The sequence below is a fragment of the Lontra canadensis genome, unplaced genomic scaffold (genome assembly GCF_010015895.1).
Source record: "Lontra canadensis isolate GAN:19392208 unplaced genomic scaffold, GSC_riverotter_1.0 scaffold18, whole genome shotgun sequence".
NCBI classification, from domain to species: domain Eukaryota; kingdom Metazoa; phylum Chordata; class Mammalia; order Carnivora; family Mustelidae; genus Lontra; species Lontra canadensis.
The window spans coordinates 12,886,210-13,029,748 of record NW_022631012.1 but is presented as its reverse complement, the minus strand read 5'-3'; the positions used below and the strand labels follow the sequence as shown (position 1 = coordinate 13,029,748).

The 143,539-nt window shown below is 43.7% G+C and overlaps 3 protein-coding genes, 1 long non-coding RNA gene and 1 pseudogene across 10 annotated transcripts; 3 read left to right on the top strand and 2 right to left on the bottom strand.

Annotated features, from left to right (window-relative positions):
- Window positions 1-562: 562 nt before the first annotated feature.
- Window positions 563-898, bottom strand: LOC116869134. The gene is made up of 2 exons (XR_004382967.1): window positions 798-898; window positions 563-599 (listed from the first exon to the last, which is right to left on the bottom strand). It is a non-coding gene; the product is annotated as an uncharacterized LOC116869134 (long non-coding RNA).
- Window positions 899-1,278: 380 nt separating this feature from the next.
- On the top strand, window positions 1,279-1,389 carry LOC116869274 (annotated as a pseudogene).
- Window positions 1,390-10,575: 9,186 nt separating this feature from the next.
- On the top strand, window positions 10,576-40,586 carry CASP10 (caspase 10). The gene is given in 9 exon segments (XM_032860086.1): window positions 10,576-10,735; window positions 12,606-12,959; window positions 14,696-14,789; window positions 21,328-21,463; window positions 24,919-25,031; window positions 33,884-33,992; window positions 36,161-36,653; window positions 40,055-40,172; window positions 40,174-40,586. Coding segments are annotated over 8 exon segments (1,467 nt in total). The 5' UTR covers window positions 10,576-10,735; window positions 12,606-12,612; the 3' UTR covers window positions 40,231-40,586.
- Window positions 40,587-75,618: 35,032 nt separating this feature from the next.
- Window positions 75,619-99,181, top strand: CASP8 (caspase 8). 6 transcript variants are annotated; one of them, XR_004382966.1, is made up of 12 exons: window positions 75,620-75,856; window positions 76,388-76,489; window positions 78,255-78,320; window positions 87,110-87,447; window positions 91,018-91,123; window positions 91,936-92,074; window positions 92,181-92,225; window positions 92,617-92,702; window positions 94,509-94,650; window positions 97,266-97,764; window positions 97,932-98,052; window positions 98,984-99,071. XR_004382966.1 is itself a non-coding variant. In XM_032860078.1 (11 exons), the coding sequence occupies exons 4-11, from the start codon at window positions 87,143-87,145 to the stop codon at window positions 99,117-99,119; spliced, it is 1,458 nt and encodes a 485-aa protein (XP_032715969.1). In that variant the 5' UTR covers window positions 75,620-75,856; window positions 76,388-76,489; window positions 78,255-78,320; window positions 87,110-87,142; the 3' UTR covers window positions 99,120-99,181. The 6 variants fall into 6 exon arrangements, 5 of the variants coding, with proteins under 5 accessions (XP_032715972.1, XP_032715969.1, XP_032715973.1 ...); XM_032860078.1 differs by lacking the exon at window positions 97,932-98,052 and having other exon boundaries at window positions 98,984-99,181; XM_032860082.1 differs by lacking the exon at window positions 98,984-99,071 and having other exon boundaries at window positions 97,932-98,348.
- A 2,572-nt stretch (window positions 99,182-101,753) lies between these two features.
- Window positions 101,754-135,712, bottom strand: FLACC1 (flagellum associated containing coiled-coil domains 1). 2 transcript variants are annotated; one of them, XM_032860084.1, is made up of 15 exons: window positions 135,331-135,712; window positions 127,982-128,141; window positions 127,412-127,486; window positions 121,402-121,450; window positions 119,754-119,887; window positions 118,242-118,335; window positions 117,443-117,504; window positions 115,601-115,698; window positions 114,273-114,325; window positions 112,501-112,600; window positions 110,782-110,885; window positions 107,117-107,179; window positions 104,187-104,276; window positions 103,753-103,862; window positions 101,754-102,171 (listed from the first exon to the last, which is right to left on the bottom strand). In XM_032860084.1, exons 2-15 carry the CDS (start codon window positions 128,092-128,094, stop codon window positions 102,051-102,053), a joined length of 1,266 nt encoding a protein of 421 aa, XP_032715975.1. In that variant the 5' UTR covers window positions 128,095-128,141; window positions 135,331-135,712; the 3' UTR covers window positions 101,754-102,050. The 2 variants fall into 2 exon arrangements, with proteins under 2 accessions (XP_032715975.1, XP_032715976.1); XM_032860085.1 differs by lacking the exon at window positions 127,412-127,486.
- Window positions 135,713-143,539: the final 7,827 nt, after the last annotated feature.

Sequence of the window (143,539 nt, the reverse complement as noted above, 5' to 3'; positions counted from 1 at the left end):
GGTGAGGTTTTTTTCCCCCTTAAGATTTATTTATTTGAAAGAGGCAGAAAAAGAGAGAGAGCAGGGGGAGGGGCAGAGGGAGAGGGAGAGAATCTTTAAGCAGGCTCCCTGCTGAGCAGAGACGAACTTGGGGCTTGGTCTCATGATCCTGAGATCATGACCTGAACCAAAACGAAGAGTTGGATGCTTAACTAACTGAGCCACCAAAGCAGCCCTCTTCTTGGTGAATTTTAGGTGTTCTTTATGTAGAATGCCTAGGTGTCTCAGTTGGTTAAGCCGCTGCTTTTGGCTCCGATCCTGATTCCAGGGATCAAGTCCCTCATCAGGCTCCCCGCTCAGCCAGGAGTCTGTTTCTCCACTTCCTCTACTGTATTGCTGTGCGTGCATGTGTGCTCTCTCTCTGTCTCTGTCAAATAAATGAATAAAATCTTTTTTTAAAAAAAGAATGTATATTTTGGATATAAGTCCTTCATCAGATATGTTTTACAAATATTTTCTGCCAGTCTATGGTAGAAGTTTATAATTTTAATGATATTCAAATTACAGTTTGTTTGCTTGTTTGTCTTGGATTGTGCTTTTAGTGTGTATCTCAAAAATACCTGTATTTTTTTTAATATTTATTTATTTGACAGATAGAGATCACAAGTAGGCAAACAGGCAGGCAGAGAGAGAGGAGGAAGCAGGCTCCCTGCTGAGCAGAGAGCCCGATGCGGGGTTCGATCCCAGGACCCCGAGATCATGACCTGAGCCGAAGGCAGAGGCTTAACCCACTGAGCCACCCAGGCGCCCCGAAAAACCTGTATTTTTAACATACATACATACGAGCTACCTGTATGTTTAACATAAAAACCCAAGGTCACACAAACTTTCTTCTATGTTATTTCTTTTTAAGATTTTATTTATTTGAAAGGTAGAGAGAGTATGTGCGTGTCACCCCGGTGGGGGGTGTCGGTGCAGATTACAAGCAGATCCCTTGCTGGGCATGAAGCCCAAGGCGGGGCCAGGTCCCAGGATGCTGACATCATGACCTGAGCCAAAGTCAGACCACTAACCACTGAACCCCTTTCCTATGTTATTAACCAGAAGTTTTAGAGTTTTGCGTTTTGCATTTAAGTCTCATCATTTTGAGCTGCTTTTGTGAAAGGTGTAAGGTCTTTGTCTATATTCATTCTTTTGTTTTGATCATTATATTTAGAGCTTTATATTGAATATACCAATATATCTGATGTAGGTAACGTGTCAGGAGTTTTAAATCAATACAATGATATTACTTGTTTCAGCTTTGCGCAGTGGCAGTATCGTAGCCAATGAGGTTTATCCGAGGCGCGATTATTGCTAATTGAAAACTTTTCCCAATACAATGATATTACTTGTTTCTTTGTATACAAAGCACAACTTGTGACTTAAAAAATGAAATAAAAATTATGTATTGTAAAAGGGTCCAGTTTGTTTAATATATAAACATCCTTAATGTATTTATTTGAAACATAAATGTCATAACATTTAACACTGTTCTTTCTTTTCATTCACGTAGTCATGTCTATATCTATGCTTTCTATCATATTTAAGTTACAATTTTTCCCTCTTTAAATGATGATACGAGAAACATCTTTTCTTCATTATTTGGTAAGGACTTCTTGCCCCAAACCTAGGATTCCCATCCCTTTCCTCATGCCTCTTCTAGCATAGCTCCTGAGCATTATTTCAACTGTCTTGCATCTTTAATCTCTCTCTCTGGTTTTTGACCCTACAGTTCAAAAACAGGCTCTGACTCCCCATCAAATAAAGTCCCTCTCTTTCGAGTCACTGTCTTACATATGACTACTCTATACTCTATATTCTTTCTCCTTTCATCTACTTACTCCATACTTCCTTGCTATCTGGATTCACCTTAATCATTCTGCCAAATCTACAAGATCCAAGGGGGACTTGCACCAAAGTTACCAAACTAGTAGTCCATAGATTCTATGGGGTCATTGTCCCTTTCCTACTTCTCCAGGCTACCCCACCCTAGAGTTTGATCAAGGACTTCCTTGACCAAGTCTTAGTATCTTTCTCCTCCAGATCTGTAGATGTGGATATGCACAACGATCATGCCTTTCTTTATACGTTCTTTTTTGACAACCTTGTAGCTTCAACTACTACTCCTATGCTGCTAACTCGTAGGATATTTCTAGTCTAGACTCTTCAATTTCAAATCTCACCCTGCAACTTCCTGGGAAATGTTTCCACTTCATTTCCTTTTGGCACCTCAAACTCAGTATACTCCAAATATAAACAAAAGCTTCATTCCAAATCTGCTTTTCTGCCCGTGTCTCCACTTTAAGTCAACAGCCCCTCCAGAATATCATTTTGCCCTGACCCACCCACTCCTATGTTTCTTTAGCTAGTTTCCAAATCGTTTGGTTCTGTACCCAGAATGTCTTTTCCATCTATCTCCATCATTACAATTCCCCCAGCTTTCATTATCTCTCCATTGAACTGTGGTAATAGCTTTCTCACTAATCTTGCCTCTAGCCTCTTAATTCTATGATTCCTTCATACCTGGCATCCTGAAGAATCTCCCTAACAGCTTTGTCACTTCCCTCCTTTGAAACCTTCAAGATTCTCCAGTGCATACACAATAAGAGGGTGGCTGGGGGATGGGGAGAGAGATGGAGTAGGGAGTAGGGGCTGCTGATGTAAGTCCTGCAGTCCAAAGGCCCAGAGAACCAGGAGCTTTAATGTCCTAAGGTAGAAGAAGATGACCAACCCAGTTCAAAAAGAGAATTTGCCCTTCTTCCTGTTTTATTCTTCCTGACTGTTAATGGGTTAGATGTTGCCATTGGCAAGGGCAGATTTTCTTTACTCAGTATACTGAATTAAATGCTAATCCCTTCCAGAAACATCCTTACAGACATAGCCGGAAATAACTTAGTGGTTCTCTGGATATCCCTTAGCGGCCAAGTTGACACACCCAGTTAACAATCAGAAGGTTGTTTGTGACATCTCATCACATACTCCAGACATATTCCAGATCTCCATTTCTTTTTTTCATTGAGATATAATTCATCTTTTATAAAACGATCCTTTAAAGTGTACAAGTCACTGAATATATATTCACAGCTGTGCACATCACCACAATCTAATTTCAGAACATTTCATCTACCTAAAAAGAACCTCTGTACCCTTTAGCCATCGTTCCCTATTCTCCCCTTCCCCAGCCCCTGAGCAAACACAAATCTGCTTTCTATCTCTATACCTTTATCTATTCTGGATATATTATTTCATGTCCTACAGTACATTTCCTTTTGTATCTGATTTCTTCCACTAAGCATAATGCTTTCAAGTTTCATCCATGTTGAAGAATACATAAGTACTTCATTTGATTTTATGCCTGGATAAGATTCCCTTGTATAGGATATAGTGCGTTGTGTTTATCTGTTCATCCGCTGATGAAAATTTGGATTGTTTCTACTTTTTGGCCTTTGTGAATTATGCTGCTCTGAGTATTCATGTAAGTTTCTGTGTGGATGTATGTTTTCGGTTCTCAGGTATATGTAAGTCCAGTGGACTTAGTGGATCACATAGTAACTCCAGGTTCAACTCTTGGAGGACCGCTAGATTGGTTTTCAAAGGGGCTGGAGCACTTTACATTCCCACCAGTAGCGTATAAGGGTACCAATCTCTCCACATCCCTGTTTTTGTCTTTTTTTTTTTTAATTATTATAACCACCCTACTGTGTGTGAAGTGGTATCTCACGGTGGTTTTGATTGCGTTGCCTTAATGACTAATGTTGAACGTCTTTTCGTGTGCATATTGGCTATTTGTATATCTTCAACGTAGAAACATCTATTCAAATTCTTTCCCATTTTAACTGATTTGTCTTTCTATTGTTCTGGTGTAATTTTTTTTTTTTAAGTTTTTTTGTTTATTCATTTGACAGAGAGAGAGCACAAGCAAGGGGGAGTGGCAGGCAAAGGGAGGGAGAGAAGCAGGCTCCCTGCTGAGTAGGGAGCCCAGTGTGTGTTGGAGGGGAGCTCGATGTGGGGATCGATCCCAGGACCCCTGGGGTCATGACCTGACTTGAAGGCAGATGCTCAGCTCAACGGACTGAACAACAGGTGTCCTATAATTATTTTTTATATATTCTGGTTACTAGTCTCTTATCAGATACAAGATTTGCAAATAGTTTCTTCCATTCTAGGTGTTTTCTTTTCACTTTCTGGATAGGGTCTTTTCTAGCGCAAAATGTGTATATTTTGATAATGTCCAAAATTGATCTGTTTTTCTTTTGTTGCTTAAAATTTTCAGCATCATATGTAGGAAACTATTGCCTAATGCAAGGTCATGAAGGGTTACTTGTATTTTCTTATAAGAGTTATATGATTTTAGGGGAGCACCTGGGTGGCTCAGTGGGTTAAAGCCTCTGCCTTCAGCTCAGGTCATGCCCACATCAGGTTCTCTGCTCAGTGGGGAGCCTGCTTCCTCCTCTCTCTCTCTGCCTGCCTCTCTGCCTACTTGTGATCTTTGTCTTTCAAAAAATAAATAAATAAAATCTTAAAAAAAAGTTATATGATTTTAGCTCTTACATTTAGGTCTCTGACACATTTTGAGTTATTTTTGATTTTCTTTAAACAGCAATAAAATATTTTACTCGTGGGGCGCCTAGGTGGCTCAGTCATAAGTGTCTGATTTCAGCTCAGGTTATGATGCCAGGGTCCTGAGATCGGGTCTTGCATTGGGCTCCCCGCTCAGGCGAGCCTGCTTCTCCCTCTCTCTCTGCCAGCTTTCTCTCTCTCTGTCAAATAAGTAAATAAAATCTTAAAAAAAAATTTACTCTTTTAACCACATCTACCTAGTTTCCTAGAAAACCTATTGTTAGTTTATTAGACTCTTTTAGGAAATATCATCATGGAACGTTGAGCTTTTGTCACTTTAGATGTACTTAGCTTCTTGTCCCAAACTCACTCAAATGAGAAAGTAAGACGGAAGACCTTCAGGGTTCACAGACTGGGAAAGGGTGAATTTAAAGATCAGGTTACTAATTCCACAGTTGGATTCACCCAATGAAAATAATTATAAACATGTGCCAAGATTCATCTATAACTCTCTTCTATGCAGCATTGCTCACAATAGCAAAAAATTTTGGAAACATATTAAATGTCTGATAATTAGAAATTGGCTAAATAAATATGGTACATCCATAGAAGAGAATATCATTAGCCACTATACATCATGTTTTCAAAGACTATTTAATGACATGGAGAAAAATACGTGAGTGTTATTAAGTGAAAAAAAATCGTACAGCTCAATTCAGTTTTTGGCAAATAGTATACACATAGAAAAGTGGAAGGATAGACATTAAAATCTTCTTTTTCTTTACTTTTTTTTTTAAAGATTTTTAAATTTTATTTTAGAGAGAAGGGGAGAGTACATGAGTTGGGGGAAGGGCAGAGGGAGAGGGAGGAAGAATCTTAAGGAAGCTCCACACTGAGTGCAAAGCCCCGCACCATCTCACGACCCTGAGCTCATGACCTGAGCGGAATCAAGAGTCGGACGCTTACTGACTGGGCTGCCCAGGTGCCCCTAAAATAGTCTTTTTGAAGGATTTTTTAAAATTTATTTTAGAGAGAGAGTGCGTTGAGGGGGAGGAGGAGAAGGAGAGAGAGTCTTAGGCAGATTCCATGCTTAGTGTGGAGCTCGACTTGGGCCATGGAGCACGATGCAGGGCTCCATCCTACCACCTTGAGATCACCACCCGAGCCGAAATCAAGAGTCAGACCCTTAACTGACTCTGCCACCCAGGCGCCCCATATACTAAAATGTTAAGGTAGTTACAGACCACAAGTGACACTCTGTTTCTCCATTTTTCAGTTTTTCTACATTAAATATTGGAAATTCACCAGCTCTCTCTCTTTTTTTTTTTACCACTTTGGTACTAAAACAGATCACTTGGTAGTACAGTTGAATCCAAAATGGGTCACACTTTACTTGTCTAGAGCTACAGTCTCCTGCCAGTTCACTATTTGGACATCTCTACTGGGATCCTTACAGAGAGAGTCTTCCCTTCAGTTCTTTTTTTTTTTTTTTTTTTTTAAGATTTTATTTACTTATTCTACAGAGAGAGAGAGATCGCAAGTAGGCAGAGAGGCAGGCAGAGAGAGAGGGGGGAAGCAGGCTCCCCACTGAGCAGAGAGCACGATGTGGGGTCGATCCCAGGACCCTGGGATCATGACCTGAACGAACGCAGAGGCTTAACCCACTGAGCCACCCAGTGGCTCACTAACCCACTGTGCCCCCCCACACCACCTTAAAAAATATTTTCCCCTTCCGTTCTTGGCTTCACCGTGCTCCCATATACTGAGAATGAAACTGGTTCTGGCAAGGTCTGGAGTGTGCGGATAAGGTGTGGCGTCAGTGTGGGGAGAGGGCCTGGAAGTTGGGGAGGGGATGGCTAATCAAAAGAACCTGCTACCTCAGGCCCCGGGGCAGGGGGACTGAAAATTTCAAGGCACAGAGCTCTTCTCCAGCTGGCATACTACTCATCTTCCCCATCACCTGTGCTCATTTTTTAGGTCACGAGTCTACACTTATAAAGTTCCCTTTTATAAACTTAGAGGTTGGAGAATTTGGACCAAAGCCTGGATACAGGCAAGCCTACTACCCACCACCACCAGGCACTCTGAAGGCGGAACTACAGAGAAACAGTCCAGTATTTCCCTTTGGTCCCCAGGGCAGTGGCAGACTCCCATCACTGTAAAAGGCTTTATAGGTTTTGACTGGCGTAGATTTTGATGTAGACCCGGTTGACGGCAACCAGTCAGGAAAGGTGCTGTAAGAAATGTCTATTCCTTCCACCACTCTCAACTTACCATTAGTGTGCCCTCACTTACTATGCTCTAAACTGGAAGAAGTATGAAATATTGACCACAAATAAAATGGTGCACCATCTCACCTCCCGAACTTGGTTTGAGTGTTTCCGCTGGGTCCCTAGGAAAAAAGTTGAAGGTTTACTTCATGTGTCTCTATTCTACTTCTACTTTCCAAGCTTAGCTCCAATACCTCCCGCTCCTTCCCCAAGGCATCTTCATCCCTTGTTCCTGGGGACCCCGTGGCACTTAGGTGAAGCCCCATTGCCGCATCACCACACTCTTGGCCGGTGGTTATAGAGACCACGGCATCTAGAGGTAAGGGCAGCCCGTGGCCTTGGGATCAAGAGCATGGGATTTGGAATCAGAGAGACCCAGAATCCCCATCTCTTCCCAGCTTTGGGATGATGGCAAGGTCCTTTGCATCCGTGAACTTTGATTTCCTCACCTACTGAGTAGAGCTAATAACATGGACTATAGACAGTTCATCAGAAAAGAAGGGGCCAAGCGGGGGAGTAGCCATAATTATTTGAAGGCAGACGTGTTTTATTCACCTTTCTTTTCTAATTGTGCCCAGTACGTGCTGTACACACAGAAAGGGCTTGCTAAATATTTAATACTGTATCATGAATACCCAACTTTTGTATCAACATGGACGGGACTGGAGATTATGCGAGTGAAATAAGTCAAACAGAGAAAGTCAATTATCATTTGGTTTCACTTGTGGAGCATAAGGAATAACACGGAGGACATTAGGAGAAAGAAAGGAAAAGTGAGTTGGGAGAAATCAGAGGGCGAGACGAAGCATGAGAGACTGTGGACTCTGAGAAACAAAGGGGGTTTTGGAGGGGAGGGGCGTGGGGGTTTGGGTGAGCCTGGTGGTGGCTATTAAGGAGGGCACATATTGCATGGAGCACTGCGTGTGGTGCATAAACAATGAATCTTGGAACACTGAGAAAGTAAAATTAAATTTACAAAAAGGTTGAAGAAGCTAATGTGGCTTTAAGGACAGGGTGTGGAGTGATAGTTTTCCCAAACTACCTTCTGAAATGCCTCAAGGAATTAAATAGAATAGAAGACTAAGACTTAGGGCTTGGGTGTCTTTGTCTTTCCAAAAAAAAAAAAAAAAAATTGTGGGCACCTGGATGGCTCAGTCAGTTAAGCAACTGCCTTCGGCTCAGGTCATGATCCCGGAGTCTTGGGATCGAGTCCCACATGAGGCTCCCAGCTCCAAGGGGAGTCTGCTTCTCCCTCTGACCTTCTCCCCTCTCATGTTCTCTTTCTCACTCTCTCTCTCTCAAATAAATAACTAAAAATCTTTAATAAAAAATTGTGGCAAAATATACATAACATAAAATTTACTGTTCAAACGCTGTTTAAGTGCATGATTCAGTAGCATTAAGTACCTTTACCTGCTTGTGCAACCATCACCACTAGGACTTGTCTTCCTTCCTTCCTTCCTTCCTTCCTTCCTTCCTTCTCTGAGCCATTTATTTATTATTAGTAATAGTAAAGAATATTTCCAAATGGCATACATTCCAATAATAAGTGGAACTCCCTATATCCATGCTCAAGCCTGTCAGTAGGGGTTTTAGAAAAGTCGTATACACACAATTATGTCTTCAACACTTACAGCCACATTTGGGTTTTTCACACTTTTTCCAGAACCAACGAGGTGTATCTTTTGACCAGTTTATTAAATCCATTAAACTGTTCTGCCCATAGTACACTTTAAGTTGTAGGCTTTTTGAAAAAAGAAGTCCATTGACATACAATATCTGATTAGTTTCAGGTGTACCTGATAGTGATTTGATACCTTTGTACATTATGAAATGATCCCATGTTAAGTCTAGTTACCATGTCACCATACAGAGTGATTACAAAATTGCTGACTATATTTTCCTACACTACACGTTACATTCCCATCACTTATCTATTTTATAACTGAAAGTTTGTATCTCTTAGTCACCTTCATCTATTTTAGGTGTCCCCCAACCCGCACTCTAGTCACCAACAGTTTCCTATATTTATGAGTCTGTTACTGTTTTGTTTGTTCATTTGTTTTGTTTTTAGATTCCACATATAAGTGAAATCAAATGATATTTATCTTTCTCTGTCTGATTTATTTCGTTTAGCATGATACCCTCTAGGTCCATCCATGTTTTCACAAATGGCAAGATTTCACTCATTTCTTTTAAAGATTATTTATTTGTTTATTTGACAGAGTGAGAGCACATTAGCAGGGGGAGCAGCAGAGGGAGAGGGAGAAGCAGGCTTCCTGCTGAGCAAGGAGCCCAGTGTGGGGCTTGATCCCAGAACCCTGAGATCATGACCTGAGCCAACGGCAGACTGTCTGAGCCACCCAGGCACCCCTGATTTCATTCATTTTTATGGCTGAGTGATAGGGCTTGTCTTTCTTAAACATAGAAGTTCTCTGGTTGATGCCGAGGATGTGAAAATGGGACTTAATATATTTGTTAATAAAACATCATATATCATCATATATATAAAACATATATAAAACATCATAAATCACTTTTTTTAGAGATAAGATTCTGTACTTCTCAGAGCCCTGTGCATTTGAATTTGCTGAATTATAGTATAGTGACTTAGAGCTAGATTTGCTGGTTTTAAATTTTGGCTTTCCCATTAGTTCACCATGTGATCTTGGACAAATTACTTAACCTTTCTGTGTCTTAGTTTTCACATCTTACAAGAGGGGTCATGCTGATAATATGTATCTTAGAGACTCGGGATGATTAAGTGAAAAAAATGGTGCTTCACACATGGTAGTTGCCATGTAAGTATTAGGTATTGTTTTTATTCTTAGAAATAATGTCCTCAAAGTCTCTTGCCCGCTGCACTGAATGTGCTGTGAGGCCAAAGACTTCATCAGTTTTGTCTGCTAATGAGTTCCTTGCAAATATCTCCAAATGGGCCTATAGTCCAGCTCTCCCTCCATTTTCTCTGTCTTAAAATTGTATTTGCACATACAATTTTTTGAGAAAGAGTTAAGATGGCTGACCACTATTTCCTGAGCTTTTTGGGTTTTATTTTTAAAGGTTAAGTGAATTTGGGGAAGGAGATGGTTAGGAAAATAAACTCTTTCTCCTTTCTTTTTTCTTCCTTCTTTCCTTTCCTTCCCTTCTTCCCTTCCTTTTCTTTCTTTCTCTCTTTCTTGTTTTCTTTTTTCTTTCTTTCTTTCTTCTTTCTTTCTTTCTCTCTTCCTTCTTTTTCTTTCTCTCTCTCTCTTTTTCTTTCTTTCTTCTTTGATTCATCAACCTCAGTGATCCAAGGGAATGCCTAGAACTCTTAGGGCCTTTCAAAAGTCCATTTGCAGGGGCCTGGGTGGCTCAGTGGGTTAAGGCCTCTGCCTTCTGTTCGGGTCATGATCCCGGGGTCCTCGGATCGAGCCCCACATCGGGCTCTCTGCTCAGTGGCGAGCCTGCTTCCCCTTCTCTCTCTTCCTACTTGTGATTTCTCTCTCTGTCAAATAAATAAAGAAATAAAAAAAAAAAAGTTCATTTGCAGGAGGAGCCGTTGGTATAACCTGGGAAACTCCCGAGCAGTCCAATTGTGGAAAGTCGTGGCTCTTGCCTCTAGGAGGCGCTGTCTGCCAGTGTTCGTCTACACCGGGAGGGGTTGGAGGGGAAGGCGGCGGGGCAGCTGTGACGTAGGCAGGAAGTATGTTTTAAGTTACTGAACCCGACCATCCAGTTTTCGCTTGCAGAGGCAGCAAGTCCTGAGTTCTTTTCCCGCGCAAGTGAGAGCTTCTCTGGAACTTGGATTACGCAGAAGATTCTAATTTTTAAAAAACTTTATTTTTAGGCAATTTCCCCCGGAACCATTTACCTCCAGAGGATCAAGGGAGTAGGACCTGAAGGTATGCGATCAGCACCTTTCCCCTGCTGAGGTCTTGCACTCTAGCCTCGGTCCTTGCCTTAGTCACAGACATTTGCAGAACCTCTCGTGGCTGATGGCACGATCGCTGCCTGGATTTACTAGCTGTGCGGGGGGGAAATGACGGTTTAAAAAGCCCCAGGAAAGCTCTAACACAGACTTTTATGGGCGGAAATATGCTAGTCCATAAATGCAGACAGAGTCTGGCCACTTCAAGTTAGACAAAGTCTAGCCGACGGGAGGTTGGAATTCGGGGGAAACTGCAGGGCGAGCGTGTGATATCTTAGAATACCTTAAGAAGCCGTCTCGAGAGGCCATTCGTTGGGTTTCTGGTATCACAGGCTACTCCTAGAAGGGAAGACCCCATGGCTGATCACATTGAAAATACCTTTTCCGGTGGGCCTGGGTGAGTCACTCGTTAAGCCTCTGCCTTCTGCTCAGGTCATGATCCTGGGGTCTTGAGATCGAGTCCCACTTCCCACTCCCCGCTTAGCAGGAAGCCTACTTCTCCCTCGCCCACTCCCCCTGCTTGTGTTCCCTCTCTCACTCTCTCTCTTTCAAATAGATTAAAAAAAAAAATTCCAAATAAATCTTAAAAAAAAAAAAAAAACCACCATTTTCCGTTTTCTTTCTCCATCTCCGCCTCCGTCTTTCTTTAAGTAAGCTGCACACCCAGTATGGAACTTGGGCTCACAACCCTGAGATGGAGTCATATGCTCTACCTACTGAGCCAGCCAGACGCTCCTCTGTTTAATTTTTCTAGCAATAAAAGTAATGTGTTCATTGCATAAAATCTGGAAAACTCAGGAGACAAAAAGAGAATTTAGAGTGTTTGTGTTTATACCACCTAGAAATAGCTGCTCTTTGTAATTGATGTTGTTTTTTTGTTATGTTCTCCTTCCTTTGGAAAGTGGTTTCTTGTTTCTAAGTAGCCAAGTCTTGCAAAGAGAATATATGCCTCGAGGCCTTATAGAACGAATAATATTACAGTGAAAAATTTTATTAGTTCATTGCTCCTCTGATTAGAATGGAATTTAGTGTAGAAAATACCATATGAACTTTATGAACTAAGCGGGTGGAAATACTAATTTAGTGATTTGTGACTTCCTTCATTGATTTGAGCAACTCTTATCTAAAACCACCCTTTCTTTTGGGGTCTAGGATTGTGGCTTCTCTTTTTGTGCTATATGGACCTGTCCCGTTATGGTTGTTCTTAGATTAGTGGACACTTCTGAATTGTAAACCCCCAGACTGCTTTATTTCTAAAATGAAAGGCATGAGTCGAAGCACTGTTTCTGCCCTTTGGTGGGAATGAGTGAAGAGTTCTCACCGGGAGACATTGTGCTTTGTCATCCTCCCTTTTGACTCACTGTCACCAGGGTCATTTTGATTTGGGAGAAGTGAAGGTAAATTAGATTCCCAAAAAACCTCCCTCCAGACCTCCAGTCACCACGCAAGTGTTGGGCTCATTTTTTTGGCTATTGGGTTTTGAAGGTTTTTTTTTTTTTTTTTTTTTTTTAAGATTTTATTTATTTATTTGACAGAGAGAGCTCACAAGCAGGCAGAGAGGCAGGCAGAGAGAGAGGAAGGGAAGCAGGCTCCCTGCCGATCAGAGAGCCCGATGCGGGACTCGATCCCAGGACCCTGAGATCATGACCTGAGCCGAAGGCAGTGGCTTAACCCACTGAGCCACCCAGGCGCCCCGGCTATTGGGTTTTGAAGTGAGCTTGTAGGAATATTTATTTTTCAGCACTTGGGGGAGAGTCTCATGCCTGGAACAGAGGAGGCCTGGGAAGTTGGGGTTCCGTGTATATTTCCTCTCTCATGTGCTGCCCCACCTCTGTCTCTTTCAGGCTGGCCATGGCATCTCAAGGTCGAAGTCTGAGTTTCTCTTCAGATGATAATGGTCAATCAAACTTCCGGGGGAAGCTTCTGACTATTGATTCAAAGCTGGGGAGCCAAGATGTGGAGGCCTTGAAGTTTCTCTGCCGAGACTGCATCTCGCACAAGGAGCTGGAGAAGGCCAGCTCCGCGTTAGACATCTTTGATCATCTGTTGGCAGAGGAGCAGCTGAGCGAGGAAGACTCCTTCTTTCTGGAGGAGCTCCTCTACCTGATCAAGCAGAAATCGCTGCTGCGCCACCTCAACCAAACCAAGGAGCAAGTGGAAAGTTTGCTGCCCACCCGAGGGAGGGTCTCTCTGTTCAGGTGAGGAGGGCCTCTGTGATCAAGACAGTGGGTTGGGGGATGGGGAGGCTGGGGGTGTTTCCATCTAGGTGGTGTTCACTCAGGCCACTGAGCTTTGAAAGGAGGCTGGGATTCTGCCCTTTTTCTTATCTCCGTCCTTGGGTGACGGTGCTTCTAAACCAGATCTCTCTGGGTCAGGTACTCTTGAGATGAGAGGTTTTCAAAGTGGGGCTTTTCACTTTTTTTAAAAAAGATTTTATTTATTTGACAGAGAGAGCGTGCGCGCAAGCATGGGAGCAGGAGGCAGAGGCAGAGGGCAGCTTCCCGCTGAGCAGGGAGCCCAATGGGGGGCTCCATCCGAGGACCCTGGGATTATGACCTGAGCTGAAGGCAGATGCTTAACTGACTGAGCCACCCAGGCGCCCCCAAAGTGGGGCTTTTCAAAGCCCCACTCTGGGCCCGGAAGCAGCTTTCTCTGCTTGGCTTCTCACTGCCAAAGGAAGCCGGCCTCCACACGGCGGGCCTTCACTTTTTTCCTTTACCCTCCTCATTCCCAGACAGCCCTTCCTGTGAGTCACTGTGGGCACTCGAGAAGAGGGAAAGCGTGAGTTCTTGTGGCCAGATAAACAAAATGAAAAAAGATACGTCTCTGGGGTAGGGAAGGACATCATTTATGCCATGTCCTGTTTTAAATTTTCATACATTTTTGGGTGAAACCCAGAGAGGTAAAATACAGATATTTTGTATTTATATATTTTTTGTATTTTATTTGTATTTTGTATCTGTATGGGGTGACATAGACATCAGGTCTATCATGGGTCAGACCTTAGATAACACACTTTTTTTTATTTTAAGATTTTTTACTTGTAATTGAGATATAATTGACCTATAAAATTATGATAATTTTAGGTGTACAACATCATGATTTGATATATGTATGTATTGTGAAATGATCACTGTAGAAAATCTGACATTTGTCACCACATTTGGTTACAAATTTTTTTTCATGAAAACTTTTAAAACCCACTCTTCAGCAGCTTTCAGATATGTAACACAGTATAGTTGATTCTTGAGCCTGCCTCTACTGCTTATTGTGTTATCTTTTAAAATTTTGTTTTATTTTTAATCTTATTTTATGTTTGGGGAGAGAGAGAGAACGTGTATGCGCGTGCATGGGCGTGGGGGGAAGGGCGGAGGGGGAGGGTAAAGGGAGGGGGAGACAGAGAATCTTTTTTTTTTTTTTAGATTCTATTTATTTATTCAGAGAGAGATATCACAAGTAGGCAGGGAGGCAGGCAGAGAGAGAGGGGGAAGCAGGCTCTCCGCTGAGCAGAGACCCGGATGCGGGGCTCGATCCCAGGACCCTGAGACCATGACCTGAGCTGAAGGCAGAGGCTCAACCCACTGACCCACCCAGGCACCCGAGACAGAGAATCTTGAGCAGATTCCATGCTCAGTGCAGAGCCCCATGCAGGGCTGGATCTCACGACCCTGAGATCATGACCTGAGCCAAAATCAAGAGTCAGAGACTTAACTGACTTCGCCACCCCGGTGCCCCCTTATTGTGTTAACCTAATGTAACAGGCCACTTAAAGGTCAGAGTTTTAGTTTTGAATCTATACAGTGGGGTTCCAAATTGTCTACTCATGGGCTGTGATCACTCCCGTGAGAGAGAATATTTGTAAAAAGCTCTTGATTTACTGTACTGTCCTCTGCAAGTCTGAGGTTTTGTTTGTCTCTCTTGATGTATGTCTTAGAAAGCTGCTCTACGAACTGTCAGAAAGCATCAGCTCAGATAACTTAAAGAACATGATCTTCCTTCAGAGGGACTCGATTCCCAAAATCCAGATGGTAAGTGGGTCATAGAGAGTGGGGTATTGGGGAGCTCTGCAGTAACCCGTGTCGGGAATGTGCTGGGGTTTTCAGGAAGGGATTTTATTTGCTGAAGATGATGTCATACAGTGCTTGGGAACATTGACTTTGGTGCTGGGGGGGGCCTGGATTCTAGTCCCGGTTCTAACGCCTTGATGGGAGGTGAGTGATGGAAGCTTTCTGAGCCTCTGTTATCTCACTTGTCATATTGTCAACAATCCCATCCTTTCCTTCTGAGACTGTTGGGAGAATTAGACAACATCATGTGGGTAAAATTTGGCACCTGGTAATCAGATAATAAGTGGTTAACTGCTGTTGGCACCCACTGTGTTTTTCCATAGAGAAACGTGTGGAAATGAGGAGGTGGGAAATCATGGTGGAGTGGAAATGGGGCATTGATGACCTACATAGGGGCCCTGTGTGTTCTTCTTCTTTTTAGATTTTTATTAATATATTTATTTATTTGACAGAGAGATAGAGAACAGAAGTAGGCAGAGCAGCAGGCAGAGGAAGAGGGAGAAGCAGGCTCTCTACTGAGCAGGGAGCCCGTGTGGGGCTTGATCCCAGGACCCCGGGATCTGATCATGAGCCGCCCAACCGACTGAGCCACCCAGGTGCCCTGACCCTGCGTGTTCTTTTGAGGAACTTTGCATTATCTCCCGTGTAGGGTTTTTGTGAAAATCAAATGAGACATATGTTTGAGGATGTGCTTTGTAGAGGGCTATACAGGTGTTTTGAACTAATAGTATTTTTAATAATAACATAATTACTGTTTATTAACCATATTGCTATAGGGGTCACATTTAAGAGTAAGAAAGTAGCAATAGTTCTCTCTTCCAGGCCTCAGAACTTGATATGTTTTTCTTTTGACTCTAATATCAACTTGTAACAAGCAAGTTAAGTTGGGAAAGGGGCCACTTTTCAAATTTCCCCCCATAACATCACTTTATAATTGTGCTATTCAATGGCTATGTTTATTAGGTTTTAAGTTCTGTGGCATCTGATAACACCCTGAAAAACAAGTAACGTGTACGGAAGTTAGAAACGTAGTACTAAGTGAACAGCCTCAAACCCTCCCCCCATGCAACTTAGGAATGTGAATATCACCCACGCTCTCTCGAGCCTACCAGCCTACGTTGCCTGCATAGCCCCCCTCCCCCATATCACATTCTCCTGAGATCTCCTTATATTATTGACAAGTAAATTCGGTTTGTAGAAAAATCACTGAGGAGTGGGAAGCTGTTTTATGTGGGGTAGGTCAAATGAGGACTATGTGAGTAATTCATTAAATATGTTTCCTGGTGTCTGACCTGTAGAGCTGAGGAGGTTCATTTTACTTACCTTGCTCACAGTCTTCCAGGTCTGTCTTTTTGCCTCTTCTGAGCCCTCAGGGTTTTTAGCCTCTGTGTCTTTTGATTAGTCATCGCTTGAGGCTCCTTCCCCCCCCCCCCCCCCGCCACCGGCCAGTGGTTGGTTGTGGGTTCTGTGGGGTTGGGGACTGAGTCTTAACTCATCATTATGGGTCCAGAACCTCGTAGAATCTGTTACAAAATCATGGAAAGCATAAACGAATGGGATGATACAGTCTTCTTTTCTCTTTCTGAGAAAATGGCCTGAACCCTTTCTGTTTATATGCTTTTACGATGACTGACTGGAGAGATTAGCAGGATGAACTAAGCCACCTCGATGGGATGTGCAGAGATCCATGGCGAACATTCTTATTCTTACTTACCATTTGTCAGAATCTACTGATTTTCCCCCCTAGATAGCCCCTGAGAGGTCTGGTATATTTCTGTTTTTGTTTTTACACTTTTTCCCTTTTCCTTTTATCTTTTTGTTCTTTAAGAAAAACCTAACAAGACACTAGTATAAAAAATGACATAAAACAAACATACAGATTAATGAATTATTTTAAGTCGCATCCTTTAGAAATCATCACCCAAGTCAAGAATTTGAATTTTGCCAGTCAGTCTAGAAACCCCCCCAGTTACCTCATTCCAGTCACAACCCCTTCCTATCTGCTAGAAGAGCCACTATCCTGGCTTTTATAGTAGCAACGTTCTGATGTTTCTTTATGGTTTTATCATTTACTTGTGCAACCCTAGATGTCAAGTTTAGTCTTGGACAGTTTTTTTGAGCCTTTTTTAATCTACGGGTTTAACTCTTCTCCCTCCAGCCCCTTTCTTTCTTTGTCTTAACATTGATCTGTTGAAGAAGCCCAGGACAACTGGTGGGTAGGATTTCCCCCAGTCTGAGTTTTGCTGATGGCATGTGCTTGGTACAGTTCAGCTCGCTCCTCGGTCTTATGCATTTCCTGTAAACCGGCAGCTGGATTCAGAGGCCAGATGTCCCAGCATTAGATTTCCTATAGTTTGAAAAGCTCTCTGAGTTATTCTGATAATAGAGCAGTCTTTCACAATTTCCCCAGTCTCTGGGTTTATAAAAATAAACGGAACCACTCCCTCTAGTTAAACCTCTCCGTGTGTCATAAACAGAAGTTCTTACTCCCCATGCAGGGTGGGGGCGGGGGGGGGGCTGAAGAAATAGGCAGGAGTCCCTGGTGTGCTCCACACCAAGCCATGATTTTGCACTAGGAAAAACGGGGGGAGTGTATTTCTTCCTGCACTTTCTCCAAGGGTCTTAGACCTTAGCTTGCTGGCATCTGTGGTTTGTGGCCAGAAGCATTCTGATGTTTTGCCCCCTGCTATATTAGCTTTTGTCCATGAAGGCCTGTGCTCACGTAGCCAAACGATTTTTGCTTTTCTCGTTCAGCACAGCAGTAAAAGGAACAATTACTGTATTTCCCTGTGGCATAGAACTGTGAGACTAGCACGTCAGATTCAGGAAAAGTACCCTGCTTGAGCTCCAAATGATCTCAGCTTTATTCCAGAGGAGATCTATTTCCTTGTGTGAGAACTGTGGCTGAGTTATATACCTTAGAAAATCCAGGCTGATCTCTATTGGGTGTTCCTGAAGTGCAGAAAGGACAATCTCTAAGCAACACTGAGGAGTTTTGGTACCAGGGCTTAACGAGGCTGTGTTATCTGCTGCTGGGATTGCAAAAGATTTTGTCCCGGAAATCAATTGCTTAGCAGCTGGGTGGGGAGGGCCTGAACTTGCCTCAGTCAAAAAGGAAGGGTTCTAAATTCACACCGTCTCTCTCGAGTTAGAAAAATGACCTTTGTAGGGCGTTCTAGGATTCTTTTTGATAACTTTCCTACAAGTTTATAGGCATCTGGCTGCCTTCACCTGTTCCAGAACATGCTGGAAATCTGTTCTCCGGGTAGTAATCAAATGAACGTTGGATGTAAAGGAAACCACACCCAAATCTACGAGCTTAGCAAAGCAGCAGCACAAGAGCTTTCAGGCACTTCCTGCTAGTATTCACTGGAGTGGTGTTCGTAAAATACAAAATCCTTTTCGATCGTGTGTGTGTGTGTAGAAGGTGTCATTGACCAAACATCTCATAAACAGTCTTCACAGTATGAAGAACTCCCATCATTGCTTCTAGAATCATGTCTTAGTCCCTTTTCTTCCTCCTGGTAGGATGCTGTCAAAAATAGGGTTTCTCTTTTAAGGTTCAGTAAGAGCTCATTTGCATGTGACCTATCGCAGAACTTTGTGTGGTGGTTTCCCTCTGGTCCTTTTGCCCAGCTGATCAGTTCTGGAGGAATCTTTCTGTACCCCCTTCTGTCTTCTGCTTGACTCCCGGCCAAGCAATGGGTAGTGCTAGGGCTGCAAGGGAGGACACATACTCTTCTTTGCCTTTTTGGCTCTCCTCCTTGTCTCTGGAATTTTTTTTTTTTTTTAAGATTTTATTTATTTATTTGACAGAGATCACAAGTAGACAGACAGGCAGGCAGAGAGAGAGGGGGAAGCAGGCTCCCTGCTGAGCAGAGAGCCCAAAGCAGGGCTTGATCCCAGGACCCTGAGATCACGACCTGAGCTGAAGGCAGAGACTTAACCCACTCAGCCACCCAGGCGCCCCTGGAATTTCTTTCTTTTTTTTTTTTTTTTAAAGATTTTATTTATTTATTTGATAGACAGAGATCACAAGTAGACGGAGAGGCAGATAGAGAGAGAGAGAGGAGGAAGCAGGCTCCCTGCTGAGCAGAGAGCCCGATGCGGGACTCGATCCCAGGACCCTGAGATCATGACCTGAGCCGAAGGCAGCGGCTTAACCCACTGAGCCACCCAGGCGCCCCGCCCCTGGAATTTCTTAAATTATAATCTGTCAGGGGCGCCTGGCTGGATCTTTTGGTAGGGCGTGTGACTGTTGATCTTGGGGTTGTAAGTTCAAGCCCCACATTGGGTGTAGAGATTACTTAAAAATAAAAATCTTTGAAAAAAATTTATAATCTCTCTTGAGCCCTTCCTTATCCTATGTTACTGCTCAGTCTCCCTGGTTCCCTCTACTGCCAAACTTCTTGAAAGGATAGTTTGTATATACTCTTTCTCCGCTAACTCAACTCTGGGTCACGATTCAGGACACTTCAGTATGACATTAGCTTCCTTCCTAACAGAGAAACCTCTTGCTGAAGGCAACACAAAACTCCTCGTAACCAGGATTTTAGTTTCACATTCATTTCCGCATGTGGTTTATTTTGCCTTTTCTTTTCCTTTGCCAGCATGGCAAAAGAATGTCCTTTTCTGTGTTGGCAACGAAGACCTAGTCATCCTTCAAGAATCCCCTCCCATGCACGGCTTGTGCGAAGCCTGCTTGGTGCCTATATGAACTGTGAATAAATGACTGGTATTTTTGATTCTTCCTTCATTTCATCACCCACCTCAGACTGAGTTCCACGACTCACCGAGTTCTATTTCAGAAATGTTTCTCAAACCCAGTGCTGCCTCTGTGTTTCCCAGCACACTGGCTTCGGACCAGGTCTGGATCCCCTCTTTGCCAGAGTGTTTAATCTTACTGCCAATATTTTCTCTCTAATCCCCTTCCTCCCCCAGCTTGTTTCAAGACTTCTACTCAAAAACAAATGTGTTCATATTACTATTCTTAAAAACTACTACAGCTACTCCTTGATGCATGGGACACATGCCAAACTCTTCACATACTGTGTGTCTGTCCGTGTTTGCCTGGGCCCATACCAGCCCCCTGTTCCAGTCATGACCTCGCTCTTACTTGGGGTTTGTACTCAAGCCTCCTTCTCAATGCTCCTTAACACAGTCCCTTTTCAGCCGTTCAACGGTTCCATATGTCTGGAGACCTCTTCCCAGTTCCCACCCTGTTGATGTTCATGGACACAGTGAGATGGTGTTCAGAGGTTTACTTTTGATGACTTACTCCTTTCTGTGGGCTCTAATGTGAGTTCATTTGTATATATGTTTTCATAACCAGCTTAATACGCTGAGAAAAGATTGTGGTGCTTTCCACCCCACATGTAATTCAGTATTAAAATAATACTAGCCAGGGGCGCCTGGGTGGCTCAGTGGGTTAAGCTGCTGCATTCGGCTTGGGTCATAATCTCAGGGTCCTGGGATCGAGTCCCGCATCGGACTCTCTGCTCAGCAGGGAGCCTGCTTCCCTCTCTCTCTCTCTCTCTGCCTGCCTCTCTGTCTACTTGTGATCTCTTTCTGTCAAATAAATAAATAAAATCTTAAAAAAAAGTAAAACAATACTAGCCAAAAAATAAATAAAAATAAAATACTAGCCAATTTGTCCTTTTTTTCCAGCAGCATTTAAGAGATTTTTTTTTCTTTTAAAATACTGACTATTTGGGGCACCTGGGTGACTCAGTGGGTTAAAACCTCTGCCTTCGGCTCAGGTCATGATCCCAGGGTCCTGGGATCGAGCCCTGCATCAGGCTCTCTTCTCGGCAGGGAGTCTGCTTCCCCTTCTGTCTCTCTGCCTGCCTCTCTGCCTACTTGTGATCTCTGTTTGTCAAATAAATAAAATCTTAAAAAAAAATACTGACTATTTGCCCCTAGTTTCCTTGGTGCCTCTGTTTTGTTGCCACCCTAATCTAAGTGTATCATTTACAGATGTGAGTCAGAGGCCATGTAGCCCAAGGACCAATAAGAGAGACTTTGACATCAGACTGCCGGGGTTCAAGTACCAGCTCTGCCACTTATTGCACAAGTTGTTGAACCCCAGTTATCTCATCTTTAAAATGGGGATTTATACCCTGAAACAAATAATACATTTTATGTTAATTAATTGAATTTAAATATTTTTAAATTCAAATATTTTAAAATATTTTAAATTATTTTCAATAAATTAAATTAACTAGGGGTTATATAGTTTCTAGCCTTACCGGCTTGTTTTTGAGGTCAAGCAAGCACTGCCTGGTATGTAGTGAATTATGTATATTTGATATTTGTTATTAATATAGATAATTTACTTGGTCATACCTCTTCCCCCCATACTATTGAACTCCTCAGGGACAAGCACCATTCCTTATTCATCATTGCAAAATCTGGTGACTAGAGGCCATGCAGGTAATCTTTACGGAATGAGTGCATCATCAGAAGGCAAGTAAATGTGACTCCATTGATTCTCTTGCAGACCTCGCTAAGTTTCCTGGCATATCTGGAGAGACAAGGTCAAATAGATGAAGATAATCTGAAGTTACTGGAGGATCTCTGCGGAAGAGTTGTGCCTAACCTTGTGAGAAAGATAGAAAAATATAAAAGAGAGAAAGGTAACTAGCTTACGCTTGCTTGCTTGCTTGCACAAAACCATGGGAATTCTTTTTTTTTTTTTTAAGATTTTATTTACTTATTTGAGAGCGTGAAAGCGAGAGAGATCATAGAGGGAGAGGGAGAGGCCAACTCGCTGTTGAGCAATACCAGGACCCTGGGATCATGACCTGAGCGGAAGGCAGATGCTTAACCAACTGAGCCACCCCAGCGACCAACACCGTGGGAATTCTTAAACTAATTGGTCCTCTATCATGTTTGCTCGTCACTCTGAACATATTCTCTTAGGAAAGCCAGAACTTTCCCCTCATCTGTTCATTCAAAACATATTTATTAAACGCATGCTCTGAACTAGGCACAGTTGTTGAAGTTGGAGACTTAGCAATATATATAAAGCAAAGCCCCAGCTCTCCTGGAGCTTATATTCTAGCGAAGAGAAGTAGTTTTAGATAAATGTCTTTTCCTCATTCATACATGGGGGTGAGAGTATAGAACATCGTTTTGAATGAAATAACAGAAAAAAACAATGCAGGATAGCACAGGGTTTAAGAATGAGGTCTGTGGAGTCAGATTGCCAGGACTCCGCTTATTAACGGGTTAGTGGATCACTTCTTAACCTTTCACTTTCCCCATCTGTAAGGTGGGGATAATAACAGTACCTACCTCATGGGTGTTTCGAGGATCAAATGAAGTAATTCCTATAAAATGCATGCCTGGCCTAGAATAAAACATGTTGCTATGAATATGTTTGTCAGAAAGTCATTAAAAACTTTCATAGTCTCAGAAATTACTATCAGAGAAGAAGAAGAATTTTATTTCCTTGTTTTTTTTTTTTTTTTTTCCTAAACCTGTCTTGTAAAGGCAGTATCACTAAAGGTGATAGCAGAAGGTGGAAATAAAACCTGGTTGCCTTACTGTGTATCAGTATGCTAAGTATTTGTGCTTCCTCAGGTCCTATTTCTCCACTGTTAAACAAGAGCTACAAATAAAACTGCATGAGTATAGGGGCGCCTGGGTGGTTCAGTCAGTTAAGCATCTACCTTTGGTTCAGGTCATGATCTCTGGGTCCTGGAAGCAAGCCCTGCATTGGGCTCCCTGCTCAGCCAGGGGCCTGCTTCTCTCTCTCCCTCTGCTGCTCCCCCTGCTTGCTCTCTCTCTCTTTGGTAAATAAATAAAATCTTTAAAAATTGCATGAGTATATTCATGAAGCTTTTATACCACACCCATATTTTAATTCAGCGAGTCAGTCTGCTGTGCAAATGTCTTTGCTTAAAAACGAAACTACTGAAAGGAACTCCTCTCTAAGAATTCTATAAATAGGGCTCCCTGCTGAGCAGCCCGCTTCTCCCACTCCCCCTGCTTGTGCACGTGCTCTCTCTCTCTCACTCCATCAAATAAATAAAAAATAAAATCTTAAAAAAAATTAATTCTATAAATGCAAAATGAGTTGAGGAACAAAATACCCTGTTGTTAAATTGATAAAAATCTCAAAATATAACTGGAACAATGAATAAATGCATAATTTAAGTAAGAGTTAGAAGAATAAAAATGATTCTTCTAACCAGAGTTATCAAATGAGAAGTAAAAAAAACGGGGAGTTGATGGTAAAAGTACATTTAGAATCCTCACTGAACACTGAATGCAGAGAGTTGTTTTTTTTCTGATCACATTGCCATTTTCGTGCAGTTCGTATCCCCCACAAAATACACAACGCAAGTGGGCAGATGATTCTTGGATCCTTGAACTCAGGAGGAGGCACTCTAGTGTTCATGTAGTAAATGCCTCAGTGGGTCTTGAGACCTGAGCGTTATATCAGAAGAATTCGGATTTTGATTTTTCTTTTCTACAACCTGCCTGTTGTGTGATCTCTTTTGGGTGTCGAAAGAAAACAAACAAACAAACTTGTTATTCTTTTTTCCACTTTTCATCTTTCTTTCTTCCTTTCTTCGAACAAATTTGTTTTCCTCTGCTACTATTCATACCAACACTTCTGGAGCACTTCTGACATAGATGGCTAGGATTTTTCCATACCAAGACAATTCTCTAAGTCTCAGCAGACACCAGCTGGGCGTCCTGTGATTTAATCCAATTCTGACACTAACCAGAGTTTGCACAGACCTTAACTAAATTAGGTTAAGGGCTCAGTGCCCTAAGACTGCCCCCCACTTCAGACACCATTCGCAAGTTAGTAGGTCCCCAGAACATCCATGGCTTCTGTCTGATTTGGCTACAAACTGAGGGTTCCCATGACCCCCTTCTCAGGTTCAGTCATTTGCTAGAACAGCTCACGGAACTCAGGAAAACTGTATACTTACGGAATTAATTTTTTTTTAAGATTTTATTTATTTATTTGACAGAGATCACAAGTAGGCAGAGAGGCAGGCAGAGAGAGGGGGAAGCAGGCTGCCCTCTGAGCAGAGAGCCCGATGCGGGACTCGATCCCAGGACCCTGAGATCATGACCTGAACCGAAGGCAGAGGCTTAACCCACTGAGCCACACAGGCGCCCCATAAATTATTTGTTTATTATTAAAAAGATTGGATTCAGCAATAGCCAGATGTAAGAAATGCATAGGGCAAGGTGTGAGAGAAGGAGCATAAAGATTCCAGTCTGGCTCCAGCTTTCCCTCCCAGCATCTCCACATACTCCCCAATCTGGAAGCTCTCCAAGCCCCTTCGGGTAGGGGTTCTTACACGGAGGCCTCATGTAGAGGCATGATTGATTAAATCATTGGCCATTATGATTAATTCAGCCTCAGCCCTGCTTGCCTTCCCAGAGGTCTGAGGGTGGGGTCGAAAGTTCCAACTCTCTGACCACTGTTCATTCCTCTGGCACCCTGCCTGTTCCCCTCCAGAGGCTACCCAGGAGCCCCAGTCATCTCCTTAGCCTCTTATTAGCAAGAGACACTTAGCACTTCAGAGATTCCAAGAGTTTTAAGAGCTCTGTGCCAGGAAAAAAAGACCAGAGATCAAACATATGTTTATTACTATATCCTAGATAATAAGTAATATTTCAGTATTGACTTTAGTATAGTCCTAAGAGCTTGGCCTTAATTCTTCCATTGAGGATGAAGGACTAAAGAACTGAAAAGATTGGGGCGCCTGGGTGGCTCAGTGGGTTAAAGCCTCTGCCTTAGCTCAGGTCATGATCCCTGGGTCCTGGGATTGAGCCCCGCATCCGGCTCTCTGCTCAGCAGGGAGCCTGCTTCCTCCTCTCTCTCTGCCTGCCTCTCTGCCTACTTGTGATCTCTCTGTCCAATAAATAAATAAAATAAAACATATAATACATAAATAAAATAAAATAAAAATTAAAAGATAAAATAATGTATCATAATTACAGTAAGATTAAATTAAATCTTCAGGTCCCTATAAAATAATTTCTGTTGCTGCTTGGTTATCTTGGATTGCTCCTAGTCAGGTGTTGAATTTTGTCTTACTATCTGTGGTTCTGTTTGCAGCCTCCCAGGCTCCTCCCACACGTGTGGTAGACAAGGAACCTGCGTTATTGCCCCAAGGAGAGGAAGAAATGTTCCCCTGTTATGATGTGGAGCCGTTGTTAGAAGCCTTACCGGTAGGTTCATTGGTGTCTGGTCAATGTTAACCACCAACTCTTCTCTCCACCCTCCACACCCCCCCCCAAAAAAAAGAGAGAGAGACAGACCCTGATGTGTACTGTTTGATGTAAATGTTCCCACCACGGCTGATTCCATGTTACTCACATGACATCAATTCGATGCCAGAATTTCTGAAAATCTGACGATGGCTTTCGCTAGCTGGTTTGAATGGACTCCAGGACACCACCAGATTGTTGTGAAATGGTTCTGTTCTTATCTGTGCCACTCGATCAAGGCCAGCGTCCTGAACTTACAGCCTGTGTGATCCCCGCTCGGCCCATGCTTTTTTAATAATCAGTGGTCACGGTTTTAAAATTCTTGATCATGTTTGAATAAGGGGCCTCACATTTTATCTTGCACGGGGCTACAAATTATGTAGTCTGTCCTTTCCAGAGGACAAGATTCGGGTTCCTGTAGTGCCCAGCAGTAGAAGGGTGAGTACAGGGGAAACAAGGCGAGATTTGCAGTCTTTTTTTTTTTTTTTTTTAAAGATTTATTTATTTATTTATTTGACAGAGAGAGAGATCACAACTAGACAGAGAGGCAGGCAGAGAGAGAGAGAGGGAAGCAGGCTCCCTGCTGAGCAGAGAGCCCGATGCGGGACTCGATCCCAGGAACCTGAGATCATGACCTGAGCCGAAGGCAGCGGCTTAACCCACTGAGCCACCCAGGCGACCCCTGCAGTCTGTTTCTTAACAACGTGATCATGATCCTTGAGAGACACATATGACGGTCTTCCCTGGGATTTACATTTCTTCCCAGCAGTTTTGGGCAGTTTTCTTTTGCTAACATCAGTTAGCCTCAAGGAAATTATCTTGGCCTTTAAATTTTTTTTTTTTTTTTAAAGATTTCATTTATTTACCTGACAGAGATCACAAGTAGATGGAGAGGCAGGCAGAGAGAGAGAGAGAGAGAGAAAGGGAAGCAGGCTCCTCGCTGAGCAGAGAGCCCGATGCGGGACTCGATCCCAGGACCCTGAGATCATGACCTGAGCCGAAGGCGGTAGCTTAACCCACTGAGCCACCCAGGCGCCCTTTTTTGTTGTTTTTAATTGTGGTAAAAGACAACATAAAATTTACCATCATCATTATTTTTAAATGTGCAATTCAATATTGTTAAGTACATTTATGTTGTTGTATGACCAATATCCAGAGCTCTGTCTTGCAGAATTGAACCGCTCTCTCTATTAAACAAGAACTCCCATCCCCCCCACCCCCCGCAGCCCCTGGCGAACAGCCTTCAACTTTATATCTCTCTAAATTTGGCTACTCTGTTTACCTCGTAGAAGTGAATTCATACAATATTTGTCTTTTTGTGACTGGCATATTTCACTTCCTGTAATGTCCTCATTATAGTTCATCCATGTCAGAATTTTCTTCCTTTTTAAGGCAGACTCATATTTCATTGTGTCTGTGCTGTGTTTTGTTCCTCCCTTCATCCTTCGGTGAACACGCGGGTTGCTTCCATCTTTTGGCTCTTGTGAATAATGCTGCTGTGGACATGGGCGTGCACATATCTCTTCGAGATGGTGCTCTCTGTTCTCGTGTGTACATACCTAGAAGTGGAATTGCTGGATTATATGGTAATTCTCTATATCATTTTTTAAAAGATTTTATATGTTTGTTTATTTTTAAAATAAATTTTTAAATAATTTTTTTATTTTTATTTATTTTTTATTTTTTATAAACATATATTTTTTTTTCCCCCAGGGGTACAAGTCTGTGAATCTCCAGGTTTACACACTTCACAGCACTCACCATAGCACATACCCTCCCCAATGTCCATAACCCCACCCCCCTCCCCCCAGCAACCCTCAGTTTGTTTTGTGAGATTAAGAGTCACTTATGGTTTGTCTCCCTCCCAATCCCAACTTGTTTCATTTACTCTTCTCCTAATTTTTAAATAATTTTTAAATAAATTTTTAAATCATTTTAAAATAAATTTTTAAATAAATTTTTAAATGATTTTTAAATAAAATTTTTAAAACATATTTTATATGTGTATTTGCCAGAGAGAGAAAGAGAGAGACACAGCGAGAGAGGGAACACAAGCAGGGGAAGCTGGAGGGGGAGAAGCAGGCTTCCTGCCGAGCAGGGAGCCCGATGTGGGGCTGGATCCCAGGACCCCGGGATCATGACCTGAGCCGGAGGCAGACACCTAACGATGGAGCCACCCAGGGGCCCCTCTATTTGAGTTTTTGAGGAACCGCCATACTGTTTCTCACAGCAGCAGCATTATTTTCCATTTCTGCCAGTAATGCATAAGAATTCCAGTTTCTCCACATCCTTGCCAACACTTGCTCTCTCCTTCTTGTAATGGTAGCCATCATTGCGGGTGTGGGATGGTGTCTCACGGTAGTTTTCATTTGCATTTCCTTAATGATTAGTGACGTCGAGCGGCTTTACGTGTGCTTGGTGACCATTTGTATTATCTTTCTTAGAGAAATGTGTGTTCAAGCCCTTTGCCAACTTTTTAATTGGGTGGTTTGTGGAAGTTTTCTTTTTTATTCTTTTTTTTTTTTTTAAGATTTTATTTATTTATTTGACAGAGATCACAAGTAGGCAGAGAGGCAGGCAGAGAAAGAGAGGAAGGGAAGCAGGCTCCCCACTGAGCAGAGAGCCCGATGTGGGGCTCAATCCCAGGACCCTGAGATCATGACCTGAGCCGAAGGCAGAGGCTTAACCCACTGAGCCACCCAGGCGCCCCCTTTTTATTCTTTAAAAAATTCTTTGATAGCCTCTTTACGTCTTCCATGATTTCATATTTTTACATTGACCATTTTTAACCTTTAAATTTGGAAATAATTTCAATCTTATGGAAACGTTGAAAGAATGTGACTAAGGGCACTATGTATACAGTTTCACCAGATTCGCCTACGTGTTGTTGATTTTTACCCCATGTGCCTTAACCTTTGTGAGCTTTCTCTTTCTCTGTCATCTATTTATGTAAACACAGAATTTTTTTCTGAACTTTTTGAGTAACTTGCCCACATCATGGTTTTTTACTGCTGAATACTTTATGGTGTTATTTCCTAAGAATAAGGATATTTTTGTACAAAACTATAGTATAGTTCTTGATGCCACAAAGTTTACTTAATACAATACTTTCATCACGTTCAGGTGCCATGTTCCAATTTTGTCTGTTATCCATTAATATTCTTTGTAGCTTTTTTCCCCTCTAGTATGTAATTCATCTGGGATCATTATGGTATTATCATGTCTCTGTAGTCTCCCTTAATCTTAAACATTTCTACAATTTTTCTTTATGACATTAACATTTTTGAAGAATACAGTCACCCCCACTACCATCTTTTATTTAAAAAAAATGGAATTTTCCTCATTTTTGATGTGTGGTTTGCCCATGATTCGTTTCAAGCTATATATTCTCCCCAGGATATTACCTAAATGATGCACCCATCACATCTGGAGGCAGTGGTGTCCATCTGCTCCCCCCCCCCCCCGCCCCAATCTGTGATGCTAATTTTGATTATTTGGTCAAGAAGTTGTCTGATTTCTTCTCTGTACAGTTAGGTTTTTTTTTGTTTGTTTGTTTTTTAAAGATTTTATTTATTTATTTGACAGACAGAGATCACAGTAGGCAGAGAGGCAGGTAGAGAGAGAGAGGAGGAAGCAGGCTCCCTGCTGAGCAGAGAGCCCGATGTGGGACTCGATCCCAGGACCCTGAGATCATGACCTGCGCCGAAGTCAGAGGCTTAACCCACTGAGCCACCCAGGCACCCTACAGTTAGTTTTTTATAGCTACTAATTTTCCCTTGCAACTAATAAGCAAGTGGTGGGGAGACATTTTGAGACCATACAAATATCCCCCCTCAGCATTAGGAATTTCTGCTAGAATGGGGTACCTGGGTGGCTCAGTGGGTTAAGCCTCTGCCTTCAGCTGGGGTCATGATCTCAGGATCCTGGGATCGAGCCCCGCATAGGGCTCTCTACTCAGTGGGGAGCCTACTGGCCCACTCCTGCCTGCCTCTCTGCCTTCTTGTGATCTCTGTCAAATAAATAAAATCTTAAAAAAAAAAAAATTTCTGCTAGATTGAGTATCCTTTGGTGATTCTGGTGTGAGTCAATATTTACTTGTTGGTTGCAAAGCAATGATTTTCAAATTCCAGTATTTTCTCCACGTTTATAAGAGCCCTTCTTTCTTCCCCAGAAGTTTTTATTCTGCTCACTAAATTTAATCCTTCTTCGCACCTACTCTTTCAACTAGTTTTGTGTATGCTCAGATACTTATGTGAGTGTAGAAAACACACATACACACGCACGCGCAGGACTTTGCTGTTTGCCTTAGAGATTCAGTCGTTTGTAAGGGTGTGGCTCAACCTTGGTATCTGAAATGTAGCTGTTTTGCTGACCTTGGACTCTGGCCTTGGCATGATGAAGGGGGCTAGCCTACGTGGAGCTGGGAGTGTTGGAGGTGCTGGGAGAGGCAGCACCTCACATTACAAACCTTTTCCTTGACTCTCGGGATTGAAAGGTGTCTTAAAAACTATCTAGGCGATCCTGCCCCTGGATAAAATGGAACTTGGTGAATCATACCAAGTTTCATTTGCACCTGGCCGGTTTTCTTATGTAAAAGAGCACTGCCAACCATTGCATTTAATGAGGGCATCACATCCCCTAATCAATGAATTTAATGTTAAAAACCAAATCAGTGTATTTCAATAACATCCCCTAATTAATGACTTGAACATTAAAAAGCCAAATCACTATTTTTGAGTGTGGCACAGGACCTTCTTGGAGAGGCACGTCTCTCTGTTGAGACCTAACAACAGCTTCCTTTTAAGGCTTTATTGGACCCTTATTATTTGTAAACAGTGGAAAGAAGCGTGCATGCGGCCAGGCCACAGGTCACTCCTTCCTCTCTGACATGGAGATTTGGGGCTGTCAGCAGAAGGGGCGACATTGTCAGAGAAATTAGCCAGGCAGACCTTAAAGCTTGTCTCTCGTCCCTGTTCTGGCCGATGTTGTGAGCACAAGGCAGGAGACAAATCAAGAAAACCTGGGGCAGAACCTGGGGAGGCATGTGTGTTGCCCCGAATCCCAGAAAATCCTTTCAGGGCTTTCACAACCAAGTGGGCAAGCCCAGTAAGCAGCCTGTTTGGCCCCGGATGTGGCCGAGAGAAACTCTCGCATTTTGCAGGAAGGAAAACGCGGCTTCGGGAAAGAATGGCCGGACGTGTTTTGGAAAGTGAAACTGAGATTTTTTGCAGTTTTGTTCCTCAGAGTCGGGGGATTCTGGTATTGTGCAGTCTGGGAGGGAGACGTGCAGCTCTCCGGTCTGGCCTGAAGCTAAATTCCCCTCTTGCAGCCAGAAGCCCGGAGGGCTCCAGGAGGGAGGCAGCCCGAGAGACTTGGGGGTGACTTGCCGGTCACCTCAGACAGTCTCCTAGGGCTGCCCACCACATGGCCAGTGACAACGTTGGCCCCTCCCCAGAGCATCTCTGGGGTTTCTGTTGCAGGCTGAGGGCAAGGGGCTTGGGGTGGAGTGAGTGGGGAAGATCACACACCAACGCTGAGGGCCCTCAGTGATGTTTCCATTTTGTATCTAATGGTCGATTTTTTGGAAAGATTTTATTTATTTATTTGACAGAGAGAGAGATTACGAGTAGGTAGAGAGGCAGGCGGTGGGGGGCGGGAAGCAGGCTCCCCGCTGAGCAGAGAGACCGATGCAGGGCTTGATCCCAGGACCCTGAGATCATGACCTGAGCTGAAGGCAGAGGCTTAACACTGAGCCAGATTGAGAATGTTACATAAGACTTAGGGCAAAACTGTCAGGAGCCTAAACTCACAGGAGGCTACATTCCATTCCTGCCCCCCTTCCACTGCCCCAGATTGCCTTTTTTTTTTAGTTCTCTTACTGTTACTTCTGGGAAAAAAAAAAACCCAACCATGTCTCCCCTTCCTTAGCCCATGAAAATACTATTCCTCGCTTCACTTCCTTCATGTCACGGTATCTCGTGGAGAAGTGTGCAATGTCTTCTCCGTCCTGCTCCACTGTGCGGATGGACCACAGCTCTTTCCTGCACTTTCTACTGCTGGACATTCGGCTTCTCTCTAGTCTTTAGTTGTTCCAAATACTGCAGTGAATTAATATGCTTGTGCATGTGCCGTACATCGTATTTTGGGCACTGTGTCTTTGTGAACCCCCTCCTTTGAAAGCAAGAGCACCGACTCTCTTTTTGTCACCCGCTGCTGACCTTTTCTGGGACTGGGGATAAAGTATCCTTCCTTCTCTGCATCGAGTCCGGGTTTTCGGCCTTCGTCCTAGCTGTGGATTTCCTGTGTTTCATTCATTTCCTGTTTTCCTGAACAGAAGGGTTCCCGGCAAGATCAGCCTTCAAGGAGTAATGGTAGGTGTTTCTAATACACTTCACATAAGTTGGATCAGAATGGCAGGAGTAGAAGCATCTGACATACACCAAGCAGTGTGAGGTGACTTGGGAGAGAGTTAACAAATGAGTCGAGGAATCATTTCTTAAGTCAATTCAGGCATAGATAGACGATACCAGGCTTTTCTGCGGAGGATGGAGGGGCTGGGTGGTTTTGGGTCTGAGACCTTGCGCAATAACATCTGGGGAATGCGGGCAGTTGCTCTCCCCCCGCCCTTCAGAATGAACTCACCCTCTGGAACGGGGGATGGAAAACCCTACTAGGGCTGAGACCCACAGGCCCGCATGACAGAGCAGGATGCTGACTCCGTGGAAACATCTGGCGTGTGGCTCCAGATGCTGCTTTGTGTTTTTCAGAGGGAGAGAGGTCCTTGTTATGTTTAGTGCCTTGAATCCTTGCCCCAAAACCATTATCTCAGGGAAGATATTCCAGAATCGGCTACAGGGTTGAATGGCTTATGAAGAGGTTTTTGGTGTAGTCTCTCTGTGATATGTACTGATTATCAGAGGCCATTCTTTATATTGTTTTTTTTTTTCTGGAAATGTAAACTTCAGAGTCCAAACCCTTGGCTTTCCTAGGAATCTCTGCTCTCCGCCTAAGCAGGAGATTGTATGGTAAAGTCTCGATGGGAGTTACCATTACTGAGAACTTGTCATGTGCCAGCCCTGATCTAAGAACTTTCTAGTGCTTACCTCATTGAATCCTTCAGTCACCTGGAGATAGGTACCATGGTTATTATCGCTTAATGATGAGGAAGTGGGGACTCAAGAGGTCTAGTACTTTCCTCAAAGGTCGTACAACTAGAAAGGACTGAAGCTGGGGTCTGAACCCAGCAGTCCGACTCCAAGGCTTCCCCCTTTGAAGACCCAGCTCTCCCTCTGTCTAGCTCCAGGAGGTCAGACAATGGCTTCCCTTCTCTGAAAAGTGAAAGTTTCTTTCAGTTTTGCAATTCTGTGGTTTGGAAGTTGGGACATCCCTGGAGCATTACCTTCTCCTAATGTGAGGAGGAGTTCACAGGTGCTCTGTACAACCACAGGTTGGCTCCCTTCTGGTGTGTTCTATGGTCCGGGGAAACTGAATTCATGCAGCCTGAGCTGTGCACCCAGGACTGACCCTCAACTGTAGTTAATAATTAACCCTGGCCCCAGAGGACGGGGCAGAGCTTGCTGGATTCTACTCAAAGCTTGCAGGGTGTGGGAGAAGAAAAGCTTCAAGTTTCATTTTCCTGTAGTGTCATGTGACAACCCGTCTCTGGCCTCATCTCTTGGGCGGATTCTTATTTAGAGGAACCAAGGAGGTTGCAGGAACACTTCAAAACAGTGCAATGCTTAGCCGGTGCCCAAGATGTGACTCTTTTAATCCCTGGGCTGTGGACTGATTTTCGACCTGTCCAGACTGGGTCTCTGCACTTCCCTTGTCTCCCCTCTTTGTGAACTTCTTGGTGTTCGAGCAGCTTCTCGGTATCCATGCTGTCCCCCACCCAAACTTTCGGCTGGAAACACTTAAGCGGATTCATGGGATCTCGACTCCCAGCCCATCCTCTGTCAGAAAATCTAAATGTTTGGGGACAGATATTTGAAGAGTCTGAGAACTTCCCTTTCCAGGCAACAGAGCAACCTGGTCTCCACGGAGATGTTGGGAGCATCTGCCAGCGCTCTCCCTTCTGAAACAGAGGTTTTAGAGGGTTTCTTCAGGTCTTCTCTGCCCGAGGGTCCATCCCTTAATGACTCTGAGGGCTCAGGGCTGTTCCCGTCACTGTTCGTCCTCTCTCTGTGTGTTCACCTTTGGCCGTGGAGGCAGTGCTGTCACCATCACAGTCCCATAGAGCCTTTGAATTATTTCCGGGTGGAATTTTCTTTTCTGTCGACTGAAGCTGATTCTTTTCTGCTTGGATCAAAGACATGCCATGTTTTGAGGAGATCATGTTAGCCACACAGAGCCCCCCACCCCCGAAGCCCACTCGGCTTATTTGGCGTCACAGGCTGTTAACCGGATGGCCTTCGAACCTTTTCAGAGGAGTCAGAATACTCCAGGATCTTACCAGAGGACAAGCGATAAGCATCTGATAGATTTGTTATCTCGTTAGATCCTTACTTACTCTTTCTTCACTCGGCTGATCTGGAAAGGAAGATGTTTTGCATAAGCTCTTGATTTGCCAAAGTTAAAACACATATTCTGTTATTTGACGCTGCTAGTTGACAGTCTGGGGTCAAACCAAATGAGGTCTGAATTTTAATCAGTATCTGGCATTCTACCTTAGACTTACGTGATTAATTCCAGGCCAGGATCCGAACCCTGGAGAGTGCTCAGCCTTTGGTACTGATAGTTGGCGTGGCTGGTTAGAAACACGGAACCCTTAAAATGCGGATTTCCTAATAAGCGGTTCTGTCTCTTCTTTCAAGGAGGCAGGTGTGTACAGGATGGATCGGAGACACAGAGGCCACTGTGTGGTTGTCAATAACCACACGTTTACCTCAATGGACGACAGACCAGGGACTGATAAAGATGCTGGTAAGAACATCTGGAATAGTATATCAAATGCAAGTTGGGGATCTTACAATCACTTTTTTATTTTCACGTTTTCATTCTGTACTTTTAATCTTCCATTTAAATGTAAGGATGCTATTATAAATATTGTAAATGTCTCTGGCCTCTTGTATGTCCCTGGTGCCATAGTTCACCTGGGCTGCACTAACGAAATACCATAAATGAGATGGCTTATAAACAACGAACATTTATTTCTAACAGTTCTGGAGGCTGGGAAGTCAAGATCAAGGCTCTGACATTTTGATGCCCGGTGAGAGCCTGCTTCCTAGATGGCAGTCTTTGTGCTGCAACCTCACTTGGCAAGAAGGGGTGAGAGAGCTTTCTGGAGTCTCCCTGTGGGCTCTACCTTCACAACCTCATCACCTCCCAAAGGCCCTGCTTCCTCATCCCCTAACGTTGGGGGTTAGGATTTGAACCTATGAATTTTGGGGGGGACACAAACTTTTTGTAATTTAAATTTTAGGTGATTAACATACAGTGCAGTATTGGTTTCTGGAATAGAATTTAGTGGTTCATCACTTACATACAACACTTGGTGCTCAGGGGCACCTGAGTGGCTCAGTTGGTTAAGCAACTGCCTTCGGCTCAGGTCGTGATCTCGGGGTCCCAGGACCGAGTCCCGAATCGGGCTCCCAGCTCAGGAGGGAGTCTGCTTCTCCCTCTGAGCCTCTCACCTCTCATGTTCTCTCACTCAAATAAATAAATGAATAAAATCTTTAAAAACAAAACCAAAAAACCCCACCCAGTGCTCATCATAACAAATTCCCTCCCATCTCCCATCTACCCATCCCCCGCCCACCTCCTTCTGCCAATCCTCAGTTTATTCTCTAGTGTTAAGAGTCTTTTATGGCTTGTTTCCCTCTCTCCTTTTTTTCTTTTCTCCCTTCCCTTATGTTAATCTGTTTTCTTTCTTAAATTCCACCTATGAGTGAGATCATATGGCATTTATCTTTCTCTGACTGTCTTCACTTAGCATCATACCCTCTAGCTCCATCTGTGTTGTTGCAAATGGCAAGATCTCATTCTTTTTGATGGCTGAGTAATATTCCATTGTGTGTATATATGTGCGCGCGTGCACACACACACACACACACACACCACATCTTTGTTATCCATTCTTCAGCTGATGGACATTTGGATTCTCTCTATAGTTTGGCTATAGTTGATAACGCTGCTATGAACATTGGGGTACATGTTTCTCTTTGAATCTGTATTTTTGTCTGCTTTGGGTAAATACCCAGTAGTGCAGTTGCTGGATCATAGGGTGGTCCTTATTTATTTATTTATTTATTTGAGAGAGCGAGAGTGCAAGAGAGAGTAAGAGCAGGGGGAGGGGTAGAGAGAGAAGCAGACTCCCTGCTGAGCAGAGAATCCAATATGGGACTCTGATTCCAGGACCCTGGGATCGAGACCTGAGCTGAAGGCAGATGCTTAACTGACTGAGACCCTCCAGGCGACCCAGGGTAGTTCTATTTCTAACATTTTGAGGGACCTCCATGCTGTTCTGCAGAGTGGCTGCCCCAGTTTGCATCCCCACCAACAGGGTAGGAGGGCTCCCCGTTCTCCGCATCCTTGCCAGCATGTCTTTTTCTTGTGTTTTAGCCATTTTGACAGGTGCGAGATTGTATCTCAGTGTGGTTTCAATTTCTATTTCCCTGATGCTGAGCAATGTTGAGCATCTTTTCATGGGCTACAAACATCTGGACCATAGCGGGGTTGTCACCAACCTGCTGAAAGACAGACAAGAGTCCCTGACCACGTAGGACTCCATGGCTGGGGGAAAAGCATGGTGCGTCTGCTGGAGAAAACCTGTTTGAGCCCTGGCTCCTCCACGAACCCATTGGTGACTGTGGGAAAGTCCCGGGCCTTGGCTTCCTTATCTGGGACATAGGGTGAAACCCGTGCTTCTGCTTACACTCGGGACCATTGCAGTAGCCCCGTGGGTACTATAAAGAGGCAGGTGGTAAGCTGTAAAATTTTACTGTTATGAAAACAAAAAACTCCAAGCTTCAGGCTCTTTGCTGTGCAATTTTATAAAACTACCCGCATTGTTTCGTCCCTCCGTTTTGTTTCATTCCATTCGATTTCATTTCATTTTATCATTTCCTCTTTCTTTCCTCTTTTTTTTACAGAGCACTTGAAGCATGTGTTTGAGTGGCTTGGGTTCAGCGTATGTGTATATGACAACGTGACCAAAGGACGTCTGGACGAGGTTCTGCGGGAATACAAGTGTCATCCAGGCCATGCTGACGGAGACTGCTTCGTGTTCTGTGTTCTGAGCCATGGGAAATACGGAGCTGTCTACTCTTCAGATGAGATCCTCATTCCCATTCAGGAGATCACGTCTCACTTCACAGCCCAGAAATGTCCTGGTCTGGCTCATAAGCCCAAACTCTTTTTCATCCAGGCTTGCCAGGGGAAGAAGATGCAGCCTCCTGTATTCATTGAAGCAGATGCTCTAAATCCCGAGCGTGTGGCCCCTTCCCTTCAGAAGAGTATTCCCGATGAGGCGGATTTTCTTCTCGGCATGGCCACTGTCCCTGGCTACCTAGCCGTTCGGCACGTGGAGAACGGCAGCTGGTATATCCAGTCTCTGTGTAATCATCTGAAGAGCTTGGTCCCAAGGTGAGAGTTTTGAGTTGTTCCATCCACCTGCCTCTTTTTTTTTTTTTTTTAAAGATTTTATTTATTTATTTGACAGAGAGATCACAAGTAGATGGAGAGGCAGGCAGAGAGAGAGAGAGAGAGAGAGGGAAGCAGGCTCCTTGCTGAGCAGAGAGCCCGATGCGGGACTCGATCCCAGGACCCTGGGATCATGACCTGAGCCGAAGGCAGCAGCTTAACCCACTGAGCCACCCAGGCGCCCATCCACCTGCCTCTTAATCTGTCCATCCGTCTGTCTATTCACACACCCACCCATGCACCCATCCGTCTGTCCATCCATTGATCCACTCATCATCCATCATCCATCCGTCCATCCATCCATCCGTCCATCCAAACATCTGTCCATCCAACAAACCTGTATTGAGCACCAGCATATCACTGGAAAGGAAGATACAGAATTTAAAAAAAACAAAAAACAAAAAATACAGTCCCTACCCTCAAGTAGCTCACAGTCTAGAGGGATAGAAAGAATACATGGGGGGAAGAGCCTTCCCTGTGGCCAACGCACATTGTAAAGCATAGGTGTTACCGGGACACACAGAACTAGGACCTCACCCCGATTTGAAGGATCAGGGAAAGCTTCTAGAGATGACAGGTACATAACTGGGACGAGACTCTTGATCCCTTATGCTGGGCAGAGGGAACAGTAGGAGTAAAACTAGGAGGGTCTTTAATTTGTTCATTTGTGAGTGACTCATGTCTACTGAGTGCCTCTGTGTTGCCTTCTGCATTATAATACCTTTGACAGCTTTTCTTCTGGGTCTGCCCCGTGCTCCCTACCTGCTACTCTGGAAATGGACCTTCACCGTGGTTTAGCACCTGGACCCTATTCTCTCCCCCTATAGCACTTGGCAGCTTAAGCTGTCCCTGGAAGCTGCTTTCTCACAGCATGCCACACATCCCGGCCTCGTGTGGCCCTTGGAGCTCATACTCAGTGTGCCTAGTCCTGCGTTGATCTGCTCGACCCTCTCCAGCAGCCTCCTGCTCCTGAATCCCCATTTCTAGGAACGGTCACCATGCTCTTCTGGGAATTCGGAACTGGAAACTCAGAATTGGAATCTTGACTCACCTTTAGTTTTTCCTTCTTTGCTATTCCCTCCATCACCCCCCATAGTCACCGAAGACCAATGTCCTGTGACTTCAGGGAAAGGGCAGTATTTATCAAGGTCTTACTATATGCCTACTCTACTGGGTACTTAGCTAGGAGCTTGGGGTATGGTTATGAACGAGGGAGACGGACTCTCTTTATGGAGCTTACTGTCCGGTGAGAGGAAGAGAGATAACGAAAACGTAAGTGAGGGAGGGGCACCTGGGTGGCTCAGTGGGTTAAGCAACCGACTCTTGGTCTCAGCTCAGGTCGTGATTTCAGGGTCACGGGATTGAGTCCCGTGCTGGGCTCCGTGCTGAGTGGGGAGTCTGCTTTAGACTCTCTCTCCCTCTGCCCCTTCCTCTCTTTTCTCTCTCAAATAAATAAAAAAAAATCTTTAAAAAAAATGGAAGGCAGTGACTATTTAAATTAGTAAGATAACTTCAGGAAGGGATATCTGCTATGGAGAAAGCAGAGAAGATAAGATGGAGAATGGAGTAGCGAGCTTTTTGAGCAAGGCTTCTTGGTAGAGGTGATCTTTTTTTTTTTTTTTTTTTAAGATTTTATTTATTTATTTGACAGAGATCACAAGTAGGCAGAGAGGCAGGCAGAGAGAGAGAGGAAGGGAAGCAGACTCCCCGCTGACAAGAGAGCCCGATATGGGGCTCTATCCCAGGACCCTGGGATCATGACCTGAGCCGAAGGCAGAGGCTTTAACCTACTGAGCCACCCAGGTGCCCCGGTAGAGGTGATCTTGTAAGTGAGACTGAGTGACAGGAAGGAGTCAGCCACAGAACGAGCCAGGGAGGGGGGCCCAGCTGGTGGGAGACAGGATGTGAGGACTGAGAACCGGGCAGGGCCTGTATTCCCACCTGAAAGTAGCAATCGTGTGAGGAGAAGTAGTAGTAATACTAATGACAGTAAAAAGGATGGTCATTGGCATATTGTGGCCAGGGTTTTATGTGCTGTAAATCACCTCGTTTCTTCTCATGTAGCCCCTAAAATGGGTCCTGTCAGAGTCCGTAGTTTAGAGCTGGGAACACTGAGGCACAGGGAATGTAGCGTGAGGTAAGCCACCTTGCCTGCGGCCGCGCAGTCACCAAGGTATGGAGCCATGAATCACAACCTGAGCTCTATCTCCAGAGCCTGTGCTTTGCTTCCAAGGATACGAATGGCCCAGCCCTGGAACATTTTGGGAAATGCTAAATATCCTACAAGCCCAGGCTCAAAAGCCTCCTCTGGGACCTCCTCTGGGGTGTCTCCTCCTCCCAGCAGGAAGTGGTCCTTTTCCTCTGAACTTGCAGTGGAATTTTTAAAAAGATTTCATTTATTTATTTGGGGGGGCGGTGAGCAGAGGGAGGGGCAGAGGGAGAAGGAGAGAGAAATCTAAGCAGACTCCCCACTGAGCAGGAAGCCCGATGGGGGACTCGATCCTGGGGCCCTGGGATCATGATCTGAGCCAAAGGCAGACGTTTAACCAACTGAGCCACCCAGGCCTCCCCAGAGAGGGCATTCTTAATGGTGGGGTCTCTCTCTATCACCCGCCTATCCATCCATCTGTCTATCTATCTATCTCTCTAACATCTATCTATGTATCATCTATCTCTCTCTATATATCCACCAGCTTGGAGGAGAAATGTGGAAAAATACATATAATTATATACAGACTTCCTCTGTGGACCAAGTGCCTTAAAATGTAGTGTGTGAGGCACCTGGCTTGCTCAATGAGAAGTACATGAGACTCTTGATCTCAAGGCCATGAGTTCAACCCCTACATTGTGTGTAGATTGCTGTTAAGAAAAAAAAGAAGAAAAAAAGGGCGCCTGAGTGACTCAGTCGGTTAAGCATCTGCCTTTGACTCAGGTCATGATCCCAGGGTCCTGGGATCGAGCCCCACGTTGGGCTCCATACTCAGCAGAGAGCCTGCTTCTCCCTCTCCCTCTGCCTGCCGCTCCCCTGCTTGTGCTCTCCCTCTCTCTTTCTCCCTCTCCTTGCTTTCTCTCATAAATAAATAAAATCTTAAAGTATGAAAATGCAAGATGTGACTGTGATAGTGTTCTTAAATACTAAATGTAGAGCCAAAAACTTCATATAATTTAGCATTTCCTTTTTCAACTTTGAAATAGGCATTGCTTTCTGTGTGGCAGGATGCCGGTTAGAATCTTGGCCTGTTAAGCTAGGAAGAAGCCCCATGCTTTAGGGTTCTTTCTAGGACCTTCCTATGATGTGATTTCTGTCTCCTGATTGCAAATTTTTTTTCCTTATCTGCCTGCAGAAATGAAGATATCTTGTCCATCCTCACCGCTGTCAACGATGATGTGAGTCAAAAAGCAGACAGTAAAGGAAAATGGAAACAGATGCCCCAACCTGCCTTCACCCTACGGAAGAAGCTAGTATTCCCTGTGCCCCCGGAAAGACTTTAGTAAGAGAGAGTTCCCGTTGGCTCTTTGACTTGAAGGGAAGCTTTGGTCAGCCATTCCAGCCTCCCGCCCCTCGCAGGAATCCATGACAGACGGTGAGCTGACCTCTGTCTGTCATTCTAATAACTGGAAATACCCTATTTTCTGACGCGGCAAATTCTTTCTCTTCTTTTTTCTTTTTGACAAGCCTGAATGTTAGAACACTTTCTTTCTTGAAGCTTCGTATGGTAGTCTTGGGTTTAGTTGTGTGCCCTGAGAGAAGGCAGCTCGGCCTTGGTTTGTGCATCCGTGAGGGAAAAGGTGGAACCAGGTACATTTTAAGATTCCTTTGAGCTCCAAGAACCACTGTCCTTAGCCCTAGCTGAGCTCGATTACTATCTACCTGACCCACCCCACCGCCACCGCTTGTTATCGCCGTGCGTCCCCTCTGCATGGCCTTGTTTTGGACCCTGGCTAATGGTAGAGAGCACGCACGGCTCTCCCCTTCCTAAGGCTCCTCTCCCGCACACCTGCCCAGGTGGAAATTTGGCCTGTACGATGCCCGTTTCCTGCTTTAGTGTAAGGAAGGTATTCCTGCACGAGCTGTTTCCCTCGGCTTGGGTACAGGTTCGGCTCCAGAGTGCTGACCGCCTGAATGAAGAGACACACACTCGACCACTCTGGGAGCAGAGACTCTACAGCGTGAGGTTAATCCCATGTTGGGCAGAATGTCTCGGATGCCAATGACAGAACATTCACGTCAAGCCGACTAGAGCAAAGAAGGGGATGGGTTTGTCTCATTTGTCCAAAAACGCGCAGATGCGTGGTGCCAGCTTCCTGGGAGGCTTGAATCCGGACTCAGTCTGCACTATCGTGCGTCCCTCTTGGCCAGGGGCGTCTCGGTGGCTGCGCTGGGCCGACTGCGGTCAACGGCCCCTCCTCGTCACCCACGTGCTCTGTTCCTCTGGCCCAAAGGATGGAGGAGAGCGGCAGCCTGACGGTCTGAAGCTGTTCACGGGGGCTGTCGTTCTCTCCTCAGTCAGAGACTTGTCTGGCTGTGCCTTGGGGCGTGTGGTTCTACTTAGAAGCCCTGATATTTTTTACATTAAGGTTGTGAATATCTTTATTTATGTGAACTTTTTTTTTCTATTTCAATTTCAAGAGGAATTTCTTTTGCAGCTCCTGAAGGAGGGAGGGTGAATGTCCTCTCCTTAAGGCCTTTATTTCCAGATGAAGAAGTTAGGGCCCCAGGAGGCCAAAGAGATTCACTACCGTCCCCCAGACTGTTACTGTTTACAGGATCTGATTTCCCACTGGAGGGAACTGGGATGTCATGGGACCCAGCAGGGTTTTAGGAATGTTTCCTTGGATATGCAGAAGTTCATGAAAGATGTCAGGGAATGAGGACACATCACTCTCAGTGATGCCCGATTTTGTAGTGAATCCTGTGGAAGTCGCATTAATTTGTGGGGTATTTGCTGGGAGAAATAGTCATATAAGTTTTTTACACTTGTAATGACGTGGACGGAGCAAATCATTACATGGATTTGAATGTAGCTTCGCCACGGAAAGGAGCCCAAATGCACACATCAGAATGATCTTCTAGAACCAGTGTTCGTACAAGTCAGAACTAACGGCTGGTGATTAATCTTTGCCCAGTTGAATATATGCAGCTTTTAGCCATTTCATAAAACTCTGCGAGTGAAGGATGGTGTGGTTCAAAAGGAAAAGCCAAGAATCTGGACAGGGAAACCTGGGGTTTCCCTTTGGTCTTGTGACCCCCTTGCTCTGAGACACTAAATCCAGCTGGTTTTTCAAGCCTTATCTATGGAGTAGAGACAAATGACCTATTTAAGATAGGGATTTAGAGGAATATATAATATATGTATATTATAATAAATATATTATGTATCTCTCCATTTACATGCAGTTGACGTGAGGTACATAGAAGACCTTTAGGTGGCAGTAACCTCAACGGAAACAGCAGAATTTGAGTTCCTTTGCATCTAATTCCAGCTGAATCGTTGCAACAAGTCACTCTAGCCATCCCCACCGAGGTCCTCTGAGGGAAACACTGGTTCTGCCCTCACTGATTCACAGTGTCCCCAGCAGCAACAGGCCAGCTCTTGGCTCTGAACTCAGCTGGGAAAAACACCGCTAAGGAACTCTCCTTCAGCAGTGACATTTGGGGTTCGATGCCGAGGTCCCCCCGGTCCCGTGGGTCTATTCCATATTTCTGTTGTGCTGGATCTTAGAGCCTAATGCAAGGTTAAATTCAGCCCACAAGTTGCTTTTCAGAGCTCTCCGGCAAGCCCTGAGGAGTCACTAGACGTTGATGACCGCAAGTCAGATGAGCACATGTGGACACGAGGAGCACCCCCATCCTTCAGTCGTTTCTCCTAAATGGAGTGTGTACACACTTGTCTCTTGTCTCTGTGTGTGTGTGTGTGTGTGTGTGTGTGTGTCTGGGGATTTAGAGCGAAACACAGGAGGGGATTTGGTCCCAGGTATATGGCAGTGGCTATAGACACGGTCTGCTTAGACATTGACGAATGAAATGCGCAGACCTAGTGAAGTCTTCTGTACATTTTGCCTTGTTGTGCTCACCCTACGAGAGCTATAGTTAATTTTTTCTCTCTTTTCTGTTTTTTTTTTTTTTTTTTCTCAAAAGTTTGGCTTTGACCAAACCAGATAAAGGGACTTTCCAGATGTAGAAACTTTTTATAGAATCTTATGCAAGTGTTAGTTATTTAATAGTACTACTACTGGTGTTTATTATTAGAGATACTAGTCACCACAGCATCCTCTTGGCCTTTGCTGTGGGGCCTCACCATGCTCGTGGGCCTGTTTGATATCACTAGGGCTCCCCTTAGCCAGGGCTCAGGTGGTGCAAACAGGCAGCAGGTACAGTGTGGTTACTGATCGTCAGAGCAGACACTGACCAGTATAACACTATGGGGGTTACCACTGAACAGCAGCCCTCTTCCAGCAACCTGGTCTCCATGGTGGGAGACCAAATGAGAAGTTGACCTCATTTTGTAGGAGACTTTTGTGCCGTACTTGAGTCCTAAAATCTTCCTGGACCGATAACTTCTGAGTGATTTAGTCACGTTCTTAGCCTGGAATTTTCAGGTCCTTGGAGGTTTGTGGATTTATTCTCAGGGTCTATGAGCCTTCCACCTGCCATTTGAAATGCTGTAATTTCTTTTTGGTGATAATCTTCAGTTACTAGAGTGGATCCTGTCTCTTCTGTATGACCACTTCGTGTTTTAGCACGGACAAATAGCTTTTGTGCCCGCAGCCCAGTGCCCCCAGGAAGTGATGAACTTTACCTTGAACTCTCTAATGTATCATGGATTAGGGTCCAGGGCCAAAGGTCCTCAGACCTGTTGGCAAGTACCAGTAGTTAATCTGTCTAGAACAAGCTTCAGTCCATCCTCTCGAGACGTGACAGACCCCTAGTCCACCATCCCTCTGCCCCTGCTTAACTCAGTGGAGGGAACTCACACTACACGCAAAAGCCATGGCTTTGGGAGTTTGGAAGGACCCTCTCTAGAGAACCCAGGGTCCAGGCTTCGGTGTCAAATGGAAGGACTTGGAATCGTGTATATCTCCTGTTTTGCATCCTTGCCATCTGGTTTCACTGTGAGACCAGCCCTAATTGTCCTTTTCCCTGTTGTGATTTGAACCTGCTTACAACCTACTTAACTATCTTCCAGTAAAGCACATGCTGCTTGTGACGAGTTACTTTGTTTCTGGTAGAGTCTGGCTCTCCTCACAAGTCTGTAGTTTGCCTTTAAGGATGTGGTAAGAATATCACATTTGTGGGCAAGACACATTTGTATCTTTCAACAGCAGCTACATTTCTGAAAATGAAATCCTTTTTTAAAAGTAGGAGGAGAAATTCCTTGTTTAAGGAAAGACTGATTTGCCATTATAAACAACCACTTTGTAACATAACTTTTGCATATGTGAATTTTTAAAAGGATTTTTCTTCTGTTGAAATTTTGAAATTGTATGAATTTTTACTCTTTAAATCTATTTTTGTACAAGTGATATCTTTACATTGCCCAAAGAGAATACAAAAGAGGTTTTCAGGATAACTTTTGCCTGCATTTCTGTCCACCACAATGCCCAGTGCTCCCACCTCTGAATCCTAGAGATAATTGAAAGGATTTCTTAATGCAAATGCAAATACAGCAACTACAAATACATGTGTATTTTAAAGTAAGTATTTCTTGAAACAAAGCACATACACTGTGAAACTCAGATCTCTCATTCGGTCTCATTTTAAATGATTCTGTGAGATGCCTGGAAATATTTGTACAGCCCTACAATGGGAATAACTATGAGGTTTGCGGATGGTTCCTTGTAAATAGTAGTAATTGTATGGCCAATAAATAAAGGGATTTTTTTCCTTTTTACCTTTGAGTAGTATCTTTGATTCCTACATTGTTAGTAACATATGCACATTGTGGAATATTTGGAAAGCAGAAGAACACACAAAGAAGAGTTAATTCATTTATGATTCCATTTTGGCGTACACTTTCCCATGATATCACTCTGCATTTGTCCCTGAGCTTCCCCACCACCTTTATTTTATTTTATTTTTTTTAAAGATTTTTTTTATTTATTTATTTGACAGACAGAGATCACAAGTAGACAGAGAGGCAGGCAGAGAGAGAGAGAGGGAAGCAGGCTCCCCGCTGAGCAGAGAGCCCGATGCGGGACTCGATCCCAGGACCCTGAGATCATGACCTGAGCCGAAGGCAGAGGCTTAACCCACTGAGCCACATAGGCGCCCTCCCCACCACCTTTAAATCAGCCTAACCACCATGTCCTCCCAGTGCTGCGTCCAGTAAACCCTGTCATTACCAATATCTGTACCTCTACCCACAACCTCAGCTGCAGACATTTTTGACAGCTACCTGCTCCCATTCCATCTCACTTTCTCTAGGACCCTGCCCCTGACAGTCTTCAGGGCCCTTGGGACCTCTGTTAGTCCATCGATCCTATCTGCCATTTCTCCAATGTCAACACCACTGCTCACTTCTTCCCTTCCTCTTTATCCAACCGGAGTCCCAGGTGTCCTCATTCAACTCTGTCACACCCACCTTGACACCCTTGCCTTTCCTGCATTCCTCCTTGTGGGCCAGGATCCAAGCTCTGGGTGGTCTCATATGCCTGCTTACCCCCAGTTTGTGCTAGAATTCTTGGTTGAGGTTGGTGTAAAAATATGTGTTGCAGACTGGTCTCATTGAAAACCAATGACCATAGACTTCAAACAGGCTTTCGGTGGTTCTCAGGAATCCTGTAACATTTCCTGGTTATGTCCCCCTCTGCTTCCTCAGTCTGTTTGACACTTTCTTTAGAATTTTCAGACCTCTGTCATCCTCCATTCACCTCACTTTATGTTGACGGTCTCAGTGGCTTCACTAAGGGAGGTAATTTTTTTTTTATTTTAATTTGACAGAGAGATAACAAGCAGGCAGAGACAGAGGGGGAAGCAGGCTCCCTGCTGAGCAGAGAGCCTGATGTGGGGCTCGATCCCAGGACCTGAGATCATGACCTGAGCTGACAGCAGAGGCTTAACCCACTGAGCCACTCAGGCGCCCCATAAGGGAGGTAATCTGATAGGAGTTCCACCTTCCACCACTGAGATCGCACCCTGACCCTGTTTATTGCTTTCTCCCCCGTCAACAGCGGCTGCACAGTCCAGTCTGTGCCTCTCCCAAGAGTCCTTGTTTCTCTCATGTGCAGGACTGTCCCACCCCGCTCACTCGAGGACGCCACTCTCGGAGCCCTTCCTCCCTTTCCTCCTCTATCAACTCTCCCTTCTTGCCCAAATCATTCCCCTCAGCGCCCAAAATATGCTGGAGTTTCTCTTCCTTCAGAGCCAAAACGAAAGCAGAACCAAAACCCCTGAATCATGCAGATCTTGTGTCACGTGCTCAGAGTCAGACCCGGAGAGGAGGATTCCTGTGCGAGCGAAGTGTGCAGGAATGGTTCTCGGTTCAAAGGGAGTGAGAAAACTGGGCTTCCAACCTCCCTCAGCCCTCCAGCCCTCAGCCCACCTCCCAGGTGGGAGACCTCAAACTTTCAGGCCCTTCCCGTGGTCTTGATATAGTTTTAGAATATAAGTGAGGTTCGGTGGGGTGAGGTCCAGAGCCAACAGCCAAGAAAGAATTCTTGAGACGTCTTTGGTGCAAAATGGTGGTTTTATGAAAGCCCGGGGACAGGACCTGCAGGCAGAGAGAGCTGTCCGGGGGTTGTGAGGGGAATGGGGGACGCAAGGAAGAGGGAGGTTTTCAAAATAAGTTTTGTAGGCTAAAGAGGACCTACAAGATACTTGAGGCCTTGCCATTGTCGGGTTAGGGCTGTTTCCCCTCTAGTAAAGTATTAACCCTAAGACAGCTGGGAGTTTCCCGGAGGAATGTTGTACCCTATCACGGGTCCTTGTCAATGGGCTGCTGTTTATGAGGAAATTTTATTCTATTTACATTTCTGTCTACCTTTGTTCCCACATCACTGTGGATGTGATGAGGGAGCAGGAGGCAAGCTGAGGACAGAGCAGAAGCTGATGCCCCACAACCCCCTCCCCCGGATGGGACACCTGTGACATTCCTCAGACTCCTGGCTGCCCTAAAGACAAGGAAAGGAAAAACAAATAACTTATACAGATCACAATCCTGCACTCATGAGTCTCCCAAAGGTTACAGATGTCTTAGCAATCTGCAAGAACAAAGCACTTCTACCAATAGCCTCGATTCCAGAAGGAAATGTAGGTGCAATGAAATGTCCGCATAACCTGCAGCCCATTGGCACATACTTGAAGCGGGCGGGGCAGAGTGTACCGCTCTGCCAGGAACCTCCAAACGATCTTCCTGTTACTGCCTCGCTAGAGGGAAAAACAGCCTTGACTTGACAATGGCAAGGCCTCCAGGTATCCTGGGAGTCTTCTTTAGCATAGGAAAATCCTTTTAAAACGCCCCTTTTTCCTTAGTAGAGTGTGAGCTCACCAACCCCATAGTATATAATCAGCCACCCCTCCCCCCCCCAAGCCCCCGGACAGCACCTCTCTCTGCCCATGGGTCCTGTCCCCGGGCTTTGATAAACCACCATTTTGCTCCAAAGACGTCTCAAGAATTCTTTCTTGGCCCTTGGCTCTGGACCACATGCTACCGAACCTCACCTAAGCTCCAAAACCCCATCAGGTGGGTGGGTGATGTTAGGGCTCCAGGAAATTGAGTCTGTGGGTCCTGGAAATTAGGCTCTGGATAAGAATGCTGTTCTCTTCTAAATCACTAAGACCTTTTGTAAACTGAGGGAGACTCCCGTCTCGTGGGACTGTGATCCCTCTCAGTTAATCATTGGGTTTTCCCTCCCCTTAGCTTTAGGGCAGCCAGGAGCGCCCGAGGAATGTCACACATATCCCACCTGGGAGGGGAGGGGCGGTTTGTGGGGTGTCAGCTGGTGCGTTGTCTTCAGCTTGCCTTCTGCTCCCCCATCACCTTCTAAAGGTGGGACCCTTCGGAAGCAAAACCCTCTGCAGTCCAGCAAGCTGGTCAGACTGGCTGGCAGGTGGGATGGGGTCAGGGTAGGCAGAGGGGGCTAAGATGGATCAGAAGAGATCTGCGTGAAGCATGACCTCACCCCCTACACCCCTCGGGACCCCATATCCTCATCCTCCCATCCTCAGCCTCATCCAACTTTGGCAGGGGGTGGGTGACGTTTAAATTGGAGGCACATACCGTCTATGTCGAAATAGAAATACCAACACTGTTGTCCTCTCCTACCCTTGCTTTGGAATGGCCTGAAAGGCCAGGTTAGGAGGCATTGCAAGGCGCTTTCTTACCTGCAGGCTTGCTTCCTTTTCCAGAACAGACATGCGGCAACGATGGCTCTAAAAGGCAGACACCCCTCATTCCTGCCTTGGCAACACGAATTCTATTGCTACCACAGAAATAACCACCACCAAAAACAGACGGGCACAGGGTGGCAGAAACTCAGTGTGCAGCTCCAGACTACATCGGATCGTCCTACATTTCTGCTTATCCTACCACCTGAAATCATCCCCGTCCCTCTGCCCACGCCTGCCTGGACCTCCAGCTCCGGCCACCCGTCGGGAAGACCCCGAGCCAGGTTTGGCAGGCTGTTTCTCGCTGCCACCCAATTAGCAGCTTCAGCCCTTGGCTCTAGTCGCCTGCCAGTGCTGAAAATAAATGATGACTGTGTGAGAGTGACAGAGAGGTGTTTCTGGGCCCATTGTATGGATCAGAAAATCAAGGCTCAGAAGAGCTAAGCAAGAAGCAAGATCACACGACTCGACTCGAAATGTGGAAGAACCAAACTTGAACTCCCTGTGGCTGATCTCCACGTCCCGGGGCCTGTCCTTCCTGTCTGTGCCACACTGCTCTTGTGAATACTTCCTGAGAGACAGGGGGCAGGCCTGTAAGAGTCATTGGCACCCCATCTCGGGTCTTGGAGACGGGAGCCTGTCCTTTCTGCTTGAGAAATGTGCAGGAGAAGACAATTTTATCAACAGTTAAGGGCCTGTGAAAAAAAATGGGCTTGGCCTAAGTTTGTAATCAAATATTAAAAGAGCTCTATTACTTACAAGAAAGATGATTCATTCTGCCAGTAATCGAAAGGACAGCTGCGTGTAGATGTTAGGCGGGTCCAACCTCCTCGGGCTCCCAGCACTGTTTCCATAAGTCTGGGGTCCCTCCATGGGATGAGTGCACTCAGCAAGATTTCCCACCTCTTTCGGTCCATGTTTGGTACGAGGTTATAATTTCTGGGAAGGACATGTTAGTGAATTCAGTGGCAGTCAGAGAACGCATGTCGGGGCCTGAACAGACAGATCTCAACCACTTCCTTGCTTCGGTCAGCCTTTGCACAGATGTCTCGACACCCACTCCCCTACAGGCAGGGAAGTGGTTGATGTCAGTCTTTTCCAGAGGCCTGCTCCTCTGGCCACTCACTAGCCACAGGACCTGGGATCTGCTGTGCCCCAGAGCATGACACGTGCCCGGCCCTTTGCCAGGATCTCCTGTCTGTTGTGGACCGTGGAGAATCTCAAACCTGTTACCCTTCTTCCCTTTTACTGCTCACACTTTTGTTTCATGGGTCTATGTGTTTATCGCATTTCATCTTTTAAAAACTCCTCTATTTTTTTAAAATTTGGGAATATAATACAAGCATGTAGTAAAACATTTATACAGTGCAAAAGGATACACAGGGAAAAGTAGATTTCACACGGATCCCCGTCCCCCAAATCCTCAATTCCTTCCGCAAAGGTAATTGTTGCTGTTTTAAAATTTTGTGTAAGTCATCTCAGCACCGCATGGGGGGGCTCCAACTCACGACCCTGAGATCAAGAGTCGCATGGTCTTCCGGCTGACCCAGCCAGGTGCCCCCAGATATTGCTTCCAGTATGTGGAGTATCCTACAGAGATATTTTTTTTCTTACACGAACACATATGTGTCTGTGTCCCTCTCTCATTTCACCCTTCCCAAATGCTAGCAGACTGTTCTGCGCTTGGGTTTTTAAATTTAAGATAGCTCAGAGAGCCTATTCTATATCAGAACACATAGGTCTCCCTGTTCCTTTTTATGGCTGCCTGTGTGCCATTACAAGCACGTCAGGGCCATCTAAAGAGCCCCCTGCTGACGGGCTTTTAGGGATTGCAGACTTCATGAGGGTGGGAACCGGATCTTACCCTTCCTTTGTTTCCTATGCTCCACCCTAAAATAGTGCTCTGCCAGAATTCTTTAGTAATTAAAACACAGACCATAAACACATTCATTCATGAAACTGGGGGAACAGCCCTTATTCATTCTTAGCTCTGAGCTCTGCATTTGCAGCTTTGCTGCGCTAGAAATATGCTAGTTCCCGATCAGCTTTCTCACTGTCCACACTGTCAACTAACAGGTACCCGGCTCTATCTGGTCTCAGGTGGTTAGAGAACGCGCAGAGGCAAGGAATGTCCCTGCCCTCTGGGAAATTGTAATCTGGTTGGGGAGAGAAGAAAGGCAACCTTTTGGCAAAAATGACATAACAAAATGATCAAGAAAGGATCCATACATTTAAAAAACTGTATTAGGACAATGGATTCTCCAATCATCCAGAAAATAAAATTAGATGCCTACCTCAGACCATACATGAAACTCGAAATACACGAAACTCCAAAAATATAAATGTTCAGATAAAACTAAGGCATTAAGAGACATAGAGGCAAAAAAAGACCAGAGGTTTCTCTAATCAACACACAGAAGCTAGAAGTCACAAAGGAAAAGACAGATACATTTGACTACATCAAAGTGTAAATCTTTTGTATAATCAAAACCACAAAAACTGCATTAAAAGAGAGACAATAACCTTCGGGAAGACGAGAAAGCTGCCCATTATATCCTAATAACTAAAAAGAAAGCAAACTATAAGCCATATATATATACTGACATAAATATTCAGAGTTCAGAGACAGAAACCACACTTGTAATTTAAAATAAAAAATTTAATAGGAAGCATTATTAATCATAAAAGAAAGTTAACTACTGAAAGTAAAATCCTTTTAGGGCTGCGGGAGAGTACCCTTGGAAGGATCACATTTGGGAGACTCCTCCCCACCCCACTAAGGCTGGGAGTCAGAACTGGTTGACTACGTGGCCGTTCCCACGTGGGCCAGAGGTCCTCAGTCGCGTGCAAATGGAGGCTGGTGAGCAGGCTTCCTGCTGGCACGCTGACAAAATTCCCGGGAGCGAGCCCCGCTAGGTCTTCTGCAAGCTGCTGCAACTGTGCCTTAGAAGCAGGAAGAAAATCACGCTGAACTTGGACAAGAAGCCCTTCCTCCACTCTGCCTCTCGCTCTCTAGCGTTCTCTAGGAGCAACACCGAAGCTTGTACCGGCTGGCAAAGGAGCCGTTTTCGCCGGGTGTGGCTGCAGGGTCACCAAGCAGGTGGCAGGAGAGTGGCTTTGGAGCTGAGAGGCAGTGCGTGGATTGATTCTGGCATGGTATACTGACCCTGCTTTTGCCAACAAAATAGCAAGTATGATATATGGGCCTGTTCACACTTCTTATGTATTTACTCTGTACACCAGGAGTTGTTCTGAGTCCTTTGCACGTATTAACTCATTTGATTTTTGCACTAACCCTCAAATTCCTCAAAGGAATTAATAGTAACATTAATGTTAATGTTAGGACACGGAAGTGCCAAGCTGTGAACGTGACCTGCCGAAGGTCACGTGACTGGTATGTGGCTGACCAAGAAGTGATGGCTTTTGTGACGACGTGGATGGAACCAGAGGGTATTATGCTGAGCGAAATAAATCAATGGGAGAAAGACAACTATCATATGATCTCCCTGATATGAGGAAGTGGAGATGCAACATGGGGGGTTAAGGGGGTAGGAAAAGAATAAATGAAACAAGATGGGATCGGGAGGGAGACAAACCATAAGAGACTCTTAATGTCACAAAACAAACTGAGGGTGGCGGGGGTTAGGGGTGTAGGGAGAGGGGGGTGGGGTTATGGACACTGGGGAGGGTATGTGCTATGGTGAGTGCTGTGAAGTGTGTAAACCTGGCGATTCACAGACCTGTACCCCTGGGGCTAATAATACATTATATGCTAATAAAAAAATTAAAAAAAAAAAAGAATCGTGATGGCTTTAGAGGGAGAGATACAGATGCAGAGAATCAAAGTAATAGTGTGAGCTCTCAAGTCCGTACTGAAGAGGTCAAGGGAAGATGCTTTTATTTATTTATTTATTCATTCATTCATTCATTCATTCATTTATTCATTTATTTATTTACTTATTTATTTTTATCAGTGCTTCAGTACATAACTACAGTGGTAAATGACTGCTTTTTCATTTTGTATATGTGAGTGGGCTTCTTCGGGGAGTGGGTTATTTTCCAAAGAAACAAAAATAATTGATAAACGACAACTGGGCCCGTAAGCAGAGAGACCTCTCGGTGGGAGGAGGGCATTCCTGGCAGGGCCTGAGCCAAGTCACACAGTTCCAGCCACATGACGTCAGGTCTGATCCGGGCTGGTTACCCACCCCGAGCCTCTGCCCTCCTCCTCTCCACAGCTTCTGGGGGAAAAGGTGGCCAGTAGCTGCCTGCGGGATGCCGGAGGGCAAAGGAATGAGCATTTCTGGGGCATCTGCTCTCTGGGAGGCAATATATGCAAACACCACAGATGCTGCTTTACTCATCACGCCCTCCCCAACACGCAGCAACCTCACGGAGAAGTCATTATTATTCCTATTTTTAAAAAAGATTTTATTTATTCATTTGAGAGAGAGACAGAGAGAGCACAAGCCAGGGGAGAGGCGGGGGAGAGAAGCAGCAGATTCCTTGCTGAGCTGGGAGCCCGAGGCGGGGCTCCATCCCGGCATCCTGGGCTCATGACCCCAGCCGGATGCAGACGCTTAACGCCGGGACAACCCAGGTGCCCCATTATTCCCCCATTTCCCACAGGAAAAGAACGAGGCAGAGTGAAGCAAAAGAACATATCTGGATCCTCAGCAAGGCAAGGTCAAGATTTGATTCCAGATCCAGGTCTGATTCCAAAGTCCAGGCTGAGTCCACCACACCCAGCTGCTTCCCAGATGGTGACAGACGAGGCCCCTTTCCCTAATCACCTGCTTTAGGAACGCTGACCCTGGTGGGCAACCAGCGACCTTAGATCCTTCCCCAGAGAGGGAGGGTACAGGGGACAGTGTTAGGAGAGAGCCCAGCTGAAGTGCAGGTAGATACTGGCTTTCAACTCACTTTCAACTCATCTCTCTCTCTAGGAGTGGTCCCTGGGCTCCCTCCACTTTCAGACTGTGGGACTGGGCCTGGGCAGCCAAGCACAGCTGGCACTTGAACTTTGGGACCATTGGGACAAGCCTGGAATTTCCAAGTGGGCTTAAGAGTAGTGGGAGGCACTGCTGCCCGATGGGCTGACGGAGAAAGGTGTCGGTTGGGACCCACTCACTCTCTGACTCACTGTGGTCCGCCATGGTTACTCACGGGCTGGGAATGCATGGAGAGGGCGCGAGTTAGCCACATTCTTGATACCTGTGTCAAGGAGCTCACACAGTGTTCCCTTCTAGCCCGGGGCCCGCTGGTGATACTGGGCGGTGCACAGTCATTACGCATTAAACAGCAGTAGATAACAGAGTGAAAAGTCATTCCCTTTATAATTCCCTTACCTCAGGAAAAAAAAAAATCCACTGTCAGTGCTAATCTATCTTTAATGTATTTGAAAACATGCTAACTTACCTTTTTGACAAAGGAGGGGGAGGTCAGCAGTATCTACCTAGAAACTTAGTTATAGTAACATTTCCATTTTATTTATGCTTATAATTCCTCTTCTGTAGCAAATGCAATGCTTTTCCATTTATGGTAGTGATATAAAACTTTATTTTTAATAGTATTTATTTATTTAAATTTTTATATAAGGAAAGAAAGCGAGTCAGTTAAAAATGACATAAACAAAAGAATAAATAAATAGGGAATATGACAAAAATTGTCAAAGACATTCCGAAGTGATTGAAGGGAGCAACTTGGTGCCATTCACGATGAAGGCCAGCCTGCTGTGACAGACAGCATCTCAACTGCCTAGGTGGTGATTCAGCTACAGAAGCCCAGACTCTTGATTGAAAGTTCTAGAATAAGCCTTGTGTAGAGATCAATGATTTTAGGATAATATTAAGGAGTTCTTTCATATCTGAGTCTTGCTGCCCATGTGCTTTCTCATTTTGGGAAAATTGGGAAGTGTGGAATGGACTGGACTATGAAATATTGGCAGGAAGTTGGTGGTTTTTCTAGTTGAACACAAGGAGTAGGAATTAGCAGATATCCTAGTTGGGAAAGACAAGGATACAGCAGCATCTTTTCACCAGTGGGAAAGGCCACAGCCCCCACCCTCCGGTCCTCCTCCCTGTGGCATCTACTTTGGACACTTCATTCTCCTGTTATTTAATTCCGCATTTATATGCCACATGCTTATCCTTGTAGCTTCCAATCAATCAATTTTGTCATTTAGGTCAAGATTGTTAACTGTGTTATTCAAGTTGCCAATGGCTCTACTGCTTTTTCCTCTGTCTTGTCGATTACTGAGAGACACACAGGTACCTCCTACTATAATCGTGGATTGTCTAGTTCTCATTTTAGTTCTGATCACTGTGTTCTAGGTCTGCTTGGTTTGATATTAGTGTAATGATACCAGTTTTTCCATCCTTACATTTTCAGGATTTCAGTGTCTTTACACTTGAAATGTGTCTGTTGTAAGCAGTTGTAGGGGAGGAAAATTTTTCCCTTTTGTTCTTCTGGGTTCTTCGGCCTGTCACAGGACAGGCTAACAGAAGAAAAAAAAGTTAATTTTGTATGAACGGGAGCTCATGAAAATGACATGTTTTATACCTGTTAGACAAAGAAACAATAAGTTTGTGAAAAATTGACAAAACAAAGAAGTTTGGGAATGAGGTAGCAGATTAGTGAGAAAGTAGCAAGGTTTGTTTATATACTCTTTTTGGCCCTGAATTCTCTATTTCTAGGAGAAAGATGTCTCTCTACCTGCTGGTACAGGGAAGGGTAACCTTTCACATCAGAGATTTGGTTTTTTGCTGTCACAGGGACAAAGGAGGTTCAGAGTGTCTTTCTTGCACTGGCTGTTTCTTAAGTAACTTTAATTCAAAATAACTAATATGCTAAGTGGTATATTTTGGGATGGTATATTTTGCCCTTCCTCATGATGTATTGTCAGGTTTTAAATTTTTTGCTTTGTTTTTGCTTTCAAAATACAATCTGGGATCTTCTTAGAGTTAAAAGATTTCGTTCATTTTCATATACTGTAATTATTGATATAATTGGGTTTAAATCTATTTTTCTAGTTGTTTTCTATTTGTGTCACCAGTTCACTTTTCTCTACTTTCTTGACTTCCTTTAGGTAACTTAAGTAACTTTTAAAAAGTCTATACTACCCTTTTACTAGCTTGTTAATTATCTATTCTTTTGGTTTTCTTTTAGTGGTTGCTTTTGATCTGCGCTGTCTGATAGCGTAGCCACTACCCATGTTTTTTTTTTTTTTTTTTTTTAAAGATTGTACTTGTTTATTTATTAGAGAGAGAGAGAGCATGTGCAGGGGGATGAGCAGAGGGAGGAGAGAGAGAATCTCAAGCAGACACCACACCAAGTGGATAGTCTTAAGCAGGGCTCAAACTCACGACCTTGAGATCATGACCGAGCCGAAATCAAGAGTTGCATGCTTAAGCGACTGAGCCACCCAGTCACCCTCCCCACCTCTGTTTAAAACAGTTTTACTGAGGTGTATTGATAAATAACAAATAGCACACACTTGAAGTATATTATTTGATAAATTTTAACATATCTCTGTATATATGTGAGATCATTGCCACGGTAAGAGAGTGAACATATTCATTACCTCCAAACTATTCTGTGTGCTCCTTTTCATCCTTCCCTGCTCCTCCCCACCCCTGCTTCCTATATACATTTGGTACTATATGCATTTGGTGCTATAAATTTCCCCCTAAGTACTGCTTTAGCAGCATCCCACAAATTTTGATACATTTTGTTTTCATTTTAATTCAATTCAGAAATACGACCTAATTTCCTTTTGATTTCTTTTTTGACCCACGGATTATTTAGAAATATGTTACTTAGTTTCCAAATATTTGGGAATTTCCCCAGTATTTTTCTGTTGTCCAGGCCAATAACAAATTCCTGGCACTTGAAATCAGAGATACTATTCCTCGGAAGAATTATACCCAAGAAACACAGGAGTCTCATGTCAGTGTTCATTGCCCGAGTGAACTTCCCAGCGTTTGTGATAAATGCTTTAATAAACTCACCAGAGGGCAGCAAGTCAACATGAGAATTCCATTCAGACAGGGCCTGTGATCCAGTCAAGCAGATGGGGACCAGGCATGTGAGGAGAGAAGGAAGAAACTTGGGGAACAGACTCTGGTCAGGGCTAGTCTTTTCAAGGAGAGCAGAGGGAAAGGAAGCTGGGGTGAAATTCAGGGAGAAAGTTGACCAAAAAGCTATACTCATTATGATCCATTAGACTTCACACCTACACATCTACATAAAGGTGACACCTATGGGTAAAGGGATGGCTGCCAAACTCTTATGTTTTTTATTTATTTATTTATTTATTTATTTATTTATTTTTTTGGCATTTTCAAAATCATCAGTGGTGAGTACATAATACTTTGATAGGGGAAAAAAAACCTTTACTGATCTGAATTTTGAATGAGGTGCTTAAAATTTAATTGTCTATAGCGGGTGGGAAAAGGGCAGGAATCTGGACACAGTTCTCAGGCAGGGACAGTGACTGCTTTTGGTTTGACTGGAGCATCAGATATGGGGTAGGCAGACCAACAGGGAGCTGAGATCCAGGGGAAGTGAGGGAGACCACTCACCCCCCCTTATTTGGTAAGGGGACCAGAGAAGAAGTACACACCCTAGTCAAAGGGCCTCAGCCCCAAATGGCAGATTTTTTTTTTCTGAGTTAATTAGCCATTTTGAATTATATTTTGAACTGGCATATTTGGTTCATAAATGCAAGAGCAGAATAAGGACACTCATGACCAAAACAACCCTCTGAGTTTTAATTACTTGACAACATAAAGGAATTTAGCAAGCCCCTATATGGGAAGGGAGGAATACCTATTTATTTACTTTCTTTATTTTTATTTTTTATTACATTCAGCTAGCCACTGTATAGTACAGCATTAGTTTTCGATGTAGTGCTCAATGATTCATTAGTTACATAACACCCAGTGTGCATCACTGTCCTCCTAATACCCATCACCCTGAGGAATGACTATTTAAATTAACCTAAATTACGCTGGTGGGACTTCGCTTCCCAAGCTTTCCTTCACATGGCAAAAATATCAAAAATAACTACTGAGCTTCTACTTTGTAAGGCATCTCTAGCCAAAGTGAACGACATAAATTAGACTTATTGTGGTGATCATTTCACAATCTATGCAGATATTGAATCATTATGTCATATACTCAGAACTGATGTAGTATTACAAATCAGTTATATCTCAGTTAAAAATAAAGAAGTGAATGGTGGAATGAGGAGGGATAGAGATGAGGGAATGAAGAAAACAAAAATTTTAAACACTCACCTGGATCTCTTCCAAGGCACATTCTACCCTCTGAATCAAAGCATGAAAACAACATAAAATGAATAAGGATAGTGTGACATGATTTTTCAATGAAAGAATGAATTTTGTTGAAAAAGTGTCAGTTATTTCCAGTCTCTACTTAAATCTTGATAGCCTTCAACTTTCATCATCAGCCTTCAGATGAAAGCCTTCAACTTTCATCATCATCAACTTTCATCATCCTTTTTTTTTTTTAAGATGTTATTTATTTATTTGACAGACAGAGATCACAAGTAGGCAGAGAAGCAGGCAGAGAGAGAGAGGGAAGCAGGCTCCCTGCTGAGCAAAGAGCCCAATGTGGGGCTCCATACCAGGACCCTGGGATCATGATCTGAGCCGAAGGCAGAGGCTTTAACCCACTGAACCTCCCAGGCACTCCTCATCATCAGGTTCTTAACTACTTGGAGTCTTTTCAGTGTGTCTGATTTCTTTTCTCCGGGAGAATCCCTTTCTCTAGCTTTATGAAAACATCTAGCAAGGCCTAGGAGCCAAAACAGAGAATCAGGGGACTAGAAATGAGTCATGTCGTTATTTTTTAAAATGTAAACTTTTAATGGAAATACTCCGTCCATACTGAAGAGGCCCAAGAGTCATAAACTACAGCTTAAATTATTTTGATCTTTACGTGGGTTTTCTTTTTTTCCCACTTACTTTTTTCTTCTCCAAACCTAGAGTCTCCCTTTTTCCACCAAGTACGTCATTCCCCAGTTTTGTCTGGGGGACAAACTAATGCTCAGAGACTGACACTGTCTTTGTCAATAGTTCATTTAACATAGGTTCCCTGTGGGAATTTTACGAGCTGATATATCATACAGGATAATATCTCTTAATAAACCAAAAAGGAAACAACATACTCCAAATTAATAGCTTGGTCACACTATTGCTTCAGGCAAGAGGAGTTGAAAGAGAGAACGGAATGTGCCTTGTCCTGATGGGCTGCTGCAAGGTTCTCATCCCTGCAAGGTTCTCACCCCTGCGGATAAAAGTTGCCTTTTCTGTGGCAGGAGCTAATGCCCCAAGGTTTTTGGAGCACTATATAGATTAGCAGAATCACCTCGCATAAACTAAACACTCTCAGACCTCACAAACTCTCAGTATTTAAAGTCTAAATGTCCCCTGGCCATAGTTAATTCCTCTAATTTTTTTTTTTTTTTTTTTTTAGAAGAGAGAAAGAGTGTGTGCAGGGTGGGGCAGGGGAGAGGCAGAGGGAGATTGAGAATCTTTATTTATTTTATTTTTTAAGATTTTATTCATTTATTTGGCAGAGAGAAAGAACACAAGCAGGCAGAGTAGCAGGCAGAGGGAAGGAGAGAAGAAGGCTCCCCACCGAGCAAGGAGCCTGACACGGGACTGGATCCCAGGACCCTGAGATCATGACCTGAGCCAAAGGCAGACACTTAACGACTGAGCCACCCAGGCTCCCTGAGATTGAGAATCTTAATGAAGCAGGCTCCACGCTCGACATGTGGAGCCCGACATGGGGCTTGATGTCACCATGACTGTGAAATCATGACCTGAGCCGAAATCAAGTCAGTTGCTAAGTTAACTGGGTCATCCAAGTGCCTCTCCTTCCCTGTTTTTATTGATAAGTCCCCAGCAGCACCCTGTGGGAGCTGAGCTATTGAATTCTTATCAACAACAACAGATAAGATAGGATATCCTGATACAGCTTACTTCCCTCTCTCTCTCTTTTTTTTTTTTTGCCATAAACAAGTGGATCTGAAATCATACGCTTCTCCTTCAGACCTATCGCCTTCGAGCAGAGAAGAATTTTAAAGCCTGTTTACCATCTCACATGATCTGTTATTTTCCTGCTTCTTCCTTTCCTCCTCTACTCCCAGAGAACCATCAGAGTCATTCTCCCTGAGAAGGACAGACGTAAAATGATGCCTCCTGTCCTCCGTCTTATTTCACCCTGTGAAACAGCTTATGCTGGCCATGTAAGAGGAAAAAAAAGAAAAACAACATAGGGAAAAAAGTAAACTTACACTCTCCGTTGACCAGATAAAATATAGACTTATAGTAATGAAAAGGCTAAGAGAAGAACTACATGAAGAGAAAAATGGAACAGAGTAGATAGTCCAGAAATAATCCCTAAAATATGCAAAGGTATCATAAAAGCAAAGGGGTAGCACAAATCCACGGTGAATACGGGAATACTAAGTAAGTGGTATTAGACGACTAGTTAACCACTTGGACAAAAAGTCAAGCTAGACTCTCACTTTCCATTGTATATCAAAATCAAATCACTGAACTGGATATTTAAATTTAAAATACTAGGGCATCTGGGTGGCTCAGTCAGTTAAGTGTCTGCCTTTGGCTCAGGTCATGATCTCGGGGTGCTGGGATCGATTCCCGTATCGGGCTCCCTATTCAGTGGAGAGCCTGTTTCTTCCTCTGCCTGCTGCTCCCCTGCTGTGCTCTCTCTCTCTCTCTCTGACAAATAAATAAAATTAAAAAAAAATTTTAAAATAAAAAAATCAATTAAATTTTGATTGAATTTCTTATCTCTGTGTAGTAAGATCTACCTAGGCTTGAACGCAGCTAGAGAAATTGACAACGGAATGTACTGAGGGGAGTGGAATAAGCCATTCCAAAATGTGCCACTCTGGCTTGCGGATTATTTCCAGCGGACTCAAGAGGAGGCTTTCTTTTGTTTCATTTTGTTTTGTTCTTTTTCACCTCCTCCTTAACTGCCTAAAAGACGTTAGATAGGGAGCCTGTAGCAGGAAGAGAGCTAATACCAGAAATAGCTTTTTCTATCAGAAAGACTTACCTGCATGGTAAGCAAACATTTCTTTACCAAACATTTGCTCTACTCATTTTCCTGGGAACGGTCTTCCTCCACGTTGAAGCTCCAGACCCCTTTCCTGGTTCTCCTTAGCTCAGGATGATATATAAACCTCAATTACCTGATTGCGGAGGGATCTCATGTTTCTATGGGCGCCCATAAGTAAGAAATGTGCTCTCCTCAGGGTGTCTGGGTGGCTCAGCCGGTTGAACGTCTGCCTTCAGCTCAACTCATGGTCTCCGAGTCCTGGGATCTAGCCCCGCAATGGGCTCCTTCCTCAACGGGGAGTCAGCTGCTCCCTCTCCTTCTTCCCCTACTTGTGCTCTCTCGATAGCTCTCCCTCTCTCTCCAATAAATAAATAAAATCTTGAAAAAAAAAAAAAAAAAGAAATGTGCTCTTCTACTGTTAATCTATCTTATGTCAATTTAATTATTAGGCCAGTCAAAGAACCTAGAAGGGAGAAAGGGAAAGGTTTTCTGAACTTATAATAGCTATAATTTAATAAACACAAAGCATTTTGGTATCCCTAAAAATCTTCATGAGCCACCAATTAGAAATCAGTACCAGAGATAAAGTAAACAGGTTTCAATATCTAAAAATTTAAACTCTCTCCCTCTCACAAATAAAGCAAAAGAAAACAACAAAGTTGGAAAAATATGATAATGAGAAGAAAAGCTTAATAAATCCATATTAAGAATTCATTTGTGGGGTGCCTGGGTGGCTCAGTGGTGAAGCATCTGCCTTCCGCTCAGGTCATGATCTCAGGGTCCTGGGATCGAGCCCCGCATCAGGCTTTCTGCTCAGCGGGAGTCTTTGCCTGCCTCTCTGCCTACTTGTGCTCTCTGTCTCTGTCAAATAAATAAATAAATAAATAAAACTTTAAAAGAAAAAAAAAAAAAGATTTCATATGCCCAACAAAGCTAATACCTCACATCCATTTAATAAGTGACAAAAATAGATGAACAGTGAATTTATATACAAGAAAATTTCTGTTGTTGAAGCAATTACAGGATATGGAAAAAGAGATTTTTTTTCAACTCATTTTGTTAGGTACACATAGCCCTGAATTTATAAACATAATACAAGCAATTTATTTCTAGGAAACCTAGAAATAAATTTCCTAGAGGCAGGAAAATCCTATATTTCAACATCAAACATCCTGAAAATTTTTTTCTTGATAATTTAACACCCCTTCCTGATTAAAAAAAAAAAAAAAAAAAAGCCAGGGAGCTTCCGTTGGAAGGAAGAGTCCCTAACTTGAAAAATAACTGTCAAATCCGGATGATCAGCAGACACATGAAAAAGATGCTCAACATCACCTGGGAACATCATCTGGGAAACAAACCAAAACCACAATGAGGTATCACTTCACACCTGTCAGAATGCCGAAATCAACAATGCAAGAAGCCACAGGTGTCGGCGAGGATGTGGAGAAAGGGGAGCCCTCGTGCACCGTTGCTGGGAATGCAAGCTGGTACGGCCACTGGGGAAAATAGTATGGAGTTTCCTCAGAAACTTAAAAAATAGAACTACCCTATGACCCAGTAATTGCACTACTGGGTATTTACCCAAAAGATACAAAAACATAAGTTCAAAGGGATACAAGCACTCCGATGTTTACAGCAGCATTATTTACAACAGCTAAATTAGAAACAGCCCAAGGGTCCATCGATTGATGAATGGTCAAAGAAGATGTGGTATATACACACAATGGAATATTACTCATTCATAAAAAAAATGAAATCTTGCCATTTGCAACAACATGAATCTGTAACACTCTAGAGGGTATTATGCTAAGTGAAATAAGTCAGTCAGAAATAGACAAATATCATGTGATTTCACTCATATGTGGAATTTAAGAAATAAAACAAATGAACAAAGGAAAAAGAGACAGAGAGGGAAACCAAGAAAAAGACTTAACTGTGGAGAACTGAGGGTTACCAGAGGGGAGGTGAGTGGGGGGATGAATCCTATAAGAAAATTAAGACACTAAATGAGAAAAAAGCATATTGTTATGGATTCATTAAATGTTTGGATTGAAAGTATCCTTAAAGATTGTCTAGTCTAACTCCCTCACTCCCTTATTTGGGAAGGTAGACATTGGACTGAGAGACGAATTGTGCAGTTCGGGTACCTCACTTTCCAGCCTGTGCTCTCTCCCCTCTGCAGTGCGGCCTGTCCTGCCACCATGACGTGGAAAAAGGAGTGTCTCATTTCCTGTTCAGATCCTCACCCTCTCATGTTGATTTGCTGGGTCTGTTCTGCCTGCAGAAATTCCAGAAGTTGTGTTCACAGGGAACACTGGTCAAATGTTCTTTATTAGACTTTCATTACATTTTTGGAGGCGTTTCTTGGAACACATCCCAGAAAGAAGCACCGGTCTTTGCCCTCTGGTAAGTTTTTTTTTTTTTTTTTTTTTTTAAGATTTTATTTATTTATTTGACAGAGATAGAGAGAGCTTGGACACGAGCAGGGGAAGAAGCAGCCTCCTCACTGAGCAGGGAGCCGGATGTGGGACTCGATCCCAGTACCCTGGGATCAGACACTTAACCCACTGAGCCACCCAGGTGCCCCTTATTTAGGATTTTAGGAAGGAGCTAATTTATTCTAGAATTTTCTAGGCCAGTAGCCACTGGGACGTCCAGATGATACTTTCTTCTAAACGGAGTATATGTTAAATGCAAGTTGCTTTTGTAAACAACTGACAACCCAGTTGAGTCCTTGCAGGTCTCAGGTTGGACGTCCTTCTTCCTGGCTCTGTCCTTTACCCTCAGCTCTGCTTTCCCCAGCGATTGCTGGATTTCTCAGAATTCCCTTACACAATCAATTAATGAATAACAGCTTCAATTTTTGAGGTCCAAATGCCCTACTTCCTTAGTCATGGTAATTATTTCTCTCTTTCCCCACTATTTAAATAATTAACAAGATAAAGACATATATCCAGAACAATTGGGTTCAATTAATTTGCTAGACTGGCTCGCAGACCTCAGGGAAGCACTTTCAACTGGTTTACCAGTTAAAGGATATGATAGAGGATACAAACGACAGTGGGATGAAGAGATCATAGAGTGAGATCTGGGAGGGTCCCAGGTCCTGGAGCTTCTGTCCTCAAGGCACTGGGGTGTGTCACCCTCCTCGGGTGGATATGTTTGCCAGCCTGGAAGTTTCCAGAACCCCAACTATCGGGATTTTATGGAGGCTTCCTCAGAGCATGCTCAATTGTTACTCCATTTCCAGCCCCTCCCCCCACCCTTTTCTGGAGGATGGGGGAGGGGGTCAAGCTGAAAACTCCAAGCTTCTAATGACAGCTTGGTCTTTCTGGTGACCAGCCTTCACCCAGCAGCCCACCTAACGTCACCTCATTAGAACGAAAGACGCTCCTGATGCTCATAGCCCTTGGGAATCCATAAGGGCTTAGGGGCTCTGTGCCCAAAACCGGGGTAGAAACCAGCATGTCTATTTCTGTCATCTCAAGTGTCAACATGGTCGGCTCAGGTTTTTGGCTTGAGCGAACCTGTTAGTGAATCCTCACCTCGAGGTAGGATGCAAATTTCCCCTCAGAAAATCATTTGAAGAGTTTTATACAAAGGGGCTGGGAGGCAGGGGAGACATCATTATGTATTTTCTGGTGACCAGCTTGTTCTAGCTACACCGCTCTGCAACACCGCTTTCACTTATCGAAGTGTCTGGAAGATCGCTCCCTTTCCCAACATTTCTTCCCCTAGCATCTGGCCGGCCTTCATGCTTCCAAACAGAAGCCCTTAATTCTGAACACTCTTGCTGACCAGGTTGTCCTTGACGGTGCAGTACTTTCTGGATCCTATTTAAGAGCCTTCCTTTACTTCAGTATCATGAAGACCTTCTCTTAGTGTTTTTTACTTAGATTTATGCTCCATGTGGATGTGAGTTTTCTGTATGTAGGAGATAAAGGCTCCTTTTATTTTTATATGGCTGGATCCAGTTGATTTGTCCTTATTTATTATAAAGACTATCTTTTTTTCACTTCACTGCAGCGTCATCTTTATCTGTGAATCCAGGAATCATGAATCTGTGAGACCTCTTTTTTTATTAAGGAATAAATTTAATTTTTTCATTTTTATTTTTTTTAAGTAGTCTCCACACCCATCAGGGAGCCCAGTGTGGGGCTCGAGCTCACGACGCTGTGATCAAGACCTGTGCTGAGATCAAGAGTCAGATACTTAGCCAACTGAGTCACATAGGTGCCCTGAGACTTAAAAAAAAAAAAAATTTTAGGGGCGCTTGGGTGGCTTAGTGGGTTAAGCCTCTGTTTTCAGCTCAGGTCATGATCTTGGGGTCCTGGGATTGAGCCCCGCTTCGGGCTCTCTGCTCAGCGGGGAGCCTGCTTCCCCCTCTCTGCCTGCTGCTCTGCCTACTTGTGATCTCTCTCTGTCAAATAAATAAATAAAATCTTTAAAAATAAAAAAATTGAAAATTAAAAAAAATTTAGATTTACAGAAAAATTGAGCAGAAAGTATGGGATCCCTATATATCTCTCCCCAGCCTTTCTTTCTTTACATACTTTCTTCTATTACTAAGATCTTCCATGTGGTACATCTGTTACAATTATGAACCAGTATCGACACGTTATTACTATTACTCTTATTATTAACTAAAGTCCATATTTTACATTAGGATTCAGTCTATGCATTTTCACTGTACACTTCTAGTGGTTTTGTCAAATGCAAAATGTCAATTGCATCACAGTGTCATTCAGTTTCACTGCCCTGAAAATCCCCTGTATCCCACCTACTTGCCCTCCTTCCCTTAAGCTCTAGTAGATGCCGATCCCCTATCCTCCAAAACCAATGTTTATTTAGCTGATTGGCCTGAACTCACTGGCGTACAAAGAGGAACTGCCTTTATTTTTCTCCCATCACTTTATCTATTTATCTATTTATTTATTCACTTTTAATCAAAGGATAGTTGACACACAATGTTATGTCTCCTGTCATTACTTTCAGTGTTGGTATGAGATATCTTCTGTGACAGCCCTGACACTGGGCTGATCCCACAGCTTTCGGTTCTCTTCTGGTTCTAAGAAGGATATTATTTAGTAATACTTCGTAATTATGACTCATTTTCACCCATTAAAAATTCAGTTTGCCTATTTCAAGATTTTTATCTCAATAGAAGTCAAAGGCTCTTCATTACCCTCAGGAGTGAATCCTAGCTAGGGGACCTTCAGTTGGGGAGGGGACTATTTTCTTTGTCATTTCACTCTCTACCCACGCTGTGGTCTCTGGCACCCCCAGAGCAGTGCATGGGGAGAAGGTAGGCAGGCAGGAGTCCTTCCGCTTAGCTGTAGATCTCTCTCATCAGTCCAAGTCTACTGTCATGACAGGTATCTGAGTTGTGACAACGTCACACACAGATGTGTGAGGAAGTCTAGCCTTCCCCAGCTATGATGGAGCTTTTGAGAGGGAACACAGAATCCTGCTCATCCTATCCAAGATCTCAGCCCTGGGGATGAACTCCACAACATCAAGGCCCTGGGAAGAAGTTATTCTGTTGCGATCCAACCAGAAGTTTTGAGCCACACAACTTTTGTCCCATAAGAAAACCCTCAATTGTACCTCATTTCCTCCCTGGCTTCCCTCTGCTGAGTAGTGATAATGTCAATAATTGTCTTACCTTCTTCGTGTTCCAAATGGGATTCAGGCACCAGTCTTCACGTTCACATTCCCCCCCAAACCAGGAATTGCAAGAGGGGGTTTCCCAGCAACTTCCTCAGAGCAGTGCACTTCAGTGGACTTACTATAATGGTCCTCTGAGATTCTGTGATTCATCAAGCGTCCTGCTGGGGAGTGAGGCACAATCTTATTTTCTTTCAAGCACCCTGATCAACGTAAGTATGTAATAAAGAGTTGAACTTTGCCCAAAGAGAGGGCTGGCCTTTGTCTTTGGCCGCTGGGGTGTTGCCTAGGGGACTTGAACTAAGCCAGAAAGTTTAAAAATGTGATTTATGGTAGGGGCTCTGGGTACCGGTTCAACTTCTCAGAAGGACTGGAGACTGATGGCCACAGATCCCCAGTCAAGACTCTGGACATCAAGGCTCAGATAAGCTTCCTTCATTGGCCGTACTCAGTGTATATTGTTGTACCTCATTGCTGAGAGGATTTAATGCTCTCTGTGACTCCATAGGGAAGGGACAACTGGAAGCTCCGTTTTTGGAATCTTTCTGGACTCTGCCCCATCTATCTGTTCCCTTGGTCAGTTTTAATCTGTATCTTCTATAAGATACACACAACCACAACCATGTAATAACACAACCACGAGTATAACAGCTTTCAATGATCAAAACTGAGGGTGTTTTGGGGAACCCTCTCAACTAGCAATTAGTGTCAGAAGTAAGGGTAGTTTGTGGACAGTTCCCTAACTCTGTTGTGTATGTGTGTGTGTGTGTGTGTGTTTCTCCACACCACCAAGCCATTAACTCAACTTTCTGTGGATACTGACTGGATGTCCCACAAATTTAACTCAATTCTGACACTATCTACCTGGAGATACAGTCAGATCCCACAGGTTAAGAGGGTTCAGTTCCACAAGACTGCTCCTTCCACCCCCCACTTCAGATGCCGATAGCAAGTTCTGGTTGTTATCTGTGCTTCTGACTGGTTATAAACTGGAAGTTCCTATAATCCCTTCTTTAGGTTCAACTGACATATTAGAGCAGCTTATGAACCTCAGAGAAACATTTTTGCTCACTAGATTGCCAGTTTATTACATAGGATATTAAAGGAAATAAATGAACAGCCAGATATAGAGATACACAGGGTGAGGTCCAGAAGGGTCCTAAACACCAGCACTTCTGTCTCTGCGGAGTTTGGGGCCTGGCATATGAATACAATTCTGGTTACCAACCTGACAGCTATCTTAACCCTGTCCTTTTTTTTTTTTTTTAAGATTTTATTTATTTATTTGACAGAGATCACAAATAGACAGAGAGGCAGGCAGAGAGAGAGAGGGAAGCAGGCTCCCTGCTGAGCAGAGAGCCTGATGCGGGACTCAATCCCAGGACCCTGAGATCATGACCTGAGCCGAAGGCAGAGGCTTAACCCACTGAGCCACCCAGGCGCCCCGTACTTTCGGTTTTTAAGGAGGCTCCATTACATAGGTATACATGATTAGATCATTGACCATTGGTGATTGATCCAAACTCTAGCCTCCTTCCCCTCCTCACAGGTCAAGAGATGGCGCTCAAAATTCCAACCTTGTATTCATGGTTGGATCCCCTGGCAACCAGCAACCCCATCCTCGTATAAGGAAAGTTTCCTTAGGGGAAATCCCTTAGGGGATTTCCAAAAGTCACCTGATTAACATAAACTCAGTTGTGGTGGAAAGGGGCTTGTTATGAGTAACAAGACAACCCTTTCACCTTCATGGCTCTGAAGTAATTTCAGAACAAAGGCCCAAATATTATAACAAAATAAGCTCTTATTGCTCTTATGTTTTGGGAGTTTTGGGAGTTGTGAGCCAGGAACACTGAATGAAGACCAAACCATATATTTATTGTAAATCACAATATCACATTAACTTTACACTAAGTATTTTCCCCCATCTCCCTCCTCACTAGGACACTGTGGACAAGTGCAAGTCCTTTCTCTTCCACTGGACCCCTTTTACCCACATCTCAGTTGTCCTTTGTTAACCTTAAAAGCAAAACTGCCAGTTATTTTACCAACAAAAGATGAGTTTATTTGGGAATAGCAGAGAGTTGCAATCTAGAACAAGCAAAGCTGTGACAAAACCATAGGCAAGTTCACAGAACAAAGGAGAGGACCACTCTTTCATAGAAGAAAGAAGGGAGAGGAGTTAGGAAGGACAGTTTCAACAGAAAATCCATTGCAGTAACTTGGGAGTTCAGAGTATGACTTCTCATTGGCTGAGTGTGACAGTCTCCCATTGGCTGGGCTGTTGCTGGGGGAAGAGGAAATCCTTCCTTCATCCTGCTGGGATAATATTGTAGTACCCATGTATAAAATCTTTCTCTTCCTGTAGGATTTGCCTCCGACAACGAGTGGCAGGGCTGAGAGCACTTCCCTTCCAGCCTCCTGACTCCATTCTACACGAGGTTTCCTTTTATTAATTTTCACAACTTCTGCCATGATTCTTTTTCAAGGAACTTCATCTTCTGCTCCTGTAGACTATACAGAGTGGGGTTGAAAATGTTAAACCAGTGTGGCTGTCTGTGGTAAGGGCACCTGGGATTTGTTTTAGTCAGGTATGGGAAGACAAGCAGACGTGGAAATGACTGTCTTGAGGAAGGAGTTTATATTCACAGATCCCAGGAGGAGGGGCATACAATGCAGGTCCACATAGGAAAGCACCAGCCTGCTGGGGAGGTAGAGGGAGTGAGGGGAAAATGTGGGCAAGAGCTTTTATAGGAAGGAGTGGGTAAGACAGGCCAATCAGGCTTCCCGTGGGTTAGTTTGCATAATCTCAGTGAACTGAAAGGGGATGTAGGGCTGGATGTAGGGGTTGTCCCTTCAGGATGTAGGGGCTGTCCCCGGTCATCTGGTACCTGGCCTCCAGTGACTTGGGCAGAGGAATAGTGGCCTGGAGTAAGAGGTCTCATAAAAGAAGTGACTGGGGGATATGGACTTTGGATTAGTTGATTTGCGTATGAAAGACATGCTCACAGGCAAGCTTTCTCTGGGAATTAACTAATTCTGGGAGGGGTAGTCTCTCCAGGATCAGCCAACCTCAAACTGCTAAAGCATCAAAAATGCAAAATAGAAGACATAACTAATACACTGTCTTTTATTATTACTATGAGGCTATGTCTAGCATATCCTCTAGTATTTGGGGATACAGCTGTCCTTACCTATGGATATTTAGATGAAAGTCTGAATCACCAGGAAAATTTCATTTACTGCCCTTGCATAAAAGAAAGAAACAAGATGGAGAGACAACAGGCCTGGCCGTGATACTTTGCCTCTCCTCTGCTCTGTCGGTGGGATGATTGTTGACACTGTAGAGAAGGGGAAACTTTTTCCCTCTACCCTACTAGGTTCTCTGTCTGGGGCCCGGAAAACTAGACCAACAAAAGACAGATGAACAAGAGAAGAAAAACAGTTTATAAATGCAGGAGAGCACATCAAGTAGGAGAAAGCTCAGTGATTGGTAACTCAAAAGGGTGGTTGAAACCAGGGCTTTTGTAAAATCTTTGCAAAGAACTATATGTACAGAAGTGAAGGCTTCCAAGAGCAGCAGACTGTAGGAAGGTAAGTATCTGGGGCAAACTAAGCTGGTGCCAACTTTCCTTCTTTCTCATGGCCATAAAAATTCCCTGAGAGAGGGATTTATGGAAGTTCTAATTTCTCGGAAGTTTCTACTTTTAGTCAGATAAAGGATGCTCCAGAAAGCTTCTTATTTGCCTCTAGCTCAAAAAAAATCTTTGTGCCCAACTGGCATATTTTGGGATGGCATATTCTGGTCCCCTCTATGTTGTATCAGGTGAGAGATGACTCATTCTCTCAGAAATTGGAAGTCTGCAAACCAATATGGCAAGTCAAAAAGAGTTAACTTTATAACTTAACTTCTATGCCTACTCATGACCTTTTCTTTTTATTTTGTGAAACAATGAACAATTACTGAGCATTTAAGAAATTTTTTAAAAAGATTTTATTTATTTGAGAGAGAATGAGGGAGAGAGAGCATGAGAGAGGAGAAGGTCAGAGGGAGAAACAGACTCCCCAAGGAGCTGGGAGCCCGATGCGGATCCTGGAAGTCTGGGATCATGACCTGAGCCGAAGCCAGTCGCTCAACCAACTGAGCCACCCAGGCGCCCAAACAATTACCGAGCATTTAATCAATGCTTGCTTAACCAAGAGTGAATATGAATTCTATCGACACTTCTAACATGTTATTTGGAATGACTATCACCAGGACTCTCTCATTTAATCTCCTTCCGAACAGCTTTAGAGAAAATAAAAATTCTAATTCGGAGAGTTCATAACATGCCCAACCTTGGTGGCGGAGGACCCATTTCTAAAATTTGGCCCTTTTGCTCACTAACCAACTGTCACTGACTATGAGGGAATCAAACAGCTATTGACTCCCAAGGTCAGGCTCAGGGTCCACACAGCATTTTTACTCTTCAGCACTGTTGTGCTAAGGAGCCCAAATGGGCTCACAGAGACTCGGATTTAACTGCGTGTTATCCCACACGGTGCTAAACTCTAGCCCAGAAGCACAGATAAAGGATTGAAATGGTTCATAGGTACTGATGTGGAAAGAGCTCCAGGATGGAGTTAGATGAAAAAACTGTAGAACGCACATCTTTATACAAATATGCAAATCATTTGCACTGAAATTAAGTTAAGGCAAATATATGTTCACTTTTGGCTTTGTATAGAATATCTCAAGAAAGGTGGATAAGAAACTGCATTAACCCTTCTAATATGCAGGTGAGTTGTCATTTTAGTTGAATGTCTATTGAGAGCAGGATTTGGTAGGAATGGGATATGGACTGTGAGCCTGAGAGGACACTCTGGGAGAAGAAACAGTGTCCTGTGTGGGAAAGACACCAAGTACACATTTTGCCTTCTTAGCCATCTCCCCTGGGGCTTGCCAGTGCCTGTGTACCTGCCGCCCTACTGAGGGTGTGTATATTATCATTTTTCCTAACAGTTTTGCAGGAAAAAAAAATCATTCCTTATTTTTAATGAATGCTTTGTAATTATTACTATCATAGACATGCTTGAAATTCTTCTATGTGGAGAACATGTAAAATGAATGTCCTTTGCAGAAAATGAGGAGTGACTTCTTTTAAAATAGAGAAAATACTTGTTTCAGAGAATAGTCCACCCATCTTTTTTTTAAAGAAGCAGTCACTGGTGCTGGTTATAGCTGTGGTAGCTGTGTGCCTCACCCAGTCACTGTAACTGTCTGAGCTCTGGTTTCCTAAATGTTTTGGTAACACCTGCCCTTCCAGCCTTAGACTAGGGAAGTGTGGTTATAGACAAGGGTCAAATGACATAAACTAAGAAAAACACTTTAAATAAAGAGAAATCTGAGTTTAAGTTTAAAGGAAACTGCATTGGGGCACCTGGGTGGCTCAGTCTGTTAAGCATCTGACTCGGCTTTGGCTCAGGTCATGATCTTAGGGTTGCAAGATCGAGCCCCACATCGGGCTCCATGCTCGGCGGGGATCTGCTTGAAGATTCTCTCCTCCTCCACCCACGCTCTCTCTCTCTCTCCCTCTCAAATAAAAAAATAATTCTTTAAAAAAAATACAGGAAATTGCATTGTGCCTAATGGATATGTTGTTATAACATTAAAAGTGTGGCTCTTGGAGTGTGGTAATAGCTGTGTAGGCGTGCAAATGTACTTAACGTCACTGAAAAATGGTCAGACTGGTAAGGTTTATGTTATATACATTTTACTATATAAAACAATTTTTAAAATGACTCTTGGCACTTGTCTGTAGGCTTTGAGGTGCTCCATTTCTCAGGTATGAGCATATAGTGAAGCCAGAACACGGAGGATTCTCACCTTGTTTATTCCCAGGCCTCCAAGAAATATGGAAGAAATTAGGTTGGTGACATTGGTATTGGCATCACAGCCCAATCATGGCCTCAGTTTCCTCCTTTCTAGATCAGTGGTATGTGTTCTTTTTTTTTTTTTTTTAGATTTTATTTATTTATTTGACAGAGATCACAAGTAGGCAGAGAGGCAGGCAGAGAGAGAGAGGGAAGCAGGCTCCCCACTGAGCAGAGAGCCCGATGTGGGGCTCGATCCCAGGACCCTGAGATCATGACCTGAGCCGAAGTCAGAGGCTTAACCCACTGAGCCACCCAGGCGCCCTCCGTGGTGTGTGTTTTTGTCTGCAGCAGTTTCTTTCTGAAAGTAGAGGAAGCAGGGATTGGCAACCAGCATATTATAGAATATATGAATTCAGATCAGTGACTCTAAACTCTTCTGTCCATGACTCTCTGTCTAATCAACTCACTATCGAAATAAAAATCAAAAGACTGCTGTGAATTGTGTGAGACTGATGATTCACAGACCTGTACCCCTGAAGCAAAGAATACATTATATGTTAATTAAAAAAAAAAACAGAAAAACTTTTAGATAACTAATTGAGTCTCTCCCTGCAAGCTCAGGAGGGAATGAAATGGACTGATTGGAATGCCATCTCTTTTCTTTTCTCTTCCCACTCCCTAAAAGGAGTAGGGCTGGAGCCAAGGCTGGCTGCCAGAGTCAAAGAAGGGCGAAGAGGAGTCCAATCAAATCTGCAAACCAGACCACCTGGCCTGTGGGTCAGGTATGCTTGACTTAATAAGGAAACAACCATCAAAAGAATAAGCATGTTCTGGGATTTTTGTTTTGTGCAGAGTGTTTGTCTTGGACAAAGTCCTCTGATGCAAGTCTAGATCAATGCGAAGGGTGTGCCACGGGTGGTTGGAAGGTTTAAACCTTCCAGGCTTTCTCAGGGAGATGTACAGATCCCAACTTGCTTTTAGTGGATGAATAGATACAAGTCGGCCAGTTCCCCTAGCACAAAGGACTGCGGACGTCATTCATTTTGACACAAATCCTCAGATATAGGAGTCTCAAGATGGAAGTAAGAAACTGGTTAAAGCAAAGGAATTAATAATGATCTTGCAGATTACAAAAAGAGTTTAACAAGCTTGAGGTTCACATTTCCCTTGTGAATTATTCATCTTCCTTCTTTAGAAAGAGCCTAGGAGCCATACTTTACAAACGACCCAAGTAGAAGCCTTGAGAGCCCTCCGTTCACTCTCAGAACAGCCCTCCTGCCGCCTCCAGCAACTCGTCTGTTTCGGCCGGGCTGGGCCTGGGTGCAGATGGGGAAACGGGCCTCCTAAGTGAGACCTTCCTGGGTTTGTGCGCTGGTCCTTCCATTTATGAGCTCAATGACACCGAACTGTTTGCTTATCTGTACAATATGTCTAATAATTCATAGCCATCCTAGAGATGTCAACTCATGTCACGATGGCAGCAAATACGTGCTGACAACTGTTGAAGGCCAAGGCGCTGCTCATAAGTGTCCCATCTGGTCTATCTCTTAAAATTCTGCTCAAGTTGGCCCAAAGAACAAATAATCCAATCAAGAAATGGGCAGAAGACATGAACAGACATTTCTGCAAAGAAGACATCCAGATGGCCAACAGACAAATGAAAAAGTGCTCCACATCACTTGGCATCAGGGAAATACAAATCAAAACCACAATGAGATACCACCTCACACCAGTCAGAATGGCTAAAATTAACAAGTCAGGAAATGACAGATGCTGGCGAGGATGTGGAGAAAGGGGAACCCTCCTACACTGTTGGTGGGAATGCAAGCTGGTGCAACCACTCTGGAAAACAGCATGGAGGTTCCTCAAAATGTTGAAAATAGAACTACCCTATGACCCAGCAATTGCACTGCTGGGTATTTACCCTAAAGATACAAACGTAGTGATCCGAAGGGGCACGTGCAGCCGAATGTTTATAGCAGCAATGTCTACAATAGCCAAACTATGGAAAGAACCTAGATGTCCATCAACAGACGAATGGATAAAGAAGATGTGGTATATATACACAATGGAATACTATGCAGCCATCAAAAGAAATGAAATCTTGCCATTTGTGACGACGTGGATGGAACTAGAGGGTATCGTGCTTAGCAAAATAAGTCAATCGGAGAAAGACAACTATCATATGATCTCCCTGATATGAGGGAGAGGAGATGCAACATGGGGGGTTAAGGGGGTAGGAGAAGAGTAAATGAAACAAGATAGCATTGGGAGGGAGACAAACCATAAGTGACTCTTAATCTCACAAAACAAACTGAGGGTTGCTGGGGGGAGGGGGGTTGGGAGAAGGGGGGTGGGGCTATGGACATTGGGGAGGGTATGTGCTATGGTGAGTGCTGTGAAGTGTGTAAACCTGGCAATTCACAGACCTGTACCCCTGGGGATAAAAATATATGTTTATAAAAAATAAAAATAAATAAATAAAAAGAAATTAAAAAAAAAAAATCTGCTCAGGTTGGAATTCCAAAGTTGGGGTCTGAAGATTAGGTATTTTTTTCAGCTTCCCCAGTTAGTTCTCAGGTAAGTCACCTTGAGAACCGTGGTTGTGTTTTAATGTATAGACAATGACCATCTGCTTAAATGTATGGCTCTTCTGTCCACACTGGTCGTTTCAAATTCCCTAGGGAAGGGAGACTAGTGTGTTAGAGGAGAAAAATCCTCATGTTTGGTCCAACAGGATTGAGTTTGAATCTATGTATCTGTTTGAGTGTTTGAGTGTCCGTTTCCTCATCTGTAAGGTGGGTGAATAATTCTCCCCCAACCCCCGCACTGTGGGGCAAATTAAGAGATAATCCAGGTAAAGGTACAACGTATAGGAATTGTATTTTTGCGTGTTTTCGTTCTAAAATGTGCAAGATGTGAAGGCGAAAGGAAAGAAAGCCCTTAAACACATTCACCCAGGAAACAGAGACAGAGGGTGTGGAGGAGTTAGAAGACGAGGAAAAGCTAGAGAGGGCCTGGGGCTCAGAGTCCTGGAGGACAAATCTCTGCCCTCTTACCACTCTATCCAATGACCTTGAGATCGCGACCTGACCTGAATTCAAGAGTCAGAGGCTTAGCGACACCTGGGTGGCTCAGTCAGTTAAGCATCTGCCTTCAGCTCAGGTCATGATGCCAGGGTCCTGGGATCGAGCCCCTCTTGGGGCTCCCTGCTGAGCAGGCTCCCTGCTTCTTCCTCTCCTCCCTACTCATGCTCTCTGTCGCTATCTCTGATTCTCTCTTTCTCAAATAAATAAATAAAATCTTTAAAAAAGAGTCAAAGGCTTAACCAACTGAGCCACCCAGGTGCCTCCCAAGCAGGTATCTTTTATAACTTTTAGACAAATAATAAATTTGTGAAAAATTGACAAGAGAAATTAGTTTGGGCTTGGGGCAGTAAATTAGTGAGGAAGTTACAAGGTTTGCTTGGATAGTTTTCTCAGCTCTAACTTCCCTATCTTTGGTGGTGAGGATGTCTAACTCCTGGTACAGGAAGGGAAGCTTTTACATCAGAGATTTATTTCCTGCTTCCAGGAGGAAAAGAAGGTTCAAACTGTCCTTCTTGCACTGGTTATTTCTCAAGAAACTCTAATTAAAAATAATTCATATGCAAAGTGGTTTATTTTGGGGGGCATACTCTGCCCCCTTCACTAACCAGCTAGTTTACATGTTGACAAATTGCCAAGGTCCCTCTTCTGAATGGTTGGAAATTGGACGTCGGTTCCTTTAAGAAGCATTTCTTGTTTGAGTGAGTCATCCTTGTCCTTTTGCTTTAGGAATCAGATTTATTTTCTAGAGGTTTCTGTTGAGGAATTTTTTTTTCTTGCTAACGGAAGACCAGATTCTGCTCTTGTCTCTTGGGACTTGTTTTTTTTTTTTTTTAAAGCCCTGCTGAATTCACTAGTAAATTTTGAATGTGGAGAACAGGAAGTGAGTCCACTGAGGGAGGCAGAAGGTGGCCTTATCGAAAGTAAAAGAAAACTTCTTCCTGGAGGTGTTTCCACCCACACTCTCCTCATCCCCACCCTCTTTCAAGGGATTTTTCTCGGGCTGGGTGGACAGGCCTTAGGAGTCTGTGACGTTAGGCCGCTCAGGGGTCTTGGCATCGGGTGCTCTGTGGATGTCGCTGGGACAGGGGGACCAGGTGAGTGCCTGGTGCAGAGTGGCTTCTGATACCGTGTTTCCTGGACTCATTCAGCAGTCGGAGTGGGGACACCTCAGGGTCCTGCCAGGGCCCCACGTCTCTGAGTGGGCTTTCTCTCTGCCTTGCAGCCTTGGGCCTTGCTACATGGAGTCTGAGGGATCTCCAGTACTCTGCTACATTTCCCTCAGTGTCTCCCCTGCCGCCTCAAATACAGACACGGTGTCTCTCTTCCTGCCTGACCAGTTTGGAGATTCCAAAAGACACTGTTTACCTACATCATTTGTTTTCTTTTCCATGTGGGCAGAGGGTTGAGATCCCGCCCACCGCCTTCTGCCATCTCCGCAACTCCCCCCAAACCATCCTTCCTACCCTCCCTGCTGCCTCCCAAAAGATAGCTCTTTAAAACTTCTGATACTATCCCTGAATTGGTCTGTATCTTTGCAAAGTCTATCATTGTTTTGTGTGTACACACTATTTTTTCAGTATGAACCGGAACAAGTAAGTCATTTCTCTGTGCTTCTGTTTCCTCAGCATTAAATGGGGTTCGTACTACCTCGTGAGGTGGTACTGCGGATTTAATGAGATAATACATGTTAACTGCTTGCAGCTGTGCCTGGTGCTACGAAGTTCTCAGTAAGTATTAGCGATTGTTCCTATATATTGGTATTATTTGGATTATATTTTGCTCATTCTGCTTCTTTCTTTCCTTATTTATTTTTAAAGATTTTATTTATTTATTTGACAGAGATCACAAGTAGGCAGAGAGGCAGGCAGAGAGAGAGGGAGGAAGCAGGCTCGCTGCCGAGCAGAGAGCCCGATGTGGGGCTCGATCCCAGGACCCCGGGATCATGACCTGAGCCGAAGGCAGAGGCTTTAACCCACTGAGCCACCCAGGCGCCCTTGCTTCTTTTTTTAAAGGGAGAGCTCTGGCGCTTGAAATTCCCTGTTTTGCCGGGTCCCAGTTTCTGCCCTACATGGTATTACATGCCGGGCAGACGTCACAATCCTCTATAAGGAAGAACTAAGAACTTGTCCACCCATCCTTGGTCTGGATCCCACCTGCAAACCTTGGCCAATCTGATGGGTAGAGAGTGGGTACCATGTCGCTTCATCTTGTCTTTCTCAGATTATTAAAGTTTCTGAGCATCACCTCGTACATGCCTTGGCTTTGTAAGCATCCCTGTCAAGGAACTCCCCATTCAGACCCATTGTCCCTCCACGGACTTTCTTCTGCTCGTGGATTTGAGGGAAACATTGGTAGCTCATGGATATTGCTCCCCAGTGGCAGGTTCTGGGAACACACACGTGAAGGGTGTGGTGTGCTCCTGCCCTTGTGAAGCTCACAGCCCCGCACAGGAACTGGCCACAAAATAGTGGAATGAGTGCTGGGTGAGGGGAGGGGAGGCTCAGGAAGCATCAAGAATCAGGGAATCCCTCCTAGGTTAGGATTTCCCTCCTAACAGGATTTCCTTCTGTTGCTGTGTTCTCACTTGGACTTCACGGGCAGAATCTAATGGGAGTGAAGGTCATGGAGGGTTCGTTACCCAGCCCTCTACTGAAAGGCACTTCCTAGACACCTCCTTTAATCCGCTTGGCTCTAAGATGCTCTCAGCCCTCTGAAACTCATATTCTATTTGGGGAAAGAAAAAAGACAGTTTCAAAGAAGGGCAGTGTTTGATTTTTTTTATTTCTTTACATCAGAAAACATTTCAGTTGATTCACAGCAAAAAGGCTAGGCTTAATGTGTTTTGTGCAGTTCCATCTCCAGGGCCCAGACCATGCTAAAGACCCTAGGATTTCTTTTTCTCTTGGGTAAGGTCATCTGGGCCTCTCAAGAAAGGCCTTTGATTCCAGACATTTCCAGGCCGCTGAGGGTGGGATCTGGTGGTCTTGGGGCCCACAGAGGTCACCCTCATATTCTAACGTAGATGGGAAACCCTGAGAGTTAGCTGTGGGGCTTAGCAGACCCTCTGAGAGCCATGATGAGGGCCCCACAGTTTTCAGATCTCTCAGAAGTTCTCGGTCAATATTTACTGAATTAAAACATTCAAGTCTTCATAATGAACCCAGAAAAATCTGTAAATTCTTGAAATAGGAAGAGAGGGGGTTCTTAGTTATCATCCAATCCAACTTTCTAATTTTGGAACGTGGTAATGAGTTTGCAAAAGCAGAATGACCCATCCAAAGTCTCACAGCCAGAGCCAAAGCTCAGGTGGCCCAGTTTCCCACCCAGAACCCTGTCCCCTGCTCCTTTCAGATTGTTAAGTTCTGGAGGTCGGATTGTTGAGTTCTGGGAGGAGGTGCTGCTCCTAAATGAGTCAGTCATTTCGTAAACAGGAAGTAGACTGAGCAGTTCCTGTTCTCTCTCGGCTCTTCACTCTTGTTTTATTCACTTCAGGAGAAAACAGGCCTGTGAAGAAGCTGCTGCCTCTGTACTGTGAGGGTCCCAGGACTGGCTTCTTTGGTAAGGTTGGTTGGGCCTCCCGGAAGAAAGACCTTTAATTTTAGAATTTTCTAGGCTTCGGAGGGTGTGTAAACCATAAGAATTAGTCGTCCCTCTGAGAGCCATGGCGAGAGCCCATAGACTCTAGATCTCAAGGCCCTCTCCAGCTTAGGTGAGGTTTTTCTGGAATGCTCCAAGTACGACTGTCTGTACAGAGACCTTATCTTTAATAATTATGGCCTAAGCAGGGGGAGAGTTGGGACTCTGGAAGGAGGTGACACCATCTAAATCCAGGCCCTGGCACATAACGGTCTGATTGTCACTTTCTGTGGGGTCCCTCTCTCTACCGCAGTGGGTTTATTAAGAATTCCTGGTTTTGAGTTTGGGGAGTATTTTTGTCTTTCAAAATTTTTTTTATATTTTAGTCTTTGAAAATATTATGATTACATGTCTATTTTTTTGGTTAAATTCCTTCACTGACTTCCAGTTGCAACTAAAATACAATCTGAATCTTTGCAGGGCCTGTCGTTGAAACCCTCAAGGGAGATGCTCAAATCTGAGCCTGCCACCTCTCCTACAAGCTTGTTTCTAAACTGATTTTTCACAGTAGTAATATGACAACGATAATACATAGATATAAATACTTAAATATCATAATATAAACATTTATATATATCAAATACTTTTATTTATTTTATTATTAAATTTATTTAATTTATTATTAAATAAATTTATTTAATATTTATTTATTATTTATATTTATATTTATATTTATTTATTTATTTATTATTATATTTAAATTTATTATTAAAAAATTAAAGATATATATAGTCTAATACAAATCTATTTATATGGAGTTATGATTTAATAGATATCATATAATTGAAAGTGAAAGAAAATTTCCTGGCGGTATTATATCCCCCATCCCTTTCTTCTGCCTTGTATGCATTGTATATGAAAATATTCAAATTTATATATATATTACATATATATATACATATATAAAAAAGATTTTATTTATTTATGTGACAGAGAGAGACAGCAAGAGCAGGAACACAAGAAGTGGGGTGGGGGGTGGGTAGGGAGAGGGAGAAGCAGGCTTCCCGCTGGGCAGGGAGCCTGATGCGGGGCTTGATCCCAGGACCCTGGGATCATGACCTGAGCCAAAGGCAAATGCTTAACGACTGAGCCATCCAGGTGCCCAAATTTATATCTTTTATATATGTATATAAACACATTATATGTATGTGTTCACACACACACAGGTATAAGTGGAAGGAAACCACTAAATGTAACCAAAGCATTACTTCTGAATGGCGAGTTTCTTTTTCTTTTTATACTTTTTATACTTCTCTGGACTTTCTCTGAGGAATAAGTGTGACTTTTACATATTTTAGGATCAGAAAAATACAACAGCAAACGTTCTTTGAAAAATATTACTGTAACAAAGTTTCTAGCCCATGATCTTACACAGTAAACCTCAGTCCCATAAAACAAGAACCATGCCACGGTCTGTGTACCCGTGGGTCACAGTGCCCAGAGGTGGCCCGTTATCAAAGATGTGAAATTCTGTTGCAGATAATTGCTTCCCAGGCACCACGACTAGAGAGGTGTGTGAGCTAAACAAACCAAGATTGAACGTTATGCCATAGGTGTCTGGTAAAACCTGGACCAGAAATGAGGCCTTGCCAGCTCTCCATTTTGATGTGATGCAAAAGTCATTTAGAAAGCATTGTCTAATTATTGCAAAGATAATACAGTGAACGAGATGAGGCAGCTACAGAGGACAGGAGCCGAGTGCCAGTCATGTTATAACCAAACTCATATCATCCTGGCCTTGGAATGTTTTATTATTATTATTATTATCATTATTATTATTATTATTATATACTGTCAGAAAATGCTATTGAATATGTAACAGAAGTCTTAAAGAAGCTTTATTCCTTTGGGCTCCGTAGTTCCTACTTCTCAGAAATTATTCTAAGAAAATAATCAGAGGTATACATGGAGATTTGCACCTTAAGATCATATTCTAACTGTAAGCAGAGACTGGTTATGTAAATCATGTCCAATCCTATGATTTTGTACTTTACAAATTTTAAAATCTGTGCCATAGAAGAGAAAAGTGAAGATATCAAGATATACTTACAATATTACCAATGAAAATTCCACTTACACCTCAGAAGTATGATATGATAAAATATGAGGGAAAATATAAGTATGTATATAAAATGCTTGGTAGGAAAGATAGTAAAATTTTATTAGGTGATTATTGTTGGATGGTGGAACTATAGGTAATTCTTTTTTTTAATTTTTAAATTTTTTTTAATTAAAAAAATTTAAGTCTTTTTATTTTTTTTTACTATAGGTAATTCTTATTTTCCTTTTTTCTTTTCTGTACTTTCTAAAATGGATACAATAACCACATTTTCAGAAAAAATTATGGAGGAAAAAAAGATTCCACTTTCGTTTGGATCTTTGGTTCATTTGATTCTGTAAATGGAGATTTTAACATTAGTTAGAACTGATTTAAAAATTTTAAAGACATTGGAGCTAATGGTGCTAGACACCGCGGGACCTAGTTTAGATCCTTTCCAGCTTGTGAATAAAAATGGGTTTTTTAAGTAGTGATTTTCGGGGCGCCTGGGTGGCTCAATCAGTGTCGCGACTGCCGTTGGCTCAGATCATGATCCCAGGGTGCTGGGACTGAGCCCGGGCTGGCTCTCTGCTTCTGCCTCTCCCAATGCTCGTGCTCTCCTGCTCTCTTTCTCTGTCAAATAAATGAATGGAATCTTAAAAAAAAAAAGAAGTGGTGATTTTCATCTACATATAAGTCCACGTAGAATAAGTAATACATACACACCCTAAAAAATCAAGCAGGAAGCCTGACTTTTCTGCGGCCCTGGCCTGGTGGGCTTCTAGTTCCTCTCCTCCCATACAATCAGCAAAGCAGCTTTCTGAGAGTTGGTTCTGTTCAGAATCTTCTGTGATTACACGAAGCCACATAGTTGTATGAATCCCACAAACCTGATTACGGTGATCTTCCTCTTCTTTTTAAATATTGCCGTCAGGTTTCATTGAACTTCTGACATGGATAAACAGTGGTTTCTGCCCCTTTGTTCTGTCAAGCAGTGCTGCTGTGAAGAGCTCTGTACATGTTTTTAAGTACATCACTAATGTAGGAGAAACTCCTGGAAGTTAAGTGTGGGGTCTTTTCATATTCTGACCGCTTTGGCCAAATCACTCACCTGTTCCTGTTTTCATTTCACGGTTTCAAAACTCTGTATTGCAAGTTTTGTGCTTCGCCAATTTGGTAGTTGAAAAATGGTCTTTTGTAATTTCAGTTTGCCTTTTTTTTTTTTTTTTTGCAGTGAATGAAGTTGACCATCTTTTCAAATGTTTAAAAGCCATCGGTTTTTAAAAAATAAAGCCACCAATAGTTTTCTCTGAACTGTGTGTTTATGATCTTTACCTGTTTATGCATTGGACCATTGGTCTTTATCGTTCTCTCTCCTTTTTTTAAAATTGACTTTAAGAAAATCGATCCTTTTTCTACACCCCCCCAAGTGCAAGATTTATTTATTTTTAGATTTTTGTCTGGCTTATTTTTGCAGAATATTTTAGTCGTTATTTAAGGACATTCATCATCCTTTCTGAAATGGTTTCCAGGTTTTTTGTCGTACTTAGAAAGTATCACTTTTTTTTTAAATCACTGCATGATTATTTTAAACAATTCTCCAAAGTTTCTTTCCTTCGTATTTTAATGTTCAGCTTTGAGTCTCTGACTCATCTGCAGCTTATTTTAATGTAAAGAATTCAGTTACGATCCATTTCAGTTTGTTCTAGAAGTCTGCCCGATCGTTCTAATCCCATGTACGGTGTGTTAACACCTCAAGGTGGATAGCCCTTTGTGTAGGTGGGTTCACTTTGGCTATTTTTCATTGTTAACTTCTAATCAACATGCTACTTTCTAATTTCACTGTTAACCTTCTAAAAGAGACAATGGACTGTACTATTTGTGTTCTTTGGAAATCTTATACTAAGATTTTCTTTGTGGACAATTTTGGTGACTATTTGGTATGTGTTTGAAAGGACATCTATTTGCTACTGGGAGGAAATACGGTTAGAGTTTTCACCTGGGTCACTTCAATCTATGAGTCTCCTACTTAGTCTACTAGATTTTCTATTTTCTGAGAAAGGTATGTGGAAGTTTCCTGCTATTTTGGGGGCAAATAGGTTCTCTGAGTTTTCTTAAGTTCTTTTTTAAAGTTTAAGTTCTTCTAATACTTTCTTTTCTTTTAAGAACACAAATGTAGGGGTACCTGGGGGGCTCAGTTGGTTAAGCTACTGACCCCCTTTTTTTCCTTCCTTGAATATGTAATGGAAATCATCAATGAAGCTGTGGAGGGCTACAGTTTTCTCTGTGGGAATGTTTTTAATTGCAAATTTATTTTTATTTTTTCAGTTTTTATTTATCTTTTTTATTAACATATAATGTATTATTTGCTCCAGAGGTACAGGTCTGTGAATCATCAGCTTACACACTTCACAGCACTCACCATAGCACATGCTCTCCCCAGTGTCCAACACTCAGCCACCCTCTCGATAACCCCCCACCCCTCAGCAACCCACAGTAAGCTACCGACTCTTGATGCCAGCTGAGGTCTTGATCTCAAGATCGTGAGTTCAGGTCTGCATTGGGCTACAAGCTGGGCGCTGGGTGTGGAGCCTACTTGAAAAACAAAACAAAACACAATTGTGGTTGTGTTGTTTCCTCCTCTGATCTGGTCTCCTTTCCTGGTTAATATGCCCTTGGTATGTCATTTCCTGTTCCAAGATTGTCATTTACTGTTCCTCCTTCACTTACTCTCTTACACAACTTCAAACCCAAGAACACATTTAAGTATTTTAACAGTAGTTTCATCTACCTGAGAGTATCTACATACATTCTTCTTACCATATTATAGGAAAAGGGCTATTCTTTCTTCACTCCTTTGCCCCCAAGTTCTAGTTTTCTCCTTCATTCCCCAGAAGAAATTTTTGAATTTGCTATGTCTCTTCCCAGAACCCCATTACCTTTTTATTTTCTGCTTTCGTGTATGTATCTGTAACCACTGAAAATCGAATTGCTTTGAGTATTTTTAAAAAAGTAGACACATTTTTAAAAATATTGCAATTGCTTTTTCTACTTTTTTCTAGTGTCCTAACACATCTTGGATAGCTCTTGTTTTTATTTCAGAAGATGGAGTGCATTCTGAACTGCTGCACAGTATTCTGACTGTATCTTAGTTTATTTAGCTGTTTCTATACTGATGGACATTAGGGATGTTTCCAGTTGTTTCGGGCTGCACATTGTGTTGTGGTGACAGTCTGTGCTCATATCCTGTTTAGCACACGTGTGTTGCTATGGGGTGCGATATAGGGAATGAACTTGTGAGTTTGTCCAGTTGGCTTTGTTTGCTACATTTTGAACATATGCTGTTAGGTGTGAGCCACATATTTAAGATGTGTTTTCTAAATAGAAGTATTTTCATGATAATTGATTGCTTTTGTGAAAGATCTGCAGCCTTTGGGAATCCAATGCAAAGTGTATCTGTCCAAAACACTTCCTTCTAATTTCGAGTCATGAAAACTTGTCTAGACAAGGGTGTAAGGGAGTAAAAGGGGAAAAAAAAGGTTTTGCTCCATAATTCCAATTCTAAGAGAGAAACCATCAGAGATATGCACAGGATGTATGAAAAAGCTTCTCAATACAATATTATTTTTAAGAGTAAAGAAATGGAAAATTCCTTAAAATAAATTTTGATATATCTGCATGCTGGAGATCAAGAAACATTAAAAATAGGGGTCTCTGGGTGGTTCAGTTGGTTGAGTGACTGCCTTCCACTCAGGTCATGATCCTGGAGTCCCAGGCTCCCTGCTCAGCAAGGGGTCTGCTTCTCCCTCTGACCCTCGCACCTCTCATGCTCTCTCTCTCTCTCCCTCTCTCATTCTCTCTCTTAAATGAATAAATAAAATCTTAAAAAAAAGAAACATGAAAAATATTCCAAAGAAGAATATTTAATGGTGGGGTAAATGTTCATTCTAAATATTAAGTGGGGAAAAAAATAGGTGTATATACCTGGATATGCAGTCTGATTCTGATTTTTATATAAATGTATATGTGATGTATTTTATTTTGTGTGTGTGTGTGTGTGTATGATAACTGTGACCATTTTATGATTTACTATATTTTCAACTTTCACGCACACAAAAAACACTATTTCCATAATCAGAGTGGGTGAGGGAGGGGGAAGGTGTTCTTAAAAGAAAAACTAAAAAAAAAAAAAAGAAAAAAAAGAAAAAAAAAGAAAAACTAAAAATTTTGAAGTTTCTCAAAGCACTTTATAAAAATATTAAAACGTAACCTTATGGGGCAAATTAAAATGTTTCTGTTTTACTTAATTAGATTATTTATTTTGAGAGAGAGAGAGAGCGCACACACCGTGTACACAGGGGATGGTGGGAGTTGGGAGAAGCAGAGGGAGAGGGAGGGAGAGAATCTTAAGTAGGCTCCCTGCCCAGTGCAGAGTCCTATTCAGGGCTCTATTTCATGACCCTGAGATCATGACCTAAGCTGAAATCAAGAGTTGAACCCTTAACCCACTAAGCCACCCAGGTGCCCCCAAAATACTTATATCTTAACGTCAGATATAGAAAATACATGGATCCTGGTTCACTTGCTCATTATGTCAAGTAATAGAATCAGGATTTGTGTTTTCATCCAAGAATGTTAGCCAGTGCAGGGAGCTTAAGAACCCCAAACCTAGCCACTTTGCTTCTGGGAGGAAAGAGGTACAAACAGGTTAAGGTCATTTGAGGTTAAGGAAAGCACCCAGGAGCACGGAGTCTGTGGGATCCAGGAAATGGTGGAACTGGACAGGAAGTTAAAGGTTTTCTAATTTGAGGTTCTCAAACTGCTGCCCTCTGGGACCACCTCCTAAAGTATGGCGTCAACCAAGTGCTCTTCAACTTTGCAGAGTTTGGAAAAACACTGCTTTCCCATGAGTGTCCCACCGGGGAAGTGGGAAGCCCAGGAGGGTGAGGGAAGTTCTCAGGTGCCCAGTTCCTGTTGGGTCCCCACAGCCAGGACCTGTTTCCTTCTTTCGGGTTAACCCTCATTTGTTCATTCGTTTTTAGTCATCCCTGCACATGCCGTATAGGACTTACTTTAGTCTAACACCTAGGAGGTGGGTGTTGTGATCCCCGTTTTATAGAGGGAGCCCCTAACCCTCAGAGGACCTGAGCAGCCCAGGCCTGGGGCCCGTGCCCCAGAGGGGTTCTGATCTAAGTTTTGTCAGACCCTAATACTCCCTACTCTGAACTGTTGCGCTCCCGCCCCTTCCTGACAGTGAGCTGCTGGCAAGCTTCCTGGCTTTGACCGTGATACGGCACTGGCCTTAGGGAGCTGGGTCCCACGCCTGTTCCTATGAAGAATCCAGTACAAACCCTGCACCAGGGGCTTATTTTATCACAAACATGGGCCCATCAGAGCAGGGAGGGTTGGGTGTGACTCAGGGGGCTCATGGGAGGAGGAACCCCAGATCCTGGGCCGTTTGCGTGAAGGGTGTCCGGGATTTCCAGAAGCCCTGCACTCTCCTTTTATACCTGCCCAAATATGTGTGTGAAGGTATTATGTCATCTGATTTGGAGACAGTTTGAATTGGAAGGCTGACAAAACTGACTTGGTTTCATTTCCAGTCGTGGGGCCTTGATCTGCTGTGGGTGCTGATCCCGAGGCCTTTGGGGGACGGCACTGCATCCTGTCTTCCTGGCACCATGGTTTCAGTCAGACCCCATCACTTCCCTAGCCTCCTGCCCTTCCAATCTAACCCCCACACTTAAAAAAAAAATTATTTGAGAAAGAGAGAGTATGAGAGAGTGCGTGCTTGGGGGAGGGGCAGAGGGAGAAGCGGGCTCCCCACTGAGCAGGAAGCCCAGCCAGGACCCTGGGATCATGACCTGAGCCCAGATGCTTAACCGACTGAGCCTCCCAGGAGCCCCCATCCTCCACACCTGAAATGTTAATCTCATGGGGTGCCTGGGTGGCTCAGGCACTAAGCATCTGCCTTCCACGAGGGTGGTAATCCCAGTGTCGGGCTCCCCACTCAGCGGGGAGACTGCTTCTCCCTCTCCAGCTCCCCCGTGCTTGTGTTCTCTCTGTAGCTGTCCCTGTCAAATAAATAAATAAAATCTTAAAAAAAAAAAAAAAGAGTCCCAAACTGGATGACATTACAGTCCTTAGTTCCCCATCACCTCTAGGACAAAGCCTGAGCCCTTGCCCCCAGAGTACGAGGCCCTTTGTAAATGGTTCCTGGCCACAGCTTCATCCCTTCTCCCACCACTCCCCATCCTAGACCCTTCGTGGTTACTTTACTGAGCTCCTCATACCTGCCTGAATTGACTTGAACATTCTCGCCTCCCTCTTCTGCATAAATTATTTCCTGCAAGAATTGCAGGAAATTCCCACGCCTTCCCAAAGGTGCCTTCCTTCCAGGAAAGCCTTCTCCCTGGTTGAGTTAGCGTTCCTTCCTCTCGATTCCTTCAGTGCCCTGGTCACAACTCTCTGACCGTTGGCTAATTTGTGTATCTACCTTCCCAAATAGTGAGCTAGTTGAGAGCAGAAACGTGTCCTGTTTGTTTTTGTCTTCCCGGTGTCCTCGGTAAAATGTCTGGTGTAGAGCAGAGATAATAACACCTCGTGAAGACACACCGGTGAGCGGTACTTCTCTTCCTCGTCTGAACGTGATACTGATTGTATTTTGACCTAGGCTACCACAACCCTCTCCTGACACTTGGCCAACATGAATTTCAGTAAATGCCTCTATAATATTGGAGAACAGCTGGACAGTGACGAGCTGGCCTCCCTCAAATTCCTGAGCATGGACTACATCCCCCAGAAGAAGCAGGAGCCCATCAAGGATCCCCTGATGTTATTCCAGAGACTCCAGGAAAAGAGACTGTTGGAGGAAAACAACCTGTCCTTCTTGAAGGAGCTGCTTTTTCGGATCAACAGACTGGACCTGCTGGTCACCTACCTGGACACCAGCAAGCAGGAGATGGAGCAAGAGCTTCAGATCCCGGGCAGAGCCCAGATCTCTGCTTACAGGTGGGGACCACCTCCACAGTTCAGGCCCTGGGAGGCGCGGGTGCGAAGGACACATCTTTGCGGGTGGGGCCGATGGCGGGTGTCTTTGTCATAGGACCTTGGAAGTGCCTCGAAGATGTCCCACCAGGGCCAGATTAAGAAATTTAGAGATCTTGTATACAAATCAGAAAAAAAAAAGTTAAACCGTAAATTTTACTTTATGGTTTTTCTTGCAGGAAATTTTGTTTCCGAAGTGAAACACAGCCTGTAGGCTGCTGACATGAAAACAGCCGTCTGCTGAACGTTCTCTCCCTCCATTCTGTCTGCTTCTGTTTGCCTCTGCTCTGCTGATGTCCACGTCAGGTCATTGCTTTGCCCACTGCTGCTTCTCCGAAATCCCCCTCCCACCTGCTCGAGGATGGCTGCGGAAATTCTCAGTGGGGTTCTGGGCTTTTTTATTCCATCCTGAAACACTTGCATCACAAAGGTCTCCAGTGAGGGGTGTGTGCTGCCCGTCGTTCCGGGCCGCCCAGGCGGGACCCCACCAAGACTGCCAAGCCCCCGTGTGTCCAGCGGCTGCCAGGAGAACGGTGGCGACCTCAGTCGCGTGTCCTGCCGCACGCCTTGAAGCTGGGCCCCTCCCTCCCTGTGGGACTGCGGGTCCCCAGGGCTGATAACAAGCCATGTTCTGTTACACCTTCAGGTTTTTTTGGTTTTTGGTGCAAAAAGGTGATTTTGTTAAAACATGGGCAGAGACACCAGCACTGGGGTTGTGAGGGAGGACTGATTATAGAGGAAACAGACTTTAAAAACAGGCACACAGCACCAGCTTCTGTCTTCCAACATGCCCTGTTGCCAGACACTCCTCAACGTTGTTTGTAGCTTCCCTTCCGAAAGCGTCTCCTCAAGTCTTAGCTGTGGCCCATTTCACGGCCTCGTCTCTCTGGCCAGTAATGACGGCATGTGTGACGGTGAGTCCTCACAGCCAGGGCTGGAGGCCACTGTACCCCACCTGCCCGGCCTATTTATGACTGCCCTGGTCCTCAGGGTCAGAGACCAGAGATTCTAGCATGTTCCTTACCGTACATTTCTCTGCTTGAAGCTTGAGCATTTTAAGTGACAAAAGAGATCTGCTGGGTGTAGGAGTTTCCTAAGGCTTCTGTGATAGCGTCCGACAAACTGGGTGGCTTACCGCAGCGGAGACCTTCATTCTCTCACAGTTCTGCGGGCTCGATGTTCGAAATGAACGTGTCAACAGGGCTGGTTCCTCTGGAACTCTGAGGGAGAGTCTGTTTCTTGTTCCTTCCTCCCCTCGCTTTGGGGGCTTGCCGGCAATCCCTGGTCTTCCTTAGCTTTTAGATACATCACTCCAGTCTCTTCTTTGTGCCAGTTCGTCCAAGTTTCCTCTTCTTTGAAAGCTACCAGTCATTGGATTAGGGCCGGCCCTGGTCTAGTGTGACCTCATCTTAACAAGATTATCTCATCAAAAATCCTTTTCCCAAATAAAGTCATATTCGCCCATCCAGGGTGGACATGAATGGGGAAGGAGAGTTGGGGAAGATATTATTCAATATTGGATAACTTTGTTTTAATGCAATTGTGACACATTCCTAATGATTCTTTTCATTAAGACAGCAATTAATCCTAAAAAACAACAACTCTAGAACTAGGAAAGCCGGAGGGTCTCATCTTGTGTCCACCATCTTGGTCTTTTGAAGGTTGCACTCCTTCTGTCCTGTAAGCAAGGCTAAAGCAAATGTCAATGCCAGACAATGACCTGTACCTCTCTGTTGGAAGGCTGAGTCCATAAGAAGGGAGGATCTGTCTGTTAAATCATTTAAAAAAAAAAAGATTTATTTATTTGTCCGGGGTGGGGGGTACAAGCAGGGAGAATGGCAGGCAGAGGGAGAAATAGGCTTTCTGCTGAGCAAGGAGCCCGATGTGGGACTCAATCCCAGGACCCTGGGATCATGACCGGAGCTGAAGGCAGAGGCTTAACTGATTGAACCACCTAGGTGGCCCCGTCTGTTAAATATGTAACACATTAGCCTGGAAACAAAAGGGTCAGCACAAGTACAATCTACCATTATTCATCATTGTTGGGTATTAGCCAGGAAATAAAAGGTATGCTAGAGTGGACCCTTTGAATTTACAAGAAAGCACTAGACATGTTTATTTTCAAATTATAATTGCTACCTATAAAGTCAGTATCTTATAAACTACCCAGGTTTATTTCTAGACAGTGATGGTACAAAAAAGCCAGTAGGTTCGAGTAATGAGGAAAGTGATAGGACAAAATACCTTGTAATAAAGTTAAAAGGGCGGGTAACTTTTGGCTGGACCTAATCTTGGCCAAACTGAGAAAACTTTGGAGAAATACTTCTAGGGTGGAGATTCCGTGAGAGGAAGGATGAAGCAGATAATAATACTGAGAAACTTCTGTTTCTATACTATTTGTATTTTCAGAATTTTAATATTCTAATTGACTTTGGAGTTAGCATGTTTTTGTGTTATTTTCCTTAACACCACAATAGTGGAAGTTTTGCTGACTTATTAAACATTCCTTTGTTCCTTCTACAGACATATCCCAAGAACCTATTATGGAGTAAGAAATAATAATGCCTGTTGTATATTGAACAGTCAATGTGTTGCCAAAGGTTGGTTTAAGCACTTTGGATAAACTTATTCATATTATTCTTAATATGTCCCAATGGTGTATTTATTACCTACAAGTTTACAGAGGTACTTGAGCTGTAAGTGGGTGAGTTTGTGTCTGCAGATGGACAAGGGGATGGGGTGGTGAGGACCACAGCATAAAGGGGTCGGGGCAGGGCAGCTGGGTGTGTTTGGAGAGGAGATGGGGGCCGGTGGTGAGGAGTGGCTAGAGAAGCTGAGGAGGTGGGCTGGGCTCAGTGCACAACGGTCTGTATTCTAGAACCAAGTGTTGGGCCTTCACACTAAAGCTGATGGCCAGGAGAGCACTGATAAGTTGTAATGAAGGAAGTGAGGATCCAGGACACCAAGGAGTCTCAGTTAAGTGTCTGCCTTTAGCTCAGGTCATGAAGCCGGGGGTCCTCTGATTGAACCCTCCCCTTGGACCTCCTGCTCAGGGGGGTGCCTGCTTCCCCCTCTCCCTCTGCCTGCTGCTCCCTCTGCTTGTGCATAGACACACACTCTTTCTTTCAAATAAATAAATAAATCTTAAAAAAAAAAAAACACAGGAAGTGATGATCTAGTTTACATTTTGAAAAGCATAATTTCCAAAACAAAAAGTTTTTTTTTTTTTCCTACTGCAACAAGCTCTTGATTTTATAGTGAAAGACCAAGGAAAAACACAATTCACTTAACTGAAATGAAATGAAAGTCATAGTGGACTTTAATTCTGTTAAGGGTGGAGTAGTGGGGCATGAATCAGTAGCCTGTCACCACACCGCAGCAGCCTCTCTCCCAAGGATTCCACTCACAGATGATGTCATTAGCTGTCTATCTCAAGGGGAGGGGACCGGAATCAAGTTTCCACTGCCACTCCTTTTATCAAATGGGAAATTATTTGGGAAACCATTTCTAAAGCGTCTCCATTTCCCACCACAGGGTCATGCTTTTTCAGATTTCAGAAGATGTAAGCAAACTGGAATTGAAGTCCTTTAAGTTTCTTTTGAGCCAGGAGATCTCTAGATGTAAACTGCACGATGATTTGGTAAGACCTGGTGTTTCACCCAGATTTGGTCCTGAGGCTGGGTCAGCCGGTGGGGACCGCTGCGACTGCGGAGAGGGCTCCTCCAGCAAAAGCAACCGGGACCCTCAGTTTTCAGCGCGGGGGTGGGGGGGTGGGGAGAAGAAAAGAGTGGTCGGACAGCTGTGCGGCAGATACGATTCCTTCGTACACCGTGAAGTGCTGGTCACATTAATGGTGAGGCGCACGGCGGAGTCAGTAGCTAGGGAAGACTGCTGGTGGAGGCACAGCCCACTGCGGGACCCCCCCCAAAGCGGGAGAGATGGTGGTGAGCGGGACACCTCTCCCCACTTCTGCAGGCTCGGAGATCACGTGGGGCCTGGAACTCTGTGCGTGCGCGTGCGCGTGCGTGCGTGCGTGCGGACGTGCGTGCGTGCGAGAACGCCGGGCTGGAGATGCATCAGGTCTGGAGAGACGTGGTCCCTGGAGGCTACTGTGTCTCAGCCGTGCACCCCAGGCTGTTTCCCAGACGTCACTTAAAGGTGTCCCCGGGGGGCTTGCAGCACAGGGCTTGGGGTCTGGGTGACAACGGATGTCACTTTTCCTCTACCTTCTCATTTCTGTCTTCCTGGGCCAGAAAAGACAGAATTGCTCCTCTAGTGCTTTATTGGCTTTAGAGGACCAGGATGGCCTGTCAGGAGGGTCAGCTTCGGAAGGGAGGGTGCGCCCACTGTTAGGAGAAAGTGGACTTAAAAAAAAAAAAAAAAAGAAAAAGAAAATCTCATCGAAAAGCCAGTGTGGCTCAATCTTTATTTCTTTATTTCTCTTCCTTCTAGAACTTGTTTGATATTTTCATAGAGATGGAGAAGAGGGTCATCCTCGGGGAAAGAAATTTGGACACCCTGAAAAGAATCTGTGACCAAATAAACAGGAGCCTGCTGAAGAAAATCACGGATTACGAAGAATTAAGCCAAGGTAGAAATAACTTGACAGCTGTGAATTAGCAAAATGTATTCTTAAATTGACAAATCCCTGTATGTCGTGATAGTTTCTAATCAGATATGTTTCTTTTTTAATTCAGAGCAAACAATGATCCCTCAAAGAAGTCTAGATGAAATTTCAAATGGTAATATGCATAATATGTATTTAAGACTTACTCAGTTCATTTACTAACTGATAACCCTATTGCCTCCTCTTCTCACAACCTCCTCACACATCCACGTCTTAATGGCCGTTCTAAAATCAGGATGGCTCAGTGCTTACTTGTTGTTACCTTCTTTACACATTGAGAGATATAGACGCCTGTTGTCAAGAGACCTAAACGTTGCAGCCCTGGGCTGGCAAGTTTAAAATAAGTGAGGAGTTTGCCAGTCAAAAGATTTTTTTTTTTCCTGTGGACTGCAAGGATATTATGTTCAGGGTAGTCTGTGAGTTTTCATTTTAAAAGGGACCTTATGATATCCTGGGGGCTCTGTGTTTCTTTACCCAAACCCCTTCTCTGCTATGTTTCATTCCAGATATGTCTCAGTTGCTTGTAGGGGAGAAATCCCTGAGGGTACCGCCAATGTCAGACTCTCCAAGAGAGCAGAACTGTGAATCAGAGGTGTGTGGAAGTTCCGACTCCTTTTTCTCTTTGCATTGCAGATTCTGGTTCTTGCATTCCTCAGCTTGTAAGCATCCAGATAAACTAGTAAGGGGCAGAAGCTTACTGGAAATTTTGAGAACTATAGAAAATGTTTGGAAATGGACAAATTTAAAATGTGACTTTTTAAGTTTCAGAAGTAAAAAATGTTAACATTTTATTTTTTAAAGATTTATTTACATATGAGAGAGAGAGCATGTGAGTAGGGGAGGGGCAGAAGGAGAGGGAGAGAGAGAATCTCAGGCAGACTCCTCGTCGAGTACGGAGGCCGACGTGAGGCTCCACGTGGGGCTCAATCCCATGACCTTAGCACAAATCAGGAGTCAGAGCTTAACCTATGGCACCACCCAGGCACCCCTAAAATTTTATTTTAAAACCAAAGACAAAGGCATTGGAATAATTGGAGGGCCGAGAAAGCAAGAAGCCTCTTTTCAGCAGCCACCTCAGCCGAAGTGGGAGAAGACTTTGGGAGAAAAGTCTAGCAGGCATGGGAAAAGCAAAGCCTTTTCTTTTAGGCTGACATTTTGGAACCGTTTCTCCATGCTGCTTTAGGAGTAAGCAGCAAAGGCTCCTGATCTAGTGGTCTCTTTGTTCTCATCTCGATGAGCCGTGCAAGAATTGCCTTTCTAGGCAATCACTTTGATTTATTAACCTTCAAAGATTGACCAACCACATTCTGATTCATTAGCCTATCCACTCTTGTCTGTAGTGGGAAGCAGAGGAAACCCTGAATGTTCTCAGTCCAGGGGGAGACTTGAAATTAAGCTGAGAGAGACAAGTTACAGGTGGGCTCCTGAGCAGATTACCAGACCTTTCTAGGTCTGAAAACTAAGGATTTGCCAAAGTCACGTGGCTCTTTGCAAGGAACAAAGGACCCTACCGAATGTCGTCCCCACTGAGCAGCTAACTGTATGGAGTAGCAGAGAGATTAGGTAACCCGCACAGGGTCTTAAGGTTATGATGAGGCAGAGCTATGAATCTGAGGCCTTAGTGTGGAGCCCTTGTCTCTACCTTGAGGAGCTGCATGGATTTCCCAATAGAGGCTGAGTATCTCAGCACTGAAACAGCCCTGGGAAAATCGGGACACGGGGCCATCTCTGACTGATACTGTCAGGTACTAGAGTCTGGACATTGTCACCTGCAACAGAGCCAGCCGCGCCCGACGAGGCCATCTCTCTCCTCCAGTCACTGTGGTCCTGAGAGCCAGATTAAGTCATCGGCTCTCAAAGTCCTGGGACCGTGCTGTGTCATGTGTGAAGGGCAGACCCTCCGCTGTTAGCCCAGATATCTAGATGAGTTGACTAGATGGCCAGCGGAATCACAAAGTGACAGACAGGCAGCCCAAAGACAGCATGAATACATTCATTCATCAGTCAGCAATTCCTGATTGAGCACTCACAGGTTAATAAATTCTAGCTCCTGCTGTAAATGTTAGCTGCCTTGAGCAGAAACAAGAACAAGTCATGAAAGTATGTTATGATGACGACAGTATTAATACACGTGCCAAGAGTTCAAGAGGCACAAGTATTGGGACCCGGATTTTACACACTAACTGTGAGGCCGAAGTCTGGGGATCCTGTATCAAGGGAATGGGTGGAATCTAGTTTACCAGAGAAACGATGTCAAGTTGGGGGAGGCCCGCTGAAGTGCCCTTGCATCGCAGTTTGGCTAAGGGGACAGCTTGACTGTTTCCTAGGAAGTTGATTGTTCACATCTCAAGTGTTTGACCCTCGGAGTCAGCCCCTGGGTTGGATTTTTGTTTTTCAGACATCGGAAAAAGTTTACCAAATGGAAAGCAAACCTCGAGGATATTGTTTGATCTTTAACAATTATGACTTTAGCATAGCACGGAAGGAAGTGCCCAGACTTCACAGCATTAAGGATAGGAATGGAACAGACTTGGATGCAGGTACAGTAGAACCCTGAAAAGAAGTGAAATATTTCTAATACCTAAGTTTTTTGTATCAAAAGGGGAGAACAAAAATTCTACCAACAGGGCCTCATGTTTCAGAAAAAAAAAATAGATGGAACCATATTTCCTTGTGGAAGTGAAGAACATTCTTATATATTTGCTAATTTTCTGCTCCTATTTTTTAAGTTAATTTTTTCATCAAAGTAATGTATATGAGATAAAATATCAAATCTTATGAAAAGACTTATGATAAAAAGCCACAACAATAAGTTTTGCTTTTATTTTTATTTTTTAGAGATTTTATTTATTTATTTGACAGCCAGAGATCACAAGTAGGCAGAGAGGCAGGCAGAGAGGGGGAAGCAGGCTCCATGCTGAGCAGAGAGCCTGATGTGAGGCTGGATCCCAGGACCCTGGGATCATGACCTGAGCTGAAAGCAGAGGCTTTAACCCACTGAGCCACCCAGGCATCCCTAAGCTTTGCTTTTAATTCAATTTAATGAATAGTGCTTCTGTAGAATTAGGTGAAACATTAGGTGAAACATTGCCTTGGGATCAAGACCACATACAGAAGTTGCATTTATAAAAGTTGGGTAGATGAAATTGCGAGTCTTTAACAGAAATAGCACTTTCAAATTTTAAACTAGTCAGAAATTCTTTTGCTCAGCCTCTTTAGGAGGAGCAGCTTATAAGAGAACTTACAAGAACTTACAAGTTAAATGAAAACTTATGAGAACTTAAAAATTAGATGAAAAAGTAATTTTTAGCATGTGAACATAGAAATGGCTACTACTAAAAGTGAAAGAAATAACCCAACCCAACTAATATATTTTTGTAAATGGTGTTTATGAGTTATAACATCAGGTAATGACTTTTTTTTTAACCGAATAAAGTTCAGAAAATTAATGTAGGTTGACTTTAATCATCAAGACTCTGCTGATATTCTCTTAACAGTTTATTCAGGCAGATCGAAGATTTCAGATGCCACAGAGCTTAAGCCCATTGACGATGTCACTCATAGTCATATACCTTGGTCTTGAAGAAGAGACTTCAGGCCTTTGATTTCCATTCGTTTACTATCAAAACAGGTCACTTATTATTATTATTATTACTATTATTTTTAGAGAATATGAACAAATGGGGGAGGGGCAGAGAGACAGGAACAGAGAAACTCCTAAGCAGGCTCCACATCCAGTGTGGAGCCCAATGTGGGGCTCCAGGTCACAACCTTGGCATCATGACCTGAGCTGAAATCAAGTTGGATATTTAACTGACTGAGCCACCCAAGTGCCCCACTATGAAAAAATGTTTATTAAAAAAATAGTTTATTGCATTTCTGGTCTTTTGGTCAAAGGGTAGGTGAAAGTTGCAGCTATGGAGGATGAATCAATCTAGAGATCTAATGTATGCTATAATGACTATAGTTAATAATACTGTATTGGATACTAGAAATATGCTAAGAGAGTGTATTTCAGGTGCTCTTATATATGTCCCACATACACACACACAATAGGTAATTAAGTATGTGAGGAGATATGTTATTAACTTGACCGTGGTAATCACTTCACTGTGTAATCAGCTGTACACCTTAAATATATACAATTTTTAGTTAAAATAAGGCACCCTGAAAATGTTGAAAGACTTTGACTAGAGCTTAGAGAACCTGAACAAAAAATAAAGTTATGCATATGAAAACAAAGCAATGAAAAAATAATGCACTTACTAATTCCAGGAAAGACAAAAAATTTAACAAGAAAGGAAGCATAATAAAAGAATATTATGTTTACATAGTACTATTGATTCAACTAAAAGTTGTAAATAACTATATAAAAACATCAATAGCAAAGTGCTCAAATTCATTACATAATGGAGGTAAATACTGAAAAATAGTTGTTAAAAGTTGAAAGTGGTTGCCTTCATAAAATATGATGGGGTCATAGGGAGAGTTAGAGAAGGGATAGCTTTTTTGTAATAGGCCTTTTAGTTGTACTTGATTTTTTTTGAACATTCACATCTTGTATTTTTTTTAAAGATAGATTTATTTGAGAGAGCAAGTGCAAGTGGGCGGGGGGAGAAGAGGGAGATGGACAAGCGGACTCTGTACTGAGTGTGGATCCTGACGTGGGGCTCAATCTCATGACCCTGAGATCAGGACCTGAGCTGAAAGCAAGAGTCAGACGCTCAACTGACTGAGCCACTCAGGCGCCCCTCATATTTTTTATTTTGTTACACAATTTTGAGAGAGTTCAAGGTAAAGTATGAATCTTCTCTTAATTTTTTTTTTTTGCTTTTTATTCTGATTATGTCAGTAGTATTACTATTTAGATTAGCTTAATAGTAAGCCTAAATAATAGCTCACCCATCTTATAGACCAGTTGAGGAAAGAAAGAAGGCCAACAGTAGCATTCTCCCCTTTCTCATTTGCCTCAGGACTGGAAGTGTTTTCAGCCAGGGCAATCAATATTAGAAAACTATGGATATCAGCCAGTGTTATAAAGGGTCTTGTACTTTAGCTCTGATTCAGATTCTTAATCTGACCAATGTTCTCTCTAGCTCTGGACTGTGGTTTGAGACTTATTGTGTAATATGACTTGTCTCATTTCACTTTTCAGATGCTTTGTGTCAGACCTTTAGTGAGCTTCATTTTGAGATCGTGCCTTTCAGAGACTCTACAGCTAAGAAAATCTGTGACGTTCTCAAATCCTACCAAAGCATGGACCACACTACCAGGGACTGCTTCATCTGCTGCATCCTCTCCCATGGAGACAAGGGCATCATCTATGGCTGTGATGGACAGGAAGTCCCCATCTATGAGTTGACCTCTTACTTCACTGGTTCTAAATGCCCTTCCCTTGCAGGCAAGCCCAAAGTCTTTTTTATTCAGGCTTGTCAAGGGGATAACTACCAGAAAGGGATAGCTGTTGAGACCGACTCTGAACAGAACGAAGCCTGTTATGAATTGGACTCCTGTCAGAAGAGATATATCCCAGACGATGCTGACTTTCTGCTGGGGATGGCCACTGTGAATAATTGTGTTTCCTACCGAAACCCCATGGAGGGAACATGGTATATCCAGACGCTTTGCCAGAGCCTGAGAGAAAGATGTCCTAGGTAATTTTTGCCTACTCTGTCCTTCATTTTTTCTAAATTTCTAGTTATTGATGACACAGCTGTACTTCTCAGCTCAGTTGCGAAGTGGGAGAGGGGGCAAATGTTAACATCTTTAGTTCATAGCTGGAAAAATCAGAGACACTTACTGCACAGTTTCTTTTATTTAGTGCCCGAAAGGACAGCTGGGGTGTCCTAAAGTAGGGAATGATGGTAAAGTCAGTCCAGCTCTGTTTTTAGGCAGAAACACGACTGGGCCAACTCAGCTAGTTTCGGAAGTCTTCCAACGAGGTAATAACCCATTTCAGTGTTTAACATCCTCCAGCTCTTAAAGTTCTATCCTAGCTAATCAGTCCTCTTGATGTGTTGTGGGAGATGAGTACCAAAGAGTAGAAACCCTTTATTTTCCCAGTAATTTGGCCTGATGTGAAGCCACAAAATGTGAGGAAAATATCCTTCCCTCACTTATTATACCCTATGCTGCTTCCTTTAGTTAAATGATGGTTTTGTAGTCATAGTTCACCCAAAGGCACACATGACCGACGGGTGAATAGCAGCCTCTTCTAGCTCTGGAGCTTTTCGTGCTGTAAGGGCATGAGGAGTGAGAACTTCCCACAGCCGATCAGGAAGTGAACCATAACATCAGCACCATGTTTTCCGTTTGTAAGTTAGACCTTGAATCCTACAGAGGTAGAGGAACAGGTTGCCCAGCTCACCTGCTAGGGGAGGCTGGCGAGGAAGCGGGGAGCAGCTGCAGGTGACACCGGGTTTCCCTTGCCCGATGTGATCAACGGTCACACAAGTTGTATGAGATATAACATCAGGTAAGGACTTATTTTTTTAACTGAATCGAGTTCAGGAAATTAATGTAGGTTGATTTTAATCATCAAGACCCTGCTGGTGCTGATGTTTTGTGGGGGGCATTGAGGTCATTACGGGGTAAGTGACATCGTACGTAGAAGAGTAAGGTACAAACAGGTTAGGAGGGAAAGAGCCCAAATCTGATGTTGACCCTGAAGTTTCTGATGATCATTCGAGATCTTGAGTAAACCAAAGTTAAGTTATTAAGCTCCGAAGCTACTCCTTTACCTGGAAGGCTTTGATAGGTCTTAGTTTAGCAACTTAGGATTTCAAATGCCTGATGTTTTGAGGGAAGGGGCCTGTCCCTAAGGACAGCTGGTGTTGTTTCCCCACAGATGGTCACAGTGGTGTTGTTTTTCAGGGGAGAAGATATTCTCACCATCCTTACTGAAGTGAATTTTGAAGTGAGCAATAAGGATGACAGGAGAAACATGGGCAAACAAATGCCACAACCGACCTTCACACTGAGGAAAAAACTCATTTTCCCTTGTGACTGATGCTTTAACTGCATAACACTATGCTTAATTTAATTTTGATTAAAGTGCTGCTATTGCTTTTCTTTTTTTTCCTTTCTTTTGGATGGCAGGAAGGGGAGAGAATGGGATTCAGTACAACCTAATTCTCATTCAAATTTAAGCCTAACTCTCTGGCTTTGCAGTAATAGCTAGAGATTTATCGTCGTAGGTATGATTTTAATTTTATTTTTGATGAAAAAGTTTTTAGAAAGCCTAGAGTAATAAAAAAATATAGAACGTTTAAAAGAAATGTAACATCGTAACTTCAGGTTCAAAAACCGTGGCAGAATGAACCGTCTTTGCACATCGCTCATCTGCTTTCAGCCTGGAATCATTTGGTTGCCTGCAGTGAAGCATTTAAAAAAAGAAGTTAACGATGTCATTCCAAAGGTTCAATCTGGAGCACAGAGTTAAGGGCAGTGCAGAGATCTTAGAAGGCATAAGAAGGTGGGGAATGAGGAAAGCAATTTCTCACTCGAGGCCTCAGAATAAGTGTATGTTGTTCAAGTCCTGGGAGACAAAATCAAAACCATAATCCTCCTTTCTGTGAAAGAGCTGCTGATTCCTCATTCCTGGTTCTTGTGAGAATTTGTCAGATTTACATTCCTGCTAACTGGATATGCTTCTACGGAGTAGAATGTGAGGTACAATTGTTAAAAGGTACTGTTGGGACTTCTTATATTCTTAAGTAACTCTATCCCCTCCACACACTTCCCCCAAAACCCCCCCATCCCATGACCTGGGGCTTGAACACACAACACGAAGGGCGAGAGTCACACGCTCTACCATCTGAGTCAGCCACGCACTCCTGAAAGTTACTGTTACAAGGAAACAGCAGCCCACGAATAGAGTCACTTGTGCTAAACCCCACGTCAGCAAACCCAGACTTAACAGCTAACCGAAATGCAGTTAGGGTTCCCCGGGGAATGTAATCTTTAGGTGACCAGCATGGAATTACCTGGTTCACCAGGGCTGACTGGCAGGATAGAATCCTCAGAAAAGTGACTTAATGCAGTTTGATCCGATTTGATCCTTACCTTTACTCAGCTGGATTTCTGTTGTTGGACAGCATGCTGAGGGCTGCCAGTGACCCCCTCTCAGAGGTCACTGAGGGAGATTTTTGGGATCCGACTTAGCTAAAAAACCCCTTGTGTGTAATGCTCCCACATCCAACCTGATCTGTTTTGATGCGTGGGACGGGCAGTCCCAGAAACCCCAGAGCTGCGCCCCCCTGAGCTACGGGGAGACCCTGCTTCAGGGACAAAAGACACCGTAACTCTGTTTAGATTTGGATTTCACAAAATCTAGGAGTTATTTTCCTTGTTCTTATTATTTGTAAGTACCTTTAATCTGTATTTGAAAGGAATAATGTTAACAGCATGTTAACTTTTTTTTTTTAAAGATTTTATTTATTCATTGGACAGAGAGAGATCACAAGCAGGCAGAGAGGCAGGCAGAGAGAGAGAGAGGAGGAAGCAGGCTCCCTGCAGAGCAGAGAGCCCAATGTGGGGCTCCATCCCAGGACCCTGGGATCATGACCTGAGCCGAAGGCAGAGGCTTTAACCCACTGAGCCACCCAGGCGCCCAGCATGTTAACTTTTTGTACTGCCATTCCCTCCCTTTCCAAGCCATCCTCTACACTACTTTACAGTTTTTAAAAATACTATAGCTTTGAAAGCTATTTTTAATGTGAAAAACTTTAATATCTTTTCTCTTATCGCTTCTAAGATCTCTGTACCCATCAAAACCTCATTTGTTTTTTTTTTTTTTTGCAAATGATACTTTCTCCATTCATGCATAATTTCATTGCTTTCTTTTTTTTCACTGCTTTCTTTTTTTCTATTTTTTCTTTAGTTAGTTTATTCTAAATTTATTTTAATAATTCTAAATTTATAAAAAAGTATTTTTAAAAAGATTTTTTCAATAGTATTTTTTCAATAATATTTTTAATAGAATAAAATGGAGTTTAACTTACTGTTGGCTAGAGATTGGTTTGTTCATTTTTTTGTTGTTTGCCATTGGCATCTCACAGGTGGAAAACATTGGGATCACAGGTATGTTTCACTCTAGTCTCCTGATGTTGGCTCACATGGTTGTATTTTCTTAAAAAATATGTTGCCCATATGTAAAAATTGGGACAGTGTCACATAAAAACCACAATAGCTTTTTTTTTTTAAATCAGAATATCTGACCACATCGATCCCATTCCAGTGCTGCCACACAAGAAGATGGGTTCACCCACTCCCCCATACCACCCCTTCCCATCCCCTACATTTAGGCTCCTGCCAATTACCATTTACCACTGTGGTTGTTTTTGTGATTATTTTTCCTTATGTCCAGTCCACTTCTCTTATTTATGTTGCCTGCCCTGTGGGGATTTGAATTCTGGTAATTATTTAGAGAAGGTGACAACAGTCATCAGAAACTTTTCCCAAATCATAGTTACAGGAAAGATGACTGAGAAATGGAGCAGTGGAGACACACGTAAGAGAAAAGGTTTTTGGAATTGAATCAATTAATTATCATTCTTGCTAGCAAAGTGCCCCAGAGGGACAAAAGCTAAACTTCAAAATGTAGTCAATATTAAATAGGAAGTTCTTCAGATCAGTGTTTTCATAATGAAATCCAGAAATATGGAAGAGAAAATAGTACCTTGCCCAGAGAAAGAGCAGATCCAGATGTAGAGAACATCACCTTTAATGAAGAGTCTTGAAAATCTGTATAATTGAGATGAGAATTCAAACATTCCCAATCACTTAGAAGAAAGCAGATTGTGAAAAGACAAAAGTAGAACCAAGGCATTCCAGGAACTAAACTCATAATACACTTTTTCCAGAAAACCTCACCAGAGTTCTCTAAGCCCAGAGAGTCAGTGTTCCTGCCATCTTTTGTATGGGGGAGCAACTTTTGGGCTCATAATTCTTGTTTTTCATTGCTGTTATCTTCTAAAATGTCAGAATCATTCTCATAAATAGAAGTAGACCTCCCAGATCGTTCTTCATAAATTTCTTCATTCTTGGCAATTATTTTTTGCCTGTAAAGAAAGAGAAGACATATCACTACAGACTCAAAGGGTAGAAGGGCATCGAGGATATATGGGGGGGGGGGAGGGAAATGTGGTTTTGTTCCTTCACTGGGGGCAGTCGCACACATTACTTGCAGTGGTTTTGAATTTAGTAAGATATGATATTTATGTTACCAAATTCCCAAATGTGGAATATTCTGCTGGGGGGAAACAGAGTATGCCATCCCAAAATACTCCACCTTGCATATTTATTAGTTTGAATTAAATTTACTTCAGCAACCACCAATACAAGAAAGATACTCTGACCCTCCTTTGTCCCCCTGAAAGTAGTAAAGAAAAATACCTTCCCTGTACCAGAAGGTAAAGAGACATCCTTCTCACCAGAAATAGGGTATTTAGGGCTGAGGAGGCTGTATGAACATACCTTCTTCCTCACTAATTTACTACCCGGAACCCAAACTGCTTTGTCTTGTTAATTCTTTATAAATTTATTGTCTCTTTGTCTAAAAGGTATAAAAGCTGCCCACTTCGGTCACTTCTTTGAGTCTCATATTTTTATAAGCTCCTATACATTCAAAATTAAAATTTTTTTTCTCCTGTTAATCTGTCTCATGTCAATTTAACTATTTGACCAGCCAAGCAACCTACAAGGGAAAAAGGGAAAAGCTTTACTCTCCTATACTACCAAATCAATGCAATGAATAACTTCCTTTTACCAAAATTGACCAAAATTTATCTCAATGATTTAAAATGCATCTTCAGGTAATAGTGTAATTTCTGACCTAAAGTTGACTTTCACAGGAACTAATTGCAGGTGTATCTAAGTGTAAACCACCGACACCGAAACCCCTAAACTCTCAGGGGACGTGGTAAAAACTCAGAGCTCCCATGGGTTGTCATGACAGTTTCTAATCATTCATTCATTAAACAAATATTTATAAAACATCTACTATGGATTCCAACTCTGTGACGTTCTGGAAGGGGCAAGACTAAAGAGACAGTGGAAAGATCAGTAATTGCCAGGAGTTGGGAGGGGAAGCCAAGAATGAATCGGTGGATGGCAGAGGACTTTAGGGATTTAAAAGAGACAAACCATGAGAGATGGTGGGCTCTGAGAGACAAACTGAGGGTTTTGGAGGAGGTGGTGGGGGGTGAGATGAACCTGGTGGTGGGTATTAAGGAGGGCACCTATTGCATGGAACACTGGGTGTGGTGCATAAACAATGAATTTTGGAACACTGAAAAAAAATTTAAAAATGAGTTATAAAGGAAAACAAAATAAAATGTATTCACAGAACTGAATAAACTCAGAGACCCTCAGCTAAATTTCATGTGCCATTCTGCATTAAAATGAAGATGTAGGTAAGAGAGAGGAGTCTAGACACATTCCCCAAACCACTTGTGAACTGTGTGACCTTAGCAGGTGAGTTCTCTGTCCAGGCTCTGAGTCAGTATCTCTCTCCGGGAAGTGCCCATGCCTTGACCTTATTAGGGAACACCTGGGTTCATCTTCCTCTATTCCTCACCCAAACTCCCTCCCGCTTTCCAGAGAAAACTCAGCCATATCTTTTTGAGCAGCATCTTTCATACCTTAGATGAATGTTCTCTTCTGTCAGAAGCTGTATGGTATATTTAAACTTTTCTTCAGCTTCGGCAAGCTTGATCTGGAACATTTTCTCCAGATTTCCCACTGCGGCTTTCTGAAGGACATGTAAATTTTATTTACTTAGTTATTTTTTTAAAGATTACTTATTTACTTATTTAACCGACAAGGAGAGAGCGAGAGAGAGAAAACACAAGCAGGGGGAATGGGAGAGGGAGAAGCAGGCTCCCCACTGAGCAGGGAGCCCGATGCGGGGCTCGATCTCAGGACCCGGGATCATGACCTGAGCTGAAGGCAGAGCCACCCAGGAGCCCTGGACATATAAATTTTAATAGCATCCAAAACAGAGCGATATGATAGAGCTTCCCAGAGACCTGGATGCCTCCGCATGACCCCCAACCCCACTCCAGCCAGGGCTCGCCTCTTTCTGAAGTTCCATCTGGGTTTGGTAGAGGGTTGTGTTGAGTGTTTCCAGGATAACAGCTTGTGTATTTAACTCTTCCTCCATGACCTGCGTAAGAAGAAACGGTTTCAGGACAACATGTCTACCCATTTACTCTCTTCCGCAGGGCACCTGGACGAGAGGTGAAGTATCAGCTTTACTCCTTCTCTTACACGGTTCAGTCATTCCATCCTGTTAAATCTATCTCCTCTATGTCTTGCCCATCTATACTCCCCTCTGCAGTCTCACTACCACTGTCTCAGATCCAGCCCTCACCGGAGCTCGTGTGGGTTGTCATAATAGCTCCCAAACAAGTATTTATTAACGGAAAAGGCAAAACTACAGAGACAGTAAAAAGATGAGTGATTGCCGGGGGTTGGGAGGGGAAGCGAGGGATAAACAGGTGGAGGACAGAGGGACGTTTAGGCAAAGAAACTACACTGTATGATACTGCAGTGGTACTTGCATGCTGTATTTGATGGCATTTGACAAAACCTACAGAATGGGTAACACAAAGAGAGAACCCCAATGTCAATTATGGACTTTAGTTAAAAGGGATGTATCAATAATGGTCCATCAACTGTAACAATAGGACCACACTAATGCAAGATGTTAATAATAGAGAAAATTGTATGTTTGTGTTGGGGGAGGATAAGAGGTATCTCTGCACTTTCTGCTGAATTTTTTTTTAAATATTTTTATTTATTTATTTGACAGAGATCACAAGTAGACGGAGAGGCAGGCAGAGAGAGAGAGAGAGAGGGAAGCAGGCTCCCTGCTGAGCAGAGAGCCCGATGCGGGACTCGATCCCAGGACCCTGAGATCATGACCTGAGCCGAAGGCAGCGGCTTAACCCACTGAGCCACCCAGGTGCCCCAACTGCTGAATTTTTCAGTAAACCTCACATTGCTCTAAAAAAACAGTCTTTTAATTAGGAAAAAAACCCTCCTGTTGTAGGCAGCAGAAGTATTATGGTGAACAAGAAAAATATAATCCCTACTCTTATGGATGTACATTCTAGCGAGGGGGATGTAAAAAATTAGAATTAATAAAATAATTACAACAATAAATTTAAAAGAAACCAAGGATAAGACAGAATATGCAGTGTAAGTTCAGGGAAAGGACAAATGTGGAATCTACATTAGGTAGATGCTGAAGAGACTATAAAAATGAACCCGATGGGTCCCTGCTTTCAGGTGTCAGCTCTGTTTAACTCCTACATGTCCTCAGAGCTCTTCCTGTGGACTAAGCCTCCTCCCAAGATTTATAGACTAGAGAGGTTCCATTACTTACTTACTCCATCACTTACATATTGTGTAAAGCACTGTACCAGCACATTTCGAATTTTTTTATTCATTTATTCATTCAAAAAATCAGTTGGTATTTACTGGGTTTCTTGATGTGCCAGGCACTGTTCTAGCAACTAGAGATTAGTGGCAGAGAAAACAGACAAAAATCTCTGCCTTCATTGAGTTTATCAAGTTAGACAGTTACAAATCTGCATAGAAAATAAAACAGGAAAAAGGAAGGGTTGGGTGGGTTGTTAAGCCTATAAATAGAGTGGCCCGTTGGAAGTGGCATTTAAGCAAAGACCAGAAAGGTAAGAAAGTTAGTCGTGGATATCTGGGAGACAGCTTCCTAGGAAGAGAGAATGTCAAGTGCAAAGACCTCAAGGTAGAGGATCCTGACATGTTAAAGAGATAGCAATGGGTCCAGTGCCACTGGGGTGGCACGATGGAGGGCAAGCTACAGAAGGAGATGAGGTTGGGGGAAAGAACCATGAGCATGGAGTAGGTAGAAAATCCCCAGGGTCAACATAGGACTGGGAATAATTTATTCCCACTAGCCAGAGTACACAGAGTATTGGGCAGACTACTCAGAAGGGTATAATCTGTGTGTGGTGGGGAGGGACTAATCTTAGACTACAGACTGCTTTAATTCTGCTTAACAAAGCTTAAAGGTAAGGCTTGAAAATACCAAACTGTTTCTAAGTAACTAAACTGCATCCCAGAACAAAGCACAACCATATTTAAAGGAATACAAAAATATTCAGCACCCAACAAGGTAAACATTCCAATGGTGGGTATCCAATAAAAAATTACCAGACATGCAAATAAGGAAGAAAATATGACCACAAATGAGGAGTGAAATCAATTAATGATTTCGAATTAGTAGACAAGGTCGATAAAGCAGTTATTATAATATACTGGGTCTTTCTTGTTCCAAAACCTATCCCTCTACCATGCAGGACATTGAGGTCTGTTTATCCAACAATGATGAGGCCTTGCCTAAGCTCGGAGAGATCATTCCATGATTTTATAAGGGCTAGTCTTTTCCGAAACATGTCCATTCCAGATCCAGGTTAAATTCTCTGTGAAAGAAGAACCACAAGGGGGTTTATGGGTTTGAACAGTTTCTCTTCAGGTGTCTCCCACATGGAACTGCCATAATTTGTCCCAGAAGAACAGAATTCTTTGAAGAAATTGTTGGACGTGAGGTACACTCAGAATTTTAAGGAGAGGCTTGGAGTTAAAGTTCCTGGGGGCAGTATTGTATTTTTTAGAGTTTAAAGGAAGAATTTGGTATTCAGAAGTCACGACTCTTGTGGTTTGAGCCTCACTAGAAATGGAGGGCATTTGACACTGAAGATCACACAGCACACTGCTTATAAATTTCTTCAAATTGCTCTAAAAAGATGCTAAGAGCTTTGTTTTACAGATGACTTTGTATTATAGTTCTAAAGTTCTTTTTGACCTGTTGAATCCAGCAAACTCAGCTCTAGGTCTCTGCTTCCCCCCCCCTTTTTTTGGTTTTGGAAAATTATCACAGATTCCATTTTATTGAGAGTACATAATTTTATTGATGCATATGTAAGATCCTAATTCCACAGGAAAAATGAAAAAACTTACCTGTTTGGTCTTTCTCAGCTCCTCTAATTGTAAGGTGTCATTTTCATGTTGTTTCAATAGCTCCTAAAAATAATTTTATTTGGAAAGGGTCAGCCCTGGGGTTTCTAGGACTTCTTTTTTTTTTTTTTTTTTTAAGATTTTATTTATTTACTTGGCAGAGAGAGAGATCACAAGTAGGCAGAGAGGCAGGCAGAGAGAGAGGGGGAAGAAGGCTCCCCGCCGAGCAGAGACCCTGACGTGGGGCTCCATCCCAGGACCCTGAGATCATGACCCAAGCCGAAGGCAGAAGCTCAACACACTGAGCCACCCAGGTGCCCCGGTTTCTAGGACTTCTTTCAGAGAATTAAGAAAGTCAGAATAGGATTCTGGAATATATTCACCAAAGTTTAGATATTGGTATAATGAAGCACACTTTATAGACTAATGACATGACACACTGAAGTTAAATTTTGAAAATCTTACTTATGTGCAACGTTGATAGGGTTACTATTGTTGAATATTATTAATATTGTTAAATATTTTGTTCTGTCACAAATTGATCTTTATATTCAGTACAATCCCAGTCAGAATACTTTCTTGACAAACTGATTTTGTAGTTTATATAGAAGGGCCAAAATTACCTTGAAAAACAAGAGCAAAATTAGATTTTTACTCCCTGATTTCAAGCTACAGTAATTGAGACAATGGCTGTCTTGGCCTAGGTATGGACTAATAGTTCAATGGGACGGAATGGAACAACTAGATATTTATAGAGAAAAAAATGACCTATGACCTCTATCTCACTCCATACATAAAAATTATTCAAAATAGATCACAGAGGGGTACCTGGGTGGCTCAGTCAGTTAAGTGTCTGCCTTCAGCTCAGGTCATGATTCCAGGGTCCTGGGATTGAGTCCTGCATTGGGCTCCCTGCTCAGTAGAGGGTCTGTTTGTCTCTCTCCCTCTGCATGCCCCCCTCCCCCATTCATGTTCTCTCTCTCTCTCAAATAAATAAATAAATAAATAAAATCTTTAAAAAGAAAACAAAACAAAATGGATCGTAGAATCATAAAAACTAAAATTACAAATCTTTTTTTTTTAAGATTTTATTTATTTATTTGACAGGCAGAGATCACAAATAAGCAGAGAGGCGGGCAGAGAGAGAGGAAGGGAAGCAGGCTCCCTGCTGAGTAGAGAGCCCGATGCGGGACTCGATCCCAGGACCCTGAGATCATGACCTGAGCTGAAGGCAGAGGCTTAAACCACTGAGCCACCCAGGTGCCCCTACAAATCTTTTTTAAAAACAGAAGATCTTTGTATCCTTGGACTAGGCAACAATTTCGCAGAAAGGACACAAAAAGCTGTAACTTCCCCATAAAAAGGGCGTGATTAATAATTTGGTTTTCATCAAAATAAAAAACTTCTGCACATGAAAAGATAACATGAACAAAATGAAAAGGCAAACCACAGTGTAGGAGACAATGTTTGTAAGGCATATCTGACAAGGAACTTGTATCCACATTATATAAAGTACTCCTACATATCAATAATAAAAAGATAAACAACCCAAGTTTTTTCAAATGGTAAAAGACTTGAACCAACATTTCACAAAAGAAGCAGTACCAAACATAAATTGTTTGGTAAGTATAATTTTAAAAAATCACCCAACATAGTCCCCAGGGAAACTAAAACTCTAGTGGACTATCACTTCATACCCGTTGGAAGGGTCATGGGATGCCAATATTAGTTGCTGATGATGTGGAGCAACTGGAACTCTCGTATGCTTAAGATGTAAGAGTAAAATGACACAACTACTGTGGCAAATGGCTTGGCAATTTCTTATAAAGTTAAATCTATAACTACCCTAGAAACCAATAATAACACTGCTAGGTATATACCCAAAGGAAAAGAAAAAAGGTGTCTATGGAAATACTTGTAACAAGGGTGTTTATAAGACCTTTATAAAATAGGGAGGACAGGGCACCAGGGTGGCTCAGTGGGTGGAGCCTCTGCTTTCAGCTCAGGTCATGGTCTCAGGGTCCTGGGATAGAGCCCTGCATCAGGCTCTCTGCTCAGTGGGGAGCCTGCTCCCCCTCCCCCCACCTCTCTCTGCCTGTCTCTGCCTACTTGTGATCACTTCCTCTCTGTCAAATAAATAATAAAATCTTAAAAAAAATAAAATAGGGAGGACAACCAATGGAAACAACCTAAACCTCCAAAAACAGGAAAATGGTAAACACATTGTGGGGTATTCCTACAAGGGAAAGCTAATGGGCAATAAAAGGTAAGAAATTACTGATAGAAATAACAAATGGATAAATTTCACAGACACTGTGTTGAGAAAAAAGGAAGCTATATACCAAAGAGTATATACTGCATGATTCCATTTATATAAAGCTTAAAAGCAGGTAAAACAATGCTGGTAGAAATCAAAATAGTGGTTGTCTTGGGGCAAGTGTTGAGGGAGATAGGGTTTAAGTGGAGAGGAATACAAGAGCGATTTCTGGGTTGATAAAATGCTCTAGATCTTTATACAGTTGTTGGTTACATGGATGTGTACATTTGTCAAAACTCACCAAATTATATAGTTAGGATCTCTGTGTTTTGTTAAGTGTAAACTATACTTTCATGAAAGAGAGAGAGAGAGAGAGAGCGCGTGCAGAATTTATAGATTTATCATTAGCATTACCAGAGAGAAAATAGGAGAGGAAAGGAGGCATGCAGAGGATCAAATTTCTCCCCACTAGAGGACTTGCTCCTTCTTATTCAGATGTCTGAGCTCTCCAGACCCCAGAAACCCTAGCCACACTGCACAGTATATCCTGTAGCCCCATTACTGTTTTTGCTGTTACAGTGAATGCCAGAAATGGGCTTTGACTGGTGAAATTAGTGGCTTTTTAATTAGCATGATGATTGGAAACGGACTCTTAAAAATGGAATATTCTGGGTAGGTATTATTTTAGAGGCATGGTCCACTTTGCAGGAAAAGAGTATAGGAATCTAACAAAACCTTTCAGCTATACCCTCAGACATGGCGTCTAAGTCTTGACACCTAGATGGTCCTCTGTCTGCTCGGGAGGTGCTCTGGCTGCCTGAGGCTGACTCCAGGAGTTGCAGAATCCTACCCTTTTCATGCCTTTGCAAATAGCTCCAATGAATCTTTCACAGACCTAAAAGCTCAGAGAGCTGGTGGTATCATGGCTTGGGGGCTACTTGCTAATGCAGGTTTGTTTAGTAAATGTCTGCCTGTCCGAGGCCTGCTTTCACCATGACCCAACAGCAGTATCAAGGTGGTGAAAGAGTAATGAACAGGAGTGGCTCACCCTCACCCCCTGTGACTTTGAGGTAGCTCCTCTTTACTCCGAGCTGTACATGAACCAAACTTGCTTAGTTTAACTTGCTCCACTGCCCTTTCTCTTCATCTCCAGCCAAGGATGAGGAAGAACATTCATCCTCGATGAATATTCATCATTCAATGGTAATTGACCACCATCCATGGTGGGAAGAATGTCTAGATAAGGACAGCAAGACTGCCAGTCTACTTGCATATATTTCCAGGGAAGCTGGGAAAGGAGGAATAAGCCCATAAAGACCAAAAGCTCGACTAATTCCAGAGGGGCCCCCGGAACCGGATGTCTCACTGAGGCTGCACCTTCAACCCCTCATGTGCTTTGGGCCTAAGTTACCTCCTTCTCTCGAATGAAGTTCTCAAAGACAGCACTGTAGGAGTCATTTATTTTCTTCTTTTCTTCTATTGACTCTAACTCAAACTTTTTTGTCATTTTATGTTCTGCAGAGGTGAGAAGAAATTACATGCATGAGTAAATGTGGGGAAAGCAGATGCAGAGAGAAACTCAAAATGTTTAAAGATAATAGAAATTCCGGACTGGGTCAAATGCAAGGTCCTTTCAGCCTGGAGTTCGGCTTCTGACGCTCACCTGGAGATGCTTGGGAGTCAGGTGAACATGGTGGTGGTTTTCAGGGATGTCAGCCATATGGGGTTTACCCCAATGTCTCTGATTTTTCTGTGGGTATATAATTTATTCTAGATCTGTTGCTTATTGCTTTGCCCATTCCCACTGCCGAAGTAACCAGTATGCTTTCTTCAATATCCTTACCTTAAAAGACAGCTTTTGGCTAATGGGACTTCTCCAGCAATAACCTTTATTCTGTACTTAGCCCTAGGGTAGAGATAGGCTTAAACTGTTTCTGGCACAAGGGAGCTTGCCAACGGAGGCCCAGGAAAAAACAGGGAGTAGTAGGGGGTAGCAGGAAGGGGTAAGGGGCTGATGCAAATTTCTTCTGCAGCCTCATTGTCCTAGGGATGGATGGGGAGGCAACCTCTAGGCTCGCAGGATGGGTCTGGGCTGGGCTACACTGTGTGTAGTTAAAATTGACTTTTTTCAAAACAAAGTGAGCATCTTAACTTAGATTTTGACAACATGGAATGAGTATAGCATGTGTGCTATAAATCTAGAAGATGATAGGGTCATGCTACACCAGGTCCTAGGTAAAGCCTCGAACAGGGGCAGCTCTGCATTCCTTCCCTCAGCCTTAAGGCCAGGGTCTTCATGCTGCCTTCTGGCAATCAGAGACCCCTGGGCTGGCAATGGCCTTGAGGGGTAACTTTCCCAGGGGGTTTCTGAATTTAAATGAGTAATTTGTTGAAATCAACCAAATCTGATACGAATTGGGTTGAGGTAGGATGTGGTACAGGTTTGTAGAAGCCCCACTCCTACCTCAATCAGTCCTCGCGGTTGGGGATCAGAGTCTCCATAAATTCCTCTCTCCTTTTTCCATTTATGAAGATGGTTGGTGGGGGTAGAAGTCTCATCTATAAATCACTTTCTATTATCCAAACTCTGCTAGGTGTTGGAAATACTAAAAATATATAGTAATATATAAATGTATCAAATCAACACGTTGTACATGCAATGTTATATGTCAATTGTGTCTCAGAGATTGAGATTCTTTCAGGGGAGAAGGGGGGATGTGGGAATCCAGAGGCTCTCAGTATAATGATTGTGTTTTCCCTCCCTCAACAAGTGAGTATTTGAAACTCTAATTCAAGAACATCTTTTCTGGAACTTTGGGGTTACTTGTATCCAGGTAACAAGTCAACACTGCTACAGATTTCCCAGAATGTGCTCCAGCTCGTGATGGCCAAGCTTGGCACAAGTTAGCTTTGGAAGGTACAGGCTTAGACCCTCAAGTGGCTGCACTTTATAAAGACTCTATCCTTGTTGTCACTTTCTTGAAAACCCTATGCACCTTGATTCAGGAGTCCAGCCATGTGGCCGTCACTCTTAGTGGATCTGAGGCTGCCTTTCTCAAGTTGAGACCAAACTTAATGGCAGGTTTTTGGGTACATGTGCCATCCAAAAGATAGAAGTTTCTGTACTCACTCTGCTGTAGCAGGATCTTTTCCCGCTCCAACTTCTCCTCCCTCTCCCAGTCTGCCTTCTTCTTTGACCACTTGTCCTCCATTTCATCATAAATGCTGTCCTGTGGAGGCACAAAGGCACCATGAAGAAAAGTGTCCTGAGAAAGGCTGCACACCAGCTCCAGGCACAGCACGGGGCCCTTTGCAGCTTCCCTCACCTGGAATGCTTGCTAGGAGTCCCTCTATGGGTGGCTGGTGGCAGCAAATTTTAGCCCAGCCCATCTGGGAGCCTGCAGAACCCCTGAAGTCAAGGGCAAGTTCTGCATGGTGTCTGTCCCACTGGAACTGGCTTTTCTTTGAAGACAGGTAGGATTCTCCTGTCAAAGATTCACATGTCAGCTCCCTCTGAGCCACAAATCACCCATCAGTAGCCCATGAGGAAGCAGGGGAAATGCCTAATGGTTAATTTGAACACTTAGAAAACAGTGGCATGTTTTTCAGAGTGTGTTTATTTTTCCTCAGCAAATCTAACTTCCTTCGTGGTTGAGGTTAAATAAGCCAAACCCGATGCCAGTCCTATTGGCTGGCGCAGACTTCATGGGATTGGGACTTCAGGAGGAAGAAGGCCTAGAACATCGACGTTGCCGGTAAGGTCTCAGGACTCTGAGCCCCCCTTTTCTCCAGGTTAGTGGTACAAATCACACTGGGACCAGGCATCAGAGCCTATTTGTAATTATTTGTGGCCATTTTGATAAAGGTTCTCTCTCATCATTTTCAAGACTGGTGGGCAGCTCAGTTTCCATAGAAGTCAAGCTCTCTGGTGAGGTTCAGACTGAAGCAAACATAAGGCCTAGGAAATTGGGGTATCAACCTGATGCTTTCCTAGGCCTTCTTCTATGATGTCTTTCCTGACTGTACCAAGATATATGTTGAAAAACAAGTTTTACATAGAAGATCAAAAGTGAAACTGAATGGTAGATAGAATTTCAGAGGTGGTGCTGGTGCTTAACTTGGTTCTTTCCTTATATAGAGTGGTTAACTGTCCTTGTTTGTTTGAGACTAAGTTGTGTCCCAGGTCTCTGAGCTTTCAATGCTACAATCTGGAAAGTCCCGGGGAAACCGTGACCAGTTGGTCATGATAAAATGGGGGTTTGCTGCCTCAGCCTGTCCTGTCTGCTCCTCACCCCTCCACTCTCTCACCCTCCTAGGAAGAAATCACGGCCTGCTTCCCCATGGCTCCATCATATTAGCCGATTTAAATGAAAGAGTTATATTCTGAGATGGCTAGAGCATTCCATCTTCTGCTCATGGGGGGGGGGGTGTGCAGCGATAGAGTCTTTTTGGATGGCAATTTGGCCAAATGTATGAGGCCTTTAAAAAGTTTATCCCTTTTGACCCAGCACTCTACTAAAATCAAAGCTATTACCAAGTACAAACATGAAGAGCGGTTGCCTTGGGGTGGTGATAATTCTTTCTTTTTTGTTGTTGTAGCTGGTTTTTGTATTTCCATTTTCTAATAAACAATGAGCAGGTATGACTTTTGTAATTACAAACATATTTTTCAGTGGGCTTCCTTAGGGTCTGAGAGACTGACTTGTCTCCCATGGAAACCACCACAGTCCACAGTTCACTCCTCTCCCTGGGTGTACTCAGTGTCACCAAAGTCCAAGGATGCTGGGAATCTCGGGATATGATTTTCTGGGCAAGAGTTCTAGACTTAGCCTGCTGTCATCAGCCAGGAATGAGCCTTGCCTCTGTTCCTCTCATAATCCACCAAGGAGCTCTGAATCTCACCTGATACATACGAAACATATTCTTCAAATACTTATATTCCTTTCCCATCTCATCTGGACAAAAGGAAAACAACAGGGTCATCATCAGTCCTCTGAAACACATGTTTTCAAATTCAAGTATGAGCTCTCTTGTACACCTTCTTCACCTCAAAACTCATCCTCTATGTGTTAAAACCATCTTGTACCTAGGAATCTCTCTGGAAGCTTATTAGAAATCCAGGTGCCTGACCCACTCACCTCCACCCCCCCAACTCTGGCCAAACCTACTGAATCGAGGTCTCAGAGGAGAGGCCACCTACGGATAATATGCTTCTCAGGTGATACTGATACAAACCAATCGTGAGAACTAATCCCCAGGGGTAAACCGACATCTTGGGGGGAAAGAGGAGCAAAACCCTGTAGTATGCATCTGCTTCTCCCTTTTTAAAATAATGTTTCCTAGTGTACATTGCTTTTGAAAATGATAAATGTTCTCTTTAGAAAACTGGGAAGCCAGCGAGCTATAAATATCGTCTTTTAAAAATGTAAGGCAAAGGAAAGAGAGATTCTAGAATTTCTCCTTCTCCCTGTGGAGATTAGTCTACAGCCTCAGAATTCTGAAGGATATATATTTTGCCCTTCCTAAGGGCAGCAGAAATCATGGGATAAATGGCCAACATGACCCTTATGTATTGTAAGGCCATACAAATCTTAGTGTGTCTGTTGGCTTTTTTTTTTTTTAAGTTTTTTTTTTTTTAAGATTATTTATTTATTTATTTGACAGGCAGAGATTACAAGTAGGCAGAGAGGCAGGCAGAGAGAGAGAGAGGAGGAAGCAGGCTCCCTGCTGAGCAGAGAGCCCGATGCGGGGCTCGATCCCAGGACCCTGGGATCATGACCTGAGCCGAAGGCAGAGGCTTTAACCCACTGAACCACCCAGGCGCCCCCATAGTGTGTCTGTTAAAATATAATGAAACACCATCATTTTACAGGTGAGGTCACTTGCTGAATTATAATATTATATTTATAGAATTAAAAAATATATTTTAAAAAGTGCTTTCACATTCTTATCTCTCTGATGAAGGCAGGCACTATTGTCCTCAATTCCTAGATGGGATAAATGAGATTAAGGAACTTACTCAGATCCCAGCACTTGGTCACAACCCAGTCTATCTCCTGGGTGGGAGAGGGACACTGGTGACGTGGTTTCCCTCTTTCCAGTTTCATTCTCAGTCACTTGCCCTCTCTGAGCTATAGGAGGGTGTCTGGAAAGCCTAGCCACAGCCCATCCACAGCCCTGCTCACCCTCTTGCCCTTCACCAGGGTCATTGTCCCCAGTCCAGACAGTACCTAGTTTTTCCTGGGCAGCCAGCTTCTCTGCCTTCAACGATGCTTTGTAGCTGTTCTCCAACTGACTGAGCTCTGCTGCATGAGCTTCTTTGAGTTCCCTGTGTGACCCGGGGATAGGGCTACAGTCATTAACCAGTAAAAAGAAGTCTAGAGCTGAGCTGTTACACTTGGGGGATCCTACCTTCCCTCCCTCACACAGGAAGCTGTGGGCAGCCTGCAGGGCCCTCACTTCCTGAAGCATTTCTCCTGGCATCCACGCAGAAAAAGGTGAGGCAGCCAGTTTTTACCAACCATTATTTTGAATGGAGCCAGTGGGGGGCCATGACTCCCTGCTAACAGCTCAGTCTTTGTTTATGGCTGTCTTGGGAAACTGTGGGCTGCATTAGCATCCAGGTTAATCTTAGAGCCCAAGTCTCTCAGTCTCTCTCTCTCTCTCTTTTTAAAAAATATTTATTTATTTAATTTGGGGGGAGAGGGTGTGGGAGAGGGAGAGAGAGAATTCCAAGCAGACTCCCCACTGAGCACGGAGCTCAGGGCAGGGCTTGAACCCACCACCCCAAGAGCATGACCCCAGCTGAGAGCAAGAGTCAGGTTGCTTAACTGACTGAGCCACCCAGGTGCCCTGAGCCCAAGGTCTCTTTAACCTCCATTCCAGAGGCAGAAGTTGGCAGTGGTCAAGGTGAGTGTTAAAGTGAAAAGCTATATGAGCTGTCAAGCCAAGAGAAGACGTGGACGAACATTAAATGCACCTTAGTAAGTGACCAAAGCCAATCCATGAAGCCCACATGCTGTACAATTCCAGCTGGATGACATTCTGGAAAAAGCACAGCTAGGGAGACAGTGAAAAGATCAGCGGTAGCCAAGGGCTGGTGGGGAGGGGGCGATGAATGCGCAGAACACAGAGGATCTTTAGAGGCGGTGAAACTACTCTAATGGTCCAATAATGGTGGACACTGTCAATATACATTTGTCAAAACCTATAGAATACACAACAGGAGTGAACTCTAACGTCAGCTACAGACTCTGGCTGATCATCGTGTGTCCATGTAGGTTCATCAGTTGTAACAAACGCCCCCCAGGGGTGCGGGGAGATTACTCAGGTTGTGGGGCTGTGGGCTTAGGCTGTCCATGGGAATTGGTTGTACTTTAGGTTCTATTTCACCATGAACCTAAAACTGCTCTAAAAAATAATGAAATCTATTCTAAAACAAATAAGTTACTTATTATTTTTTGAAAGTCAATCTATGACTCAACCATGTGTTGAGCTGGATGCTCTGGGACCCAGCGCATGGGCTCTTTGCAGGTTTCCTCACCCACACAGACGATACACCTCCTTTTACTTTCGCTTGGCTTGTCTTTGAGGCTCTAGTTCCTCTCCCTCCCATACCTTCTTCCTGTTCTGCCCACATCCTGGGAGTAGCCAAGAACAGTAGAGATGACAGGACCAAAAAAAAAAAAAAAAAAAAAAGAGAGAGAGAGAGAGAAAGAGAAAGAGGGGGAGGAAGCAAGAGAGGCAGGGAAAACAGGAGGCAGTGCCTAGGCTAAGAATAGCCGTTGTTGGCCACAGAAGTCTCAAGGAGAACAAAAAATGACACTCCTCAGCAAGCAATAGAAAGGGAGATGATTGAAAGGAAGTCATGGGATGAGAAAGTGCGACACCAGGAACAACCTTCTCTGTGCTACATTTTGGTGGCTTCAAATCAAACCATCCTGCCCCTTTCCCCCAACCTCCGCCCGCCCACCTCCATGGGGCAGTGTCTGAAATCCCAGTGAGCTGACATCCTGCAGGGAAGCAGAAGGCTTAGAGCCTTCAGCCCAGAGGGCTCGTGCCAGACAGCATACCTGTTCTTGTTTTCGAAGTTCTCCTGCATCTCCGCGCAGTGGAGAGCCATTTCATCTGAGAGCTGCAAACAAGGCCGGCATTAATGATGCAGGATCGAGGACCCCACTCCCATGCAATCTGCAATTTCTGAGAAACCTTCCTGCCCATGGGGTAGGCTGTACCCCTCTGCTTCCCCTGTTTGTGTGGGGCCATCCCAGACAGCACGGCACTACTGAAGGGCTGGCCTGCTGGGCAGTCAACCTTCATAAGTGAGTTTCAATGACCACCAGCAAGTAGGGTGTGGTGGAGGCTGCTTTCGTGCATTGCCAGGTTTAGCCCTCCAGCCTAGGCCAGCAGGCACCCCTGCTGGAGGTGGGGAAGACAAGACTGGTATAATGGATGGTAAAATCTAAAGGAAGGGTCACCAAAATCCCAGGCAACACGGAGAGCGCAAGCTGACGTCCGCAGATTCCGAAGGGGGTTTGGCAATTTTAACAGCAGCAGGAAGTGGGAACTGGAGGCTTCTGGGCCAATATGGGACCACAGTGGATGCATTAGTGGCACTGTTGGCATGAGGAAGAGCCTTAGCATGCCCTGATGTTGCACTAGCCACAGCAAGCCTGAGGGGAAATGGCCAGCACCCCCTGGTGTGGTTTTAGTGGCAATGAACACAATGGAGGCACCTGAAGAGGTCCTGGAGATTGAGTTAGCTCCCAAAAGTGCAGTGCTTGGCGTCTGGCCGGGACTATGGCAGCTGATCTGAAAAAGCGGGTCTTCCCCTCTCCCATAGAGATGTCGGCTAACTCAAGGATCACTCACCAGTTTCTGGGCAGACTGATGGTCTCTGTTCATTTGCTCAATGATCATGGTCAGCTCTGAGATCTGCTCTTCTAGGTCGGTAATGATATCAACCCTACAGGACAAATCGTCCTTCCATTACCCACAGAGTTTCCATTCCATGCCCGTCAGGCACCTCCCTGTCTGCGACTGTCTGCCCTGGTGAGAGCCAGGCCATGTTGTGCACGGGCTGCCTTATCATGGGGCCAGGGGCAGGGGTGGAAGGGTAGTCCGGGAGAGGACATTGGGCAACATGGTGGTTGAGCCTCAGACCCAGCTCTTCTGGGTAAGCTAGCCTAAAGCGGTGGGGGGGGCATGGGAGGAAGTGGGGGGGAGGAGTGGGTTGGTTACCTGTTGACTAGAAAGGAGAATGTCAGAAATCTGTGAGGGTTTGACCTTGATTCAGTAATGACAGTTGAAATGGAGGAGGAAGAATTCGGAGGATGGGGAAATGGGAAGGTGGGGGATGGGACCGATGCTGCCGGAGTCACAGACAAGGAATGGTTTGCACATGGGACGAGGAGGTGATTTCAGAGCACGGCCTTCCTGATAGAGAACTATGTTCTGTGTTTCTGAATCTGAAGCCTCCATGATGTCGGGAAGTTATTTATCTCTGTTTGGTTGAGCTGGAGTAGACGACAGTGGGCAGTGCTGTGCGCAGGGCTGCAGAATGAGGTCCTCCATTCAAGAGAGAGAGGATGTGGGAGGAGACAGGGAAGGAGAGACATGAATGAGATCTAGGTCCTCGAGCGGATGTGGGAGCTGATTTTACACAGCACTGGAAGATCGAGTGGGAAGGGTCTGAGTGACAGAGAAGACGGCACCACTCTCAACGGGGGTGGACCCAGCCGGAGCCCTCCACGCGGTGCCGCACGGAGCCATGAACTGAGTGAGATCTTCGGGCATAATAAGAAAGAGATGCATCTCAGCCCCTCTGAAACCCTGACTTGACTCTTACTTTTTCCCTTTCCAAATTCAGACTGTTTTATGAATATGTCATCTGCTTGTCTCTCTAGGAGCAAGTGCTTTCCTTTGGGACAAATTATCCTACAGCCAGTCATTTTTCAGATCAGTTTCCTGATTTGAGCTTCATCCTGTCTTGAATGGGATCGGGCAGAGAGCTGGGGCGTGGAGACGAGCTCGCAGGGATGGGGAGTGAAGTGACCTTGCACTACCTTCAGAACGCTACAAGGGGTGTGGAAGTTAGGGGCTTCTCCCTGAGGCCAGGCCAAGCCCAGCAGGGATAGCCCTGAGGAACTGGATATATACTGGTCCAAGGATATTACCTGGAAAAAATTTTTTTTTTAAGATTTTTAATTTATTTATTCCACAGACAGAGATCACAAGTAGGCAGAGAGGCAGGCAGAGAGGGAAGGGAAGCAGGCTCCCCGCCGAGCAGAGAGCCCGACGCGGGGCTCGATCCCAGGACCCCGGGATCACGACCCAAGCCGAAGACAGAGGCCTCAGCCCACAGAGCCACCCAGGCGCCCCTACCTGGAAATTTTGATTTTGTCCATGATCTCTGACTTCAACTGCTTTTTCTTCTCGAACATTTCATCTCCCAAGGTGACAGAAATCTGCTCCCTATTTCGAATGAGGCGATAGCCAGGTGACACATGTATCACTTCCTGGGCATCAAGGTGGAAGGTGAGATAATATTGTAGACTTGGAGCGCTGAGATGCCTCCAAAGCTTCCACTAGAGTGCTACTCACATCTCAAGCTAGAGACAGGACATGGGATTCCCTAGCCGCGTCCCTCCTGCGCCCTTCCCCAGATACCACTCCCCCTCATGCCTCCAGCCCGGATGTCTCTCCCGAGATCCAGTTGCAAGACTCAAGTGGTTTGTGGATGTCCCCAGAGATCCCTCAAGCTCAACATGGGCACAGCCCTACTGAGGACGCCCCGCTTGGCACTGTCCCAACCCTGTGCCTCGTCTGTGTTCTCCACACGGCTGGAGGCCAGGAGGCTGTCAGGTGCCCTGGAGATTGCTCACTTTTTGGAACTAGACAGGTCTGTGTTCAAATCCTGGCTCTGCCCCCAACCATAGTTATCTGTGTGCCTCAGTTTCCTCATCAGAAAAGGATGAGGAAAATATAACTCTTCCTCAAAGGACTTTTGTGAGGAATGCCAAGGTAACACGAGAAATGCCTAGCACAGTCATGAAAACAAACAAACAATCATGCCTGTTTTAGTCCGTTCTTCTTCTGTTCTCCACTAGATCAAAGTCAGGAATCTGGCAGGGCTCCCAGCCAGCAGGGACCAGGATAAGACTGTAGCTTCTCGAGTTGTGCAGGACAGCCCTAGCCACCCCCGGCCCTGTCATTGTTATCTCTTAAATATATCCCAGCTTCCTTTTCTCCTCTCTGCACTCCTGCACCTTGCAGAGCCCGGGGCCACCTTCATCCTTCTCTGTGGCTTTGCCATACCTTCCCAGTTGGCCTCTCTGCCTTCATTCTAGCTCCCCTAACATTCATCAGCCTCTCCATCTGGAGGGCAATTACGTTATTATTTTTTCCTCACTATTAAGGAACTGCACGATTTTTGTTTAAGGGGAGAAAAAAGAAAATAGATAAAACCAGAAAGTACTTGTAAAAAGCATCAATAATATCCCATCAGCTAATGTTTGTTTCTAGAAGGTAAATCTTACCTCATGCTGGGCCTATGTCAGACCTGCAAAGCGTCCCAGACACCTGAAGGATGAGGCCCAAACTCCTGGGCAGCCACAGAGATCCTTCTGGGTTTTGTCCCCATCTCTTTCTGCAGCAGGGTCCTGGCCCTGCCCCCCTTGAGTGCCCTGGTGCACCTCCCCCGGCATCTGTGGGCTCCCAAGTGTGGCAGCAGGATTCTGACATGTGGGCATGAGCCTGGACCAGTTGTCTGTCTGGGTTCCTGGGAACACTCTCCTTGCCCTACACAAGGCAGTAGAGAGTGGTAATTAGATGCTCTCTCTCGGGTCTGGCTGAGATGAGCTCCAGTCCTTTTCTGCCACTTACCAGCTATGTTATATGCAATAATGACAGCCCCTCCTCAGAGGATCGGTGCAAAGATTGATGAGATAGGTACGTGTAAGAGGCCTATGCCTGCATACAGCAGGCACTCCATAAATGTTAGTCCCACTGCCCTCTGGGTGTTTTTACTCACAGTAGGTAATGCAGTGCTCTCCTCTTGTTTTCCTAAATGGACTGTCACTCTGCAAGAGAAAGGCGTGCTCAAAAAAGCACCCAGGGAGCAAGGAAAAGTTCAAAGTTTAGAAGCTACACCCTGACCCCACCCATCTGTAAAAAGTGACAGGGCCGGAATGATCTCTGAGGCCCCTTTCAGCTCTCAAAATGTTCCCCTCGGGGGACTAGGGAATGTCCTAGGGACTAGGACCCTGTATACCCGCCGGTCCAGGGATGGGTAAACACACTGTGATCAAAACGCAGGTAGTAAAAAATGGGGAGTTGACTAGTCATGCCTATTAGATCCACTCCTAGGATAAGAGCCAGGAGACTCAGGCACATGATAGGGACATTTACATTATCTGCCCAAGGGCCTTTCTTATTTGCCCCGGAAATGAATGATATGGGACCTGAAACAGGGAAGAGAATTCAGTATAAGCAAATGGCTACTATTCTGAGATCCGGTGTTAATCCTCGTCGTAGTTAGCTGTTGTAGTCAGGTGCAGGAACATGAACGTAACAGGCGCCCCCCTATCAAGCTGTAAGGGAGCTCACCGGGAGGCTGAAAGACTGGAGCAAGGGTAACGAGCTTCTGATATGCTCGCAAGAATAGTGAGAGCCAGGGCCTCTCCCCTCTGCCTCAACACACACATACACACACACACCACACACCGCACACACCCACCTACACACACCTTCAGGCAACTGCTGCGAAGAGAGACAAATGAAGCCTGCTCTAGGAGTTCCGTTTCCCCACCTACAATCAACACAAACACTGTATCTTTAAGGGCTGTGGAGTGGTTACCATGATGTGTGACTGTTCCCAAGTGTGCTGGGTGTGGGTATGGGGTTGGGAGGATTTTTCCTGGTGGAGGCAGTTCCACCGGGTTTAATAAAGTCTGGTTTTGATCCCAAATCTCCCACCCTGGAAAGGGGCCTCCAGAGAGGCCCTGATGACTCTCTTGAGAAAAACAGCCCAAGGATTTGTCTACTCTAGATATGACCACCAAACTTTTATTTTAGCTGGCAAAAACATTACTCCTTATAAAAAATGGGCACGAGTGCACAATATACATTAATAATATAACAGGGCTCACAGGCAATTTAAAAGATTTAAAACCACTGGGGCAACTGGGTGGCTCAGTTGGTTAAGTGTCTGACTCTTGGTTTCAGCTCAGGGTTTCATCTCAGGGTTGTGAGATCAAGCCCCGAGTTGGGCTTCACACTCAGTGGGGAGTCTGCTTGGGATTCTCTCTCTCTGTCTGCCTTTTCTACCACCCCCACATGCTCTCTCTCTCTTTCTCTAAAATAAATTTTTGGGATGCCTGGGTGACTCAGTCGGTGAAGCGTCAGCCTTCAGCTCAGTTCATGATCTCAGGGTCCTGAGCCCCGTCAGGCTCCCTGCTCAGTGAGGAGCCTGCTTCTCCCTCTGCCCCTCACCCCTGCTTGTGAGCTCTTGCTCTTTCAAATAAATAAATAAATAAATAAATAAATAAATAAAATCATTTTAAAAATACTTAAAACCACTTAAAATGCAACTCAACTCCTCTATCAACCATATGTTCCCATCCATAAACCAGAACCCTTTACAAAGCTATTCTGTTTTCTTACTCTGAATTTAGGAAAGCCTTGGGGTGATGGTGGTGGGGTGGGGTGGGAAATCATTGAGTAGCCTGGGTCTCTTTAAAAAGCTGACCATGGATTGAGTTTATGTCTTTTTTTTGTCGTTGTTCGGTGGATCTCCTTGAGCACAGAGACCTTCCACAGCATTGCACTCAATTCAGAGCTGCTCTAAGGGTCAGAGTATGGCTTACGGGCACTTATTTTGTTGGGATTGTGTTTCACAGCTCTGAAAAGTAAAAGGAGTGGTCGATCCAGAATGCCTCTCCTTGACTCTTGTTTTTCCTTGTCAACCTCGTCAGATGACTCCGATTACACTAACCAAATCCTGAAATTATACTGATGCCAAAGAGCCTCACATTTTCTCATATGATGAATTCAAGGACTGGTTAATGTATGCAAACCACAGTGCTCCTTTCCAAGAGAGATGGAATGAGATGTGATACTTTATATTTAAGAAGAGAAAAAAAGGGGGGCACATAAATACTGAAAATAGAAGAAGAAAAAGTTAAGTGCTATAAAGAATTACAGATAAAGCCATTTGCCAACTGTGTCTCCCAGTAGCTCAGAGCAATCAGCCTACTGCCATTTTTCAAGGCTCCTGATATATTAAAAAAAAAGAAAAAAAAAGAAAAAAAAATTGCTGAAGCAAGGTGAGGACAATTGTGTTGTAGTTCATATGTGAGAATTAAAACTTTTGAAATACAGGGGCACCTGGGTGGCTCAGTGGGTTAAAGCCTCTGCCTTCAGCTCAGGTCATGGTCTCAGGGTCCTGGGATCGAGCCCCGCATCGGGCTCTCTTCTCAGCAGGAAGCTACTTACCCCTGTCTTTCTACCTGCCTCTCTGCCTACTTGTGATCTCTGTCTGTCAAATAAATAAATGACATCTTAAAAAAAAAAAAAACTTTTGAAATACAAAAAGTACATTGTATGTTTGCAAGGAAATTATAGAATTAGCAAAAAAGATGTAATTCACAGAGATGTGTGTCTGAGGCTGGAGGTCCAAGTTAAAAATTGACGGGTGAACAGATTCTTCATGTCCCCATTTGTAGGTCCTGTCAATGTCTACCTGAGCCCCTTCCTGTGAACCCTCCTGCTCCCAGCTGCTCCATTGCCCAGCTCACTCAGTGCTGACTCAGTAGGGCTTGGAGACTGGCTGATGTGGATCCCCAGTGAGGAGGGTCTCACTGGAAAGTTTTAAGTACAGTGAACAGGTCTTTGAATTTTAAAAGTACCCACAAATTGTCCCTCACCATATTGCAAACCAGGACTAGGACAGTGTTAGCTGGGGCTAACTGGTGGGCAGAGTGGAGCTGTGGGTATGAGTTAGGTCACTCCCAACAAGAGGTATGGGGAGAATGAGGCCTTGAGCTTGCCTATGAATTGGGGTCAGATAAGACCGACAGGGGTGACCAAGCCAGGAGTCCTAGCACACAGAAGGCAGGAACTAGGAACCAGCTCACCTACATGAGCATTCAGCTGATCCCTTGCTATGCCTGGATCCCACTCCGATCGGACTTTATCACCTCCACCATTGAAACAATCCTCTTCACTGTCACCAAGGACCTTCAGGCCATGCAACCCAACAGTATTTCTTAGCCTTCATCTCAATTACTTATCAGCAGTATTTGACACAGATAATTAGACCCTCCTTCTTGGAACATGTTTGTCATTTTGCTTCTAGGACACCAGGTAGATGATCCTTCATCTACCTCACTGGCCACTTCTTGTCAGTCTTCTTTTGGGGTCTTTCTGACCTCTCAACACTGGAGTGCTCCTAGTTTCTGTTCTCCCACCTCTTCTTACTTCTGGCTCCACTCCCTGCCTTGGAGATCTCATCAAGGCCAGGGCTCTAGGTCTCCTGTATACGCCGATGACTGTCAAATGTGTATCTGCAGCCCAGACCTCTCTCCCAGACCCATATATCCAACTGCTTACTTGACATTGCCACTTGGATAGTGTGAGGCATCTAGAACTTTCTACGCTCACACGCCTATAAATATGCACCTCCTGCAGTCTTCCCCAATTGCAGAAAATGGTGATTCCATCCTTCCTGTTGCTCAGCTCCAAATTTTGAAGTCATCATTGACTCTTCCTTTTGCTTTTCTCTCGTACTTAACACCCATCCCATTAGCAGGTTCTACCAGTTTCTATCTTCAGAATACATCTCAAGGCAACCACTTCTCCCCACCTGTGTTGTTTCCACCAGGTCCAAGCACCATCTTCTCTTGCTTCTGTCCCTACAATTACATCTTATCTGGTCTCCCTGATTCTACCCTTGGTCACTGTAGTCCATTCTCAACACAGTAGCCAGAGCAGTCCTTTGAAAATGCAAGCTGGATCAGGTCACTCTTCTCAGAATCCTCTGAAGCCTTTCCGTCTATAATGGGCTGGATTGGGTCCTCTGAAATGTCATATGTGGCAGTCCTAATCCCTAGTACCTCCTAGGGCCTTTAAAGGGGGATTAAGTCAAATGAGGCCACTAGGGTGGGCACGAATCCAACCTTACTGGTGTCCTTGTAAGAGAGTCAGGACACACACAGAGACACAAGGGATGGGCACCAGCAAAGAAACCATATGAAGAGGCAGCAAGTTGGTGGTTATTTACAAGCCAAGGAGAGAGTCCGGAGAGGAAACCAACCCTGTGGGCACTTGGTCTTTGACTTCCAACCTCTAGATCTGTGAGAAAATAAACTTCTGTTGTGTAAGCCACACAGTCTGTGGGTTTTTTGTTGTTGTTGTTGTTGTTGTTTGTTTGTTTTGCTATGGCAGGCCTAGCAGCTAATACACTGTCCCTTTCGAAGTAAAAGCCAAAGTCCTTACACTGTCCAGCAAACTTTACTGTACGAGTTTCTTTCTTTTTTTTTTAAGATTTTATTTATTTATTTGGCAGACAGAGATCACAAGTAGGCAGAGAGGCCAGCAGAGAGAGAGGGGGGAGGAAGCAGGCTCCCTGCTGAGCAGAGAGCCTGATGAGGGGCTCAATCCCAGGACCCTGGGATCATGACTTGAGCTGAAGGCAGAGGCTTAACGCACTGAGCCACCCAGGTACCCCATACTGTACGAGCTTCTTATTGCTGCTCCAAAAGTTACTGCAAGCTCAATGACTTAAAACAAAACCAATTCATTACCTCACAGTTCTAGGTGTCAAAGTCTGAAATGGGTCTCACTGGGCTAAAAAAATCCAGGTGTTGACAAGGTTATATTCCTCCCAGAGACTCCACAGGAAAATTTGTTTCTTTGCCTTTTGCAACTCCTAGAAGCTTCCCATGTTCCTAGTGGCCTTTTTTTTTTTTTTTTTTTTTTCTCCATCAGAGCCAATGATTGCCTCACATCTCCTCTTTCATGCAGAAGGAACTTGGTGATGACTTTGGGCCCACCCGGATAATCTGGGATGATCTGTCCATCTCAGAGTCAGCTGATTAGCAAACATCATTCCATCTGCAACCTTAATTTCCCCTTGATGAGTAACAGGGCATAATCACAGTTTCCAGGGTTAAGATGTGGGCATCTTTGGGGGGTCATTATTCCACCAACAACACTCATCATCTCTGCTACTTCTCTCACCCCATCTCCCACCACTGTCTCCTTATACCCTCCACTCCTGCCACACAGGCCTCTCTGCTTTCCTGGAAAAGACCAAATGGGCTAAATGGGCCCCCACTCAGGGCCTTCGTACTTGCTGTTCCCTCTGCCAGGAGTGCTAGTCCCAGTCCTGCTGTCCCTTTTATACAAGGATTGCCCTGAACTCCCTATATAAAATCACAACCCCACCCTCACCATCCCCTCCTCCCTTTCCTGTGTTATTTTCTACACTGCACTGGGATGCACTGGCTGTTTTAACTTGTTTCTATCTACTCTCCCCACTAGAATGTAAGCTCCAGGATCAGAGTCTCTGCTATATTCGTTGCTGTTTCCTTGAGCCTGAAACAATGCCCAGCAAATAATAGGGGCTCAACAAATATTTTTCAAATAAATATATTGAATAACAAGATTCATGCAAAGGCCTAAAACTAAGTCATACTTCTAAGTTTATAAATGATGGATAACAATTTGATTTTTGAGTGAAAACAGATCTACAAGCTACAGAAAAACTTAGACATAGAAAAATAATCAGTAAAAGAATGAGTCACCTCCATAAATACCAGGGAGCCTCCCCAGGCTCTTTGCCTATGACAAGCATTGCATATTGTTCATTGTAGGACAGGAAATAGTGGCTCTCAGGGCCACCCTAACCGAGAGCTCATTTGTTGTGACTTTGAAAGCTGTGGGTGCAGAGGGCCACACAATTTGCATGTAGATCAGAGGTTTGGGGGGAAATCCTAGTGGATTCTAGCAATTCCTGACCCCAGGGACATAAAAATACTCACTTCGGGGCAACAAAAGGTTTTGTTGTTGGTTGAACATAACTTTGTTTTTTTGCAGCTGGAGGAAGAGGAGTTAGCCTGCAAGTGAAAAATAAGTGATGGAAGAGAGAAAATTAGAAATTCAGAAACCTGTTTCAGCACTCTCCGATGAGGACGATGGCTGCCACGATGACTCAGAATCAGAATATGCGCTCCAACTGCTGAAATCTTTAAAGTCAGGAAGGTCTTGGGGAATCTCTAGTGGAAGGAGGTTTAGTTGAGGTTCACTTCCCAGGGGACCATGGGCTGGCAGCACAGTTTGTTCCCCATGGGGACTATGGGGCCCTTTGGTTAGAAGCCGCCCTTTCCCTGCTACACTCACTCTGAGATTTCCTCATTTCAAATGACCCTGAGCCTAAGCAGGACTGGCAGGAGCCACGTGATGCGAACAGGGGGCCTGGGAGAGCTGTGTGAACGCAGGCTTTCTGGCCTTCTTGGGATTTTGTTGCCTAGTTGACTGGACATATTGAAAGAGGAAGAAGCCTGCAAAAGAAACCTAGTCCCCGGGTTCGATTTCATCCTTATAATCCTTACTTGGGTTTCCCTATGGAGGTCTTGGTTGGTGGCCGAGGGGTCTTGATTAGCTTCCGTGGTCCCAGGTTCCAGGGGTCCCAGCAGGTGCAGTAGATGAGAGGGTTGGGGTACATGGCAGGAGGTCAGAGGAAGTCTTGGCTGTTAGATCAGGAGGCTCTTGCTAAAGTGGGAAAGTAATGGCAGAGAGTTATACCATTAAGAGTCAAAGCAGCAACACCTAGAAACCAATTAGAAAGGACCCAGCAAAGGCCCAAAGCACAGATGGTAGGATGGTAGATTCTGGAACCTGTTAATCTGGTGCAAGGTCTTGACTACAGAGTAACATCCCACCCTTTGGGACCTCAGAGACTTGACCTGAAAGCAATTTAAAATTTGCCACCCTTGAGTGCTTACTGAGAGCCAGGTACATAATAAATGATCAATTATTGTTATCCTGATTTTACAGAAGAGAAACCTGAGGCTCAGAATGATCACAGGGGTAGCAAGTTGCAGGGCTGGGAATGAGCACAAGTCGACCGGAATCCCAAGCCCGTATTCTGTCTGGCTACATTAGTTCTCACTGAAATGAGAAGTTCCTACGGTAGGTCTTGCACTGAATTTCCTGGAAAATTAACTCTGTTACTCAAATTACAGTGCAAGTGAATGTCTCAGTTTCTCATTCCTGTTCACCTGCCCTATTATAAGTCAAAACTCTTCCTTCTTGTCTCCATGAAAACAAAAGCAAAATCCCTATTATATGCATCAAAGACAACTCACAGATAAACAGGGAGGCTTGATTCATTTGTTTATTTTCTTTGTTTTCCAGAACACCACTAAAATGATAGTATAGGATTGTGATAATAGAAAAAATATATATTGGTCTCTCTGCCCCCTGTTCCCAACACAGGGGTCTTATAACAGTCGTGAATCCCAAGTGATAAGAGCACTAGAAGCATCGTTCTAATGAGGCAGTTCTGCGTGGGCTCCAGGATGGGGGTTGGTCACCAGAAAAACAAGACATGATTAAAAAATTAAGAGTTTTCAGCCTCCGTCCCTGTCCCCATGCAGCAAGGAGGGGAGAGGGGCTGGAAATGGAGTTCGTAACTGATCATATCATGAGGAAACCTCCGTAAAACTCCAGCGGCATGGGGTTCGGTGAGCTTCCGGGTTGGCAAACACGTCCACACCGGGAGGGTGACTCACCCAGACTCCGTGATGATGGAAACTCCTGAGCTTGGGACCCTCCCAGACCAGACCTCACTGCTTGTGTGATTCGTGCGGCTGTCCATCTGCACCCTCCAGCTTATCCTTTAATAAACCGGTAAATCCAAGTAACTGTTTTCCTGAGTTCTGTGAGCTGTTGCAGCAAATTATTTGAACCTACAGATGGGGTCATGGGAACCTCTGGTTTGTAGCTGATGGTCCAAAGCCCAGGAAGCAGTGATAGCACAGTCTGCGATCGGCATCTCTGGCAGACGGGGCAGGGCGAGGGGCACGGTCTCGGTGGACTGAGTCCTTACCCGTGGGATCTAGAGCTACCTCCAGCTGAAGAGCGTCAGAATCGAGGGAAACTATAGGACTCCCAGCTGGTGTTGCTTGGTGGGGGAAAACCCACATACATCCGGTGTCATAAGTGCCCTGAGTGGGGTAGCCGTGTGAGAGCAAAGGAGACATGTAGCAGGAAGGATGGCTTTTTTCCCAATTCAAGGACTAAAAGAGCTTTCATTCAACTAGAACAGGGAGAGTGGGAGAGGAAACAGGACTGTACAAGGGTTGTCCATGCAAGTTTGATAGAGTAACTCCCTCACACATTCCTCGGCACACCATTGGAAGCTGAAGCCTACAGGCTTGCAAAGTGGGTACAAACAAGAAGAGGCTAATTCCCACACTGAAGACCCCCAAAGACTTAAGACTTGGAACTGGTGGATTGTTGGATACTATGCACAGGCTTCTGGCAGATCTGTTAGAGCACGTAGTAGGCCAGGGGTCGGGCCCTCCCTGCAAACATGTCCAAGCACCCCTCCCTGGAACCTGTGGATAGTCACCTTACGTGCAAAAAGATTTACAGCTATGATTAAGCTGAGGATCTTGAGAAGGGAGATGACCCCAGATTATCTGTGTGGGCCCAAGGTCATCACAAACCTCCTCATAAGAGGGAGAGTCAGAGTCAGAGAAGAAAATGTGATGATAGAAGAGGAGGTAGAGTGATCAAGGAAGGGCCACAAGCCAAGGAATGTGGGCACCTCTGGAGCTGGATAAGGCAAGGAAATGATACTCTGCTAAAGCCTCCAGAAAGAACCAAGTCCCGTCAACACCTTGATTTTAGTGCAGGGAGACCCATTTCAGACATCTGACCTCAGAACTGTAGGAGAATAAACTGGTGTTGTATTGAGCCACTAAATTTGTGGTCATTTTTTACAGAGCAGTTGTAATAGGAAACAGAACAACTGGGGTGAAATTACCAATAGAAACATAGAAACATAGAAACCCAAGAAAATAAAAATTGCCCAATGATCCCAAGTTACAAAATACTATGGGAGAAAGTGAACGTGGTTGTAGTAAGGTCCTCACTCATATATGTTAATGCAAACACTTAACAGTGATTTAACCAAAAAGTGAATTGGGACAACGTTGGAAGAGTTGGGGAGGGCGACGGAGGGCGGGCATTTTAGGGTCGAATCCCCGTCAACCACACCAGGAAGTCAAGACAATGGCTAAAACTGAAGAATTAACAAATGGAGTGGAGGCAAATTATTCAGAAGTGTGAAGTTAAATTCAGAAAGAAATAGCTTCGAGGGTTGAAACTAGCTGTCCCTAAGCAGCGTGCCGAGGCGTGGAACCGAGAAGTGAGGGGGGTGGGGCAGAAACTCTAACTTTTCATTAATAAACTTGTAACACAATTTAGTTTTTAAATGATATCAGTGGATTAGTCAATAGAAAATAAAAACCAATGCCAAAAATGTTAGGAGCACCAACAGACCCACAGAAGGATTACGACGACAGCAGATTTAACTCAAATGTCAAAGGCTGGTTTTCCATAGGACACTGGAATAAATTTACGAATCAACTGAAAAATGAAACAAACCTTTTTGTGTAATGTGACCAATGCCTGAGAAACCATTGCATGGTTTAATGACTTTCAGTGCAAAAGGCAGCCATAACATCGAGTCCATTTTACAGATGAGGAAACGAACTCAAAAGGGGTGACTCCTGGGCTGCCTATAAATGTTCATTTAAGAACAAAAATACTGGGACACCTGGGTGGCTCGGATGGTTAGGCATCTGCCTTTGAGTCACGTCATGATCCCCAGGTCCTGGGATCAAGCCCCACATCAGGCCCCCAGCCCAGCGGGGAGTCTGCTTCTCCCTCTCCCTCTTCCTCTCTCCCTGCTTGTGCTCTCTCTGTCTCTGTCTCTTTCAAATGAATGAATAAAATCTTAAAAAAAAAAAAACAGCAAAAATACTTACACGCTCTCGTCATCAGGACAATCCTAGCTGCTGTGGGATACTGCACGCCTGCACCCTGCCCTTGGGGAACTTGTCGTCCCAAGGGCAGCCATCAGAAAGGGAGCTGAGGGGGCTGTGGAACCAGGGTAGGAGAGCCGGCCTTCAGAGAAAGGCAGGATGTGCAGGTGGAGGTAGGCCTGCAGGATGGGCTGGCTCAGGGTGCTACGAGGCCAAGAGACTGGGTAAACAGCACGAGCTTTAAGACTGGCGACAGGGCCCCTCACATCTAACTGTGTTCTGTTGTGCATGGGGGCCAGTCAGAAGATCTCAGGGAGACAGGGCCAGAGAGGCAGCTGGGGTGGACAACCCAGGCCGAGAAGGTGATGCCACAGGGGCTGGAACTCAGATGAGCCTGAAAGGAGGATATAGCCATGGCAATAAGGGAGCTCTGCTGCTGCTTCAGACCTGGTGTCTGCTTCCTGCAAGGACAGGAACCAATCCTGAACTTGGGCAGCTTGACAGGAGTCCCTGGTGTAGACAGTGAGAGGCCAAGGAGGCCGGCTCTCAGCACTGCCTTCTTTATTCCATTTCTTGCCTGACCACCCACACTGTGGGGTTCCTGAAGGGCGGGACTCCACCAAGTCATTCTCTGTGTCTCCATGGAGACTGGCACAGTGACTTGTCCACAATGGGTGGATAATATTTGTTCCCTGACTGATAAACTGAGTGGCTCTCACCATGGGGACTGACTCATGACTCAGCAAGGAGGAAGGAGCTCCACAGAGGAGCTGCAAAAATGTCATCATTGTCACAACGTTATAGATAATATGAAAAATTAGAGTTCAAAAAACCAAAATGACTGGTAAATGATTGTACAGTCACTCAGTGGGAATTTTACATAGATTTTAATGGATTATTTGACAGCCTGTCGGAACATGAAGAAATGGTTAAGAACAAAGATATAAAATGGTATATATGCAATGGATACACTTATGTAAAAGTATGGACTGAGATGCATAAAAGTTAGAAAAGAATATGGTAAAAATGAAAATTGAGCAAGAATGTCAGGATTATGGGTTTTTTTCTTCCTCCACAACATTCTTTACTAAGATTTTCCTTGGGTTCTAGAGTCAGGTGGGCCTGATTTTGCACAATAGCTTGTCTACTTAATAGCTATGGGACCTCAAGACATTTATTTTTACTTTTCTGGGTCTCAGTTTCTTCATCTGCAAAATATCCCTATGGAAGTTCCACCTCACTGGGAACACATGAGAGGAGACCATGTCAGAAAAGCTCTCAGCACACTGCCTTGTACACATTAGGTTCTCAAAAACTGGCAACTGAGTTTAGGAATATTACAAACCCTAGTGGTATTTTTGCATACAGAAGCTTTTATTTCTAATATTTGGAGAGAATAGGTTTATGTGCGTTTGTGTGTGTATGCGTGTGTTCATGTGTACGTGTGTGTTAAATTGAAATAGGCTCACTGTAAAGAAAAGCATAATACAGGGACGTCTAAGGAAGTAAAAATTCTCTGAAATACTAACATGACCCCTGGAAATATTTTGGTTAATAACTTCTAGAATTCTCTCTAGGCTAAAGAAAGAGATTTATATAGTTTTCCATAAATGGGATAGAACCTATACATATATTCTATATATACATTTTATTAACCAATGTCATGAGCTTCTTTTAATGTTGGTAACTATAGACGTATCATCACTTTTTAAACTTAAGTTTACTGTGGATAAATTTTTTAAATGTATAAAAGTAGAGAAAAACAGTATAATGAACTCACCTGCCACCCATCTTCGACAATTAGCAATTTGTGGCTAATCTCATTCATCTGTACCCAGCCCACTCCTCTAATACTAGATTGTTTTAAACAAACATTTTAAAACAAAAGCAAATCCATAATTTAAATTATACTTAAGGCAAATCTACAAAACAAGTCTAAGATTTGTTTCTTTATCATCATAACTGTATAAATTTCTTTTTTTTTAAATTTTTTTAAAGATTTTATTTATTTATTTGACAGAGAGAGATCACAAGTAGACGGAGAGGCAGGGAGAGAGAGAGAGAGAGAGAGGGAAGCAGGCTTCCTGCTGAGCAGAGAGCCCGATGCGGGACTCGATCCCAGGACCCTGAGATCACGACCCGAGCCGAAGGCATCGGCTCAACCCACTGAGCCACCCAGGCACCCATAACTGTATAAATTTCTATCCTACAACCATATGCATCATATTTTTAGCCAGTTGTGTACTGATGAACATTTGGTTGTTTCCTTTTTTTTCCGTTGTAAACAATGCCTTGGTGTATATTCTTTTGCTTTTAAAAAGTGAAGGCCTCTCCTTCTGAACACTGATGGGGATAAATACTCAAAATATTTAGCAACTAAATATACTAGTATTTAGTATGCTAAATATACTAAATACACGGCTGTTGACCCATCAGAGTAGACTTGAGCGATAGCTGGAATGGGGCCCTGCAGGACCCCACTCCCACCTTTGTGCCAGTTTGTGCGGGGCATTAAACCCTTAGCTTAATCATAGCAGATCTGGGGGTACCAGGGGAGGAGCTGGGGCAACCAAGGTAGCAGGGAGGCCATTTGAGGCCTTTGGACAATGTACACAGTTGATCCTTGAACGATACTGGCTTAAACTACACAGGTCCACTCATATACTGATTTTTTTCAATAAGTATATTGGAAAATTTTTTGTAAATTTGCAACAATATGAAAAAACTTACAGAAGAATCATGTAGCCCAGGAATACTGAAAAAAATTAAGAACGTTAGACATTAATATAAGACTATGGTATATAATACATATAAGATAAAAATATGCATTCTCTCTTTCTAAAATTAATAAATGAGTCTTAAAAAAATAGGGGCACCTGGGTGGCACAGTCAGTTAAGTTTCTGACTCTTGGTTTCAGCTCAGGTCATGATCTCAGGGTTGTGATCTCAGGGTGGTAAGATCATGGTCCATGTCCAGCGCTGCATTCAGCATGGAATCTGCTTAAGATTCTCTCTTCCTCTCCCTCTGCCCCTCCCTCCCAACCCCCTACACACACACACTCTCTCTCTCTCAAATAAATAAATAAATATTTTAAAAATAATATGTGTTAATTGACTGTATGTTATGGGTAAGTCTTCTGATCAACAGTAGGCCAGTAGGTCAACAGTAGTAGTTATATTTTTGAGGAATCAAAAGTTATATAGGATTTATGACTGCACGGCGATCAATGTCCCAACCCCTGCCATTGTTCAAGGTTGTTATTCAAGGGTCAACTGTATATACAACCAGTATGGCAATATTTCAATATTTTAATGACTATATAGAAGCTAAACATCAGCCCTTTACTTCCAGTATTCTCCCATGAGGGAACCACCATTAACAGGCTTTTACTGAGGGTATGTTTCCAGATATGTTCTACGAATAGATATGTTCATATATATACATATATACATGTGTATGTATATATATATGTGTGTATATATATATAATTCTTAAAATTTTTTTACATAAATGAGAGTACATTTATACACTATGCCATGTCTTGTTCTTTTTACATAACAGGATATCTGGTAGATTATTTCCACATCAGCATAGATAGATCTACTGCATTCAATGGCTTGATGTTGCGTTGTATGGCTTTAAGAATATAGAGGTGTACGTGTGTGTGTGTATGTGTGTGTGTCTTTGCATGCACACCCATTTGTGATTTAGGATTCCTTCTCCCTACTCTTTTCCTTTCCTCTGTTTCTCCCTGATGACTTTACCTGAGGCTCAGTGGACTGAATGTGTCAGGTGGTGACACTGTAGTTATCAATGAGCCAGCCGAGCCTTCAGAAAGGTCACAGGTTCGTACTAATAACCACACAAAAAAAGTTACATAAAATATCTTTTCCAAAGAGCTTACCTTGCACTGCTCAAAGATTTGTTTCTCTCATGTGGTTCTTCTCCACATCAAGAGTCTTAAAGACACCATAATTTTATAGAGAAACTGTTTCTCATTTTCTCATCAACATAAAATCAGCATTTCTTTTAGATCAAATCCAGAGGTTCCAGAACTCGAGATGTTAGTGGTCATTCCAAGTGACCGAAATGCCAAAGCAGAAAATCCACAGTATGTGTGGGGCGGAGAGAAAGACTTCCAGTGAATCCTGTCAAAGGCTTTTACAAAGGCTGAACAGACATGAGGACAAATGTCCTGTCGAAGGATGGTCCAGTTTGAGTCTTTCAATATAGCAATGAAAGTCAAACTGGAGGAGAAAGCCAACCTTCCATTCAGACTCTCTTGACTCGGGCTTTGAGTTGTGAGGTTTGTCCTTGGGAGGTGGCAGGCAAAGGTTTGTTTCTTTCATTGCTATGGAAACAGAATGGCAGCACCTCATTGGCTCAGGCCCTCAGCTCTCCAACAAAGACTGGAGAAGCAGTCGGTTCACAAATTCTCCAAAACATAAGACAAAATATGCTTTCGATATACTTTAGAGGAAATAGAATTAAACAGCCCTCCTGGGCTCAATCGACCTGTGGTTGTAGTTGCCAGGCAGGATCTGTGGAGGATTTTAAGTTCTTTTGTCACTTGCTTACAGAAACCTAAAACTCTGAAGTAGGCCATTTCCTCTTTGAACTTCAGGCCTTGAAATTTGTAAAAGTACAAATCCCCTAGGGCAGGAGTCTTTCTCAGTCACGAAGGAGTTTGACCGTTTTTCCCCCCTAAGTTTTCCTTTAAGTTTTGCTTTTTCTCACTATAGAAAAAAAAATGCTTGCTTGTGACAACCAGAGGCTTTCATTTTTATTCCATTGCAACTCACTATAAGAAACATATTTTACATTTTATAATAAAAAGTTGCATGAAATAATACCTTTATTACATACTACTCTCATCTATTTTTTTTTCTTCTATTTAAAATGAAAGCTCATTATAAATCCACTTGTTGATTCTATGATGCGCTGATGGGTTCACAAGCCACAGTTTACAAAACAATGCTGTAAATTCAGCCATTCATTTGACTTCACGTTTATTATCTACTGTGTACCAGGCACAGGTGGGGGCATATGCATCAGTTCCTGTGCTCCAGAGAGCTTAGAGACTAGGAGGAAGCAGACAATAAATTCAGTAAAAGCATAATGAAGCTTACATTATGGGCCTTACCAGATGCAGTGGGGATGGACAGCAGGGACTCCTTATGAGTCAAAGAGAAAGGATTTGACTAGTTTTGAATAGTAGAAATATCATGTTGACTGCAGTGTAGAGAAGCAACCGGAGAGGCCAAGTCAGGAGGCAGGGAAACCTATTAGGAGTCTATGGCAGTGATCAAAAGAGACACAGCAGTGGCCTTGGCTGAGGCAGCAGCAGTAGGGATGGAGAGGACAGGACACAATAAGATTTGGCAATGGATCAGATGTCACAATGAGGGAAAAGGAAGAAGTAATGTCAATTCATGGGTTTCTAGCTCAGGCAATTGAGCTAGATGGCGGTGCCATTTTATTGAGATGATAAGGTCTGGAGGATAGACAGGCTCAAAGGAGCAGATTAACTTCAAGCTTGGACATGTTGAGTTTGAGATCCCAGAGAGAAACCCAAGTGGTGATGTCCATTACAGAGTTTGTTCCATGATTTGTGGTTCAAAGGAAGAGTCTGGGCCAGAAACGCTTTAGGAGTCTTCAGGATAGGTAATATTTCAAGGCAAGGGAATGGATGAGCTCACGCAGGGAAAGGTGTAAGAAGACAATACGGTCTAGAACAGAGCCCTGAGGAATGTCACCAATATTTATGGCAGCATTCCTTAAAGGGTGGACCATGTCATAGCTCAAATATATACAACCATCACTTGAATGAAAATGGCTTGGGAAAAAATGTTCGTTAGTTTCATGAAATACTGAGTCTGGAAGTAGTGGTACCAGATTGATGCAGACTCAGGAATGCCATTGGAAAATTGAGTTTTTTCCATCTTTCTCTTGTGCCCATCTCAGGGTGTCAACTGAGGGGAGCCCCGTGGTTACACTCTGGCTGCCCCAACTCCCAAGCACCATGGGCGGACTAGATGAAGACCAACTTCAAAAACTAAAAGGGAGGCAAAAAGTCACAAAGAGAACAGTGAATAGATCTGATTAATTTGGTCAAATCCATCTCTGTCCAGAGACTGGATATAATTTCGAGTCTGTTTGTGTGAAATTTTGTATTTAAATCCTTTCTCATTTCTAAAAAGGAGGATTTGGGGCTTGTGGGGAGAGTGGCTAACAGCAAAGCTACAAAGGAAGCAGGCACAGAGGAGGTCACTTGACTTGGCAAAGGCTTAGCACTAATTACCACTACTTTAGGATTTTTGTTTCCTCCTTTCCTCTATTTAGACATGAGTACAATTTTGTCAGATCCAAAACAGCAGGGGGGAAAGAAAGAAAGGGTTTTAGGGGTTAAGTGTCAACTGCTCTTCTCTTCGAATTTAGGGAAACTTTGGCATTGTGCAAAAGGCTCTTTCCAAATACCCAGGAAGGGGACTGAAGCTACTAACATGGTAACTCTCCCCAAAGCAATGTGCCTAAGTATTTGGAATGGAGCTGGAGGCCAGAATACCAACGGTACAGGGGAGTAGAGGCTGAATAAATAAATGAGAGAAACTGGGACTTAACAATCCAATTCTATCATCAAAATTAGCTTGCACATTGCATCAAGAAATGGGCACCATCTTGTGGAATGTTGTCGCCCTCAGCAAGTGACAAGTGTGATCAGCCAGTTGAGTATTTAGAAACTCTCCATTTGGGTAAACCTTCCGTGTCTTTCTGAGTTACTCCCAGTGTGGAAAAGACAGCGTACTTTCAGGGAGCTTATCTTTATCTCCAAGCTGCTCGGTTTCCTTTGATTGCTTCTTGTCTTTGAAGATCTCCCTTTAGGGTGCTCTGCCAAGTCCCACTGGCTGATTCAGCTGTTCCCTGATGGCCCTTAACCAGGGAGCCACAGGGATCCTACAAGTGCCTGCAGTGTCACTTTCACACCTAGAAAGAGGGGCTGCTGCCCTGAGCCCCGGGCTTTAAAGGATTCTGCGTATCAGCAGTATACACAAAAATTGAAGTTTATTAACAAACACATGGGCACTTGATCTGGAGCTCAGCACTGGAACAGCAGGACCCATAACCCTACACATCTTTTGTTCTCAGCAGTAGCGTCATTCAGGATCCCGGGGAATGCTTCTCCACACTTCTTAGCCTTTATCTTCAAAACAAAAGTTGTCTGTGTCAAAATGTTAGGAAGGTATTTGTCTTTCTCTGCCTGCCTTGTTTCACTTAGCACAATACCCTCTAGGTATATTCATGTTGTCCCAGATGGCAAGATTTCATTCTTTTTTTATATCACTGAGTAAATTTTCATCACGCATACACCACATCTTCTTTCTCCTTTCATCTGTGGATGGACACTTGGGCTGCTTCCATATCTTGGCTATTGTAAACAATACTGCAGGAAACATAGGGGCACGTGTATCTTTTCAAATCAGTGTTTTCATTTTCTTTGGGTAAATACCCAGTAGTAGAATTCCTGCAATATGGCATTTCTATTTTCAATTTGTTGAGGAACCTCTATATTGTTTTCCACAGTGGCTGCACCAATTTACATTCCAACACACAAGACATGAGAGTTCCTTTTACTCCCCATCCGTGCCAACACTTATTTCTTGTCTTTTTGATAACAGTCATTCTGTCAAGTATAAGTGAAATTCCGTCGTAATTTTGATTTGCATTTCCCTAATGATTAGCGATGCTGAGAATCTTTTCAGAGAAAGACAAATACTATGATTTCACTTATATGTGGAATCCAAAAAAATGAAACTTACAAAAACAGAGACTCATAAATATAGAGAACAAACTGGTGATTGCCAGAGGGGTGGAGATGGGGGATGGGCAAAATAGAGGAGGGGATCAAGAGGTACAAACTTCCAGTAATAAAAGAATCAAGTCACGGGGATATAAAGTATAGCATAGGAAATATAGCCAATAATATTGTGATAACATTGTATGGGGACAGATGGTGATGACACTTCAGGTGAGCACTGCGTAATATAGAATTGTCAAATCACTACGTTGTAGACCCGAAACTAACATAACATTGTGTGTTAACTATAGTTCAAGAATACAATTTTTTTCTTGGGGCACCTGGGTGGCTCAGTAGGTGAAGCGTCTGCCTTCTGTTCAGGTCATGATCCCAGGGTCCTGGGTTCAAGACCTGCTTCGGGCTCCTTGCTCCGTGGGGGGACTGCTTCTTCCTCTGTTTGCTCTGCCTGCTGCTCCCCCTGTTTGTGCTCTCAATCTGTCAAATAAATAAATAAAATCTACTAAAAAATTTTTTAAAAAGAATATAATTTTTTTTTCTTAAATTCTAGGAAGTTTTCTGGGTTGTGCTGCTGTCAGAAACAGACACTGCTTTGGAATTCAGGAGGAATGAGGGCAGCAGCAGTGAGGTGAGAGGAAAGGTAATTTGTCAGAAGTTCTCAGTATGGATGCATAGATTCAGACATAATGAAATACTGTTTTCCAGTGGTGCTGAGTATCCATTTTTTGCTTCTTTTAATATTTTTTTTTATTTCAAGATTTTTATTTATTTGAGAGTATGTGTGCACATGCTCAGGTGAGTGGGGGGAGGAGCAGAGCCAGCCCGGTGCTGGAGGTGGGGGCTTGATCTCACCACCCTGAGATCATGACCTGAGTGGAAATCTGGAAAACGTGAGTCACACACTTAATCTACTGAGTCACCCAGACGTCCCCTGATGTTGTAATTTGTCATTCCACAGGTACTTACATATTGAAGTGGTACTTGCAAAACCTGCATTTTGTGGCTGAAGAATATTTTGCAATATGAATTCTGATTACCTTAAAATTTGTATGTATGCATGTATAGGTCTAGATGGAACATGAGTGAAGCATGGCGCTAATTCTTCACATTATTGTATGGAACTCTGGATCTAGAGGGTCCCTTGAAAGATGGTGAAACAGCTTTTTAAGTGGTGGTGGATTACACAAAATTAAAATATTTTATAAAATTTTCTGGTCCTTTTTTGTAATGTTTAAATGTGAGGTGAAAATCTTGCTTTTAAGTAACTTAGTGATTTTGCTTGAAGGCAAGAAAAATAAATGTCATGGAACACTTTTTCAATTATTTGAGTTTTATGGATTTTTCTCTAGTATCTCACATCTTTGGCGTGCGTTCCTCCCACATTTTCTTAAAGAATAAAACTCTTCAAGCCTGCCAGCCAGCCACTGTGCTTTGTCATCTTTGCCAAACGTGCACAACATTTGTTCATTTGAAAATTCTATGGAATTCTATGAAATTCCATAAAATTTGAAAATTAAATGGACGATTTGGGCCCTTATTTTATAAAAACTAACAAAAAACAAAACTTGGTACTAGCATAAGTCAAACTTAATATAGTAAAAACAGAGCTGCAAGTCAGCAGAATGCCCTCAAATACTGTCCTCATCAGGTTTTGGGACTTAAACACACCTACTGCTGCTCATCATTTGTGAAAGAAAACACAATTAAAGTTGCTGGGGATATCACTAAATCACTAAATTCTGTATATAAATCAAGACTAATTCACTTGAAAAACAAGTCCAACTTTAACAAATGTGGCCTAATTATTTACACAAGTTCAACAAGAATAGCGATTGACCATATAGATCCTTTAAAATTTGCTTTGCTGGAACTTTCCATAAGGAGTATGTAGGCTGAACTTTTAATAGACTCTTGATGCCAGAAGCCATCAGACATACCTGCAATACCTATAGATTTGGCCAAATTCCTTTTGAGGTTCCCCCCAAAATCCTGAGGGTCCAGCACCTCCCAAGAAATGATATTCTTTACTCACCCGGTAAGGCTGCTGGGAACTCTGTATACAAGGCATCAGGCCAGCATTTCCAGGGGGCTCTATTGGCTTCATGAAGTCAACCTTACAGCTGTCTGGTTATATCTGAGTCTATGCATGTCTCTCTCAAATATGACATTCCAGTCAAAATCTTGGTACTATAACCAATGTTTCCAATGGTGTCTTGTTACAAGAAGAATGGATTATGCAAATTCAAGAACTTATGCAAATTCTAATTGCCATTGAACAAAGAATACTCACTGAGAGTTTCTGAATTTCAGAGGGTTCAGGTACCCATTTGTTTCAATCTTAACTCATTCTGACCACAAGTAAGATTCTTCTCTAGAGCTTTCCCTTTACAGACTTACAACTTTCTTTTGTATTCAGATTTTATCCTAAGTCTTTTCTCTCATAGAAGTAGTCTCATTTTGGGACAAAATTACCTTCTTTTTCTCTCAACAAAAATGTATTCTCATTCCCTACACCTTCTTATATATCTCTTACTTTCCTAGTTGCTTTCCTTATCATTTCCATCAGTCTTAATTACATACAGCAAAATTCTAACTCTTAGAACCTTAGTCTCCAGTGAAAACTAAGTAGTAACAAATTGTGAACTATTATACCAAAATTCTTTAGATTGGCATATTTATGAATACATTTCATAATTTTTAGGCACATGCAGTTTTCAAAGTACAATCTTTTTCTTTCTCTCTTTCTTTCTTTCTTTCTTTCTTTCTTTCTTTCTTTCTTTCTTTCTTTCTTTCTTTCTTTTAAAGATTTTATTTATTTGACAGACAGAGATCACAAGCAGGCAGAGAGAGAGGGGGAAGCAGGTTCCGGGGCAAGCAGAGAGCCTGATGCAGGGCTCGATCCCAGGACCCTGGGACCATGACCTGAGCCGAAGGCAGAGGCTTTAACCCACTGAGCCACCCAGGCACCCTGAAAGTACAATCTTTCAATAAGGCACATAGCACGTTTTCCAACAGACCCAAGTATTTTTAGTTTCTCTGCAGTAGAAAGTCAAAAGCAAACAGACCTATGACATTAACCAATGCTTTAGGAGTCTATCTTATCTGGAAATGACTTAGATATCCAATGAATTCAATCCAACTTATCACTTAACTTAGCAAAACCTCAAAGTTTTAGGTTTGATAGCTATCTGCAGGGTCAGATGGCCATGAAACCTAGCAAGACACATTCTACAATTTTTGCGGAGGTCAGGATTTGGAGACAAGGCAACGAAAGCTTGCACATATGGGACTTCCGACCCTTTGGAAGAATTCTGGCAAAAGAGGTCAAGGTAGGAAGATAATATTATAAGAAAGGGTTCCATGGAGGGAACATACCTCTTGACCTGGGAGTTTGTACTGAGGCCAGGAAACATTACATAAAAAAGATGAGACATTTTTTTCAGGCCTTGGGCATCACCTTGGTTCCATTTCTAAAAAAATGGAACCAGGTGAGTCCAAGGAATGACCCAAGGGTGAGTCCAAAGGAATAGAGGGGATGTCCCATAGCAGGAAAGACCAGCTGCTGATTCCCAAAGGGGCATCCCACCAAAGGGAATGGAGCTCTGACTTGTGGTTGCAATTTCGGTCAGTGCGTCCCACGGACCTGAAAAAGGACTGGACCTTACATGGGGTGACCGTCTCTACTGGGGCATCCTACCAAGGAGAGGGCTGCCACAAATGGCAATAGTAATCCCTGCTGGGGCTTCCTCTGCAGCAAGAAAAGCTGGACACTGGGTGGCCAGACCAGATTGGAAATAGGAGTGGAAAGGATGCACCACTCAGATGCACAGGAATGCGGTTTGCCTGTAGATCAAGATGGCAGCTGGATCCATGCGAACAAAGGAAAAGGGGAGGGAGGGAGTTCCAAAAGAAGCACGATGCGAAGGGAGACCTCAGAGACGGAGGGGAAGAGGAAGGGAAAGGGGTCCTTTGCCGTTACAGGCACCAGCAGTCCAACCCGCTCACCTTCAGACCTGCAGGCCACACCAGGGAGTTGCCCTGGCCAGAGATCTCCAGATCTCCCGTACTAGGGTTAGGGCGCCAAAAAGCTGAGAAGAGAAAGGGGAGGGAGGGAAGGGTCCCTCTACAGGGCAAGAGGAAAAAAATCACTCACCCTTTTCAGGCTCTCTGGTGGGTTCCTCCTGGGGCTTTGGACCCTCAGTTTCCCCAGGAGTACTAGAGTCAGTCCACTGACGGAAAGTCCCAAGATATTTCCGGAGAATCTGGGCAGACTCCAGACCAGCAGAGGTTCCCATATGGG

Excerpts from the sequence above, each read along its gene's own strand:
- CASP8 (XM_032860081.1), top strand. The coding sequence starts at position 87,143 with ATGAATTTCAGTAAATGCCTCTATAATATTGGAGAACAGCTGGACAGT. Across the intron at positions 91,124-91,935 it reads GTAAACTGCACGATGATTTG|AACTTGTTTGATATTTTCAT; the intron begins GTAAGACCTGGT and ends TCTTCCTTCTAG. Across the intron at positions 92,703-94,508 it reads AGCAGAACTGTGAATCAGAG|ACATCGGAAAAAGTTTACCA; the intron begins GTGTGTGGAAGT and ends TTTGTTTTTCAG.
- FLACC1 (XM_032860084.1), bottom strand. The coding sequence starts at position 128,094 with ATGTACCCCAACCCTCTCATCTACTGCACCTGCTGGGACCCCTGGAAC. Across the intron at positions 115,699-117,442 it reads AACTTCGAAAACAAGAACAG|GGAACTCAAAGAAGCTCATG; the intron begins GTATGCTGTCTG and ends CGGGTCACACAG. Across the intron at positions 107,180-110,781 it reads ACTTCATTCGAGAGAAGGAG|GAGCTATTGAAACAACATGA; the intron begins GTAACTTAGGCC and ends AATTATTTTTAG.